Source organism: Diadema antillarum, unplaced genomic scaffold (genome assembly GCF_040938485.1).
Source record: "Diadema antillarum isolate AM-2024a unplaced genomic scaffold, OU_Dant_1.0 scf00000049, whole genome shotgun sequence".
Taxonomy (NCBI): Eukaryota; Metazoa; Echinodermata; class Echinoidea; order Diadematoida; family Diadematidae; genus Diadema; species Diadema antillarum.
In genome coordinates, this window is record NW_027270938.1 from 1,605,871 (window position 1) to 1,725,417 (window position 119,547).

The window sequence follows — 119,547 nt, forward strand, 5'->3', positions numbered from 1 at the left end:
TATGGAATTTATGAGAGAAGGTAACCGTTATTACGATAAATTGATATTTACTCATTGCTCACCCAATTAGAAAATAAAACATGTAGTATAGGCTTCCCCGGTCAATGTCATACCTTTGTCATTCAAGTTCCTATTCCGAGGATTCAATTTCACACATACCACTCTTGCAGCATTGAATCGGCAATCAAATTCAAAGTCCGACCATTAAAATTCACCATCGAAGCATTCTAATCTAAGATAGGAGCACGCATTTCAGCAATGAGCATTCAATTAATTTCAAGTCGGCGACGGAATGTCGTCAGTCAATCAAATTCGTGAAAAAGGGATCCATGTCCAAAAGAGTACATTCAATTAAAAAGATGATTTGAATATACTAGGTGTTACAAAAAACATTTCCCACTTTTGATCCTTAATAGTACAAAAACTATATAGATTATGAATTAACATTGGCATTGATATGAGCAGTAGCTGAATGGTGTACAATATTGCTGGAGGTAATTCAGAAATCATAGCATAATTCAATTTTGTTAAATTCATTTTTTCGCTCTGTTTTCAACATGTTCAACAGTCTGTACAAAATATTAATTTTGCGTAGGGGTTATTGGTGGCAGTGTGTGGTTTGAAACACCCCGTGTATGGTTAAAACCCTGACAATGGTCCTGGAAATGATCAGGATTGGAATGCTCTCATGATTACATATTAATGAGAAATTCAACTGACATGTGAATGCATTTTACCCTTTACCACGAATTCAGACTAATAGTGCCGAGGGCAATCAATTATGAATTATTAATGAAGCATTCATGTTCCTTGGAGCAATAGTCCATAAGCTTAGTCAGCAGAGTTCTGAAAAGGTGGTTTTCGTGGTTTTCATGTCTATTGTTCAGGGTACACACTCACATAAACATCATTGGTTCTTTTGTCAAGTTCAATTTGTACAGAGGGTTCACATTTGACCCAAATCTAGGAATTAACTTTAAAATTAATCATGAATTTAACAGAACTGACTCATGCTCTCAATTTACCTTCAACCAATTTGTACACTATATTCAGTTATTTCTCATATCAATGACAGTGTTGTGATGAATAGTTTTCTAATTATTAAGGATAAAAAGGGAAATGTTTTGTTTTTCTTTAGTAACACCTTGTAGATTAATGGCTTTCGGTCGAATATCTGTGTCGTTTCACTTAGCCTTAAATAGATTTGGATTTATGATCATTTTTTTTTTATTTTGCCCAATAGGTTCACCGGTTCATTCTAAAATTTGAACTCGGGATTCACGAGCATGACGAGAGAAATGTGGTAGGAATATACATGCATTGTATAAGCTCGTAAACGAGCATAATAAGGAAGTTTGATAGGCACCTTCAGAAAGAAAACAACACATTTGCACACTCACACACACACACACACACACACACACACACACAAAACACACGCACACGCACACACACATACACTATTTCGGCTACTCTAGTACATCAAAACTGATAACACGACATTTTACACGTCTTGTTTATTTATTGCTATTTTATTGGTTTGCTTTGGGGGACTCTCTGACATCATTGTGTGTCAATTATTGATGCATTGTGTATGACGTGTGTAATTAGCGTTGGGACGTAATATGTGTTGTTTGGACGCATTGCTGATTTCAAGAAATTCAAAATTTCTTGACATGAAAAGCTAAGAATGCATGAACAAAGAACAATGTAGAACCTTTAATCAAAGATGATTATATGCAAACTTTTGTGTGTGTGTGTGTGTGTGTGTGTGTGTGTGCTGCCCATTTCTTCTTTCTTCATTATTTTTCCTCATTTTCCACATTAAATTGATTTCAAGAAGTCGGAAATTGATCATCTGAATGAAATCTAACGCGCCAAACAGGCCTATCGGCACTATCATGTGAATATTCCGTGAATTTGAATGCAAAAGAAAGAAATGGAGTGCTCGCTTTTGAAAATTGAACGCCTGTTGACATTGGGATTTCGTAAATTTGATTTGACGGAAAAAAGAAAAAGAGCTCCCATAAATGAAATTGATCGTTTGGATTCTGAATTGAATGTCCGAATATTTTCGTGCGCATGGGCTGTGTGAAATTGATGGCACATTCATGAATTGGAATGACAAAAGTATGAAATTGACTGGGAAATTCACAGCAAATGTAATGGCCAAGTTTATTTTCATTGACATTACAAGCTGATATCTCATATTCATCCGTCACCATTCTCTGCGATACACAGAAAAGTATACTTTGCAATATATTCCAGATTATAGTTCAGTCTGGAATAGCATGTGTCCATTAAACGGCAGATTAACATGAAAACACAGGGACATTTTTCCCTTTGATTAAAAACATCAAAGGAACTGTCAGAAATTTACCAAAATTAATGTGTTCACAAGCTTCCCCTCTTTCGAGCGCCTTTCCATGAAGAACGCGTTGTGGAGCCGGGAAATGTGCAAACGCCGGGAAATGTGCAAACGTCTTGCCGGGAAATGTGCAAATCTCTAAATTTCATCAACGGGAAATGTGCAAACGTGACGCCGGGAAATGTGCAAATGTTCAGTTTTGCTGGGAAATGTGCAAAAACCTCCGGGAAATGTGCAAACCATTCATTTTACCTACATTATGTATACTCGTAGATGGAAGAGAAACTCTCAATCAAAGCTGCGCATGAACCATTATCATGTTTACCACCTGTCTTAGCGACAATCTTTTTTTTTTTTTTAACATTTTCGGCATTATCTTGTAAACCCCACAGGGAATTTTCACCAGATTTGGCATATAACATCTTAATGGTGATATATGGTGATATGGTCGTAATTTGTTAAAATGAGCCCCCCCCCCCCCCACCACCACCACCACCACCACCAAGGAGGTGGGAGGAAGAAGTTGAAGCCTCAGAGTCCCTAAACGCTTGATGTTTTTTTCTTCATATGTCGAACCGAAAAAGATAGAGTTAAGTTAGTGCTATAAAGACATAAATGACTGAAATTTCATGTTTTGATTATGGCGGACCCAGGGGTGCCCTGATCGGGGGGTGAGGGGAGGGGATTTTCCACATTTTTAGCATATTCTCGAAAAATCTAGGAAGGATTTTCACCCAACTCGGCAGATACAGTCACATTTATGATAATGACATGATCTTGATTTGTTAGAATGAGCCCCCCCCCCCTCGCCGAAGGGGGGGGGGGTTAAAGCCTCAGCGTCCCTAAAATCCTGATTTTTAAAAAAATCTTCTTGAAATATCTACGACGGATTTTCACCAAACTTGGCAAATTGCATCTTTATGGTGATATGCTCTTAATTTGTTAAAATGAGCACCCTCGCATACCAAACAAAAACACACACACACACACACAAACACACACCGCCGAAGGGGGGGGGGGGGGTTGAAGCCTCAGAGTCCCTAAACACTGGAATTTTTATCTTCTTCTGTCAAACCGGAAAAGATAGAGCTTAGTTAGTGCTATGAAGATATTAATGCCATGAAATTTTATTTCAGGTTTGATTGTGGCGAATAGAGGGGTATTCCTATAAGGGGGGGGGTGAGTGAGGGGAGGGGGGATTTTCACATATTCTGCATCCTCTTGAGAAATCTTTGACGGATTTTCACCAAACGTGGGAGGAAGCATCTCTAGGGTAATAGAATCCCACTTTGTTCGAAGGGGCAACAAGTCCAATTTGTTACCCTTCCCCAAAGCGGGGATAAGACCAAGGTATCCCCCACGTCATAAGCAGACGTGAAATTTCATCAAAGTATACGTCTACCTTCTAAGAATGTGATAAAATTGTGTTCAATTACTCTTGGTTGTAAAGAAAATTTCTTCAAGTATGTAGGCTCCTATTCCTGTTTTCATATATGTAGGATTTTCCAGTAAATTCTGAATTCCACGCGAACGACCCCACTCCCCTCGTCTTGTTCAAGGGGCGGAGAAGGTGGGGAGGGCGAGCTCCAACTCCTCCCTTCTTATGGGTTGTTGCAGTGCTCATTTAAACAAACTGAGGTCATATCACCAGATAAATACGCTACGCTACGTGCCAAGCTTGGCGAATATCTAAGGATTTCAAGAAGAAGCTGAATATGTGAAAAATCCGCCTCCCCCGCCCTTGAAATTAATTCATGAATTTACTATAACAGCACTCTATTAGCTCCATCACTTTTGTATAGAAGGCTTTAAAAAAAAAAAAAGCTGAAATGGAATTTATTACCCGAGGGATGCGTCTTGAGTTTTCAAGAAAATGACGAAAATGTGAAAATTAAGCCTCCTTAATACCCCCTCCCCTTTTTGGGCATCCCTTAGTGAACCTACTCCATGCATTAACTGTACTTACTAAAAAAGCGCGGTACTATCTTTATATCTCTCTTACGTATGGTGAGAGAGACATTTATATACTCACTCTCAATCCCTTAGGTTTGAGCCTTCGTCTCACCCCAATCCAGAGCTACCAAGTCTCACGCATTCTGCGTGAGACTTAAGCATTTAGGGCCTGTCTCACGATCTCACGCAGGGCACCCATTTTTCTCACGCATCGGGTGAAGTCTGCAATTTGTGCCAAAAATAAGGAGCATAGCTCCAAGGATTCAAGTGATAGTTGCAATTGAAGGTATATTTTTCCCTTTTGTCTTTCAAAATTAGTAAAAAATAGTCACTTAATTATGCACCAGATCGCATTATTAAGAGCTAATAATTCAAAAAAAGCTCCCTACCATGGGAGGGGTGACACCCTCCTCGTTCGCGTGCGCATGCGCGCGAGCGCCGAAACGCCGAGTCATGATAATCTCACTCATAAAAGTTTTTTGAACTTGGCATCTCTGCCAATCACGCCCGCCCCCCCCCCCCCCCCCCCCCCCCCCGCGGTTTGTTGCCCCTTAGTGAGATTCTATTACACCAGTGATGCTACCTCCCATGTTTGCTGAAAATCTGTCATAGATTTGTTTAAGGAGAGTCTTCACAACACTAATTTAGCTCTATCTTCTTTTTTTCGGTTCGACAGATTAGAAGAATCCAGAGTATAGCGGATGGGAGACTTCAACTCCCCCCCCCCCCCTTATCCCCCACCTCAATCTTCGGCGGAGGGGGAGGCCTCTTTTTAACAAATTAAGATCGTATCACCATAAGGATGCTATCTGCCAAGTTTGGTGAAAATTCGTCATAGAGTTTTCAAGAAGATGGAGAACATTTTGAATTTTTTTTTTTTTTTAGAAAATCTCTCTCCTCCCCATCACCCCCGCCCCCCCCCCCTCCCCCCGCGATCCGGGCACCTCTGAATCCGTCGTAATGAAACATGCAATTTCAGTCATTAATGTCTTCATAGCACTTTTTTAGGGACTCTGAGGCTTCAATTTGAAGCCTCCTCCCTACTTATGGCCGGTGCCCTGCATCCCTGGATCTGCCATTAAACTTGAACTACTGTCATCAATGTCTTTATAGAACCAACCTAGCTCATTCTTATTTGGTTGGAGAATATAAGAAGAATTTCGATAAAACCGTAGTTCTGGGACTTTGAGGCCCCCTCCCCTTTTTTTCGGGAGGGGGGTGGCTGCTATAAACAAATCGAGATCCCATTGCCATAATCGTGCTACCTGCCACTTTGTTGAAAATCTGTCAAGGATTTCATTAAGAAAATATAAATGGTGGAAGTTCATGGGCAGTTTTGATACGGAGTTTATCTACTATCTTTATACACAATATCGCTAAAGTATATAATTTGCACATTTCCCGGCGAATTTTTGCACATTTCCCGGCAAAATTGAACTTTTGCACATTTCCCGGCGTCATGTTTGCACATTTCCCGGCGAGACGTTTGCACATTTCCCGGCGTTTGCACATTTCCTGGCAAGACGTTTGCACATTTCCCGGCGTTTGCACATTTCCCGGCGAGACGTTTGCACAATTCCCGGCGTTTGCACATTTCCCGGCGTTTGCACATTTCCCGACTCCACACGCGTTTCTTATTTTCAGAGCGCCAATCGGACTAGAGTGGAACAGGCAAAATTATTATCTAATGATACCAAATGTTAGTAAAGCGATAGTACAGAATAAGCACGTGTTTGGTGCAATCATGATAATTATTGTAGTAAAAGATGTGTCAAGCAAGACGCGATAGCCATTTTAGCGTTAGATTTATATCCGGAAAGGGGAAGAGGGGGGGATTGCGGATTGATATTACCTGCCGCCTCATTTACGATGTCTTCTCAATACAAGATAAAGCCGTTCGAAAAAAAAAAATCTTTAACATACTCAAAACGTTACCTCTTTTGCTTTATGTTAATGGTACGTGAGAGGATTAATGCAAAATTATTGTCGATTTCTGTAGCGTTGATAAATGAAATCGTTCAAAACTTTTCAAAAGGTTTAAATGATGGGTAAAAAGCACCCCGACTTAAATAAGACGTCTATACATTTTCTATTACTTCAGCTATAAGTTACAATCCATGATCCATACATGAACAACAATCCCACAACCACACAACCATGTATCAATAGACTTACGACTGAGTGAGCGTGTAATGTATAATAGCTGCTCAGAGAACGAACTGTTCACTAGCTTGACTCAATTCCGTATATTTTTATCAAAACAAGCCCGCCAACCCTGGACAAAAACGTTGATGATAGCTTTACGGAGAAGTGGCTGCGCCAAGGCATATGCCATTGGGTTGATCGTACTGTTGCAGAAAATACTCCATCGCGCTGTTTCCCGAAGTGTCATTTCAACGGGCAAACCTGCGAACAATGTGGGTAACCCGGAGCGCAGGACGAGAAAGAGGACGCCAGGAGTCCATGTGATGAAGAATGCTAGCACAAGAAATGCTAAAGTTCGCAAAGCCTTGCTGTTATTTACAGTGGTCCTTCTGCTCCTTTTTTCACCTTCTGCACCTTTGGACACATTTGACTGACAATCTGATCTTAGCGTTCCTGTTAAATTCATGGAGATGGTTGACATGGTTGACGCAAGCTGTTGATGACTTTCCCAAAGATCTTTGGCAGCCATGGAATCTCTGGACATTCTTCCAGACGATTTCACCCTGATGTAAATTAGGACGGAGACCGTGAGTATCGTCATAAATGGGACGCACATCGCCAGAATAATGATAACAAGACTTGCTTTAAAATTTCCAACGAAGTTTGAATCACAAAAACCTGCTTCATTCATGCGCTCAGTCGGGCTCAATATGTCCCAAAGGCTAATTAATCCGAAGTATAATGGCAGTGGAATAAGCCAGGTTACCAGATTGATAACCACAGCTACCCTCTTACTTTTTCTTCGGTAATGTAGTAGCGGATAACTGGTTGCTAGGTAGCGATCGAAGCTTATTACCACAACACCAAAGACGGAGATCCCGGGTAGAGGATTATGCAAAGAAAGTGAGATGTGGCAGAAAGTTTGTCCAAAATATCCATCGACGATTAAACAGAAATATCGCAGAACGAATCGGCATACACACCAATCCCACTAACAAATCAGCCAAAGTAATATTGATGATATAGTAATTGCTATAAGTTCTCAGTTTCTTCTCGGAGACAAATGCAAGCAATATAAACGAGTTTGTCAGTATGGTAGACAGGGTGATACTAAAAAGAAGTCCTGCCTTCCATCTTACATGGTTTATAGACGGAGACAGTGCCGCCAACATTGATTCATTGCGATATGACAAGTTGTCCATCGTAGCGTCCGAGGTTGTTGCACTCTTCAACAAGAACAAAGACATCACATAACACTCGATAGCATCTTCCAAAGTTCAAATTGGAAACATTTTCTCTTTTTGAGAAAATGAATAACTGTAATTAGATTGTGAAAATGTTTTATGGAGTTTTTACTTTAGCATAATCTCAGTAGGAGACCATGAAACCATAAGGACCTGATGTTACCAACGATTCACTTCATTTGGGTTTTCGCAATTAATTGCACGCGATAAAACTTTGATCTCATACAAAATGTGTTTGCAAATAAACAAAGTGACAACCGTCGTTCATATTATTATAATTATGGAGTTCGAAAGAATATTTCCAACATATCTCAAACCGACTACGCTCTCGACTCCATAAAATCTCACCGTACAACATGTACAGAATACCAGATCCACAGATTGTTTGTCTACTTCAATGAATCACTGGACAGAATCGATGTTGGCACTTTAGTAAGCATACCACAGAAAAAAATTGAATCAGTCAAATAAGATATCTGACACTGTTGATATTGAAAATAAAATCGAAGAATGAAGATATTCTCTGTTTCTAATTGAACCCACTCTCGGAGTCTTACAACCAAAAGTTCGCCATAGTTTTCACGTACATTTCAGGCTCCATTCAAAGAGCCTAATTCGTAAAAACAGATAGATTTGCGGAGCAATTGAACTGTCGTATGTTTCTTCTTGATAAAGACGTGTGTGAAAAAAAAATCACCTTGATTACCTTTCCCAAATGTAAAGAGTTTGATGGGCCGATCACGAACGGGATGCAGAGAAATGCTGTTCGCCAACTGCTCACGTACATGCCTTGAAGCTGCTGCCAATGAAGTGAGAATTTTCAGCATCCGTGCTTCGTGTTAAATACCCTTTTCTTTCATGTGTCTGGATGTGTTTCTACAAACTTTGATTGTATCTCAAGGACATTCAACAAAATATGCACAAAGAAACATTTTTCTACCTCTTCAGGCGATTATGTGCGTGCGCAGATCTGCGATCGTGAGTGATGAAGTGCAATATATACACACAGGCAAATTTCCATACACGTCACGTAGTCAAGTAGGAGTTGGTGTGCTTATATTACTCGATAGTTTAAAGAAAAAAATCCAAAAATACGCTAACGTTGGCTAAAAGATCTTTCTTATCAGGAAATAGCATCTAGGGAAAGAAATGAAATGAAATGGAGAAAAATGTTCGTCGAAAATATTTGACATGAGAACACATGGGGACATGGAATAATGATACATGTACCAGCCAATGTTCGTAGAGATCATGAAGATGAGGCCATGCAATGTTCTTTAACTTGCTTAGGCTTACAGTTTTGATATCAGCTCACTCAGTAGCGATTCCGAATGTCAACTACAGGTAATTGCCCTTCATTCATATAGATGTTCATTAAAAATCTGTTTCAAGTAAAAGAAATCGTTCTCAAAGGTGAAACGCGTTATTTGAATCAAGATATTGAATGTTGCACACACTGACTGTTTGATTCGATTTCACTCTCTCACTCTTTGTCTACACGGGCTATAATCAACCTGCCAAAGGCTGAATATTGTTTTACCGTCCCCCAGATTTTTTTTTAATAGTTTTACCGTGTTAGGAGGGTAGGAGAAGGCTAATCTACATGATTGAACTTTTCATCATTATAATATTGAATCAACACACGTACACACACACGGACAGACACACACATGATCACTAAATATTTTCCAGAAATTCCACTCACTTTCTTTCTCAACAATATGTCCCTTTCATCGTTTTAGTGAAGACTCTGTACATTTGAAATTTTGTCAATACAACACATTCGACATTAGGAGGATTGTGTAAAGAATGCTCACATGCTTCTCTATATGAACTAAGATATGTCTCTCTTTTTTGTGTGTGTGCTTCACAGAACTTTCTTACTGAAATCATTAATCACTAACTCATGCTATGGGAGGAGGTATCCTGGTATCATATTGATAATCTCTGAGTATTCGCACAATAAACAACTATTAAACTAATCGTGATGACCAAGATTATTTTCATTGAGGTTATAAGTTGATACCGTCTTCATCCTCTGTGATATACAAAAATATGTATACCTTGCAATGCCCAATCATATTCAATTTTTCTTTTTGCATGTACGGGACAAGCAAATGATAGAATTAGCCTCTTTTTTGGAGCAGCCTTTACGGTGGTTCCTTTTGTTCATAAAGGCCAGGGGCTCTGATTCATATAAAAAGGCTTAGATGAAACATGAAACTGTGATACTCAATTCTGATTGGCTGATACCCTTGTAATGTTTGATTACATCTTTCTAATGATGCAACAGGGCCCTATTATATTTTTGAAACATACATCCGAGATTTACTTTTTCATGAAGTTGGACAAGCTACTTCACAAAGTGGGTGCATGGACAACAGCTCCAAAATTGATAGATAATATTCATTATGATGATATCATAAATAATATTCGATTACAAAGATCTCTAGGTTGTACATGGTTGTATTGTAAGGACTAAGAACAGTATGCAACAAACATGTACATATACATACACATATTTTTTTCTTTTTGGTCAATGGCCGTTCTTTTTTATGAACATGAGTTTCTGTGTGTGGATAGTCGATAGACATAATTCATGAAAATCGCATTGAATTTATGAAAGTGAGACTGAGATGATAACGACGTGAGTCTTAGAAGAAAACACCGGATGATTTTTAGACTTTTGCATTTGATCAACTATAGATTAGTTATACTCATGCATGGGTGCAGGGTTTCAGAATGATTAGTAAATGGGAAGAGGAAAATAATGTTTTCCAAATTCGTCACAAATCACAAAAGCAAGGATGGTGGCATAGAAGCTTGGCTATAATAATGCACGTGTAGAGGCTCCACGAAGCAGAACAAAAGAAGAAAGCAGGCATAACTTCTACACATGTGAACTTGTAAAGCAAGCGGTATTGTAATGAAATCACATTGCTACGTTTTGACATAATAAGTGAGTCTCCTATGTCATCATCTTTGTTCAGTATATATATATATATTTTTTTTTTTTTGGGGGGGGGGGAGGGTCAGACTATTGGTTTCTCTGCTCAAGGGCCACAATCAATAATTCCACAATTCCCAACATTGTTCTGTCGAATTATGTACTGCATGATAAGAAATTATGAGAATCACCTGTAATAATCCACGTGAGCTACTCAGTGCTAATGAATTTTCACGACTTTTCTGTGGTGCCTTGGACGGATCACTATATCAAGAGTAACTCCAAAGTATTTACATTTTGAGACACACTCTAGCTCACTTCCTTGGCTGGAGAAGGACACTGCAAAAGCGGTAGTATCAAGTGCGAAGTACCCTCTGCACATTCTGTATCATCTAATTTAACATGACATCACAGGTACATTTTAATCTTTGAATACTGCGATCTATATAGTTTCGTCATGAAGGTCTGAGCATTGAAGGAACTTTATAGAATTCAACTTTTAAAGATGGCCCTTCCCTTTTGCATTCCTTCCCAAATAGCACAGAACATGATATATTCCACCAGAATGACAAGACTATTGTAAATCTATAACATTTCTGTGATATTTGAAGGTTGTTAGCCGTTAAAATTCAAATAATGCACCAAACGCTCACCGTAACGTATTCTGTGTACTAGGCACAGCTGCATACATTAATCCTCCTGTGGTTGTAATATAATACTTATACTTCGAACAACAGATATGCATTTAAAGCTGTCAGAAAAGAAGAATTCACTAGCTTCTCTTACCTTGTTATCAATGGCAAATAACAACACACCACTTACATGAACTACATGTACAACTAAGTGCATCACACAGGTCTGTAAAACTAGACTAGTATTTAGATTGGTAATTTTTGCGTAGTACGCAAAAATTATTCAAATCTTAACGGTCAATTTAAATAAACAAATAAAGACCCTCTTGAGTTCAAAATTTACAGGAGGTTTCCAAATAGTGTTTTCGTCGGTTACAGCTCGTTATTCCGAAGGTTCGTTATTCCGAAGGCTCTTTATTCCTAAGATTCGTTATTCCGAAGGTTCATTGTTCCGAATTTCATTTTCGGATTAACAAATCTCTGGAATAATGAACCTTCGGAATAACACCACAAATTTTCGGATTAACGAACCCTTTTTCATTTTCGGATTAACGAACCGCTAGGTATAGGGAATTTGCGTGTTTCGGATTAACGACCCTTCGGAATAACGAACCTTCGGAATAGCGAACCTTCGGAATAACGAACAGCACCCTTTTCTTCAATACCTAAGTGTTCTCACCAATTTTTCAAAAATTTGCATGCAAAAGGGATTGGCTGTCTTTAAGATGTTTACAAGCTACTCCCCTTTCGAGTGTCCTTACATGAAAAATACGTTGCTTGTATCCATCAGAGCAACAACTGAACAATTGGGGTGTAGCAAGTGTAACACTGAATATGCTGTGCCATATTATCTGATAATATCGAGGACTAGTATGCTTCTAAATGTATTAACGTTTTAGCGTTTTGAGCGTTTAAGCGTTTTTTCACGTGTATCGGGCGAGGAGTGGTGGGTTGGTTTTCCTTGTCATCTTATTCATGATGTCCACACAATACATGAATAAGATGTTGGAAGAAAACCTGTAACCAAATTAACATGGATTTTTTAAAACCTTTTCCCAAACTTTCATGATTGCATGTGGGATACCAAATTACGGACACTTTGTTTTTCGATGGCAGTTACATTAATAATTGATATCTATGATGAACTTTTCAAAAGGAAACAAATAATCATGCACAGAGTACATCGAATTTCAACAAAAAAAAAATCTACATCTTTTATCATTTTAACTGAAATGAAAACTCTATATCCTCCACAAACAACCGTAAAGATGAACCCTAACGTTATTACGGACAAAGGAAACACCAGCCTCTCGCATGTGAAAAAAAAAACATTTTTTTTTTGCTTAATTGCGTCGTCTTAGCGTTAGCGTCGCATATCCAACGCTCGCTAATCCAACTGAGAAAACGAACAGTTCACTAGCTTGACCGTGTCTCAATTTCGTACATTTTTAACAACACAAGCCAGTCATCTTTCGACGACAGAACTTCATGATGGCCCTGCGGAAAAGTGGCTGCGCCAAGGCATATGCCAGTGGGTTGATCGTACTATTGCAGAAAATAACCCATCGCGCTGTTTCCCGAAGTGTCATTTCAACGGGCAAACCTGCGAACAATGAGGGTAACCCAGAGCGCAGGACGAGAAAGAGGACGCCAGGAGTCCAGGTGATGAAGAATGCCAACACAAGAAACGCTAATGTTCGCAGAGCTTTACTGCTATGTACAGGGGTCCTCAGACTCCCCTTTTTACCTTTTGCACCTTTTGACAAAGTTGACTGACAATCTGCTGGTAGCTTTCCTAGCGAATTCATCGAGATGGTTGGCGCACGCTGTTGATTTCCTTTCGAAAGGTCTTTGGCAGCCCTGGAATCGCAGCGAATTTTCCCAGATGATCTCACCCTTATGTAAATTAGGACGGAAACTGCGAGAATCAGTAGAAAGGGAAGGCATATTCCTAGAAGAATTAAACCAAGACTTGCTTTAAATTTTTTGACGAAGTTTGTATCACAAAAGCCCGCTTCATTCATGCGCTCATTTGGGTTCACTATGTCCCAAAGGCTAATTACACCGAAGTATAATGTCAATGGAATACACCAGGTAACCAGATTTATAGCCACAGCTACCCTCTTGCTTTTTCTCCGGCGATGCAGAAGCGGATAAGTGACTGCTAGGTAGCGATCGAAGCTTATAACTACGACACCAAAGACTGAGATCCCAGGCAGAGCGTTGTGCAAAGTAAGGGAAATGTGGCAGAAGGTTGGTCCAAACACCCATCGACGATCAAACAGAAATATCAATGAGCGAAGAGGCATACACACCAATCCCACTAACAAGTCAGCCAAAGTAATACTGATGATGTAGTAATTGCTGTAGGTCCTCAGTTTCTTTTCAGAGGCGAATGCGAGCAATATCAACGAGTTTGTCAGTATGGTAGTCAGGGCAATACTTAAAAGGATTCCTATCTTCCAGTTTATGGACAGAGGCAGAGCCGACGAAAATGATTCTTCGCGATATGACGAGTTATCCATTTCTGTCGTCCGAGATTGGTGGACTCTTCTACAAGAATAGAGATATCATAAAACGTAAGATAGCATTTTTCGGACATCCAAACGTTATCACTGTTTGACTTAGTTCATTAGGATTTTACTTCATGAACGCTTAATACCGGGCATCATGTACAATGATTCACTTTTATTGATATCTGTACAGCTGTTGGCACGTTTTGAGTATATTAGGAAAAACAGACGGAGCAAGAAATAAAAAAAAAAATGATTAAGGAATGAGGTTTTCTCTACTTGTTAAATGGCCTGAACCAAGTACAGTGTACAACGAAAGGTTCGCCTTCAAACATACCATTCCATACTTTTTATGCACATTGGAGGGCGGATAAGAAGGGCCAAAACCATGAAAACTGCAGATTTAATGACAGTTTTAAATTTAATATGATTCTTCTTCGTAAGCACATGTATGAAAAAAATCACCTTGATTACCTTTTCAAATGTGAAGAGTTTGATAGGATAAATCACGAACTGTTCTCCAAGAATGCTCTTAACCAACTGCTCACGTATATGATGCTTCGAAGCTGCTGCCAATGAAGTGAGAGTTTTTAGCAGCCGTGCTTCGTATTAAATACCTCTTTCTTTCATACGTCCGGACGCATTTATACAAACTTTGATTGTATCTCAAGGACAGCCAACAAAACAAACACAAAAACACTTTTGATTTTCTTCCTCTGCGTGCGTTTATGTGTGCGCACTGATCTGCGATCGCGAGTGACAAAGTGCCGTCTAGGCCAATACAACACAAGCACATTTCCATGTGTAAGAAAAAGATTAGAGTCAAATTTGAGAAAAAGTATATATGTGTGTACGTGTGTGTGTGAGTGTGTGTGTGTGTGTGTGTATGTTTGTGTGCATGGGTACCGTAGGCGTATATTTGTGCTATATCACTCAGTAGCTGAAAATAAACGAATACCTGTGCTGGTTGATAGATCTTCGCAATGACAAAATGAGCATAAAAACAGACTAAGATGGAGAAAATTTGCATCTATATTTTGACAAGAGAACACACTGAGACATGCCATCCAATTCCGGCCATGCGATGTATTTTATGTTGCTCTGGGCATTGTTCTGATATTGGCTTGCCTTCCACAGTCGCAATCCAGGATATGGGTGCTGTGCGTTATTCCGAAGGTTTGTTATTCCGAAGGTTTGTTATTCCGAAGGTTCGTTAATCCGAAACACACAAATTCCCTATACCTAGAGGTTCGTTCATCCGAACATTATATTTTGTGGCCTTCTTCCGAAGGTTCGTCAATCCGTAAAGGAAATAGGTTTTGCTATTCCGAAGGCTCGTTTATCCGAAAATGAAAAAGGGTTCGTTATTCCGAAGGTTCGTTAATCCGAAAATGAATTACGGTTCGCTATTCCAAAGGCTCGTTGATCCGAAATTACATATGGTTCGTAACGAACCTTCGGAATAACGAGCTTAGTTTCTTTTTCGGATTAACGAACCTTCGGAGTAACGAACCTTACTAACAATTTATTTTCGGATTAACGAACCTTCGGAATCCGAATCTTCGAAATAACGAACCATCGGAATAACGAACTTTCGGACTAAAGAACCTTCGGAATAACGAGCTGTAACCCCCGGATACCAGCTACACTGAATACAATTTTGATAGTCAGAGCACCTATCGCGATCTTGAATGAATTCCCCTTCTTCACATGAATGACATGAAAACATTATTATTCCGATTTCACTATTACAGACTGGGTTTTCATTTGATTTGATTTGATTTGATTCGATCTGATTCATCAATCTTTCAGCATTGTCCACTTTAACAGGAAGTGGTTTCCAATGGAGTCCTTGGGACAAAAAATAACATCTATAATACATACATACATACATTTATGTAAGGTGTTTATATACAATTGCATAAAAATAACAAGAAATACGATGCATGTGACAGTAGAATGACTAAAAACGATTGATACGCAAAATGCACTCTGTTAGTGATGAACAAGATAAATGGAAATAACAATCTCGGTCGACACAGGAAATTTAATTGGTAATGAATATGAGATTGGATGTCTAAATTGTGCTGATATATTATCAAAGAATTTGAAATACCCACAATGCACGTACGTATTATAAAATATTTGTTTAATTCCACTTCAAAGTTTCAACATTAGGATTGTTTCAAATATTAAGTAGTAACGGCTTCCAGAGCTTGATTTCAACTAAACATAGTACATTTTCATGAAGTCCAGTATTGCATTTCTTCGCTATGACACATTAATTAGATGAACATTGAGTGTATAATTATGCTTTCAAGAAACATGCTTTAAAAAGTTACTGTTAATGTCGGAGGATACATAATATCTACATTTCCAAGTCAAATATCTTAAAGTTTGTTTAGGAGGGAGCCAGATGAAAGGACAAGTTGACCTTGATATACACTTGAATTGAGTGAATGCAGTAATATTAATAGAACTCATCAGCGAAAGTTTCAGGAAAATCGGACACTCCGTTAAACGTTATGAAATTTAACGTTCTGTGCAGTCACTGCCGTAGAAGAAGATAGTTCACTACAGGTTATGATGACAAATGTGTAGAATAATATAAAGAAAATACGTAGAGAATTTCACAAAATTACCCCCTGGGCATTTACCCCGACCCTTCACCTGACCCTAACCTTAATCCTAATCCTGTACCTAATTCTAACCCTAGCTCAAACCTTTACCCTCAACCCTCTTTAATCCGAACTTATCACTAATCAGTATTTCAGAGTTTACTTCATTTCTACTGACATTCCCCTTGTTTCTAATTTTGGTTTTAGTTGCTTTTAAACTTGTGACGACTCCTCTGACCCGAGTACAATAAAATGAAAACGCCTCGTTAACAACAACAACAACAACAACAACAAAAAAACCTCTTGAGTGCTAACAACATGCATGCTATATTACTGTACGTTATGGTTCGATTCGTTTTTAAGGGCTCGAACGCGACTTTAATCTCTCTCTTCCCCATAGCGCATGGAGGGGTAGGCAACTTCTATTGTGTTCCATCAAAGGAAATGAATATAGAAATTTGAAAATACAGCTTATTTTAAAGGTATATGTTAAAGGGGGCGGCTAGTAACTGATCAGTGGGAATCAGCGGGAATGCTGGGGGATGATTGTTCCAATTCTTGTGGGATTCATTTAAGATTACATTATATATCTTTGATGTGTGAAAATTATTTGCTTCAGAATTATCTCATATTCAAGTAATGTGCAATTTGATGTTTGCAGGTTAGCATACCTGTACAGTGACGGGGCATTAAACTACACATTACTTGATTGCAAGAAGGAGTACCGCTTTGCCAAGGCTGCACAGCAGGGAGTGCAGGGAGCGTGGACTTGATGGGAAGGGGTGGAGTAGAGGAAGGTATCATGGAATGACCTCAGATCAATGTCTCTAGAGCAGTGCATTTCATGATCAGTTCCACTGTGATGTTTTGCCTTCTCCAGTAAATCTTAAGAGATTGGGCGTTGTGGAGGATAGTGGATGTAGGGTTAGCTACAAGGCAAAGGGCTCACTAGAACACATTTTGTCAGCATGTTGGGGATTATTTGAGACCTATACATAGAGGCACATCCAGGTGTTGAAGGAAATTACGGGAGTGGCAAGGCTGGCAGTGGGGGGGGGGGGGGAGGAAGAATGGGCCTCCTATAGGGTGAGGTGAATCCAGTTTGTGAAGGAGGGTTGAGATGCAGTGCGAGAAGGAAGGGCCAGAGGGATGATGTTGAAGGGATTTTAGCAAAAGGGGACGATTGGGAGGTGCGGGTGACCAAGTGGAAACGTACAGTGCCAGACGAAGTGGACGTGATGACTGCCCTGCAGCAGGACACGGCGTTGGTGGCTAGGTCTGCGCACAGGTTAGCAATGGTGGAGCTGACTACGTGCCATGGAAAACGAGGATGGATGAGGCAAGGGAAAGAAAGTAGGAAAGGTCTGCTGAGTTGAGAGAGGGGTGTGAGAAAAGGTGGAGGTGCATACTCAGGAAGTGGCGTGCAGGGGATTTGCTGGACGATCGGTGAAGAGATGGGTCCCAACGATGGGAGTAGGTGGTAGGGAGGGAGAAAGTGAAGTAAAGAGGATTTGTGGGGCAGCAGAGACAGGAGCCGCGTGGATAGTTGGGAAGGCCTGGGGGTGGTGGAAATAGGGGATGTAGAGAGGGTGTTGGTAATCTGGAGTGAACAGAGGTTATTGATGCCAAATGTTTTCGAGATGCCATGGGGGTGCTGTCTAGGGAATCCTAACGTAGCACCGACCAGCCAGGGCGAGGTGCCCTATGCTTAAATGGCCAAAACACTGGAGATCCCCTGTGCGCTGGTTACGACCCATCGACATTGGCGGAATTATTGCCTTTCCGTTATTATCCATATCATGAATTCAATATCCATACGATTTCAATAATCACTAGGTTGTACATATATCATCGGAAGGACGTAGTGGTATGGGAATATTGCACCTATCATGCCAACTTACTACGAGTACGGTTAAGATTACGTTCCAAGAGACAAACTAGGCGTTTTCCTTCTTTTTTTTTAAAGAAAATTTACCGGGCATAGAATAACGATTTGTTTTTAAATTTTGCTCAGCATGTATTCGGTTCAAATCATGTATGACACTGTCAAACAATATCAACATAAATGGATGATTAACAGAGGTATATGAAACCCCTGAGTCAGCTCATGATATATAAATAGTTCCATTCCGAGCTAATTAACAAAATTAGCCTTTGATTCCCGGTTTAAATCTGTCGAGATATTCATTGTCTTCAAAGAGCACCCTCCATGAAGTACATGACCTCTTTCAGTAGGGTAAGTGTTTATGTATTTATATTTGCCTCCCTTCTGTAGGAAATGAGCTAGTAAACATTGCTAATAAAATTTCCTTTGATCTCTTCCACTTAGCGGTAAATCCGCGATATGGCGTGGTCCATGCATAGGACCGGCAGAACTATGTTTCCTCGATATATATTCTCTAAAATGCCGACTCTACCCAGTAGACTGAAATCTGTACTAGCTAATAATTCTAAACGGTTGTCGGTTAAGGTACAGAAAGCAACATATTATTGAAGAATAATAATTGATTTGGTCTTAATCTAAATCTGACAATAAATATATTTGCCTACCATTTGCAAACAATATAGACCTATCAAGCAGTCGACGATTTACTCTCAATATACTTACTTTCAATACTTGCTGGGCCGAATACTCACGCACTGACAAATGTAGACAAATAACAATTACTTATCCACCACTGACACACATGGGTACATATTTGAACTTGAACTGGGTAATTTGAACTGTAGTGAGTAATCTAGATACTAATTACATAGAATCAACAATTATTATTATCCCTGTCTCAACTGTGTGTATTTTCACCAACACAGTCTCTGACAGCAGACCTTGGTGATAGCTTGGCGGAGGAGTGGCTGCGCAAAGGCATATGCCATCGGATTGATCGTACTGTTGCAGAACATAATCCATCGAACAGTTTCCCGAAGTGGCACCTCGAAGGGCAAACCAACTAATAATGCTGGAAGCGCCGATCGTAGGATGAGGACCAGCGTGCTAGGTGCCCATGTGATAAAGAATGCTATCACAAGAAAAGCCAGTGTTCGCAAAGCCTTGCTGCTGTCTGCAGTGGTCCCTTGTTTCCAATTTTTGCGCTTAAAGTTTCCTGACAAACTTGACTGATTATCTGGTCGCGTTGCTTTCTCTGTATCAGTTGAACTGGCTGTGCAAGAATGTTGATTCTCTTCCATAGGTTCTTTGATAACCATAGAGGTAAGGGGATTCCTGCTCGACGATCTCACATTCAGGTAAATCTTAATAGACATTATGAGTATTGTCAGAAAGGGAACACAGGTACCTATAAGAACTAGAATAAAGCTCGCCATAAAATTTTCGACGTACTTCGGTTGGCAAAATCCTGCTTGGTCCAAGCGCTCGTTTGGGCGAACTAGGTCCCACAGCAGGATGACGCCAAACCACAGAGTCAGCGGAACTAACCAAGTGATTATGTTTACAACTACAGCGACTTTTTTGCTTTTCTTTCTGTGATGCAGTAGCGGATAACTGGTTGCTAGGTAGCGATCGAAGCTTATGACCACGACACCAAAGGTGGAGATTCCAGGCAGAGCGTTTTGGAAAGTAAGGGAAATGTGGCAGAATGTTTGTCCAAACACCCATCGACGATTGTACAGAAATATCGTAGAACGAATCGGCATACACATCAACCCCACAAACAGGTCAGCCAAGGTAATGTTGATGATGTAGTAATTGTTGTAGGTCCTCAATTTCTTTTCGGAGGCGAATGCGAGCAGTATCATTGAGTTTGCCAGTACTGTCCACAGAGTGACAAGAAAAATAAGACCTATTTCGAGGTTTATAGACACAGAAAATCCTGTTTCAGCTGATGTATTGTGATACGCGAAGTTTTCCATAGTGTCACCTGACATAAGATAAGGACAAATCGAAAACATTTGTTTCCGCTGTTTTTAACAATTCATTTGGAATGCCCTTCATTGTATTAAACGATGAGATACTACATAACTTAAAAAAGAGAAAAGTTCCATATCTTTAGACACTACAGAGATAGACAGTTAATTGTATTGACAGGCATATACTTAGTATCTTTTAGAGAATCCAAATGTACTAACGTAAGGTTTTTGAAATCATTACATTTTTTTTCAATATCAATTGTTAGGATATGATTTTTTCAAGGAATTTAGCATAATTTTAAAGGATGGTACGGTTTCGATTGAGATGGGGTCACAGGTTTCCAACTTTTTATGATGATTTTTTTTTTTAAGATAATGAGAAGCCTATAAAATATTGAAGCACCTATGATTTAACCAAAAAAAAAAGAAGTTTGTTTGATGAACATTGGTTTTGGAATGACTCGAGATATCCAAAACAAGTAATCTTAATTCCCGCTTTTTATTAGGGTCGCTATTTTACTTTGTTTTTGGATATCCTAGCCAATCCAAAAGTAATTTTCATCAAATAAACTGCATTTTCCTAGAAATGTTCTTTACATTTCATAGAGTTATTTCTAAGTATCTTACACTATCACAGCCACTACTTTAATTTCCCTTTAATTTTAGATCGTAACACGCGTTACAAGAAAAAGAATGAAACGTAAGCCACAAGCCGCTCAAAAATGGATTGTCGTAGACCTAATTCTATCAAGTAATGGCTATAACCAAGACAACCAACAACCAAACAATTTTTAACATCAGATAGACCTACGTGGTAAGTACAAATATTTGTTCATTATTCAGTCATAGATTTTAAATATCATATTCACATACTCTAACACATAGGCAACATTCACTTTTTAAGGGGAAGGTAATACAGTGCACTCGAATAAAAAAACAACATTTTTCTTCCTGACGTAAAAACGAATGATAGAGGTGCACGTTGATTACCTTTTCCAGATAAGCGGTGTTTGATTGCACAAAACTGACAGCAATTTCTCTTGGAGAAAGTCCGTTAATGATGATCACGTTTACACTCGCGAGATTGCTGCATACGAAGTGTTCAGCATCGGCACTGTCTGTCTTATATACACGCTTTCATATGGCTGGGTGTATATCCAAACAAAGCCAATTTTATATCAAAGACAGCTGACGAAAGACCTCCTTCTGCTTATCTCCATGTCTGAAAGTTTCAAAATGTCTTGTCGATTTCTTTCTGTGTACGCATGCTCGTGCGCGCGGACCAGCCTATGTAATGATATGCAATACAGGGTGAAAACACAGTAAAACCTTATTGAAGTACTAGAATTCGTTCATGGATGGACGCTGGTACGAGTCTTTTCACCTCTGTCTTGAGATGAAAAGAAGTCATTAAGAATATCCCGTGAACCTTTGCTAAGCGATCGTTTTCATGAGAAATGTCGCGTGTAATCAAAGAAACATTTTGAAATAGAGAAAAATAAAAAAGTAACTACCATTTCAGTGTCTCTCTTCTTATTTTCGTCTCTTGATCTGCTACGGTACTATTCAATGACATTCAGATGTGTTTCATTGTTCATTTCCTAAGTGCCTCTTTTCTACCGAGTTTTCACAATGTGATTTAACCAACATGTGGATTCCTTAACACTAATTGAGACAAAGATTTCATAGGAGCAAGGCACTTACGGTTTTCTGGACTGACTGTCCCCCTTCTCAAATTAATATCTATCATTCTTTGTCTGCCCTTCGAGTGCAATTAATTCTATTTTTCCACGCTATATGAATATTGGCATTGGACTTAAAGTGCCTTGATAAGGAAGAAATATGTCTCTTGTCTGTTGATGCACAGTCGATGTCTACTCGTACAGATATATATATATATATATATATATATATATATATATATATATATACATATATGACGAGTTTGTTCGCAAAAACCGATAAGTCCATTTTTGAAGATTTTGAAGTACGGTTTCTGTCATAAAGTACAAAATAATACCTTTTAAATGATATATTGGTCACTACATATAAAGGTACATTTTTGAAGTTAGGTCAAAAGAAGCGAAAAAATCTTATTATTCTCTTTATTTTTGTGACCATTAATCGCAAATATCTCCATTTGGCAAATATGGACTTATCGGTTTTTGCAAACAAACTTTTCATATAATTTATATATTTCACTTGCACTAGTGGTTTGAAATAGAGAGGAAATTCTATTTTGAGTCAGTCATTTCCCTACATGTAGTACAAAATACTGGTAGAAGATTTTGTTGTTGTTGTTGTTGTTCCTAGATCATTTCACAACAGCAAAGGCTGAAAAGTGTTTCTTTCATTTTTTGTTAGGTTGTGTTTGTAATACTTCACACAAGCGTGGTCAAATTAAGGTTGTCATATTCCTACCTTTTCCTTTAGTCAAAATGACTGAATATGTCCGGTCAATGCCCCTGCCGTTACTGTTCCATTTCATGTTTTTTTTTTTAAACAATAAATGAGCTACAGTCCCTGCTAAAGTCGTTGTTTAAACCCACGTCCGCAGCCCAAACAACCCATAGGGAGTATTGAGAAGTTATGCAAATGTTTGTGAAAATAGATTTGTCTGAACAAAGTACATAATGTGAACACGTACTTGATCCACTCACGTCATTGATAAAGGTTTTCCTCACTAGTCAATTTCATACAGTTGTCGTACAAGTTCTTATTCCGAGCATTCAACTTTACGCATTCCACGCTTGCAGCACCGAATCAGCTATCAAACTTAAAATCCGGTTATTCGAATTCACTAGGCGGAGCATTCAAACTCACTACCTGATCATTCAAATTAGATAGGAGCACGCATTTCAGCAATGAGCAGTCAAATTCGCTTCAAGCTATCGACGGGATTTCGTCGGTTATTCAAATTCGTGAATAGGCAAACAAGTTCCAAATAACTGCATTCAATTTAAAAAGAAGTTCTGAATTTAGTTAGTTTGGGGCTGAGCATATGTGTCTTTTTCATTTAGCTTTGAATGATTTGGATTTGGATTTATGATGAAGATTATTTATTTTGCAGTATAGATCTACTTGTTCATTCTAAAATTTGAATTCGGGCTTCATGAGAAGGAAATACAGACACATTATAGGCACTGTGAGGTAAAAGCCTACCAGACGAGAATAATAGGGAAGGTTAATTGATACCTTCAGAAAAAAAATATTTGACTGCATTGTCGCATGCTTCTTTCAAGGCATATTGTTCGTAAATAGCTTTTCGATTAATTTCTTGCGTAAGTTTTGTCAGTATGACAGTAATCAATTTTTACCTCGGCTTAAGTTAGGTACATGATTTTTGCCATGCCATGCATTGAGTTTCAATACCAAATGTGGCATAAGTTGATATTTATTGTGCGATTGAAATTACAACAGTAATTATTTCATCTGAATACAAACTCATCCAGACAAATATAGAAGCCAGTAATATACATGAATTATTATTTAAGGTTCTGTGTTATATACTCATATGCATACATGTTGTCACACACTTTCTGAATTTCATTATGATGATGGTGTTTGTATCAGAAGAATGGTACAGTTTCAATTGAGATGGGGCTTCAGGTTTTCAACGTGTTTTTTTTTTTTTTCATGACGATTGTTTTTTTTTTAGATAATGAGAAGTCTCGTATGAAATAAAGTCTCGTATGAAATATGAATTAAAAGAGTTTAATTATTCTAAGAGGAATTCAGTGATTTTTTTTGATGAAAATTGGTTTTGAAATGGCTTAGATATCGAAACAAAGTCATCCTTATAAAAGTTGGGACCAACCTTTCATTAGGATCGCCTTGCCGTACTTTGCTTTTGGATATCTCAGTCATTTTACAACGATTTTTATCACATGGATTTTTGTTTCCTCTCAGAGTGACATGCTCTATAGACCTACTACATTTCAGAAAATGATTTTCAAATATATCGAAAAAAAAGGATGTTTCTTACCTCAACCAATACTTGATCACCCCTTTAAAAAAAATCCTGAATACTAATAGGCAGTTTCAATATTGACAGCAAGGAAAACAATCTGACATTTGAAGACCTGAATATAAAAACGACCCAAGTCCAATTTTTGGCCAAATTCAGTTTGACATGGGAAATGGTAGCTTATGCATGGACTCATCTTGTGTATAAATGATAAATCCTAATTACCCCCCTAAGTGCCTGAAATGAATGAGTTAAATCTGTTATCAATGTAAGAATGAAGGACTTGGGTCATTCTTACATTCATATAATAGCGCCCTCTCTCATCCTTCTCTCATCTCTATAGCAGAATATCATGTATGTGAATCAAAGAACGACCCAAGTCCATATGAATCAAAGAACAACCCAAGTCCACCACACAAAATGGCCTCTCCACAATTAATGTAAATGTTAATTGTCATAATAATATATGTGCTAATTTGTATATACAATGTTGCCTTCCCATCACAGTTAAATAGAATATTATTGGACAAATAAAAAAGATATGAAGTTTTTTTTTTAGTTTACTCGAAATGGTCTTCCATGTATTTGGGTCGTTCTTATATTCATATACTCAGTTTTAAACGATCATTATTTGAGAGCGCCTCGGGTTTCGCTGTTATCTCAGTTAATTCAACCATCAAGCCACCACATATTCACACCATCCACACTGACAACAGTTGATCACATGAGATTGTCAAAAAAACAACAACAACAAGTATCATTGTGTTCAAGTTTTCATTTACTGAGGCGAAGAGAGCGTTGTTGCAATATTTCAAGGTATTTTTAAGGTTATACGCACTACAATCAATTTACGTTCGGAATCAATTGGGATTACAAATTACAGTGTTACACAGCTCAGAAAAACACATCTAAGATGCAGTAATTTTATGCGCTGAGAATTTTTTTTTTTCAAAGAACAGAATTAAAAAATTCAAAATATTCTATTCAAAATGAATTCCATCCCTGTTTTGCACAGATTTGTTATTTCTTCCAGAGTTTTGTCCACTACACTACAGTGCCACCACTTTTGATACATTATGGTCATACAGTAGGGAATAATTCTCAACTCTATGCAACATTGATGTACATATTTTTTTTTTCTCAGTGGCCCTTCTTTTTCAAGACCTGCAGATTTTGTGTGGCAGTCGATTTTAATTAATCAAATTCATACTGAAGTTATCAAAATGAGAATGAGATCGATGACTGTGCGAGTCTTAAAAGAAAAGTCCGGATGATTTTTCAGACTTTTAAATTTGATCAACTATACATTGGTTATACTGGGTACAGAGTTTCAGAACTTACAGTAACTGGGATGAGAAATAAGATTTTTTTCCTAAATTCATCACAAATCACAACGAACAAGGATGATGACATAGCAACTTCACCTGAAGAATGCACGTGCGGAGGCTCAGGGAAGCAGAAAAAAAGAAGAAAGTATGCCTACATTCTACATAGAACAATGTATCTTTTCATATAGAATGAATTTTTGTTCATTTTTTAGCAGATTTCAGGTTTTAATGAAGTTGTTAAATGACTATGAAATAATGATACTAAATAAAGACAATTTAAAAGGTAAGGTATCTTGCAATAGTAAAAAAGAGTGATTAAGAACTAGGTATTACAATTTTTAAACATTTTTAATTTCATTCCTTTGTTACCACATATCTCAACCTCTACTTATGCTTTTTTTTCTTACGTTCCCTATCTCAAGGCTGTTTCAAATTCGTCAGTTTATTTTCTCCCATGCCACTTCAGCCTCTGCTCACGCATTCTTTATTTTCCAGACTTCTCAGTTAAGTCTCACCCCTTTCATTTTCTGTCAGCAGTCATCGTACCCTCTACTTTATTGCTCTTTTCTTCATCCTCAATCACACAAACATCTCACATCATCACCCTCTAATTTTTTGTCTCTTCCTCGTCCTCAATCACACAAACACATCTCAAAACAATGTGAAACCACTTAAACTGAATCAACTTTCAATCACCAGTGATATTCAATGGGGGAAAAAGCTATAAGTTTTCATTCAAAGAAACATGTAATTTCACCCTGTTTACACACTTGTTTTCTGACATCTCACTGTCATTTTTAATACTTTATTTCATTTTATTTCTCCAGCCATCAAACCCTCCACTTAGTTATTTCTTCATCTTCCATCACACAAACACAAATCAAAAACTTTGTAAAAATTGACACAAGAAATCCAACTTTCAATCAATCGATGTCCAGTCAAAAAAAGACATACATGTTCATAAAAACAAATATGTATATTTATTTCAAATTATTTTAGTACATATATTGCTAAGGTAACATACCCATACAAGCTATACCTCTTCGGATGGAATTGTCTCAGTGAAACGTTTTAAGTTTGAATCTCCTATCCAAACTATACTTATTCGGATAAGATTGTCAAAGTGAAAGGCATGTACCGTATATCAAGCTTGGGTAACATACAATCTGTTCGGATAAAATTGTCCCAGTGAAACATGGTAAGAGAAGATAACAAATAACTCGGATAAAATTGTCTAAGTGAAAGATGGTTCCGATAAAAGGCTATTTGGATAAAATTGTCTCAGTTTGACATGGTATGATAGGACAACATACAACCCATTCAGATGAAATTGTCTCAGTGTAATAGAAAGATAGGATAACAAGCTATTCGGATAAAATTGTCCCAGTGAAGCATAGCATAAAAGGCTATTCGGATAAAATTGTCCCAGTGTAACATGGTAAGGTAGGATGACATACAAACTATTCAGATGAAATTGTCCCAGTGTAATAGAAAGATAGGATAACAAGCTATTCGGATAAAATTGTCCCAGTGAAGCATAGCATAAAAGGCTATTCGGATAAAATTATCCCAGTGTAACATGGTAAGGTAGGATAACATACAAACTATTCAGATGAAATTGTCCCAGTGTAATAGAAAGATAGGATAACAAGCTATTCGGATAAAATTGTCCCAGTGAAGCATAGCATAAAAGGCTATTCGGATAAAATTATCCCAGTGTAACATGGTAAGGTGGGATAACATACAAACTATTCAGATGAAATTGTCCCAGTGTAATAGAAAGATAGGATAACAAGCTATTCGGATAAAATTGTCCCAGTGAAGCATAGCATAAAAGGCTATTCGGATAAAATTATCCCAGTGTAACATGGTAAGGTGGGATAACATACAAACTGTTTACATGAAAATGTCCCAGTGAAGCATACTACAATACGATAACAGACTGTTCGGATAAAATCGTCTCTAAGTGAAACATACTAAGATAGGATAACAGACTATTCGGATAAAATTATCCCATATAACATACAAACTGTTTGGAAATTATTGTCCCAGTGAAACATACAAACTGATCGGATAAAATCATCCCACTGAAACATACTAAGATAGGATGACAGACTATTCGAATAAAATTATCCCATATAACATACAAACTGTTTGGATAATATTGTCCCAGTGAAACATACAAACTGATCGGATAAAATCATCCCACTGAAACATACTAAGATAGGATAACAGACTATTCAGATAAAATTATCCCATATAACGTACAAACTGTTTGGATAAAATTGTCCAAGTGAAACATACATTGTACATGTACTAAGATAGGATACCAGACTATTTGGATGATATTGTCCGAGTGAAACATGCAAACTGATTGGATAAGATTGCCCAACTGAAACATACTAAGATAGGATAACAGACTATTCGGATAAAATTATCCCATACAGAATACAAACTGTTTGAACACTTGTAAAGCAAGCGGTATTGTAGTGAAATCACATTGCTACATTTCTGACATGATATGTGAGTCTCCTATGGTATCATCCTTGTTCAATGTATTTTTTTTTTCAGACCATTGGTTTCTCTGCTCAAGGGCCACACCGAAATCCACTATTCTAAAGATTGTGCTGCTGATTAACGTATTACATGGTGTGAAATTGTGAAAATCACCTGGACTTTCCCTCTAGTAAATGTGGTTATGAAATTCCATGAATTTTCTGTGGTGCCTTGGACAAGTCACTTAACTCCGATGGTGATTTCGGCAACCAAAAGGGTGAAATCTGGTAATTTTGTTTGGTAACCTAATTTTGGCTGGTTACCGAATTCAAATTTGTTGATTTTTTTGGTATTTCTATTTTTTGGTAATTTTGAGACCAATGAAAAGTAATCACAATAACTGAAAACAAAAATGCATTTTGCCAAAAGTTCTCCCCATACACCTGGTACACTTTATACATTGCAATTTCCACTATACTATAATGCTAATACAGGTTTAAACGTTTTTAATAGCGTTTTAGCATGAGTATCAGGGAAGGGACGCAAAATTGTATTCATTGTCTTCATTCGAAGAAAATTTGTAACCAAATTAACAGGGATTTCTTTGAAACTTTTTTCCCCCACAAATCTTCATGATTGCATCATATAAATGGATGATTGGGGGGGGGGGGATAGGACACTCATATTTCTGTTTTCGACTGCGGTACAATAGTAATTGGTATCAATGAGGAACTTTTTTTAACAGAAATCAAAACTCTACTCCGTACACACTCACAAAATACACACACGCAACCACCGCTAAGACGAACGGTAACTCTAATTATGGGGAATAGAAACACCTGCCTCGCGCATGCGGAGAACACCACTTTTGTTGTTGTTGTTGTTGTTGTTGATTGCGTCGTCCTAGCGTTGCGTCGCAATTCTAAAGCTCTCTAATACAACTGAGAAAACGAACAGTTCATCAACTTGACCATGTCTGAATTTCGTAGATTTTTACCAACATAAGCACATCGGCCTTCGGCAACAGAACTTGATGATTGTCTTACGGAGAAGTGGCTGAGCTAAGGCATATGCCAATGGGTTGATAGTACTATTGCAAAACATTATCCATCGCGCTGTTTCCCGAAGCGTCATTTCAACGGGCAAACCTGCGAACAATGTTGGCAACCCAGAGCGCAGGACGAGAAAGAGGCTGCCAGGAGTCCATGTGATGAAAAATGCCAGCACAAGAAACGTAAATGTTCGCAAAGCCTTACTGTTGTGTACAGCGGTCTTTAGGCTTCGATTTTTACCATGTGCACCTTTGGACAAATTTTACTGATGATCTGATGGCAGTGTTCCTGTTGAGATGGTTGACCTAACTTGTTGATTTCCTTCCAAAATGTCTTTGGTATCCCCAGAATCGCAGGGATTTTTCCAAGACGATCTCACCCTGCTGTAAATTAGAACGGAGGCAGCGAGTATTGTCATAAAGGGGATGCACATTCCGAAGAGGATTAGAATTATACTTGCTTGCAAATTCTGGAGAAAGTTCGTATGACAAAAACCCCCTTCGTTCGAACGCTCATTTGGACTCACTATGTCCCAAAGGCTAATAAGTCCGAAGTACAACATCAGTGGTATAAACCAGGTTACCAGATTTATAACCACAGCTACCCTCTTACTTTTTCTTCGACGATGCAGTAACGGATAAGTGACTGCTAGGTAGCGATCGAAGCTTATAACTACTACACCAAAGACTGAGATCCCAGGCAGAGCGTTGTGCAAAGTAAGGGAAATGTGGCAGAAAGTTGGTCCAAATACCCTTCGACGATCAAACAGAAATATCGCAGAACGAATAGGCATACACACCAATCCCACTAACAAATCAGCCAAAGTAATACTGATGACGTAATAATTGCTATAGGTCCTCAGTTTCTTCTCGGAGGCAAATGCAAGCAATATAAGTGAGTTTGTCAATATGGTGGCCAGGGCGATAGTAAAAAGGATTTCTACCTTCCAATTTACGGACAGATTCAGTGACAGCGAATATGATTCATTGCGATATGGCGAGTTGTCCATTGTGTCGTCCGAGAACGGTGCACTCTTCAACAAGAACGAAGACATATAAAACTTTTATGAATTGATAGCATATTTCGCACATCAACTTTTAAAACGATTTGTCTATTTGACCTGGCTCATCGAGTGGATGATTTAAAACTCATAGTGAAAATATTTAAAGAGGGTTTAACTTCATTATGATCTTCGACAGAGAGAATAAAACCATGTCGACGTGATGTTAGAGATAATGGATTTCATTTGTTTCGATTCAAATAAATACATGCTATAAATCTTTGATATCATACAAAATGTTTGCAAAGACACCGAACACCAGCCGTCATTCATTTCTCCTATGGATGTCGAAGGAATATTACCAAAATAAGGAATTGTTTCCTGAACTCTTCCGGGAAAAATGTACAAAAATTTGATGAATATTTGAAAAGCTGTTTGCACGTTAGAATGTATAGTACGGAAAAACAAAAGTAGTAAGAAATAGCGCTTAAGAAATGATTAACAAAAAAATCGAGGCATGAGGTAATCTTCTGCTTGTCAAATGATATCAAGCAACCAACATTTCGACTTCAAACATGTCATTTTATCATCTTCATGCATATGCAGAGCCAATTTGAAGTGCCCAAATCCATGAAAATTACAGATTTAAGCAAAATTCTAAATGTATAATCCTTCTTGATTAGGACATGTATAATAAAGATTCACCTCTACCATGTTGAAAACCTTTTCGAATGCGAAGAGTTGGATGAGACAAATCACGAATGGCACTCTGAGAAATGCTGTTCACCAACTACTCACGTATGCTTTGTCCAAACTGCTACCAATGAAGTGAGAATTTTCAGCTTCTGTTCTTCGTATTAAATACCTCTCTCTCTCTCTCTCTCTCTCTCTCTCTCTCTCTCTCATGTGTTTGGACGCATTTCTAAACACTTTGATTGTATCTCAAGGACAGTCAACAAAACAAACACAAAAAGACTTTTTTATTTTTCTTCCACTGCATGCGTTTATGTGCGCGCGCTGATCTGCAATCGTGAGTGTTGAAGTGCAGTGTAGGTCTGCGTTAAGCATGCGCGATTCCATGTGTAAAGAAGGAGGAAAGTCAAACGTGAGGTTAAGTACATGCGTGTTAATGCTTGTACATGGGTGCCGGTAGAAGTGTGCCTGTGCTATGTCACACAGTGTAATCATTATAAAAAAGAGCTAACAAAATGAATCTGTTTTTGTTGGTTAACAGATCTATGCAATGAAATAAAGCGCATCGAAACTTTTGATTGAAATGGACAAAAACATTTTTTTTAAACATATTTTTAACGAGAGAATACACAGAGAGATGCAATAATAATTCCGGCATAAGTTCACTTCAGTTCAGTTTAGTTTTTTTTTTTCCATTCACCATGATTTCAGGAGTATGCAACAGAAAGTCACACAAAGATACATAATAACGCAAACATAATTATGCAAACAAAACAAACAAATAAACATGGTGGTAGGAGCCCAAGGTGAAGCGATGCTCATAAATATTTTTGTTTTGTATGTACATATGGTTTGACATCCTTTGTTTTGTCCCTTTCATCGCACAGTTAGTGCGGCATGGCTTGAGTAGACCCTGTACTTCAGAGCCTCTTTTCTCAGTTCACACTTTTCCAGGGTGCGTGCTGTCTTTCTCGTATTTAGATAGGTTAGGGAAGTCCATTTGAATTAGTTATACATCATTTTAACGCTTAGAGTCTGCTCTTTCAGAATCTGCCCTTAACTAAAAATCCATGTCTGGCGACTTTCTGTTGGTTGCGGAGTCACATTTGAAACCATTATATCGTTACACACACTTGGTAATATCCAGCGTGAATCTTACACATAAAAACCAAAGAATGATATTGAATCAGTTTCGGGTAATACACGAAGCTGAAAAAATATTCTACTCGTATGAGCAGAAATGTACGAATTCGTTATATCTCCGACTATTTTTTTTGGACGTTTTTTTCTATTTTTGCGCAGTTGACTTTTGTATGTATGACCCCAGATGATATCACAATACTTCAAATGTGGAATTATAACAGTATTGTACAATATTTTAAGTACGGTTTTGGGTAAAATTTGCTTCAATTTTCTAAAAACACGAAAGCTTTTTGATATCTTGAGTGAAATGGAACTGATGTGAGGTCTCCAGGAAAGATATTCGTTTAATACAACACCATGAGATCTTACATTATCCCCATTGATACAGTGACTGTGGCCTCCTATACAAATATTTGGGTGGTTACGGGGTATTCTTCTGTTTAACACATTTAGTCTTAGAGAGATTTTGTAATAATATGTTATAGATAAACCACTCATCTATATCAACCAGCTCCGCGTTAACTATTGTTACAGGATCATTCATTTTTTTTATTTTTTATTTATTTATTTTTCTTGGGGGGGGGGAATACAAGAATTGTGTCGTCGGCAAATAATCAAAACCTGACAATATTAGAAATAGATTGGCATTAGTATAAACAAGAAACAGAAGGAGTCCCAGAACTGAGCCCTGTTGGACACCACAGGACTCAGTTCTCAATTCTTAGAGATCTAGTGGGGCATGCAATGTATTTTATCTTTACTTGGGGTATTGTTCTGATACTGACTTACACTGTCGCAATCCCGAATGTCAGTCACACAGAAAAGAATTCAGGCAGTCAGAACGCTAACTGTGATCTATGCATTGGGTGAGGTCCCCCATTTTCACATTAAAGAGATACATGTACTTGCTTTATCAATCGGATTTCACTGTTTGACTGCTTGATATGAAGACTTCGTTTTGATTCGATTTCATTTGATTCGATTTGATTTATTATTCTGCTAATATAACCCAGTTCAACTGGAGGTGGTTTCAAATGGAGGCCAGGGATAAAGATTACAGCCATATACGTGCATACATGTTGGTAAAATATTTTTATTTATGAGCAAAAAACAAACAAACTAGAAATACGATGCACGTGGAAGTAGAATGACTAACAGCAGTCGGTGCACTTTATTACAAACAAAATGTACTCTATGATTGATTTAAAGGATAAAAAGAAAAAAAGAAAACTTGGTCAACAAAAATAATGAAATGAATAATGAATAATAAATATGTATATGTATGTATAATGTATATGTATACTGAATATATAAAGTAGGTTACTACAGGTTGTTACAGAATTTAAGATGCCCACAATGCACCTGATATAAAATACTTCTGTAAATTTTACTCACCATTAAAAATGATGAAGCTTGTCCTATAACCGTGCCCCCAGAGCGCTCGAACGCTTCAAAAGTACACCCTATATGGCAGTATACCACGCTGAAGGGGCACCAGCCCCGATATGCTCTAAAAGGGTATTGAGCCGTCCAGTCCCACATCAGATGTGGTCAAAACGAGTGCCTTACTGTAATGAAATAGGTTCAAGAATATAGTCAAGCAGATTAAGAGCTGGATGAGTAACGTGTCCTCTCGTTATGTTCTGTTACAACATTGTACGGGCGTGCAAAAATGAAAATTATGAAAAAGGTTGAAGAATGTAGCCAATAGTTTTCTTTTTAACAAGTTCTAGATGTACCTCGATGGTATTCACCCTAAAGATACTTTACATAAGTTTATGCAGCTATTACTAAATGTCCTACCTATTTTGATATAAACCAAACACATCTGTAATGCACAGGTTTATTTTCATAACGAAGGTGGAGATGGAACTCACTCGTGGGTTTTCACAATGTCGTGCAGCATACAGTCGACTGCCCCTCAGGGTTGTTTCACCACTAGCATCCCAGAGTCCACTGCATTTCCTCTTACACCTGTTTGTAGCTTAAGCGTATGAGGATTAATTGCTTTAAAACTCGAGACGACTCCTCTGACAAGAGCAAAAAATAAATGTCCAGTAAAAAACTCACGAGTGCTCACAATACGGATGATACTGTACGCAGGGGCGGATCCAGGAATTCCGTAAAGGGGAGGCGCCTTAAAAAAATAAATGGGGGATCAAGAGCCCCCCCCCCCCCATCCCCATTTTTCATTCATTTCTTTTGTTTTAACAAAAAAAAGAGGGGGCTTGCGCCTGGTGCGCACCCTCTGGATCCGCCACTGGTACGGTTCATAATTCGGTTAGTTTTTGAGCGATCTTACTCTTTGTCAGGTAGGAAATAGAAAGGTAGGCAGCTCCAGGGTATTCCATCGAAGGAATTAATATTGTGATTTGAAAATATAGGTTATGTTAGGGTTATAATATCAAAGATGTGTGAAACTGCTCTACGTCCATGGTTTCTTCCAAGATTGGTATTTTTTGAAATTCATGAAATTCTTCCGTCGAGATGCTTTCATTGCAACTGATTGACAAATTGACCTGCATCGACGTAAATAAGTACTGAATTGATCAGTGCTTCTGTAGTAGCCATGATCAAAAATCTTGAGCGTACAAACTCGAGTGGGATTCGAACCCACGACCTCCTGATTACCGGACAGGCGTCATCTCCACTAGACCAACAAGCTTTCGCCCGACAGCAAGTGTTCGTTCTAATCCTTATACCATGCAGCGGGTACTGCGTGATTTTTCAAATTCATGAAATTCTTCCGTCGAGATGTTTTCATTGCAACTGATTGACAAATTGCCCTGTATCGACGTTTATCATGGCTACTACTAAAACACTGATCAATTCAGTGCTTATTTACGTCGATGCAGGGCAAGAGATCACTTTCGTAATATCCTAAAACTGTTGTCCTATTGTTTCATATTATTTTCTGCATAAGCCATCGCACACGTTTGAAATAAGTATTAGGCCTATCTAGGACCTACATGTCTCTCTATCAAATCATTCTGTTAAAAGGAATCATTTCTCATTCATTAGATATACGACATATGTGGCTGTCGAATAAAAGCAATAAATATTAAGCATGTTAAGTGCTCGTTCTCATTCTTAAAGAAGAAGAAAGCATGTTTTACATATCACACTCTTTCGCATGCAATTCTCAGTAAAATCAATTTGCATATTAACTACACTATACAATATCACAAACACACACACAAACACGCTTCCGCGCAACACAAACAATTAAAGGCCTTGAGAAGATCAAGAGATGAAGATGAAAGAAGATTTTTTTTTTGGCTAATGCCTCTTTACTCGTTTTCCGATGTATCAATAGATAAATGCATCTCGTCCTATCTTTGAAAAAGAACGGGTTCTGGTATGTGCAAATATTTGTGCTTTTTAATGGATGAAATTCTTTCGTGGATTTGCTTTCATTGCAACTGACTGACAAATTGCCCTAAATCGACATATAGGCACTGAAATGATCGATGCTTTAGTAGTAGCCGTAAGAAAAGAAATCATGGGCAGACATACTTGAGCAGGATTCGAACCTACAGGCGTCCGGTGATCAGGAACACACGAAATGAGTTATACAGTGTGTCCCAAAAATAATTACAATCAGATTTTTGCATAACACCCAATATGATTAATCTGTCTTAATGGTATTTCAGGGTCTTAAAATATAATATCTTAGCTCTATTTTGCTGGAAACTCCATTCAATTTGGTTAAGCGGTCACACAGAAATATGGATTGTTGTAAAGCATGTCATGAGTCTGATTCTTCCAAGTTTAGCACTTGAATGTTTTTGACGCGATAGTCAGAACTTGGAAGGAAAAACATTCCTGACATGCTTAACAAAATTCTCATTTCTCTTTGATCACTGAAGCAAATCGAATGGGGTTTTCTGTATTAGATGTCAGCAATGAGTTATAGTTTCATACCCTGAAACTGTCTTTGGATTGATTCACTTTTTAAAGTTATCATTGCGGATGGTACCTTTGTAATTATCTATTTGGACATACGGTATATAGTACTACATGCAATTTCCCTATAGTTTGCAAAGCTGGCAAGCTTCTTTTTTTTTTCATTTAACATCGACACCTACAGATATGAGCTCCTGTATGTGTAGACGATCCATATGTTACCACTTTTCTTAGATTATTTCCATATTAAGATGATTTGCAGCTGTCATCTGCCAGTATTTAGCTTTGCATGCGTGGTGTATTAAAAAGAAAAGAGAGATATCTATTCCGACGTGCTTTTACTTTGAGACATTTAACATCAGCTTTTATTTCTTTTTACGAGTTACCAAATTAATTTCATTCCTACCTACGCTTCATTCGTACCTGGATGACTCTCAAAAGCTTGTGAGCATTTCATAAATTAATATGAAAGTAATTTGCATTTTCACATATTTCGAAAGCATTCACGTTCTTTTACAACCATCTCAACATGTGGTTACAAGCTTTGATATGCTCAAAATAAGCGAGAAATTAAAATCTTAGATAGAATTGTAAATCCTCTACGAAATCAACCTACTTCGCTTATAGGAATCCATAATTCGAAACTATTAACTCTATGAGATATCCACATCAGGAAACAACAAACAGGAAAGATCGCTTCACAATGCAAACAGAATACTTGCATACCCACTTTGTGCTCCTTCATAACCTTAAAAAACGTTTTAGTAGCTGTGCTTACAAGAGTTGATAAGATGAAATGAATACTGTTTGGATAATTCCGTGTGATGAAAACGACGTGATGAACTAACATTTCTTCAAAAGCCTGTAATTGATACCTATCAGAGAAAATACTTCTAAGGTACCTTCACATACGTTCCTGTATCAACGTTTTCTTAAATCATATATATATATATATATATATATATATATATATATATATTCACAACTACGCTGTGCCTTTCCTTCATTACATTTTTGTCCATTATGTTAATAAGGAGTAAACATTAAGTTTTATACATACTTTGGATTTTCTTAGCTCTTTCAAAGAAACTTTAATTTCATTCTTTACGCTTATTTTCTGTATGTTTTGTTATCAAAATACTTTGATACTCACGTAATCATAAACAAACCAAAATTTATAGTTCAAAACACCTTTGTTTCTCATACATCTTGATTTGATTGCTACGGTTATAGCCGAACTCTCTCGAAAGTGTCATTTTTTACAAAACATCTTCTGAATGGTATGCCGAAGCAGCGGCTGGGCTAGAGTGTAGGCGAGAGGATTCAGTGTGCTGTTGCAGTAGGATATCCATCTTCCGGACTCCCGGAGTTGCACCTCAAAGGGAAGCTGGGTGAACCAGGCCGGCGCTGCGGAGCGGAATATAATGATTAAGGTATTTGGTAGCCATGTCAGGTAGAGAGCGACGACTAAAAAGGCCAAGGTGCGCAACGCTTTACTACCGTCAGAGGCCCTCTTCTTGCGCTGACTTAGCGCCGGCGTAGCGATTCCCGCCATATCCGAAGGAGGGTCTGGTTGCAGCTCTGGTGCCATTGCCGAGTTGCGCTCAGCGACGTTTTCGGAAACTTGGAGACTGTTGTTGTTGTCTACATCAGAAAAACTGAGCATATTACGTCTGTCCGTTTGAACAGAGCGAGACAAGGTATACACCCCGTGGGACGACGAACCGGTGTGAGTTTTGAAATGAGATTTTTCTTCTGATCGTCCTCCTTGCTCAGCAATGCCACAAACTGCTATATCATCCAAGCCAATCTTCTGCCTTTGACGTCGTACAATATCATCTTGACCGTGTGTGAAAGGAATTCTCTTACCTTGATGTGTTTCCAATTCTGAAGAAAGCTTGTACTCAGTATCCTTGGAAAGAGAACTTCGTTGGTTACCTTTGAGGATGTTTTCCCCACTTTGCCCGGCCGTAGTAGGAAGCGATACATGATCCACCATCCGATTTCGATGGGCAGATTTCGCCCTGGAGAAAATCTGAGCAGAGAGCACTAAAATCACTGCAAATGGGATACCAGCTCGCAGGACAACAATGATGAGCATTGACGCGACATTCTCAGCATAGTTTGGATGACAAAATCCTGACGGCGAAACGCGCATATTGGGACTCACCAGGTCCCAAATTGTGCTCAAACTCATCCACAGAGATAAAGGAATCAACCAGGTCAATACGTTGACAACTATGGCCACCTTCTTGCTCTTCTTCCGGTAGTGAAGGAGTGGGTATGCGGTTGCTAGGTAACGATCAAAGCAAATCACTACCGTCCCGAAAACCGATACGCCGGGGAGAACATGTTGGATGCCTATAAAAATATGACAGAAAGTTTGTCCAAGAATCCACGTGCGATCGAACGCAAATATCGACCCACGGATGGGCATGCACATTAATCCAACCAAGAGATCTGCTATCGTTATGTTAATAATGTAGTAATTGCTATACGTCCGTAATTTCGTTTCAGAGTAGAACGCTAGTAGGATCACCAAGTTAACTATCACGGTGGTCAGAGAAATGGATATTAAGACACCTGCTTGCCAAGAGATAGAGAGTGTTGACTTGAGAATTGTTCCTCCAGCAGCATCGATATTACTTGAGACGTTATTCATGGCGTCCTCACTAGATGAAATGAGAATAACATTATCACTATCAATTTTCGAATGTTTTTGTAAGGATTCAATGGAATCGATGAATGTTCAGATATTTAGGAGTAAGAAATATGACTCTGTATGTAAGAAGTAGAAGCAAAAATCGGAAGAAGTCCATGTTTTCTGAGTATTTTTTTAAAAGAAAAGTGATATTCATCGATTGTCAGCTTCTAGGGTGTTCGCAGTTTTTTTACCCAATTTATGATTAAGAGGAAGCTTTTTTTATTAGAAGCGTATATATATGAATGTTGTTTGTGAACGAAGAACTAGTCGGTAGAATTTATAACAAGGAAACAACCTTGAATTCGTGCGATACAATTTCTTGTAAATCAAAAATATAATACCACTAATACAGCTATGAAGAGATTCTGAACATCAAATCGCAGTATTAACACCATCTGAAGCTATTAAACAATATTGGACAGGAAGCATGACTATTTTAAATGGAATGCCAAAAAGATCAAATTAAATCTTCATCATTTTAAATGAATATTTCCGAAGCTAATAATCGTCATTGAATGCTCCATACTATAACCAGTCTGTTGATATCACAGAAACATACCCAATTCATCTCCACACTCTAATATGCATTTCTTGATGTCACGATTTAGAATTAAAAAAGGAGTGCAAATGATATTCATGCAAGTCATACCAGGTTTAGATATCCTTAGAAGAGCAAATCTTTCAGTATGGTCGTAAACCGTCAAATCAAAGAGGTCTGGAGCGTAGTGAAGCATCGAGTGAGCTCATGGTGTCTCGGGGAAGCGTATTTCTAACATCCAGTCCTAAGGAATTCGCAACAATGATTATGATTTTCATCAAACAATTGCCTACCTTCCTACCTTTTCTCTCACATTCCGTTTTTCCAATCCACCGTTGAAGGGGAGGGTACGTCACACATTCAGAAAAGTAGTGATTTCCACCGCCTGTTGCGTTTCTGCAAATAATTCTTGCTACAGCTCAGCCCATGATGAAAAGTCGTTTAAAATCACACACTACTGATTAATATTCATAACCTTTCTCACCAATCGGCGCATTTCTCGTCCCCAAGAATCCTGATGTCAGTGATGCCGCTACTTTTATGTATAAAAAGTGCTTTGAGCAACATTTACAATTACTCAATGATGCTATGATTACGCAGACTATTCATAAAAAAGAAAGAAAGAAATTAACGACCATTTTTGCAGGGACTATGATAAAAACGAAAACAAAACAATTTTGTGTAGGTTGCCTTGGGAGAAAAAAAAAAGCAGAACGGTTTTTCTTTAACTTTTCATGTAATTTTTGCTTTCAATCTCCTATGAATTTTTCACCTTTTTTTTAAATTTAGTGACAATAATAATGAACTGAGGTAAATTCGATACGAATATCGGTATTGAGGTATGATTGTTGCTTGACTAATCGAGTGCACTGAAGATGTCATTGAATACAAATAATGCACAGGTGAGAGTGCGTTAGTGAAAATACTGCGCCCTCGAGGGTAGGAACTATGTACAATGGTAGATAGTGTGAGGAAAGGTTTTCTTTTCTTGATGTTTTCAAAGCAGTTCTTGTTTCCAGATTCAAGATTCAGATTTATTTTCACTTCCATCAAATAAACAAAGAAATTATATACATTGCATATGTACAGGATATTTGTAATAATTGCAGAATGTGATTTGACAAAGTACATATGAAAATGAGAAGCAGATGAAAAAACGCAATTATGCCTTTGTGAATATATACATAAAGCGTGTAATACAAGTCAACTAATGATGAGGATGGAAGTGGAGGGTCCCACTAAGAAGCAGAGCTTGTACGAAATGGGACCCTCAGAAAATACACAAGACAACAATTATATAAACAAAATAAAGCGAACCGATGTCAACTGACATCAAAATAATTGGGAAGGGAAAAAGAAAGAAAAAAGAAAAAGGAACAAAACTACAGCACGTGCCATCGTGGACGCAAGCAATCTGGATTCCAAGATGTAAAATAAGTGATGAAATACAACCTGGATTGAATATAATGCAGTTCTTGTTTGTACTTGTCTGGGCAATATCATAGACATGATTGAAGATACCGATATCATGAGCGGTTCAAGAAACCTTTAACGTTGCAATGTGATTCTCGTTCAAACAGACCAAATATAACATTCATGAAAAGTGGAGAATATACTTGTCAATATTTCACTCCGTGATTATGTAATGTGCCTGCAATGTGTGTGTAAAATGATACGATACGACACATTATAAATAGTAGGAATCAAGAAGAAGAAGAACTACTGCATAGAGACTGCCAAGGCAAATAAGTATTGTGTGATTTAAACCTATGACTTTAATACCTGGGTTCTGTCACAGCAGGGGAGGTACGCATTACACATTTTGATGATCCTATCATCATTATTAGGCTCATTATTATCTTTAAAATCCCCCTCTACTGCCGAGGAAACATAGACACTCCTGACGGAAGCCGGGGTTCTTTGTTAATTCGCCATCGTGTGTGCATTCATTGTATACATCAGACATGATTTCAATTTCAAAGCTTCTTTTTTTTTCTTAAGGACAAGAACTTAACAGCGCTTTGATGGGATTTTTTTTTTAAGTATTCGTGATCAGAATTGAATATCAGATGGGATCTCCGAACTTTGAATCAAATTTCCGCCAAATGCTCTTCAGTCCTCGTGAAGTTCTTTCTTCAGGTTCATAGCTTCTATCGTTATTCATGAGGGATCATTCATTTCTGCGAAGCATTATTTAAAAAAAAATCTAGAATTGTGTGTCAGTATCATCAATGAATAACCGGTTTACTAAGATATTAACATCGTCTGGCTCTTTCTTGACTATCTGAATTCTTTCCTGAGGTTTGCTCGACGAAGTAACAATAATGTCTGATAGCTGGATTCCAATTGATAACAATCGTTTTTTAGGTACAGCTTGATAGAATAAGTAGCTACCACGTCAGGACAGAAGAAACATACGTAAATTTCGATTTGTTTGTTAACCTGTTTATTCAGTTAATATATTTCTTTGACAGCCACAGTGTATATTTGGAATGAAGAGAAGTCATACTTATCGTAAGAATTTAATACAATAATTATAACACATTACCATCACTTCTAAAATTGCATTACAAATGTTCAATTTCTGAAAATTCATATTCCGTTTTTAAAATGTCAGAAAATACACTCAAATAGGTCCCCCTTCATTATATGTTGGAAAAATATGAAAGGTGTTTCGTGTTTTCCTATTGCTTCATGTTTTCCTTTAAGCCATTGTACACGTACACATGCTAGACATAATAATATATTATAATGAAGAGGCTACTTATTTCATGCACTATAAAAGAAGAAACACTAATCACTGATGCCTCTCCACACAATTTACCGATTATGAATAAATGCATTTTCTCAGTTTCGTAATGAGTAGCAAGCTATACACGCAAGTGTATGAGGCCTCCATCCATTTCAAGCTTAATCGCTTATGATGGTGGTCTCCTGCATTCAATGATCTCTGTTGTTTACTGAAAAATACTGTATATCTTATTTTATGTTTCTGCGTATGTACATTGCTCAATGCAATCACCTATGTGTATCTATTTATGTACTGTTATCGATTTATTTCACTGCACTTGTTATTCTTTGTCATTGTACTTTTTGAAGTTTGCATTCAAATTACATCTGATTGAATGCAGAAATAAAAGCAAACAAACAAACAAACACGCAAGTATTTGTACTTAGCTTCAAAATGCAATTTTTTCAATGAATACTATCAACAAGCTTAGGAAATGCGACTATGTCTATTTCGTTCACCCGTTACGATCGGTTACAATGTGAAATAGACCAATTTTAAGCATCATCACAGTTGCCAACGGGCCAAGCAATGTTAAAACCTCTAAATGCCCACTTCCTATTCAAGAAATAATGTGTGTTTTGTTATTCTTTTTTTTAAATACCCCAATGTCACCATGTACAATACAAACACACAATCAGCTAATACCTCGCTTACATTGAAACTTACACTTTGCCCTATTCACATAGGGCTTCGGGATAAATTAGAAAACAAAGTGTACTAAATTAAAAAAGAGCTCGTGCGAGCTATTTCAAAGATCTCATGGAGAGAGAGAAAGAGACAGACAGAATAAAAGATATCAAGCAATCTTGACCCAAATAAAAAAAAATTACACAAATAAAGTAGATCGCATCATGCAAAATATACAAGCTCCTTTAAAAGTGTAATTTAAAACAAAATCAGTTGAACTGTGAATTGAAATGATGGTGATTAGTTTTTCTTTTCGTTTATAGTACATCTGGAGGTATTATTAAATTCCTGTACGTGTAGACTATCTCTCTTGGACCGTTCCAACGGGGTCATCCCACGAGACCGACACCCACGAGTCATACAGTTCACAAGTTCGACGTTGAAAACAGGTCCATGAATCATACAGCTCACGAGTCATAGAGCCCATGAGTTTGACACAAGGTAAAAACAGCCCACGAGTTCGACAGATACAACACGGGTTTAATGTGTCGGTCTCGAGGGCCTTGTTTGCTTAGTATCGAACTCATGGGCTGTATGACTCGTGAGCTGTATGACTTGTAGGCTGTATGACTTGTGAGCTGTATGACTCATGGACTGTATGAGTCATGGACTGTATGACTCGTGGGTTTCGGTCTCGTAACGTGCACCCGTTCCAACTATACTGACTGATATCAACTCCTGACACTGCTGTCATGTCTATTGTAAGATTTTTTTTTTTTTTTTTTTTTTTTTTTTGGGGGGGGGGGGCATCTTTACGTGCTAAGCTGCTGTGATTTCTTGCCTTGGTGAGTCTGAAAAGAAAAATATTTGTGAGTGTTCCATTAATCAGCATGTACATGCTTTGTATTTACATGTCTTTTGAAGTGTAATGTTATTTGTCAACCACATCAACGTGCAGTCTTGATCTTTCATGCGGGCAAAATCACTAAAAAATTAAAATCATTTAGCATCAAATCTCTCACACCAAATCAGCCGACTAGAGTTGCATGAATTCGTACCAAACAATATGTAAATACATTTCTTCATCCCGATCTGAAAGATATGATAGTATCCCAGTGTGTTTAATTTTACAGTGAGTTTAATTTTTCCTAAAAGCCCTCAGGAAACAAAAACCAATAAAGAGTGAAAGAATTTCTTTCACGATGTGAAAAGTTTGTGCACATGTCTTGCATGATCACCTTAAGTTCTTTCGGCATGCACCATGGTAGTTTTATATAAACGTTCCGATAGACTTGGCACTTTATTAACGTCAAAATGATGACTAGGAAAGAATGTGCAACAGTTGGATATTTCTGTACTGTGAAACTGTACAAGCTTTCATAAAATAATTTACTTAATCAAAATGCGGGTTTTTTTTAATCAATTGTTATGTCTGTGACAGACAGCGTAATCATTTGCTATTATGTCATAGGAAAACACCTTTGCTCCTTGTATACCTTTGATTGTTAGAAAGCCGACCTCTGTCACTCTTTAACAAACAACTTCCTAATGGTCTGTCTAAGGAGCGGTTGGGCTAGAGTGTAGGCGAGAGGATTCAGTGTGCTGTTGCAGTAGGATATCCATCTTCCGGACTCCCGGAGTTGCACCTCGAAAGGAAGGCTGGTGAACCAGGCCGGCGCTACGGAGCGGCATATGATATTCAGGGTATTCGGTAGCCACGTCAAGTAGAGAGCGACGACTAAAAAAGCCAAAGTGCGCAATGCCTTGCTACCGTCTGAGATCCTCTTCTCGCCCTGACTTTTCGCCGCGGTGATTCCCTCTAAAAGACGACCTGGCCGGGGTTTAGGTGCCGTTGCAGAGCTGCTCTCACCGGTGTTCACGGACACTGGGACCCGGTGGCTTACATCGGTAGAACTGAAAGCATTACATCTATCCTTGGGGACAGCGCAAGACAATGTATGCGCGCCATCGGGCGGCGAGCCGAGCACCAAACCATATTTTCCATCTGAATGCTTTCCTTGCTCTGGAGTGCCAGAAACGTCTAGATCTGTATAGGGATCCTTCTCTTTTTGCCGCCGTGCTATGATTTCTTGACCATATATGGAAGGAATGTCCTGATTCACTTCATCTGTTCTCACTTTTGTAGAAATCTTGTCCTCAGTGATCCTGGAAAGGGAAATATGATGGCTGTCTTTGAAAATTGTTTTTCCCTCCTTCTCAACTTCGGTAGCAAACGATACATGATCAACCATTCGTTTACGGCTGGCAGATTTCGCGCGGTAGACGATTTGAACAGAGAGTACTAAAATCACGCCAAATGGGATACCAGCTCGCAGGACTATGATAACGAGCATTGATGCAACATGCTCAGCATAGTTTGGATGACAAAACCCTGACGGCGAAACGCGCATGTTGGGACTAACCAAGTCCCAGATTGTGCTCAAACCCATCCACAGAGATAAAGGAATCAACCAGGTCAATACGTTGACAACTATGGCCACCTTCTTGCTCTTCTTCCGGTAGTGAAGGAGTGGGTATGCGGTTGCTATGTAACGGTCAAAGCAAATTACCACCGTCCCAAAAACCGATACGCCGGGGAGAACAAGTTGGATGCCTACGAAAATATGACAGAAAGTTTGTCCAAGAATCCACGTGCGTTCAAAAGCAAATATCGACCCACGGATGGGCATGCAAATCAAACCAACCAACAGATCTGCTAGCGTTATGTTGATGATGTAGTAATTGTTGTATGTCCATAACTTCTTTTCATGGTAAAACGCTAGTAGGATCACCAAGTTTACTATTACGGTGATCAGAGAAATGGAAAATAGGACACCTGCTTGCCAAGAGATAGACAGCGTTGCCTTGAGAACTGTTCCTCCAGTGTCATTGATGTTACTTGAGACGTTGTTCATGGTGTCCTCACTATAATCATGTAAAGGAAATTGGATATAAATCATGATTAATTTTCCGAAACCAGCCGTCATATCATGTTGTCCTTCACAGTTCGAATAACTTCGACTGAGAAAATGCATGGCTCTATACGTACAAAGTAGAAGCAGAAATCTCAAGAAATCCCAGTATTTTTTTAAAATGAAAAGTGACATTCACCGATTGTCAGCTCCCAACGTGCCCAAAGCGTTCTTAGTTTCTTTTTTTAACCACTGCATAGTAAAGTTAGGAATTTCTCGATCAAAGGTATGTATATTCCACCTTGTTAGTGAACAAGTTACTAATCGCTAGAATTTGCAAATTAAGGGAGCAACCTAACACCAGATGATGTAATTTCCTGTAAAGTATGAATATATTTCCACTAATTTAGCTATCTAGAAATTATCAAATCGTAGTACTTACACCACATAAAGTTTTTGAAGAATATCGGACATAAAACATGACACTTTGAACGAATAACGCCATAAAATGACTCTTCATTACTTCAAATGAAAATCTCGGCAGCTAGTAATCGTAATTGAACTTTTCCTACAAGTTCAAGTTAACACTTTTTCTAGTTCATATTTTTCATAACAGATCTTGATGAAAAACAATGTAGTATATACCATATTAAAGGTAATTTAATAGGCTATCAAACCAGTTGGTCAATATAATGTAAAATTCTACCCATGAGTGAACACATTAGCTTCTGTTCGCAAAGGCACAAAAGTAAAAATTTGAAAAATTGACATGTCTTTCATTTGCAAATGCCCTTCAAGGTAGAATGATAACAAAATACTAGTTTAAACAATGAGACCTGAATGAAATAGCAAAAATAAGTTTCCGTTCTCTTTATCTCAATTATAACCTTAAACAAAATAAAAGCGGAAACTAAAGGAGGAAAATAAGAATTTTTGTAAACTCAAACTTCAAAATAATGACATGGGAAGTAAGGGTACAATGATGATTTAATGAACAGAATATGTATGTGTATTTCATTCTTTTGATTTAGTAATTTTTGAGGAATTCATGACACAAATTCAAGAACCAAATATTATTTACAATTTTCCTAGTTTGAGAAATCAATTCAAATTCCTACCATTTCTTGTTAATACTGCGTCTCCTCTCATTCCATTTGAATTTGGATTTGACTGAAGATTCTTCATTTTCCTCCTATATTTTAGCCTTTATTGATGTTTTGAGCTTCAAAGATATTATAAAGATCATATTTCGACTGTTGCAACGCAAGTCATGTTTTATTATTGTGTTAAATTGGTCTTTTCTTCTTATTGTTACATGAGAGCACTTACACATGAATGACATCTTGTTAATTTTTGAAATTATTACTTTTGTGCCTTTGAAGAGAAAAACAAAGTTGTTCAATCATGCGTAAAGTTTTATTTTTATTGACCTACCAGGTTAAAAGGAAAACCGTTAATCTGGTATAAAATACATTAACATCTAGCCAAATACTCTACGTAAAATATAAACTTGAAAAAGTGTTTACTTTCCTCCTTTTTAGGCTGAGTGTATATCATGTTAGAATCATAATCAGTTGAGATGATAGAAAGATACCAAAAGTTCGCGATTAAGAATTAAAACAGAAATGCACACCATCAACCACAAATCCATGCAAAGTGTAAATCATACCTGGTATAGAAGTTCTAAGAAGAGCAAAACTTGTGATATCGCTGTAAACTGTCAAATCAGAGAGGCCGGGAGAGGAGTGAAGGATCGACTGAGCTCATGGTGTCTCGGGGAAACGTATTATACATCCTGTCCTCTAGAATTCGCTTCAAAAATTATGATTGTCATCAAATATTTACCTACATAACTCTTCCATCATAATCCATACTTCCAATCTAGCGGGGAAGGGGAGGATCATACATTCAGAAAACTAATCTTTTCCGGCCTGTTGCACTTGATAATTCTTGCTACAGCTCAGCCCACGATGAATAGTCATTAATGCAACCCACTACTGATCAATATTCATAAGCTCTCTCACCAATCGGAGCCATTTGTTGTCCCCAAGAATCCTTTTGTCAATAATGCTGCTACATTTTCCATTTTAAAAAAGTGCTTTGAGCAGCATGTACAATTACTCGCTGATGCTATGATTGTGAAGATATGATTATAGATTATTTGCCTTTTTCCAGGGACTTTGATAAAAAGATAACTGTCGTGTAGGTTTCCTACGAAAAAAAAAACCCTGAACATTTTTTCTTTTCATTTTTAACTTTTGCTTTCAATCTCCTAAGAATTTTCCATCCCTCGTCTCGCTACTTGTTGACTACTTGTTGCGCATGGATTACTTCAATATAAATTTCGGTATTAACGGTATGATATTGCTTCTCGACTAATCGAATGCACTGAAGACATGCTATTGAAGGTATAGCAGCACTTGTTTAGATCATCCGATGTATTTTTCATCCATGTATCTACACTCTTTATCATGATATGCGAGCTTATGGCAAGCCATATTACTTTTTAAAAAGATTTTCTGATATCACGAATTCCCTTTCGTGATATCAAAAATTAGAATTTCTGATATCACAAATTCAATTTTTGATATCACAAATACCCATTGGTTTATCACGTAAAACCAATTTTTGATATCACGAAATCGAATTAGTGATATCACAAATTCAATTCGTGATATCACGAATTCAATTCGAGATATCACGAATTCACATTCTTGATATCAAGAAATACATTTTGTGATATCACTAATTCCAATTTGTGATATCATTAATTTACATGGAATTTCAGCACATATCTTTCGCAAAGAAATAATTTGATTTCGAGTATTAGTTTTGCGCTGAAATTCAACCGTAAATTCTAGCGTTTGTTGAGGGCAGAAATACACAGGGAATTCGAGCTTTAGTTCAGTGCAGAAAACCAACGGGAATTTGAGCGTTAGTTGAGCGCAGAAATATACACGGAATTCGAGCATTAGTTTTGCGCTGAAATTCAGCTGTGAATTCGAGCGTTAGTTGAGAGCAGAAATACACAAGGAATTCGAGCATTAGTTCTGCGCTGAAATTCAACTGTGAATTCGAGCGTTAGTTGAGCGCAGAAATACACAGGGAATTCGAGCATTAGTTTTGCGCTGAAATTCAGCGGTGAATTCGAGCGTTAATTGAGCGCAGAAATACACAGGGAATTCGAGCATTAGTTTTGCGCTGAAATTCAACTGTGAATTCGAGCGTTAGTTGAGCGCAGAAATACACAGGGAATTCGAGCATTAGTTGTGCGCTGAAATCCAACTGTGAATTCGAGCGTTAGTTGAGCGCAGAAATACACAGGGAATTCGAGCATTAGTTTTGCGCTGAAATTCAACAATGAATTCGAGCGTTAATTGAGCGCAGAAATACACTGTGAATTCGAGCATTAGTTTAGCGCAGATATTCCTATGGAATTTCAGGTGTTATCTTTACATAGTATATAACGATAGTTACAAAAAAAAAACTACATGAAGAGTTTTGGCAACTCGTCTTCATTTAAAGTGATTAGGAATTGGTTTTAAATGAATCGATGAAAATAGATCGTTTAGCAACATATCTAAATGCCATTATTGATATGTTGTCAATTACTTCAAAGTCGTTATTATATTCTTTTTTTTTCTCCATTTCTCGCCACTGATTTGGCAGAGACTGGTTGACTTACAACTTTTGTTTGCGTTTCTCTTTACTCTGTCATGTGAAAAATACTCTCTCCCGACCTCCCCCTGTTACTCCTCCGAGTTAATAAGAGAGATTTCACATTGCGCAGATTAACAAAATTGAAGTCCTTCGTACCACTGCTTTTTTCTTACTAAATTCTAACTGTTTGTTTGCCATGCATACTGCTGCATAAACTCCTCATAAGATCTGGATATCTTCACTCTTCTTGATCTGGTCTAAAGACTTTTGGGCTTGTGCATTCCAGTTTTGTTCTCCCTGGGTTTGGTTCTTGAATAAACTTGCCTGTATGATTACACTTTAAATTATTTTACAAAATCATAAACATATTGGGGCAGGCAAACTGTACACCCAACACTACTGGTCTTAATGGATACACCCCTTTGTTCTGGAGGACTGATTTTGAGGAGTGAGAAAATGTCTTTAGGAGAAACACGTTGCTTTATGTGACCACCAGCCGACACCAGTGGTGGACATTAAATTGGCAAGTTTACGACTCCCTCTCGCACCCGCGTGACTCACAGTTTCTCTCTCTCTCTTATTCTCCGCTGCTGACATACACAGACCAGAGGGTTGATTGCCCTCGGTCGGTCCTCCGCAATCCAAACACATGGTATATGTTTTTATAACACACATACACATACAACCACACATAATTATTATCGATTTGGTGGAAGAGTCTTTAAAAGGGATTTACCACATGAAAAATGTATCATAATTAACAATAATGTAGTAATAGATGACAATTTGAGGACCAAAACGATGAATTAAATGTAGGCCTTAAGTGAACATAGTATCATTGAATTCATGATAACATGTTGCAAAACAATTGATTTGTATCAATAATTCATCGAATATACCTTGACGATCATTTAGGGAATGATGGATGTGTAAATCTCTCATATATAGTTATTGGTATTTTGAACATTGTTCTAAAAAAAGTCAGCAGTAGTATACCTTCCATCTGAATATCAGCTCAAAAGTAATGTTCCAATTCCCAGTGTATTTCTGCGCTAAAAAAAAACAAAACAAACAAAACCGCTCGAATTCACAGTTGAATTCCAGGGCAAAACTAACGCTCGAATTCCCTTTGTATTTCTGCGCTAAACTAATGCTCGAATTCACAGCGATTTTCTGCACTGAACTAACGCTCGAAATCCCTGTGTATTTCTGCGCTCAACTAACGCTCGAATTCACAGTTGAATTTCAGCGCAAAACTAATGCTCGAATTCACTTTGTATTTCTGCGCTCAACTAACGCTCGAATTCACAGGGATTTACTGCACTGAACTAACGCTCGAATTCCCTCTGTATTTCTGCGCTCAACTAACGCTCGAATTCACAGTTGAATTTCAGCGCAAAACTAACGCTCGAATTCACTTTGTATTTCTGCGCTCAACTAACGCTCGAATTCACAGGGATATACTGCACTGAACTAACGCTCAAATTCCCTTTGTATTTCTGCGCTCAACTAACGCTCGAATTCACAGTTGAATTTCAGCGCAAAACTAACGCTCGAATTCACTTTGTATTTCTGCGCTCAACTAACGCTCGAATTCACAGGGATTTACTGCACTGAACTAACGCTCGAATTCCCCGTGTATTTCTGCGCTCAACTAACGTTCGAATTCACAGTTGAATTTCAGCGCAAAACTAACGCTCGAATTCCCTGTGAATTACTGATATCACAAATTCGATTTTGTGATATCAATAATTCAATTCGTGATATCACAAAATGGAATTTGTGATATCAGAAATTCGCATTTGTGATATCACAAATAAGAATTCTTGATATCACAAATTCAAATTAGTGATATCACAAATTTATTTCGTGATATCACAAATTCGAATTTGTGATATCAAAAAATCATTTTGTGATATCACGAATTACCATTGGTTTTTCACGTGAAACCTATTTTTGATATCAAGAATTCGAATTTCTGATATCACACATTCATTTAGTGATATCTCAAATTGAATTTTAGATATCACAAATTCGAATTTCTGATATCACAAATTGAATTTGTGATATCAAGAATGGATTTTTTGATATCACAAATTTGATTTCTTGATATCACAAATTAAGTTCATGTGCTACACTTACGGGAATTTGTGATATCACAAATTTAATTCTTGATATCACAAATTGAATTCTTGATATCAAAAATTTGATTTTTTGATATCACAAAATGGAATTTGTGATATCAGAAATTAACTTTAAATGTAAAAAAGGCTTGCCATACGAGCTAGAGTTGATTCTCTCTTTCGTTATAATAAAAGCGCAATGTCTTCACGTATATATGTGAACATATTTTATGTGGAATATAAAGTTTGCACTCTATGCATTTTGAACTCCTCACCTATGTTCAAATTGCCATTATCATATAGATATTGTAACACCCACACCTTAAACAAGTAATAATACACACAAAAACGAATCCACGTGTTCATTGTGTGAGACAACGTTTCTCTTTTCGTGACGTTTTCAAAGCAGTTCTTTTTTAGACTTGTCTAGCCAATAATGATATCATCATACACATTATTGGAGATACCTTTCATCAGCGGTTTAAGAAACCTTTATCGTTGCAATGATTCTTGTTCAAGTAGACGAAAGACAATAAAATAACACATAATAACAATATAATGCATAATAAAGTGGAGAATATATGCGTGCCAATATTGTACTCTATAATTATGTAATGTGCATGCAAAGCGAGTGGAATTAGATGCGATACATCACTTCTATCAATTTTTGGCAGAAATCGGGATAACTACAATAAGTAAGACTGCAAGGCAATTTCGTCTGATTTTAATACATTTTTCTTTTGCCCTTAGGAAAGCACAAATATACGATTATATTTTTTTTAGGTACAACTTGATATAATAATTAGTTAAATGCGTCAGGGCTGAAGAAACATCAGTGAATTGGAAAATAATAGCAAACCGTTCTATTCAAAATATATCTACAGTAAATGATGATAATCAAAAAGTTTATATACAGTAAATTATAACAACAACAAACAACGTCCTGCGTTCTGTCCAAGTATAGATTTCGAATGAAGAGAAGTTATACTGTCTTTTTAATACGATATAATAAATTAATATCACTTCTGCAATCGCATTCCAATTTCTAGATATCTATATGTCGTTCACACTCTAAAGCACAGATGTCATCAAATATTCTCTGAGTGTCATGGTAATAACCCTGTCTGTATAAACAACTGTATTAACACTGATTGGAATCAAACTCATACCAAATAGGTCGCTTTCATATTTGAAAAGTTTGAAAGTGACTCAAGTTTACCTATTGCTTTATTTTATTTCCCCTTTGAACCATAGAACAGCTTCACATGAGAAGAGCTCAAGCATTATTTCCATGTCTTTATTTTAATCGTCTTAAGGTAGGCCGACAATTATTCATCAATCGTGTATTGAACATAATACTGTGTCTGTCGAATAAAAGTATCAAGTATTTGAACTCAATCACAAAAGCGAAATATTGTTTTTCTCATTGGACACTTTTGTTACCTGCGGTTCTTGATCAATCAATTTATATTTCAATTATTGGGTACTACAAAGTCAAACTATGACAACTGATCTCGAAAAGTTATTATGAAGAGGCCAGATTTTACTTGTACTATAAAATAAGAAACAATGATCACTGATGCCTCTGTTTCGATTTGCTGATTGTTTTGAATGATTGAGTTCATTTTCTGGGTTTGTTGATGAGGAGGAAGATATATTTATGTAAGCAGCAGCGTTAAAACCTGTAATTTAACGATTACAAGAAATTAGGTATGCCGTGTTGTAGGTCGTACATACAGTTACATTCTATCGTTATGAATGCGTGCTATTATTCACATCTATCATCTGACTCTCGTGAATGATCCAAAGTTACAGCGCAGTAGTTTGTTTGTTTGTTTTTCAATTGCTATGTCCGTTACAGACCGCATATCTTTTCCTCTTTTTTTTTTTTGCTTTTACCCCTCAGCAAAAACGCTTTTGCTCATCATATCCTTTTGATTATTGCATAGCCCATTTGTGTAAAAATTGTCACTTTTTACAAAACATCTTCCTGATGGTATGTCGGAGCAGCGGCTGGGCTAGAGTGTAGGCGAGAGGATTCAGTGTGCTGTTGCAGTAGGATATCCATCTTCCGGATTCCCGGAGTTGCACCTCAAAGGGAAGGCTGGTGAACCAGGCCGGCGCTGCGGAGCGGAGTATGATATTAAGGGTATTCAGGAGCCATGTCAAGTAGAAAGCGACGACTAAAAATGCCAAAGTGCGCAAGGCCTTGCTACCGTCTGATATTTTCTTCTCGCCCTGACTTTTTGCCGTTGTGATTCCCTCCAGAAGAGGATCTGGCCGGGGCTTAGGTGATGTTACAGAGCTGTGTTCACCGATGTTCATGGACATTGGGAGCCGGCAGCTGTGGCTTACATCAGTGGAACTGAGAACATTACATCTATCCCTTGGGACAGTGCAAGACCATGTATGCGCGCCACCAGGCGACGAGCCGAGCACCGAACCAGGTTTCTCTTCTAAACGCCTTCCTTCCTCTGGAGTGCCAGAAACGTCTACATCATTGGGGGCAACGTTCTCTTTTGGTCGCCGTGCTATGATTTCTTTGCCATAGATGGAGGTTATGTTCTGCGTTCCTTCCTCTGTTCCCATTCTTGAAGAAATCTTGTCCTCAGTCATACTGGGACGGGAAATGTGATGGCTGCCTTTGAAAATTGGTTTTTCCTCTTTTCCGACTGTGGTAGCAAACGATACATGATCAACCATTCGGTTTCGGCTGGCAGATTTTACGCGGTAGAAGATTTGAACGGAGAGCAATAAAATCACTGCAAATGGGATACCAGCTCGCAGAACTATGATAACGAGCATCGATGCAACATGCTCAGCATAGTTTGGATGACAAAATCCTGAAGGCGCCACACGCATATTGGGACTAACCAGGTCCCAAATTGTGCTCAAACTCATCCACAGACATAAGGGAGTCAACCAGGTAAGTACATTGACAACTATGGCCACCTTCTTGCTTTTCCTCCGGTAGTGAAGGAGTGGGTATGCGGTTGCTAGGTAACGATCAAAACAAATGATCACGGTCCCGAAAACTGAGACTCCGGGGAGAACTTGATTGACGCCTGTGAAGATGTAGCAGAAAGTTTGTCCAAGAATCCACTTGCGATCAAACGCAAACATAAGCCCACGGATGGGCATGCAAATCAAACCAACCAAGAGATCTGCTATCGTTATGTTAATGATGTAGTAATTACTATAAGTCCGTAATTTCTTTTCATAGTAGAACGCTAGTAGGATCACCAAGTTTACTATCACGGTGGTCAGAGAAATGGAAAATAAGACACCTGCTTGCCAAGAGATATCCAGCGTTGCCTTGAGAAATGTTCTTCCAGTGTCATCGATATTACTAGAACCGTTATTCATGGCGTCCTCACTGTATCAAATTGGAGTAGAAATGATCAATATTGATATTCCACAATCAGCTTTGATATCATTTCAACGGAATGTTCGGATATTTTAGAATAAAAATATGGCACAAGTCAGAGTAGAAGTGAAAATCGGAAGATGTCCACATCTTATTCAGAAAAAGAGAAATAATAGTCATCAATGTTCAGTTTCTATGGTGTTTTCCACAAGATGTATAGAGTCCAGGCATTTTATAATCAAAGGTATATAGGTATATTACACCAATGCACGTCGTTTAGAATAGTGTACGAGGTTTGAATTTTTGAGGTTAGACTCTTGTAATAGACGTGCCGAAAAGATGAAATAAAAACCAATAATCGTTTTAAACGTTAAATGTTATATCATTTAAGTTGGAATAACAGAGACATCGCACAATTCACCTCCACAGTCTAGAATGTGGTCTTTGATTTCGGGAATTAGAATTAAAACACGAGTTTTCGTTAAAAAAAATAATAATCACGTCAATGAAATAAAAAAATAGATAAATAAATCCATCAAGCAATCATACCAAATTCAGCAATCCTCAGAAGAGCAAAACTTGGAGCATGGCCGTAAAGCGTTGTCACTAAGAATAACGGGTGTTGCCTTGGAAAGTGGAGGAACGTAGAACGTTGAGAAGCATTTTGTAAGCTCATGATTTATGGGGAAGCGTATTTAACTTCCAGCGTGCCTACCACTGCAGCAATAATTGGGATATACCTCAAATACCTACATACCTCATCCACCACAATCCATTTTCCGATCCAACCAATGAAGAAGCAGGAAAGGGAACGTTCATACATTAAAGCAAACAGATGTTAGAATTTAGTTGTCTCTTCTGGCCTATCATATCTCCGAAATAATTCTTGCTAAAGCGCAGCCCGTGATGAATAATCATCAACTACAATAACATTCTATGAATTAATATGTATAACCTGTCTCACCAATCAACATCATTTATTCTTCCCACATATCTTTATCACTGTTGCCGGTACTTTTACCCATAAAAGGGCCAGTATGTGCTTTTAGCAGCATGGACAATTGTATTATTTTGCAGACTATTTGCAGAAATAGCTTATCGACCACCCTCATCTTCTTTTTCTTGAGATTTTCACTTTCGTTTTCGATCTCCTCCTCAATGCCTAAGAATTTTTTCCATCTCTTGTCTCGCTACTCAGTGATTTTGGTAACAATAATATTTGCATGGACTTGGGTAAATTCGATTTGAGTTCTAGCTGCCTAATGAAAAGCATAAAGACCATAATGATATTCGAAGGCAGTAGCATTTGGTAGAATATTCCGTTATATTTTTGTTTCTGGGGAGCAAAATTGAATTCTCTTCGCTGTTGCAATGAACGCACATTGTAGACGCACAGTAGTTTGTGTGGAATATCTGTCGATTGCAAACTATGCATTTCGTGATCCACTCCTGTTTTTTTTTTCAAAACACTATCAGTCTACATATCGTCGCATCCGCACCACAAACAAGGACACAAACACACCACACACACACACACACACACACACACACACACAATATGTCCACCTGTTTATGTTTTCAAGGCAATTTTCTTTCTATACTTGTTTAGACTATATCCTGTAAGTTGACATCACAGAAACATACCAAATTCATCTCCACAGTCTTTAATGCATCTCTTGATTTCGCAATTTAGAATTAAAACAGTGTCATGCATCACGAATAATGCATTTGAACAAACAACAGGATGCGGCCTGTTCGGCCCACGCTGGAGAACAGGATGGATCGAGACGGAGGACGATGGAGCTTGAGGCGAGGGGAGGAATAAAGTTTTGTTGAACTTACTTAAGTCTAGTATGGAGGTGGTGATTTGTTTGTTGTTTGGGATGTGTGACATGTTGTTGTGCCACCAATATTTTCCTCCCTACCGTAATAACAGGAATGCAATGTGTCAATCATGCCTGGTTTAGAAATTCTAAGAAGAGCAAATGTGTGATATCGCCGTAAACCGTCAAAGAGGTCGGGAGCATAGTGAAGCATCGACTAAGCTCATGGTGTCTCAGGGAAATGTATATTTAACATCCAGTCCTGAGGAATTCCCTGCAAAAGTTATAATTTACACCAATTCGTTTGATAAATAGTGATTATGTTAGTAATAGGAACATTGAAACTTTTGCGTGTTGTTTATTTCATATAGACGGATAGCGACTATAGTAAACTAAAATACAAAATGAATGGCACACTTACATTTGGCTCTTTTGGAAAAAACAATGACAACATGCGCGACTTTCCCAGGGTTCCGTCGGAGCGCGAAGGGGGGGGGGGGTTCCATTGAAACTTGACCCGACTTCTGTGAATAATTAATAACCATTTTTGTAACCAAAGACATCTAGATTTTCTACGCTGTTCATTTTCTTTTTAGTGCATAAACCTCTTCAAGGACTCTCTAAATTTTCATCGTGATAATGGTGTCTGTCAAGACAACTGTATACCATTAAGTGGAATCAAACTCACACCAAATAGGTCACTTTCATATTGTGAAATATTCGAAATGTGTGTCGTGATTCATTTTATTTTCCCTTTGAGCCATTGGACACGTACACGTGCCAGAAGCTCGATTGTTAGTTTCATGTCTTCATTCCAGTCATCGTATTTCAAAAGGACCCGAATTCATTAACAATATAGTATAGAACGTAGTGTGACTCTTAAATAAAAAACAAGCAACATCAAAATTAATTCTATTACTCAGTCACGAAAGAGAAGAATTTTTTTTTAGTCTTACACTACTGTTCCCTACGATTCTTACTAAATCAATATGCATATTCTAATCAGTATATATAGGGTCTACCAAAAAGAAAATGAATGACTCCGAAAATCTATTATGTAGAGGCTGGGTATTTAGTGTAGTATATAAAAAGAAACATTGACTACTGATACCTCTGCACACGATTTGCCAATTCCATATGAATACATGCTTTTCCCCACTTCCTTAATTGGGAGGAAGCTATACATGTCAGTATTTGTACTTAGCTTAAAAGTGTAATATTTTCCGCTCAATGGATATAGATAACAAGCTCAGGAATTTTTTAAAATCAATTTTAATCATCACCAGAGTTGCCAACGGGCTACGTAATGTTAAGACCTTTAATGGCCGACTTCCTATTCAAGAAATCATTTGTGCTTTGTTATTCTTAAAATTACGTCAATGTGACCATGTACAGTCCAAAAAGTAATCAGCGTGTTTCGCTTCTATTGAAACTTACATTTTGCCCCTTTAACAAAAGGCATGGGCATGGGGATTCATTAGAAAACAAAGCATACTAAATTCAAATAGAGCTTCGACGAGCTATTTCAATCTATTTTTGAAAGATCTCGCAAAGACAGAGAGAGAGAAAAAAAAACTTTACCGAAAAAATCTTGAATTAAAAAAAATGACATGTACGAATTTGACGTTGACACAAATAGAGTAGATCACGCCATGTAAGATTTACAATCTCATTTGAAAATAATGACCCAAACAAAAATCAGTTGTGGCGCAAATTGTAAAAGTGCGATAGTTTTTTTTTTATTCTAACTCCTGTATGTGTAGACTATACATCTGAGATTATTTACTGACTGATGTCATCTCTTGTCATTAGTGTCATGACTATTGTATGATTCCTTGCCTAATCACTTGCTGAGCTAGACGGTTATTTCTTACCTGAGTGAAATTGAAAAGAAATCTGTTTGTGAGTGTTTACGAATCAGCATGAACATGCTTTGAATTTAAATGTCCTTTCAACTGTAACGTTTTATGTCAACCAAATTAGCATACTGTTCCGAGCTGTTATGTGTGCAAAAATTGAATACATTTTAGCATTACAACTCCAATATCAAATCAGCCTACTAGAGTTTCTTGAATCCGTACTTCAAACAAAATAGTGTAAATACTTCAAAACTATGCTTTGCCTTTTTACTATCAAAATATGTCCAGTCCCGTTGTATTTGACTAAAAACAAAAGTACACAGTAAGTCTGCCACGCTGTAATAATACAGAAGAAATTAGCGTTAAGAATGCAAAATATGTATGAACTAGAACATGCCGGACTTAATTTCTTGCAAGTATACTCAGTATTTTTATAGTCAATACAATAGTATACTGGGCAAGTTCTAACAATAAAAAAGCAAAGCGTAGTTTTGAGAATTGTGTTGTAATGGTTTCAATGAACCTTTTGTCAAATCTTTTGTTATTGACGCGCATTGTATTTACAGTGTATATCAATCTTTTGTCTAGCTATCAATGAATAGCTTTGATATTCAAAAAGTAGATTCGATCACAGAAAATAGATGTGTAATTATAGATATGTGTTATTTGACACTCACGAAATAACCACAATTTACCTCGCAGTACCATTTTCTGCTGTCGTTGTGTTTATGACAAACCGCATAAAACTATTGGTTATTATGCCACAGCAAACACCTCAGCTCCCTGTACACATTCGATTGTAACATAACCGGTCTCTCTCGAGATTAATTATCTTTACAAAACATCTTCCTAATTGTTTGCCTTAATAGCGGCTGGGCTAGAGTGTATGCAAGGGGATTCAGTGTGCTGTTGCAGTAAGATAGCCATCTTCCCGACTCCCGGATATGCACAGCAAAAAGAAGGCTGGTGATCCAGGCCGGTGCTGCTGAGCGGAGTATAATATTCAATGTATTCAGGAACCATGTCAAGTAGAAAGCGACGACTAAAAACGCCAAAGTGCGCAAGGCCTTGCTACCGTCTGAGATCCTCTTCTCGCCATGACGTTTCGCTGTGGTGATTCCCTCTAAAAGAGGATCTGGGCGGGCCTTCCGTGCCGTTACAGAGCTGCGTTCACCGACGTTAAATGAGACTGGGACCCGGTAGCTGTGGCTCACATCGGCAAAACTGAGAGCATTACATCTATCCCTGGGGACAGTGCAAGACAATGTATGAGCGCCATCGGGCGGCGAGCTGAACACTGAACCAGATTTTTCGTCCGAATGCCTATCTTGCTCTAAAGTGCCACAAGTGTCTACATCAGTGGGGGCAACCTTCTCTTTCTGCCGTCGGGCAATGATTTCTTGCCCGTATATAGAAGTAATGTTCTGCTTCACTTCATTTGTTTTCACTTTTGTGGAAATCTTGTCCTCAGTGACCCTGGAAAGGGAAATATGATGGCTGTCTTTGAAAACTGTTTTCCCCTCCTTCGCGACTTCGGTAGCAAACGACACGTGATCAACCATTCGGTTACGGCTGGCAGATTTCGCGCGGTAGAAGATTTGAACAGAGAGCACTAAAATCACGCCAAATGGGATACCAGCTCGCAGGACTATGATAACGAGCACTGATGCAACATGCTCAGCATAGTTTGGAGGACAAAATCCTGACGGCGAAACGCGCATGTTGGGACTAACCAGGTCCCAGATTGTGCTCAAACCCATCCACAGAGATAAAGGAATCAACCAGGTAAGTACATTGACAACTATGGCCACCTTCTTGCTCTTCTTTCGGTAGTGAAGTAGTGGGTATACGGTTGCGAGGTAACGATCAAAGCAAATGATCACGGTCCCGAAAACTGAGACTCCAGGGAGAACTTGATTGATGCCTGTGAAAATGTAGCAGAAAGTTTGTCCAAGAATCCACGTGCGGTCAAACGCGAACATAAGCCCACGGATGGGCATGCAAATTAAGCCAACCAAGAGATCTGCTATCGTTATGTTAATGATGTAGTAATTGCTGTACGTCCGTAATTTCTTTTCATAGTAGAACGCTAGTAGGATCACCGAGTTTACTATTACGGTGATCAGAGAAATGGAAAATAAGACACCTGCTTGCCAAGAGATATCCAGCGTTGCCTTGAGAACTGTTCCTCCATGGACATCGATCTTACTTGAGACGTTATTCATGGCGTCCTCACTATAATCATGTGAATGAAATTAGAATTAAATCATGATTAATTTTCCGCAACCAGCCTTAATATCGTTCCATCCTTCACAGTTCGAATAACTACGACTGAGGAAATGCATGGCTCTGTACGTACAAAGTGGAAACAAAAATCTCAAGAAATCCCTGCATTCTTTGTTTTAATAAAGGAAACGTTGTATTCATCGATTGTCAGCCCCCAAAGCGTTCTTAGTTTTTTAACCACTGCATAGCAAAGTCAGGGATTTGTCGACCAAAGGTATGTGTATTACACCTTGTTAGTGAACAAAATAAGGAAGCAACACAACACTAGATGATGTAATTTACTGCAAAGAAAGAATATAATTCCACTAATTCAGCTATCTAGAAATATATATTTTTTTTTATAAAAAAAAACGATATTGAACAATATCGGACGTAAGACATGACTCCATAAATGAAAAATGCCAAAAAAAAAAATGACTCTTCATTTCAAATGAATACCTCGGAAGCTACTAATCGTCATTGAACGTTTCATACTATCAGTTGAGATCATAGAAACATACCAAATTCATCTCCACACTCTTTAATACATCCCTCGATTTCGCAACTTAGAATTAAAATACGAGTACAAAGTACCAACTATTTATCCATGCTAAGTATCAATCATACCTGGTTAAAAAAATTCTTAGAAGAGCAAAACGTGTGATATCGCCGTAAACCTTCAAATCAATAGAGGCCGGGAGGGTAGTGAAGTATCGACTGAGCTCATGGTGTCTCAGGGAAACGTATTTAACTCAGGAATTCGCTGCAAAACTTGATTTATATCAAATAACATACCTAGTAACTCCTCCATCACAATCCATACTTCCAACGGGAAAGGGGAGGGTCATACATTCAGAAAACTAATCTTTTTCCGGCCTGTTGCATTTCTGCAAATAATTCTTGCTACAGCTCAGCCCATGATGAATAGTCGTTAATGTAACCCGCTACTGATCAATATTCATCACCTTTCTCACCAATCGGAGTCGTTTCTTGTCCCCAAGAATTCTTGTGTCAATGATGCCGCTACTTTTTCTTCCGTTAAAAAAAAATACTTTGAGCAACAAGTACAGTTACTCACTGATGCTATTGCGCTGACTCTTCACCCAGAAAATAAATTATCGACCATTTTCCAGCGACTTTCATTGAAAGAAAAAGAATGTGTAGGTTTCCTATGGAAAAAAAAAAGATTTTTTTTTTCATTTCCATTTGTTAATTTTTCCTTTCAATCTCCTAAGAAATTCCCATCCTTCGTCTCACTACTGATGATTAGTGGCACTAACATGCGTATGGACTCGGGTTAATTTAATATCAATCTCGGTATTGATGTATAATTTTGCCTCTCGACTTATCGAATGCACTAAAGACATATGTTATTGAAGACGCCAGCACTTGGTAAGATCATCCAATCTATTATTTGCTCAGGTATCTACACTCTCTATCATACGCAAAGAAGAGTTGATTCCCTTTTTCATTGCAATAAAAGCGCAATTGCACTTTTATGCATTTCTGACTCCACACCTGTTATCAAAATAGTCTTATTACATAATTGTTTTAACACCCACACCTCAAACAAGTATTCACACACATGGTGTGAGAAAACGTTTTATCTTTTCATGATGTTTTCAAAGCAGTTCTTTTTAGACTTGTTTGGTCAATTTCATAGACACGATTGGAGATACCTATCATGAGCGATTGAAGAAGCCTTTACTGTTGCAATGATTCTTGTTCAAATAGACCAAAGATAATGATAATTCATACTAAGTGGAGCATATACGTGTCAATATTTTGCCCCATAATCATGTCATGTGTGTGCAAAGTGTGTGGAAATAAATACGACACTTATAGCAGGAAATGGCATAGCTCCAATTACTCAGACTACCACGGCAAAGCAATATAGTGTGATTTCACTTATTAGACGTATTGGCTCTTAGAAAAGGACAAATGTGTTTTGTAATACACACAGCAAAACCTATGACTTACCTTTGACCTTTGTTCTGTCAAAGCTGGCGAGGGGAGGGGTGCATGACTCAGCTTGATGATCGTATCATCATTGCTATCATTAAAACTCCCACAGCACTGCCGAGGAAACACTAACACACCTGAAGGAAGCGGGGATTCTTTGGTAAAACACCATTGTGTATAAAGGTACATGGCATGTATCAGACAGGATTTCAATTTCACAGCCTCTCTTTAAACGACACGAATTTTATCAAAAGTGCTTTGATGAGATATGTGACAGAGCCTTCGTGATCAGAATTGAGTATCAAAGGGGATCTCTGAACTTTGTTCAGAGATCCCCTTCCGGCAAAGTTCCGGCAAATGCTCTTAATCAGTCCTCGTGAAGTTCTTTCTTCAGGTTTATAGCTTCTATTGTTATTCATGAGGTACCATTCATTTCGATGGAACATTACTTCAGAAAAAAAAAATCTAGAATATTGAACTACTGACACTATAGAATAAACGGCTTACTGAGATACAAACATTTTATGGTTCTTTCTTGACAACTGAAAGCTTACGCGAGTTTTGCCCAACGTAGCAACAATTAATGTATGAAAACTGGTTCCAGGTAATTACCGTCATTTTTTGAGGTAAAGCTTGATAGAATAACTAGATACTGCGTCAGGACAGAAAAAAAAACAAATCAGTAACTTTGAAAATTATAGTGAACCGGTCTATTCAGGTAATGTATTTACAGTGAATAATAATAATGATAATAATAGTAATAATAATAATAATAATAATGATAATAATAACAACAACAACAATAATAGTAATAGTAATAATAATAATGATAATAATAATAATAATAATAATAATAATAATAAAGTTCTATCCACCTATAGATTTTAATTGGAGAGAAGCAATACTGTCCTTTTAAAACAATATAATGCAGTAACATCACTTCTACAGTCGCATTACAAATTTCCAATTTCTGGAAATGTATACGCGGTTCAAACTTTAATGCATAGATGTCATCAAAATGTGCTCTGAATGTTATGATGATAATGGTGTCTACATATTAAAAAACCCTTTATAACAGTAATACAATCAAACTCACATCAAATAGATCCCTTTCATATTTTAAACGTTTGAAAGTGTGTCTCGAGTTTTCCTCTTGCTTCGTTTGATTTCCCCTTTAAACCATCGCACAGGTACACATGCAAAAAGCTCAAGCATTATTTCCATGGCTTTATTTGAACAGTCACATTTCAAAGGTATGCCGACGATTAATCGTGTGTAGAACATAAAACTGTGCATGTCACATAAAAGCAAGCAAAATCAAGTATTAGTACTCAATCACAAAAGCGACACTTTTTTGCATTTAACACTTCTCTTACCTGCTGTACTTTCTAAATCAATTTTCATATTTTGATAGTAGGGTACTAAAAAGTCAAACAATGAATATGATCCCAAAAATCTAATATGAAGAGGCCAGATATTTCGTGCACTATAAAATAAGAAACACTGATCACTGATGCCTCGGTATTATACTCGAATTTATCTCAGTTTGTTGATAAGAGCAAGATATTTATGCAAGTTTTGTTGTTTGCTCAGAGTATAATTTTTTTTTTCACTGAGAAGATTATTAACAAAATCATTAAATGCGACTACTTTGCATGGTGTATATATTTCGTTCAGTGGTTGCGATGTGAAATAAACAGATCAATATAATTGTAATGGCAATTCTAATCATTGCCAGAGTTGAAAACGGGCTACCCAATGTTAAAACCTATAGTTTCCCACATTCTCCTCAATATGTTACGAGTGCTTAGAGATTTATTTAAGTACTCTAATGTGACCACACAAAGTACAAACAATAATCATCTTACATTGCTTCTACTGAAACATGAAACGTTCACAAAGTTCTTGGGGATTTTAAGAACAAAGTGTACAAAGGTCAAATAGAGCTCGTATGAGATATTTAAAAGATCTCATGACGAAAGAGAGCAATTACCGAGCAAATCTTGGAAAAAAAAACCAATATCATGTACGTATAGCTATAGGTATAGGCCGTTGACACAAATAAAGTAGCTCACGTCATGCAAGTTCCTTTGAAAGTGTAATTTAAAGCAAAAATTAGTACCATTGTAAATCGTGATGGCGATAGCTTTTTCCCCATTTTTAGAATTGAAATCTAGATTTATCTAACTCCTGTACGTGTAGACTGTCCCTCCAACCATACTGCCTGATGTCAAATCTTGTCACTATCATGACTATTGATAAGTTGTGGTTATTTCTTACCTGAGTGAGTTTGAAAAGAAATATGTTTGTGAGTGTTTCATATATTAGCATGTAAGGCCAACATGTGCCTTGCATTTGCATTTCGTTTGAAGTGTAACGTTCTTTGTTAACCACATCAACATGCTGTTTCGAGCTTCCATGAGTGCAAAAGCTCCAAAAATTGAAATGATTTAGCATTACACTTCCTATACCGAAGCAGCCTACTATAGGGTTGCAAGAATTCGTTCTAAACAAGACAATGTAAATACTTTTCTCCATCCCAGTCCAAAAGATCTAATGGTGGAGATTCGATAGTGTGCTAAGATTTGCGTAAAGGCCGAGGAATTAAGTCCAAAAAAGTGTGAAATTTGTTTTCCAATGTAAAGAGAACGCATCTCTTGCAAACGAAATATAAATTATTTCGGCATGCACCATGGTAGTTTGATAAACAGAAATGCCTTCCAGTAGACTGCATGCATAGATAACCCAAATAATAATAGTTGACAGGTAGAACAGAAAAGTATTTGGATAATTCCGTGTTGTGAATCTATAGAACATTTCATAGATTTACTTTATAGGTATACAAACCATTCGTTGATAGCTAGACAAAGAATTGATAGAAATAAATGCATTATGAGAACTCCATTACCAAGGTATCACCTCGAATTGTCAATTACCAAAAATTCTAACAAGACTCATTCAAGCATTTACAATACAATTCTCAAAACTACGCACTGGCTTTGTATCAAATATCAAAATGTGTCCTGTCCCTTTGTATTTGGCTAAAAACCTGAGTACATTTAACGATTGAAAGAAATTAAGTATGCCATGTTGTAGGCCATATAATTACATTCTATCGTTATGAATGTGTGCTATTATTAATATTTATCATCTGACTCTCATGGATGATCAAAAGTGACAGCGCAGTAGTTTTGTGGGGTTTTTTTTCAATCGCTATGTCTGTTACAGAGCCCATATTTTTTATTTGCTATTACGCCTCAGCAAAAACGCCTTTACTCATTATACCCCTTCGATCATTTCATACCCCACCGGTGTCAAAATTGGCACTTTTTGCCAAACTTCTTCCTAATGGTCTGTCGGAGCAGCGGCTGGGCTAGAGTGTAGGCGAGAGGATTCAATGTGCTGTTGCAGTAGGATATCCATCTTCCGGACTCCCGGAGTTGCACCTCAAAGGGAAGGCTGGTGAACCAGGCCGGCGCTGCGGAGCGGCATATGATATTCAGGGTATTCGGTAGCCACGTCAAGTAGAGAGCGACGACTAAAAAAGCCAAAGTGCGCAAGGCCATGCTACCTTCTGAGATCCTCTTCTCGCCCTGAATTTTCCCTGAGGTGATTCCCTCTAAAAGAGGACCAGCACCTGGCTGGGGCTTAGGTGACGTTACAGAGCTGTGTTCATGGATGTTCATGGACATTGGGAGTCGGTAGATGTGGCTTACATCAGTGGAACTGAGAACATTACATCTATCCCTTGGGACAGTGCAAGACCACGTATGCGCGCCATAGGGCGACGAGCCGAGCACCAAACCAGGTTTTTCTTCTAAACGCCTTCCTTGCTCTGGAGTGCCAGAAACGTCTACATCATTGGGGGCAACCTTCTCTTCTTGTCGCCGTGCAATGAATTTTTGACCATATATGGAGGTTGTGTTGTGCATACCTTCCTTTGTTTCCACTTTTGAAGAAATCTTGTCCTCAGTTATACTGGGACGGGAAATATGATGGCTGCCTTTGAAAATTGTTATTTCCTCCTTTCCGATTGTGGTAGCAAACGATACATGATCAACCATTCGGTTTCGGCTGGCAGATTTTACCCGGTAGAAGATTTGAATGGAGAGCAATAAAATCACGGCAAATGGGATACCAGCTCGCAGGACTATGATAACGAGCATTGATGCAACATGCTCAACATAGTTTGGAGGACAAAACCCTGAAGGCACCACCCGCGTGTTGGGACTAACCAGGTCCCAAATTGTGCTCAAACTCATCCACAGAGATAAAGGAATCAACCAGGTAAGTACATTGACAACTATGGCCACCTTCTTGCTCTTCTTCCGGTAGTGAAGTAGTGGGTATGCGGTTGCTAGGTAACGATCAAAACAAATGATCACGGTCCCGAAAACTGAGACTCCAGGGAGAACTTGATTGATGCCTGTGAAAATGTAGCAGAAAGTTTGTCCAAGAATCCACTTGCGATCAAACGCGAACGTAAGCCCACGGATGGGCATGCGAATCAAACCAACCGACAGATCTGCTATCCTTATATAATGATGTAGTAACTACTATAAGTCCGTAATTTCTTTTCATAGTAGAGCGCGAGTAGGATCACCAAGTTTACTATCACGGTGATCAGAGAAATGGAAAATAGGACACCTGCTTGCCAAGAGATATCCAGCGTAGCCTTGAGAACTGTTCCTCCAGTGGCATCGATATTACTCGAACCGTTATTCACGGCGTCCTCACTATGTCAAATGAGAGTAGAAATGATCATTATCAATATTCCACAACCAGCTTTAAGATCATTTCAACGGCATCCGCGAACGTTCGCATATTTTAGAATGAAAAATATGGCTCTATAGGTACAGAGTAGAAGAGAAATCGGAAGACCTTCATGTCTTATTAGAAAACAAAATAATAGTCATCGATTGTTAGTTTCCAGGTTTTTTTTTCACAAGATGTATAGAGTCCAGGCCTTTTGTAATTAAAGGTATATGTGTATATTTCACCAATGCACATCGTTTAAAATAGTGTACGAGGTTTGAATTTTGAGGTATGACTCTTAACTGTTATAAACCTGCCGAAAAGATGACTATGTGTCATTTAAAATGAATATATATTAAAGCAATAATCTTTTTTAAACGTTAAATATTGTAACATCTCAGTTGAAATAACAGAAACATATACACAATTCATCTCCACAGTCTAGAATGTAGTCTTTGATTAGTGCTCGTCAGAAATAAGAAATAATTACGTCAATTAAACCAAAAATATATATAAATAAATCCATCAAGCAATCGTACCAAATTCAGCAAACTTCAGAAGAGCAAAACTTGGAGCATGGCCGTAAAGCGTTGTCATTAAAGATAACAGGTGTTGCCTTGTAGGGCGTAGGAACGTAGAACGTTGAGAAGTATTTTGTGAGCTCGTGATTTATGGGGAATCGTATCTAAGTTCCACCGTGCATACAATTGCAGCGATGATTGGGATATACCTCAAATACCTACATACCTCTTCCACCACAATCTATAATTTTTCCGATCCAACCAATGATGAAGCAGGAAAGGGAAGGTTCATACATTAAAGGAAAGAGATTTTATAGATTTGAGTAGTCTCTTCAGGCCTATTATATTTCCGAAGTAATTCTTGCTAAAGCGCAGCCCGTGATGAATAATCATCAACTATCACTCTATGAATTAATATCTATAACCTGTGAAACCAATTTACATCATTCATTCTTTCAACATATCCTTATCACTGTTACCGGTACTTTTATCCATGAAAGGGTCTGTATCTGCTTTTAGCAACATGGACAATTGTATTATTTTGCAGACTATTCGCAGAAATAGCTTATCGATCACCCTTATCTTCTTTTTACTCAGATTTTCACTTTCGTTTTCAATCTCTTGCTCAAGTCCTAACAACTTTTCCATCCCTTGTCTCGCTACTCCGTGATTTAGTGGCAATAACATTTGCATGGACTCGGGTAAATTCGATTTGAGTTCTCGCTGCCTATGAAATGCATTAGAACCATGATGATAATTGAAGGTAGTAGCATTTTGTTAGGATCTTCCGTTATATTTGTTTTTGGGGAGCAAAATTGGATTCTATTCTCTGTTGCAATGAACGCACGTCGTAGACGCACGGCACTTTGTGTGGAATATCTGTCGATTGCAAACTATGCATTTCGTGATCCACTCCTGTTTTTCAAAACACTATTAGTCTACATATCGTCGCATCCGCCCCACAAGCAAGCACACACACACACACACACACACACACACACACACACAATATGTCCACCTAATTATCATGTATGAAATTGATATTTCATGATATGTTTTCAAGGCAATTTTCTTTTTATACTTGTTTAGACTATATCCTGTATTAAAGTTGAGATCACACAAACATACCAATTTCATCTCCACAGTCTTTACTGCATCCCTTGATTTCGCAATTTAGAATTAAAACCATGTCATGAATATATGCATTTGTACAAAGTGGATGTGGCCTGTTCGGCCCACGCTGGAGAAGAGGGATGGATCGAGACGGGGGACGATGACGCTTGAGGCGAGGGGAGGAATAAAGTTTTGTTGAACTTACTTAAGTCTGGCATGGAGGTGGTTATTTGTTTGTTGTTAGGAATGTGTGACATGTTGTTGTGCCACCAATATTTTCCTCCCTACCGTAATAACAGGAATGCAAATTATCAATCATAATATATCCATGCAAAGTGTCAATTATACCTGGTTTAGAAATTCTTAGAAGAGCAAAACGTGTGATATTGCCGTAAACCGTCAATCAAAGAGGTCGGGAGCGTAGTGAAGCATCGACTAAGCTCATGGTGTCTCAGGGAAATGTATTTAACTAGGGGCGGATCCAGGAATTCTGTAAAGAGGGGGCGTGTTTACAAAAATAAAGGGGGGGGGGGGCGCACGCACCCCTCCCCCATTTTTTTCTTTTTATTTATTTTGTTTCAACAAAAAAATAAAGGGGGGGGGGGCGTGCGCCGGTTGCTGTCCTCCCTGGATCCGCCCCTGTGACAGAGGAATAACATCCAGTCCTAAGGAATTCCCTGCTAAAGTTATAATATACATCAATTCGTTTGATAAATGGTGATTATGTTAGTAATATATGAACCATGAAACTTTTGCGTGTTGTTTATTTCATATAGACGGATAGCGATTATAGTATGGTTTTGCGCATACATTAGATGCAAAATATATGGCACATTTACATTTGGCTCTTTAGGAAAAAACAACGACAACATCCGCGACTTTCCCAGGGTTCCGTCAGAGGGCGGAGGAGGGGGGTTCCATTGAAACTTCACCCTACTTGACCCGATTTCTGTGAATACTTAATAACCATTTTTGGAAACAAAGACATCTAGACTTTCTATGAATTAATATGCTGTTCATTCTCTATTTAGTGCATAAAAGTCTCTTCAAGGACTTTCATCGTGATAATGGTGTCTGTCAAGACAACTGTATACCATTAAGTGGAATCAAACTCACACTAAATAGGTAACTTTCATGTTGTGAAATATTCGAAATGTGTGTCTTGTATCATTTTCCCTTTGAGCCATTGCACACGTACACGTGCCAGAAGCTCGATCGTTAATTCCATGTCTTCATTCTAATTATCGTATTTCAAAAGTACCAGAATCCATTAACAGTATAGAACGTACTGTGACTCTAAAATAAAAACAAGCAACATCAAAATTAATTTCATTACTCAGTCACGAAAGAGAAGAAAACATTTTTTTTTAGTCTCACACTACTTTTCCCTACGATTTTTAATCAATATGCATGTTTTAATCAATATATAGGGTCTACAAAATTAAAAAAAAATAAACGAATGACTCCGAAAATCTTTTATGAAGAGGCTAGGTACTAGGTGTTACAAAAAAGAAAAAAAAAAATTCCCACTTTTGATGCTTAATAGCCCGAAAACTGTACATCAAATAAACCTGTCAATGATATGAGTAATAGCTGAATAGTGTACAATTCAATTGGAGATGGTTTGAATATGAAAACCTATATCAGTTTCATGAAATCCATGATTAATTTCAAAGTTAGATTCGAGATTTTGGTCAAAAACCCTCTGTACAAAACCTGACCTTTACACAGGAACCAATGATGTGTATGTGAGTGTGTATTTACAATGACCCTGAACAATGGACATGGCTACCACCTGTTCAGAGCTTTACTCCAAGGCACATGAATGCTTTATCAATTATTCATGATGGATTGCCCTGGGCACTGCTAGTCTGAATTCCTAGCAAAGGGTAAAATGCATGCACATGAAAAAAGTAAGCACATGTTTCCATGCTCATTTCAGAATGAATAAAGACTAGCTGTGATAGTGGAATTCCTCATGAATAAAGAATAGAGCATTCAAATCCTGGTCATTGTCCAGGACCATTGTCTGGGTGTCAACTACACACTCCCATACACACCAATTGACTTCTGTGAAAAGTTAAAGTTTTGTAATGAGGGTTGAAAATAGAGCGAAATTTGAAACCTTACTGAAAAATTAACGTTTAATCTAATGGAACTGAATTATGCTGTCATTTTAAAATTGCCTCAAACAAAATTGTACACTATTCAGGTATTGCTCATATTATTGTCAGTGTTACCTGATATGTAGTTTTTGAACTATTAAGGATCAAAAGTGGGAAATGTTTTTTTGTAACACCTAGTATTTAGTGTACTATATAAAAAGAAACATTGATTACTGATACCTCTGCACACGATTTGCTAATTCCATATGAATAAATGCTTTTCCCCACTTTCTTAATTAGGAGCAAGCTATACATGTCAGTATTTGTACTTAGCTGAAAAGTATATTTTCCGCTCAATGGATATAGATAACAAGCTCAGGAAATTGTTTTATCAATTTTAATCATCACCAGAGTTGCCAACGAATACGTGATGTTAAAACCTAATTGCCGACTTCCTATTCAAGAAATCATTTGTGCTTTGTTATTCTTAAAAATACGCCAATGTGACCATGTACAGTGCAAAAAAAAAAAATAATCAGCTTACCTCGCTTCTGTTGAAACTTACACTTTGCCCCGTTCACAAAGGGCATGGGGATACATTAGAAAAGTGTACTAAATTCAAACAGAGCTTCGACGAGCTATTTCAATCTATTTTTCAAAGATCTCGCAAAGAGAGAGAGAGAGCAAAAAAAAAAAAACTTTACCTATCAAATCTTGAAGAAAACAAAAATGACATTTACGAATTTGACGTTAACACAAATAGAGTACATCACGCCATGTAAGATTTACAATCTCATTTGAAAATAATGACCCAAACAAAAATCAGTTGAGCTGCAAATTGTGAATTCTCACATAACCCCCATTCTGAAGCAGCTACATTGGCTTCCTGTTCAGTCACGTATAGTTTTTAAGATACTGTTAGTGACTTATCAGTGCCGCCATTCAATGGCACCAGAATATCTCAGGAAGTTGTTGGTAAGGTACGCTCCCTCTCCTTATCTAAGATCGACACAAAAAAATCTTCTCCAATGTCCTGCTATCACAACGAAGTTTTATGGTGAGCGATCTTTTGCTCATGCTGCTCCAACACTGTGGAACGCTGTTCCAAAATGTCCTATCAAAATGTGTCCAGTCCCTTTGTATTTGACTAAAAACAAAAGTACACAGTAAGTCTGCCACGCTGTAATAATACAGAAAATTAGCGTTAAGAATGTGAAATATGTATGAACTACAACATGCCAGACTTAATTTCTTGCAAGTGTACTCAGTATTTTTATAGTCAAATACAACATTATACTGGGCAAGTTCTAACAGTAGAAAAGCAAAGCGTAGTTTTGAGAATTGTGTTGTAATGGTTTCAATGAACCTCTGGTCAAATCTTTCGTTATTGACGTGTATCGTATCTATATCAATCTTTTGTCCAGCTATCAATAAATAGTTTTGATATTCAAAAAGTAGATTGAATCTCAGAAAATAGATGTGTAATTATGGATACATGTATGTATTATTTGACACTCACGAAATAATCACAATTTACCTCGCAGTACCCTTTTTCTGCTGTCGTTGTGTTTATTACAAACCGCATAAAACTATATGCTATTATGCCACAGCAAACACCTTAGCTCCCTGTACGCCTTCGATTGTTACATAGCCGATCTCTTTCGAGATTAAAGGGGCATTCAAGACGATTTTCATAATGTCACATCATGTAGTACATAAATCAACAGCTCTGTGTATAGATTTGTGGAATTTATTGTGGTTCTTGAGCAGAGAAACAATACTTTCAAAAACCTTACACAAATTACACTGAGCAAGGAAGATGACATAGGAGGCTCACATATTTCAGAAATGTAGCAGTATAGTTCCGTTACAATACCGCTTGTTTGCAAGTCCACCTGTGTATAATCTATGCATGTCTTCTTCTTTTGTTCTCCTTCCTTGAACCCCAACTCATGCATTCTTATGGTGACCATGCCATGTCATCATCCTTGTTCATTGCAATTTGTTATAAATTTTGAAAATATTATAATTCTTCATCCCAATTATCATAAATTCTGAAACTAATTTAAATCTAATTTATAGTTGTTCAAATGTAAAAATCTGAAAATCATCCGGAGGTCTCCTTTAATTATCTTTACAAAACATCTTCCTAATTGTTTGCCTTAATAGCGGCTGGGCTAGAGTGTATGCAAGGGGATTCAGTGGGCTGTTGCAGTAGGATAGCCATCTTCCGGACTCCCGAAGCTGCACCTCAAAGGGAAGGCTGGTAGTCCAGGCCGGCGCTGCTGAGCGGAGTATGATATTCAGGGTATTCAGGAACCATGTCAAGTAAAAAATGACGACTAAAAAAGCCAAAGTGCGCAAGGCCTTGCTACCGTCTGAGATCCTCTTCTCGCCCTGATTTTTCGCTGTGGTGATTCCCTCTAAAAGAGGATCTGGGCTGGCCTTACGTGCTGTTACAGAGCTGCGTTCACCGACGTTCAATGAGACTGGAACCCGGTAGCTGTGGCTCACATCGATAGAACTGAGAGCATTACATCTATCCTTGGGGACAGTGCAAGACAATGTATGCTCGCCATCGGGCGGCGAGCCGATCACTGAACCAGATTTTTCTTGCTCTAAAGTGCCAAAAGTGTCTACATCAGTGGGGGTAACCTTCTCCTTTTGCCGTCGTGCAATGATTTCTTGCCCGTATATGGAAGGAATGTTCTGTTTCACTCCATTTGTTTTCACTTTTGTGGAAATCTTGTCGTCAGTGACCCTGGGAAGGGAAATATGATGGCTGCCTTTGAAAACCGTTTTTCCCTCCTTCTCGACTTCGGTAGCAAACGATACATGATCAACCATTCGGGTACGGCTGGCAGATTTCGCGCGGTAGAAGATTCGAACAGAGAGCACTAAAATCACGCCAAATGGGATACCAGCTCGCAGGACTATGATAACGAGCATTGATGCAACATGCTCAACATAGTTTGGATGACAAAACCCTGAAGGCACCACACGCGTATTGGGACTAACCAGGTCCCAAATTGTGCTCAAACTCATCCAAATAGATAAAGGAATCAACCAGGTCAACACGTTGACAACTATGGCCACCTTCTTGCTCTTCTTCCGGTAGTGAAGGAGTGGGTATGCGGTTGCTAGGTAACGGTCGAAGCAAATTACCACCGTCCCAAAAACCGATACGCCGGGGAGAACAAGTTGGATGCCTACGAAAATATGACAAAAAGTTTGTCCAAGAATCCACGTGCGATCAAAAGCAAATATCAACCCACGGATGGGCATACAAATGAAGCCAACCAACAGATCTGCTATCGTTATGTTAATGATGTAGTAATTGTTGTATGTCCGTAACTTCTTTTCACAGTAGAAAGCTTGTAGGACCACCAAGTTTACTATTACGGTGATCAGAGAAATGGAAAATAAGACACCTGCTTGCCAAGAGATATCCAGCGTTGCCTTGAGAACTGTTCCTCCATGGACATCGATCTTACTTGTGACGTTGTTCATGGCGTCCTCACTGTAATCATGTGAATGAAATTAGAATTAAATCATAATTAATTTTCCGCAAACAGCCTTCATATCATTCTATCCTTCACAGTTCGAATAACTACGACTGAGAAAATGCATGGATCTGTACGTACAAAGTAGAAGCAAAAATCTTAAGAAATCCCTGTATTCTCTTTTTAAGAAAAAGTGACATTCATCGATTGTCAGCTCCCAAAGCGTTCTTCGTTTTTAACCACTGCATGGTAAAGTCAGGGATTTCTCGACCAAAGGTATGTGAATTTCACCTTATTGGTGAACGGAGTACTAATGGCTAGAATTTGTAGAATAAGGAAGCAACCTAACACCAGATTATGTAATTTCCTGTAAAGTAAGAATATAATTCCGCTAATTCAGCTATCTAGAAATAATTTTTTTTATCAAATCGTAGTACTGACACCACATAAAGATATTGAATAATATCGGACATAAAACATGACTCTTTGAATGAAAAAATGCCAAAAAATGACTCTTCATTTCAAATGAATACCTTGGAAGCTAGTAATCGTTATTGAACGTGTCATACTATCAGTTGAGATCATAGAAACATACCAAATTCTTATTCACACTCTTTAATACATAACTCGATTTCGCAACTTCGAACTAAAATAGGATTACAAAGTATCAATCATTTATCCATACAAAGTATCAATCATACCTGGTTTAAAAATTCTTAGAAGAGCAAAACGTGATCGCAGTAAACTGTCAAGTCAAAGAGGCCGGGAGAGTAGTGAAGCATCGACTGAGCTCTTATTCTCTCGGGGAAACGTATTTAACATCCATTTTTCAGGATTTCGTTGCAAAAGTAATGATTTACATCAAATAATAACCTAGTTACTCCTCCATCACAACCCATACTTCCAATCCACCGGGAAAGGCGAGAGTCATACATTCAGAAAACTAATCTTTTTCCCGGCCTGTTGCATTTCTGCAAATGATTCTTGCTACAGCTCAGCCATTGATGAACAGTCGTTGATGTAACCCGCTACTGATCAATATTCATAACCTTTTTCACCAATCGGAGTCATTTCTTGTCCCCAAGAATTCTAGTGTCAATGGTGCCGCTACTTTTTATTTCCGTTATAAAAAATATGCTTCGAGCAACATGCCCATTTACTCACTGATGCTGTTACGTAAATTCTTCACACACACACAATATATATATATATATATATATATATATATATATATATATATATATCGACGATTTTTCCATGTACTTTGATAAGAAAAATAAAACTGCAGAGGTTTCGTGCGGAAAAAATGAACATTTTTTTTTTTCATTTCCAACTTTTCCTTTCAATCTCCTAAGTAATTTCCATCCTTCATCTCACTACTTATTGATTAGTGGCAGTAACATGCGTATGGACTCGGGTTAATTCAATATCAATATCGGTATTGACGTTTAATACTGCTTCTCGACTTGTCGAATGCACTAAAGACATATGATACGTCAGCTCTTGGTAAGATCATCCGATCTATATTATTCGTTCAAGTATCTACACTCTCTATCATACGCGAAGAAGAGTTGATTCCCTTTTTCATTGCTATAAAAGCGCAATGTCTTTACGTATGTGGATATACTTTGTATGGAATGAATATCTACCGTTTGCATTCTATGCATTTCGGACTCCACATCTATTTTCAAATTAGTATCATTACATAAATATTGTCACACCAGCACCTCACACAGGTATTCATACACTTTTTTTTTCTTTTCATGATGTTTCCAAGCTGTTCTTATTAGACTTGTCTGGGCAATTCCCTTGGCACGATTAAAGATACCTTATGAGCGATTTAAGAAGCCCTTTCATATTTTGAAAAGTTTGAAAGTGTCTCGAGTTTTGCTATTGCTTCAATTGATTTCTCATTTAAACCATATCGCGCAGGTACACATGCAAAGAAATCAAGCATTTTTTTTTCATGGCTTTATTTGAATCGTCACATTTCAAAGGTAGACCGACCATTAATCTTGTGTAGAACATTAAACTGTGCCAGTCAAATAAAAGCAAGCAAAATCAAGTGTTGGCATTCAGTCAAAAAAGAGAAACATTTTTGCATTAAGCACTTGTGTCACCTGCGGTACTTTCTAAATCAATTTTCTTATTTTAATAGGTACTTCGAAGTCAAACAATGACAAATGATCCCAAAAATCCATTATGAAGAGGCCAGATATTTCGTGTACTATAAAATAAGAAACACTGATCACTAATGCCTCTGTATTATACTCAATTTGCTAATTTTTAAATGAATAAATACAATTTTCTCAGTTTGTTGATCAAGGAGTACGATATGTATACAAGCTTTGAAAGTAGATGTTTTTACAGAGTAGACTATTAACAAACTCATTAAATGCGATTACTTTACATAATGTATATTTCGTTTAGCGGTTACGATACGAAATATACAGATCAATAAATTGTAATTGCATTTCTAATCATCACCAGAATTGCAAACGAGCTGCCCATTGTTGAAACCTACAGTGTCCCACATGTTACGAGTGCTGAAAGATTCTTTAAGTACGCTAATGTCACCACGCAAAGTACAAACAAATAATTATCTTACCTCGCTTCTACAGAAACATGAAACTCTCACAAAGGACTTTGGGATGAATTAGAAAACAAAGTGTGCTAAAGTCAAATAGAGCTCGAACGACCTATTTCAAAGATTTCATGATAAAGGAGAGAGATAAGAAAAAAGAAACACTTTTACGGAGCAAATCTTTTTAAAAAAATGACATGTACGTTTAGGTAGATGTCGTTGACACAAATAAAGTAAATGACGTCATGCACGTTCCTTTAAAAGTGCGATTTAAAGCAAAAATCAATATCACTGCAAATTGCAAAGATGGCGATAGGTTGTTTTTTTTTTTTCTAAATCAAGATTTATCTCACTCCTGTACATGTTGACTGTCCCTTTGGGATCGTTCCAACCGCACTGACTGATATCAAATCTTGTCACTATCATGACTACTGAGTATTGTAAGATTCTTTGCCTATTTACTTGACAAGCTCCGGTTATTTCTTAGCTGAGTGAGTTTGATTTTGTGTGTGTGTGTGTGTGTGTGTGTGTTATTGTTCATATAGGGGCTACATGTTTTGCATTTACATGTATTTTGAAGTGTAACGTTCTTTGTCAACCTCATCAACATGCTGTTTCGAGCTTTCATGAGTGCAAAAGCTACGAAGCAAATAAAATAATTTTGCATTACACGTCCCATACCGAAGTAGCCTTCAATGGGGTTTCATGAAGTTGTTCTAAACAAGATAATGTAGATACTTAACTGCATCCCAGTCCCTAACATCGAACGGTAGACACTCTGTCTCGAATTTTGCGTAATGTCCAGTAATAAATACCAAAAAGTGTGAAGTTTGTTTCACGATGTAAAGAGATTGAACATATCTCTTACAAACGAACCGTTCTTTCGGCATGCACCATGGTAGTTTCATAAACAGAAATACCTTCCGGTAGACTGTACTCATAGATAACCTAATAATAACAGTTGATAGGTAAAACATAACACTGTTTGGATAATTACGTTTTGTGAAACTATAGAAGATTTTATAGTTAAACTTTATACATACACAAAAAATTCAATGAAAACTGGACAAAGAATTGATAGAAATAAATTTAATGCATTATTGGATTTCCATTACCAATGAATCACCTCAAACTGTCAATTACCACAGATTCTAACAAGACTCATTAAAGCATTTACAACACAATCAAATCTACGCTTTGCCTTTGTGTCAAAATGTGTCCTGTCCCTTTGTATTTGGATAAAAACCTGAGTAAAGTTGCAAGAAAGAGAGTTATGCCATGTTGTAGGTCATACACATGTTACATTATATTGTTATTAATGTGTGCCAATATTAATGGTTATTATCTGACTCTCATGAATGATCCAAAGTTACAGCGCAGTTTTGATTTTTTATCGCTATGTCTGTGACAGACCGCATATATGTTTATATACTATTATATAGATATATAGATATATATATATATGCCTCAGCAAAAACGCCTTTGCTAACTATACAGCTTTGATCATTACATAGCCCACCTGTCTCAAAATTGGCACTTTTTACAAAACATCTTCCTGATGGTCTGTCGGAGCAGCGGCTGGGCTAGAGTGTAGGCGAGAGGATTCAGTGTGCTGTTGCAGTAGGATATCCATCTTCCGGATTCCCGGAGTTGCACCTCAAAGACAAGGCTGGTGAACCAGGCCGGCGCTGCGGAGCGGAGTATGATATTCAGGGTATTCAGGAACCATGTCAAGTAGAAAGCAACGACTAAAAAAGCCAAAGTGCGCAAGGCCTTGCTACAGTCTGAGATCCTCTTCTCGCCCTGACTTTGTGCCGTAGTGATTCCCTCTAAGAGAGGGTCTGGCTGGGGCTTAGGTGTTGATGTTACAGAGTTGCGTTCACAGATGTTCATGGACATTGGGACCCGGTAGCTGTGAGTTACATCAGTAGAACTGAGAACATTACATCTATCCCTTGGGACAGAACATGACAACGTATGCGCGCCATCGGGCGCCAAGCCGAGCACCGAACCAGAATTTTCTTCTGAATACCTTCCTTGCTCTGGAGTGCCACAAACTTCTAGATCTGTAGGGGGAACCTTAGCTTTTTGCCGCCCTGCAATGATTTCTTGACCATATATGGAAGGAATGCTTTGTTTCACTTCATTTGTTTTCACTTTTGTGGAAATCTTGTCCTCAGTCTCCCTGGGAAGGGAAATATGTTGGCTGCCTTTGAAAATTGTTTTTTCCTCTTTACCTGCTTTGATCACGAAAGACACATGATCAACCATTCGGCTACGGCTGGCAGATTTCGCGCGGTAGAAGATTCTGACAGAGAGCAATAAAATCACGGCAAATGGGATAACAGCACGCAGGAATACGATGACGACCATTGATGCAACGTGCTCAGCATAGTTTGGTTGAAAAAACCCTGAAAGCACCACACGCGTATTGGGACTAACCAGGTCCCAGATTGTGCTCAAACCCATCCAAATAGATAAAGGAATCAACCAGGTCAATAGGTTGACAACTATGGCCACCTTCTTGCTTTTCTTCCGGTAGTGAAGGAGTGGGTATATGGTTGCTAGGTAACGATCAAAGCAAATTACCACGGTCCCGAAAACTGAGACTCCAGGGAGAACTTGATTGATGCCAGTGAAAATGTAGCAGAAAGTTTGTCCAAGAATCCAGGTGCGGTCAAACGCGAACATAAGCCCACGAATGGGCATGCATATCAAGCCAACCAACAGATCTGCTATCGTTATGTTAATGATATAGTAGTTATTATACGTCCGTAATTTCTTTTCAGAATAGAACGCTAGAAGGATTCCCATGTTTACTATTACGGTGATCAGAGAAATGGAAAATAAGACACCGCCTTGCCAAGAAATCTCCAGCGTAGCCTTGAGAACTATTTAGTCTGGTAGGAATGGGGGGTCCCCATGCACCCCCCGAACACATTTTTTTAACTTACTTTTTTGTAACCCTTAGGGTGTCTAGTTAATGATTTTTTTTGTTCCCAAGAAAAAATCGTGTCCCATGGGGGTCATTGGCGGCCATCTTGGCAGCCATCTTGGATTTTCAGGGAAAATCATTATCTTCCATAACTTTTGAACTACACAGCATAAAATTATAAATAAAGCATTTCTTCAGGGTAAACGTGACACGAGGAATCGATTGCAATGGTTATTTACGTGATTAAAGCAAGTCTGAAACAAGAAAAGCCTAAGAATATGCAAATTTCGGTGTCATTTTCACCGAAAAATACCTAAATAGTTTAACTTTTGAATTACACAACATACAGGGACAAATAAAACAGTAATTCAGAGTTAATATGGCATGAGGAATCGTTTGAGAGAGTTATTTACATGATTAAAGCAAGTTACATACAAGAAAAGTCCAAACATGCGAGGAAAACCAGTGTCGTTTACTCTAGAAATATTCCCAAGTAGTCTATATACATACATACATGACAATCTCATATCTCCTAAGAGTAAACTAACCTCTTTTTCTTAACAGTCTGGTAGGAATGGGGGGTGGGGGGTCCCATGCACCCTCCTTTTTGTATCCCTTAGGGTGTCTATTTGATTCTTTTTGTCTCCAAGTGAAAATCGTGTCACATGGGGGGGGGGGGGGGTCATTGGCAGCCATCTTGGATTTGCGAGGAAAATCATTAATTTCTATAACTTTTGAAGTTTCCAACATACAAGGACAAATAAATAATTTCTCCAGGGTAAATTTGGCATGAGGAATCGATTGACATTGTTATTTACATTTTCACAATTATGATACATGAAAAATCCAAACATGCGAATAAAAAAACAGTGTTGTTTGCTCTGCCCAAATAGTCCATATACATACATGACAATTATATACCTCATATGATTGACTAACCACTAAAGTCTAGGAATGGGGGATCCTCATGCACCCTAAATTTTTGTATCCCTTCAAGGTGTCTATTAGATGATGATTTTTTTTTTTGTTTCCAAGTAATAATCGTGTCGGGGGGGGGGGGGGAGTCATTGGCGGCCATTTTTTATTTGAGAGGAAAATCAGTAAATCACACATTGAAAGTGTGAGTGTCCGGGCATTGAAAGTGTGAGTGTGAGTGTGAGTGTCCGGGCACTAGCATTGGTATTCTATATTTTTTCCCAACCGGTGTATCTCAAAATAATTACATGTATATTGTTATAGAATAGTATATAATTTACTCATTATTTGTCTAGCGATCCACGTCCGACAAGCTATGCTTTTTAGTGGATCACTATTTTCCATAATCGAATTTATTTTCCGCTCGCCCACGAAGTATTTATACAGTGTTTTCCTAAATATTGTACATGTTATATGTTGTTCTATAATATGTCTCGTATATATATTACATGAATCTTATGCAAACGTTTGAACAATATTTCATCACATGTATACTTTGTACTATGTTTTTTGATTTTCGATGATTGGAAATAAACTATGATTGAATTGATTGAATTGAATTGATAAGGTTGCCTCTGCCAGGTGGGAGCAAGGAGAAATCCACCTTGGATTTGGTCATCAGTTGCTCGCCCTCTCCCACCATCTGTTTCAGCATGATGCTGCGAACGCCATTATGATAGACTTCTCCCGGACCTCGCTATACATTTTAGGCATGTGAATGCTTCCATGTCATCTGTCACCTCTGGCTCCACAGACCACCCATCACCAAGATTTGTGAGGAAAAAACACTCAACTTGGCATATTGTATAGTCATATTCTAATATTTTAGTAGTGTTTATTATGATATAATACTGAGCAACTTATTAGATTTCAGTAAAATACTTCTGAAATCACGAAATCAAACAACTCTCACCTGAATGCTATGTGGTATATGGGGTGGCTTTTGTTGATTCTTTAGGGGTCCAACTTTTCCCAACCCATTAAGGCACTTTAATTGTTACATCTTCCCCGGTAGTCCAGGTATTTTGGTATACAGTATATGAGCTCCCGTTGATTCTATATAAATGCAAGTTAATTGACATTGACAACCTGGCAATACGTGACAGTCCGTTTATCAAGAAAGATACTACATTGTAGAATGGATTAAGCAAGGACCAAGGGGATCAAGGAACTGTGTGTCTGGATCCCTCACCAAAGCTACCTTGTACCTAAGTTTAGCAGCGCACTTGAGGTAAAGCACGACCCTGGTGTCCGTCTTCTTATACTGGTTAGACAGTCACTCATGGATATCGCGCCATTGTCTCTTGGAACATATCATTGTGTAAACAAAAGGAATGTAACAGAAATCACATTCTCTGAAGCTTAAGTGATTCCTGTTACATTCTTTTTGTTCACCTAATTACTCATCCCAGGAGACAATAAGCTCTATCCATGAGCTGCCGTCTAACCAGGAGAAGGACACCAGGGTAGCGCTCTACCTCGAGTATTCCACTATTAAGCTTGGGTACAAAGCAGCTGTGGTAAGGACACCAGACACAGACATTTTCTTGATCTTCTTACGCCATGCTCACTCCGTCACCCTCACTATCCTCCTTTATAAATGGACTGTCGAGCATTGCCAGATTGTGAATGTTGTTGAACTGGCATACTGAATCAAAGGGAGCGGGCTACTGTACCACAATACTTGGACGACATGTGCTTACAGGGGAAGATGTAACAAGTGCCTTCAAGAGTAGGGGCAAAGTCGGACCCCTAAAGAATCTACAAAGCCACCCCATGTACCATACAGCATTCAGGAGAGAGTAGTATGACATTATAATCTCTGCAATATTTTACTGAAATGTGGTAAATTGTTCAATATTACATTATAATGAACACTGCAGAAATCTTACAACATGACTTTGAAATGTGCCAATGTTTTTTCGTCCTCCACTTAAACCTTGGAGATGGGTGGTCTGTAGAGCCAATAAGAGGTGACAGAAGACATTGGAGCATTCACATGCCTAATGTATGACCATAAGAGGTGGAGAAGTCTATTTACAGCAGCATCATCCAAAGCTGTGTGCAGCTGCAGCAGATGATGGGAGAGGGCGAACAAATGACGACAAACTCCAATGTGGATTTTTTCATGCTCATATACACCTTGCAGAGACAACCTTATCCCACACATTAAATGTGTGACCCATCGCCTTGCCATCTTAAAGAGAGCTGACCAACCATTCTTCTGGTGCTCTGTATATGACTCCTTTGATTCTGGACAAGGATGGCAGAAAGTAGCCTTTGTTATGATGGAGCCAGTGTGGTCAAGTGGCCCTATCTTTCCGACTTCCCTCATTGACTTGCTTCAGAAAATTACTGAGGAAATGAAGGAGGATGAAGAAGAGGACCCAGACATTGATTACAATGATCGTTTTGATGATGACTACTGGTATAGAAATTAAAGAAGTGTGAAATGAAAACCTGATATATCGCATAACCGCTTCTGTGGTTTGTACAGTTACACAGGGTGAGCATTCAGAATACTTTTTAAGAAAAGTGAAGTCATATTGTGTTACTTTATATTTTTTCAATATACGTTAATTCCATACTTCATGAAAAGCATATACACATGTCACAAACGTTGAAATATATAGATGATGACTGGCGGCGGAGGGAACATACCCAATGTTCCACCCGAAGGGTTTGAAATGCTATTGAGGGAGGTTATGAGTGCGCTGCGGTCCATCACGTGGAAATGTTTTCCCATGGGAGAACATTACAAGAATGTTCGCCCGTGGGCCAACATAACGAATGTATACTTCCATCACGTGACTGTGTTCAGCCAATCACTAATCGGTATGTGACTAACCCTTTCAAAATATCATTATGTCTTTTGATAATAGCTTGAATATTGCGTCTTATATCAGACAACTTTTAACAGAATTCGAAAGGAAACTTAATTCCAATCAATGTGAACTTGAATTGAATGCATACAGGATGTAAGCACAAAAGCGATTCACATGCAAATATTTCTAAATTAAAGTAGCAGCAATCCACATTGATATACAGTCCCTATTCACAGGCTAGATTTCCGGCTGTCAAATGAAATGTTTCTCTTTTTGTTTTCGGACAATAAACTTTAAACAAATACATTTGAATGAACTGCTTTTTTAACTTGAGAATAAATGAAACCATTTTGGCATCTAAATTTTTGAAATCGGCTCGACATTTTGACACAGTGATTGTTTCCTTGAATATATCCCAACTCAAACTCGTTTTAAATATAAAATGAAACGAAATTGAACGCGCACAAAGAGTATCAAATTTAAGTTCCAGTTTTATCTTTGTCCATTAGTCACTTTTAAGTGTTGTGATCAACATTATTATCATGTGTCACCTCTTTTTAAGGGTATTTGCATATGAATTACCACAGTGCTTACATTCTTATTCTATTTCACCAAGTGAGGGGTGACAATGCTTGAAATTAATTTTCTCTTCAGATTCTATTTAATGTTTTTGATACAAAACAAAAAAGGCCTATTTGGGCAATGATCTAAAGACAGAGTTGTTAGTCACTTTTGTGAGGTATGCAATTTGTCATGTATGTAGCATGAAATATTTTGGCCATTTCCAGAGTAACAGCACTTAATTTTTCAGTTTTGGGACATTTCTTGTGTCAAATTTGCTTTCATTATGTAAATGACAATCTCAATTGATTCCTCATGCTGTGTTTCGTCTGAAGAAATGTTTTATTTGTCCCTGTATGTTGTGTATAGTTCAAAAGTTGAACTATTTGGGTACTTTTCAGTGTAACCGATACAGAATTTATCATATTTGGGACTTTTCTTGTATCAAGCATTTTTTAATCATGTAAATAACCATCTCAGTCGATTTCTCATGTCACATATACCCTGAAAAAATGTTTTATTTTTCCTTGTATGTTGGAAACTTCAAAAGTTATAGAAACTAATGATTTTCCTCGCAAATCCAAGATGGCTGCCAATGACCCCCATGTGACACGATTTTCACTTGGAGACAAAAAAAAAATCAAATAGACACCCTAAGGGATACAAAAATGAGGGTGCACGGGACCCCCCCCCCCCTTTCCTACCAGACTGTTAAGAAAAAGAGGTAAGTTTACTCTTAGGAGGTATGAGATTGTCATGTATGTATGTATATAGACTACTTGGGAATATTTCTAGAGTAAACGACACTGGTTTTCCTCGCATGTTTGGACTTTTCTTGTATGTAACTTGCTTTAATCATGTAAATAACTCTCTCAAACGATTCCTCATGCCGTATTAACTCTGAATTACTGTTTTATTTGTCCCTGTATGTTGTGTAATTCAAAAGTTAAACTATTTGGATAGTTTTCGGTGAAAATGACACCGAAATTTGCATGTTTTTAGGCTTTTCTTGTTTCAGACTTGCTTTAATCATGTAAATAACCATTGCAATCGATTCCTTGTGTCATGTTTACCCTGCAGAAATGCTTTATTTATAATTCTATGCTGTGTAGTTCAAAAGTTATGGAAGATAATGATTTTCCCTGAAAATCCAAGATGGCTGCCAAGATGGCCGCCAATGACCCCCATGGGACACGATTTTTTCTTGGGAACAAAAAAATTCATTAATTAGACACCCTAAGGTTTACAAAAAAGTAAGTTAAAAAAATGTGTTCGGGGGGTGCATGGGGACCCCCCATTCCTACCAGACTAATTCCTCCAGGGGCACTGATATCACCTGAACGGTTATTCATGGTTCCCTCACTGTATGAAATAAGAGTATAGAAATGATCATTATTAATATACCGCACCCAGCTTTACAATCATTTTTAGGGAATTCTTGTGCGTTCGTGCATTTTAGAATGAGAATTATGGCTATGTATAGGTACAGAGTACAAGCGAAAATCGGAAGAGGTCCATGTTCTCCTTGGAAGAAAAATTACTTGTAATCAATAACATGCTTCCAGGCTGTTTTCTAGTTCAGACCTTTTATGATCAACGATATGCGTATTACACCAGTGTACACGTCGCTAGTGAAGTGAATTTTTTAGAAAGGAAACGAGCTCCAGATTGCGTCATGTCACGTTGTTAATCAAATTATACAACCTCATATTTAGCTGCAAAAATATCAAAACGGAATATCAACATTTTGACTTTAAAGCAAAATTGGAGTTGAAGTATGGCTCTTGTAATAAACATCATTTCAAATAAACATCTCGGAAACCAACAGTTACCACGTAACATACTATTTATATATTGATTTAGTTGAGATAACAGAATCGTTAAACATGCAACTCATCTTTATATTGTGGAATGCATTCTTTGATTCTGCGAATTAGAATTAGAACAGAATTGCTCGTCCGAACAATAATCATTTCAACTCATGAGAACAAATTCATCTTACCGAGTTTAGTAAGCCTTAGATCCCTTAGAAGAGCAAAAGCATGAAGCATGGCCGTCAATCGGTGGAATTAAAGGTACCGGTGGCAGGTGCCGCTGAAGTCCAGGAGAGCACTGAAGCACTTTGAGAGCCCGCGATTTACGGGGAAACGTTTCCAACCTCCGGGTATTTGCAGAAATAATTCTGATGATGTAACTTAAATAATTACACTTATACCTCTTCCATCACAATCTCTTTTATAATCCAACCAATAATGAGGCGGGAAAGGGCAGGTTGATCTAACACTCAGAGAAATTATTTTAGTCTTTATCTGACACATTACATTTCCGAAATTATTCTGTGTAAAACGCAGACAATGATGAATAATCATAAACTCTAATACAATACAATTGATATGTATGACCTGTTCCACCAATCAGCATCGTGTATTATTCCCGTATCACTGTCGCTGGTACTTTTATCCAAAAAAGGAGTCTATAAAGGTGCATTTGAGAACATTGACAATGGTATTCACTGATGCTGTTTTTTCCTACACTATTTGAAAAAAAAAAAACTAGATATGATTATATCAACCGCCATTGCCTTCTTTGTACAGTATTCTGTTTTCACTTTCGTTTTCAATCTCCAGTTCAAAGTCTAACAATTCTTATTCAACCGTTGTCTCGCTGCTCCTTGATCTAGTGGCAATTATATTCGCATGGACTCGGGTACATTTTATGCCGCTTGGGTTTTAGCTATTGATGGAACTTCATTAAATGCATAAAAGACATAATAGCCATTCAAGGCAGTAGGGTTTAGTAGGATCTTTAGTATATTTTGTTTTGGGAAAACCTAACTTGATTCTCTTTTTCGTGTAATAAAAGCACATCGTTGATGCACTGTTATTTGTATGGAACATCTGTCGTTTGGAAACTAGAAATTCATTTCGTTCTTTACTACTGTTTTTCAAAATACGAGTCTGATTATCGTAGAACGCGTACCGCAACCAATCATACACATACAGGCAAATCCTCACGTCTATTATCTATTACAAATAATATTTCACGATCTTTTTTTTTTTGTTCAAGGCAGTTTTCGGTTAACACTTGTTTTGGGAATATCGCAGGCACAAAGGAGGTATAGATAATGGTCAAATGAGTCGGTGTGCGTGTGCATAGTCTTAGTGTCTTTGTGTCAGAAGTCCAAATCTTTGCCATGTGATTCTCGAATTATTAGATGAAGCAAAATATTCATGTCAACTGGAAAGCGTATGATCCTTTTACTTGTTAATAACAAAGTAAAAAGAAAGTAGATGCTATACATATATAATAGTACAGCAAGAATCAGAAAAAATTACAATTACGCAGACTACCAGTGAAGAGATTGTTTGATTTTGAATGGGATTATTTTCCATATTCAATTCAATTTTTTAATTCATTTAATTTTAGACTTCTCGTTCATGAATATTACATCAGAAATAATAGTACAAGTTCTTTTACCTTGTCAACAATGTGCAAAAGAAAACAATATACTTGGTAATAACACAGCAATTATAATGATTATATGATAGACAAGGAATTTCAGAGTTTCTTCAGTCATGCAACCTTTGTGATTTCTAACGTAAACGGCTCCAGTAGGATATGCAATAGACAGGTGTGGCATATGTGAAGCTGCATGCATGATGAGTTAATGATGCACAGGTTAATCACGTTACGCTGCCAGGTAGTATAAATTCTACTGCTGCTATTGCTCAGGTTGAATCAGGCTTAAGTCAGATCCAATATTTGTCATTCTAAAACAGCCTCGATTTCAATCTTGAGAAAATTGAAGTTATACCGATGAAATCTCGCAAAATCTTTAAAGGGATCGTACAGTTTTGGTTGAAACCTAATTTCAGGTTTCTAATATTTTTTGGTGAGATGATGAGAAACCTCGTATGAAATATGAAGGAGCATGTAATTTTATGAGGAATTCAACGTTTATTTGATGAAAATTGGTTTTGAAATGGCTGAGATATCCAAAAAAGAGCGATTCTAATAAAGTGTGGGACCCACACTTTATTACGATCGCTTTGTTCTACTTTGTTTTTGGATGTTTCAGTCATTCCAAACCCGATTTTCATCAAATAAACTTTGAATTCCTCTTAAAATGGTATGCTCTGTACAATATCATAAGTTTTTTCTTGGTATCTCGCAAAAAGTTAAAAACCCAACTCTCATATCCACCAATACTGTACTATCCCTTTAACATTTCTGTCCGCCGATATTTGTGATATTCCTGCTCTGTCAAATCGATTAAGTTTGTCTTGGTATGAAAGCATGCGTTCAGAACATATGCAAATCGGCATGCGATCGGTATCCCTTACTGGTTTAGGCTACACAGGACTAAAATTCTTCAAAACTTTCTGTATAGAACTTAACTAGGAAAGCATGTTTATGAGTTGTTGTTTTTTAGTCACACTTACAGTTATGATTATTGTTCGCTAATTGAACTGCCTCACTCTCACCTAAAAGGAATACTGGTATACAGCATTCAGCATCACTATAAACATGCAAAGGTAATTGAGCACATAACTTCTACCCCTTATAGTCTCCAGTGGTAGCCGAAAAGGGTTTGTATTAAGCATAAGGTTTACATACGAACTATACTTGTCTTCAAATCATGGAAATGCCCCTGTCTTTCTCAGTGAACTCATTAAGCCATATAATCCCGGTTATAATCTACGTTCAAAGTTAAGAACTTGCTCTGTGATATAATTGGTGAAACATTTGGTGATTGGGATTTGTCAAAATGACACCAGCGTCAGCACCATCACCTGACTTCTTCCTTGCACATCACATAAATCAATATAGATTTTAATAAATTCAAATCTGTGTTCAAAAATATTCGTTTGAAAAAAAGTTGTGATTATGTCAGTGATATATAAAAATTGAAACTTTTGCATGTTGTTTATTTCATATACGCGGATAGCAACTATAATGGCTTTGCGAGCAAACTGAATACAAAATATGTGGCACACTTACATTGGGCTCCTTAGCAAAAAAAAAAAACAACAACAACAACAGCTTCCGCAGCTTTCCCAGGGTTTTGTCAGAGCGCGGGGAAGGGGAGTTCCATTGAAACCTGACCCTACTTGACCCGACTTCTGTGATTAATCACTATTTCTGAAATCAAAGACATCGAGATTTTCTATACATCAATATGCTGTTCATTTTCTATTTAGTGCATAAATCTCTTCAAAGACTCTCTAAGTTTCATCGTGATAATGCTTTCTGTGAAGACAACTGTATACCTTTAAGTGGAATCAAACTCACACTCGCTTTCCTGTTGTGAAATTTTCGAACAAACAATGTGTTTCGTGTTTCATTTTATTTTCCCTTTGAGCCATTGTACACGTACACATACCAGAACCTTAATCGTTACGTTCATGTCATGCATGTCTTCATTCCAATCATCGTATTTCAAAAGTACCACAATTCATAAACAGTATAGTATAGAACATAGGCATGTACTGTAACTCTTGAAATAATAAAACTAAGCAACATCAAAATTAATGTTTCTACTCAGTCTCAAGCCAGAAGAAGACATTTTTTAATCTTACAATCCTGTTCCCTACGGTTCTTACCAAATCAAATTTTAATCAGTTTATATATTGTCTACAAAATTAAACATAATAAATATATGACCCCGAAAATCTATTATGAAGAGGTTAGGCATTTACTGTACTATTTTACGAAAAGAAACACTGATTACTTATGCCTCTGCACACGATTTGCCAATTCCATATGAATAAATGCCCCCCCCCCCCGTTTCTTAATTAGGAGCGAGCTATTAATACATGCCAGTATTAAATGTTCTTAAGAGTAATATTTTCTGCTGAATAGATATAAATATCAGCTCAGGAAATGCGATTACGATGTATATTTCCTTTCATCCGTTACGATCGGAAATCGGAAATGTTAAATAGACAGACAAATTGTTTTATGATTTGTAATAAAAACCAGAGTTGCCGACGGGCTACGCAATTTCAAACCTTTAATCACCCACTTCCTATTCAAGAAATCATGTGTGCTTTCTTATTCTTTTAAATATTCCAATGTGACCATCTACAGTTTAAAAATAATCAAGTGTACTTCGCTTCTATTGAAACTTACACTTTGCCCCTTTAACAAAAGGCATGGGAATACATTAGAAAACAAAGGAAGCTGAATTGAAATAGTTCTTCGACGAGCTGTTTCAATCTATATTTCAAAGATCTCGCAAAGAGAGAGAGAGAGAGAGAGAGTGAGATAGGAAAAAACTTTACCAAGCAAGTCTTGAAGAGTAAAAAAAGACATTTACAATTTACCGTTGACACAAATTGAGTAGGTCACCTCATGCAAGATTTATAAACTCCTTTGAAAATATTGCCCAAAGTAATATCAGTTGCACGGCAAATTGTAAAAATATGTGTAGACTATCCATCTGGGAATATTTACTGACTCTCTTGTCACTACAGTAACTGTCATGACTGTTGTAAGATTTCTTAGGTTTACTTGCTGAACTGCGGTTATTTCTTACCTGAATGAGTTTGAAAAGAAATTTGTTTGTGAGGGTTTATGAATCAGCATGAACATGCTTACAACCGAGTTTGTATGTCCTTTGAAGTGTAACGTTCTTTGTCAAACACGTTGACATGCTGTTTCGAGCTTTTTTTTTCATCAGGCGTCCGCAACCAAATTAAGCAACTCCTCAAAACATATCTGTTTAATTCTTGATTGTGAATAAAATATGATTGTTATAATTTGAGTTGTTTTGTTCACATACTGCATATTTAGTACATGTTTGGTTTTCCTTATGTTCAGAGATCAATTTCGTTATGTATAAAGCATTTTGTTTGTTTTTGTTATCGTATTTGATTAATGTATGGTTGTATTATATACTGTTCATGCTGGTTATGTAACAGCGCCATGAGCATCATTTCTGATGGACTTAAGCGCATTATAAAAGGCCACTATCATCATTATTACTATCAAAAATTAAAATCATGTTAGCATTACGATTCCAATGTAAAATCAGCCCACTAGAGTTACCTGAATCCTTACTTCAAACAAGATAGTGTAAATACTTCAAAACTACGCTTTGCCTTTCTACTATCAAAATGTGCCCAGTCCCGTTGTACTTGGCTAAAAACAAAAGTACACTTGCAACACAGTAAAGTCTGCCATGCTGTAATAATACAGAAAATTAGCGTTAAGAATGTGATATATGTATGAACTAAAACATGTCAGACTTTATTTCTTGCAAAATGTGGAAAGTAATTTTTATAGCCAAATACAACAATTTACTGGACAAGGATTGTGTTGTAATGGTTTCAATGAACATTTTGTCAAATCGTTCGTTATCTATGTGCATTGTGTTTATATCAATCATTTTTCTAGCTATCAATGAAAAGCTTTGACATTCAAAAAGTAGAATCACAGAGAATAGATGCGAAATTACAGATGTGTATTATTTGACATCCACGAAATAATCACAATTTACCTCGTAGTACTTCTTTCTGCTGTTGTTGTTTATGGCAAACCGCATAAGACTATTTGCTATCTTGCCACAGCAAACATCTTAGCTCCCTGTACACCTTCGATTGTTACAAAGCCGATCTCTCTCGAAATTAATTATCTTTACAAAACATCTTCCTAATTGTTTGCCTTAATAGCGGCTGGGCTAGAGTGTAGGCGAGAGGATTCAGTGTGCTGTTGCAGTAGGATAGCCATCTTCCCGACTCCCGGATTTGCACCGCAGAAGGAAGGCTGGTGGACCATTCCGGCGCTGCGGTGCGGAGTATGATATTAAGGGTATTCAGGAACCATGTCAAGTAGAAAGTGACGACTAAAAAAGCCAAAGTGCGCAAAGCCTTGCTACCGTCTGAGATCCTCTTCTCGCCCTGACTTTTCGCTGCGGTGATTCCCTCTAATAGAGGATATGGGCGAGTCTTACGAGCCCTTACAGAGCCACAAGTGTCTTCATCAGTGAGGGCAACTTCATCTTTTTGTCGTCGTGCAATGATTTCTTGGCCATATATGGAAGAAATGTTCTGTTTCACTTCATTTGTTTTCACTTCTGTTGAAATCTTGTCCTCAGTCTCCCTGGGACGGGAAATATGATGGCTGCCTTTGAAAACTGTTTTTTCCTCCTTACCTGCTTTGATTACGAAGGACACATGATCAACCATTCGGCTACGGCTGGCAGATTTCGCCCGGTAGAAGATTCGAGCAGAGAGCAGTAGAATCACAGGAAATGGGATACCAGCTCTTAGGACTATGATAACGAGCACCGACGCAACATGTTCAGCATAGTTTGGATTACAAAACCCTGAAGACGCCACACGCGTATTGGGACTAACAAGGTCCCAAATCGTACACAAACTCATCCAAATAGATAAAGGAATCAACCAGGTCAATACGTTGACAACTATAGCCACCTTCTTGCTCTTCTTCCGGTAGTGAAGGAGTGGGTATGCGGTTGCTAGGTAACGATCAAAGCAAATGATCACGGTCCCGAAAACTGAGACTCCAGGGAGAACTTGATTGATGCCAGTGAAAATGTAGCAGAACGTTTGTCCAAGAATCCAGGTGCGATCAAAAGCGAACATAAGCCCACGAATGGGCATGCATATCAAGCCAACCAACAGATCTGCTATCGTTATGTTCATGATGTAGTAATTGTTGTATGTCCGTAACCTCTTTTCACAGTAGAAAGCTTGTAGGATCACCAAGTTTACTATTACGGTGATCAGAGAAATGGAAAATAAGACACCTGCTTGCCAAGAAATCTCCAGCGTTGCCTTGAGAACTATTCCTCCAGGGGCACTGATATCACCTGAACGGTTATTCATGGTTCCCTCACTGTATGAAATGAGATAATAGAAATTAATGATCTTTATTGATATTCCATATCCAGCTTAACGATCATTCCTATGGAATTCTTGTACGTTCATGTATTCTACAATGACACTTTTATGGCACTGTAGGTACAGAGTACAAATGCCTGTATATCATATCAAGGAAATATCTCGGACACCAATAACCGTCATTGAACGTTGCATATTATTATTTAATCTGATATCACAGAAGAATATGTAATTCATCTTCACATTATGGAATGCATAATTTTGCGAATTAAAATTAAAACAGAATCGCTCATCTCAACGATAATTATTTCAACTCGTGGTAAAGTCAATCTTACCGAGTTTTGTGAATCTTTGAAGACCTTAGACGAGCAAAATCATGAAGCATGGCCGTAAACCTTAGAATTAAAGGTATCAGGGGTCGCTGAAGTCCAGGAACGCACAGAAGCACTTTGACAGCTTGCCATGTATGGGGAAATGCATTTAAATCCACCTTCCAGGTAATTGCAGCAACAGTTCTGATGATATAACTCAAATAATTATATTCATACCTCTTCCATAACAATACATAATCCAACCAATAGCGACTGAGTGAGGAGGGAAAGGGCAGGTTGATTTTAATATTCAGAAAACTGATGTTAATCTTTGTCTGGCCTATTGCATTTCAAAATTCATTCTCTCAAAAGCGACACCTCTGATGGATACTCATACTATCATCCATAAAAGGGGTCTCTATAGGTCCTTTTAGGAACATTGTTAATAGTATTCATTGATGCTGTCGTTTCCACACACTTTTCGCGAAAAAAATTCTTCTTGTTACTCTGTTTTTTCACCTTCGCTGTCAATCTCCTTTTCAAGGCCTTACAATTCTTTTCAGCCCTCTCTTACTACTCCGTGATGTAGTGACACTTACTTATATTCTCATGGACTCCGGCAAATTCTGTGTGACTTCTCGCTATTGATGTTATTTAATGAAACGTAAGAAAGACACAGTATAGGTTTTTCCGCCCAATTTCATCAGATTTGCACTCGATTTAACGATGCAGGCATTCAAGTTCGAGTGAATTTGAATGATCACTGAGATCGACATTCAAAAATGTACCTAGCTCATTCAATTTAATTTCATCAGCATGCGATTTCATGAGTTTCTCACACAAGGGTGTAATAAAGGCATTCAAATTAAAAATGCAAGCGCAACGCATTCGAATTCGCATCAGCATCGCCGTGGAGAGCGTTAAGGATTTCAAATTCATTACAATGCAAACAATTGCAGAGTTTGTGAAGTCTTCTCCGCTGTTGCTTTTATTCTTTGTAGTTACGCAGCTGTTTGAATATGCAAATCTAATATACATTGAAATGTGATCTTTGACTCGTACTAGCTAATAACTCGTCATAACCCCACTTTCAGACACATGCATATACATTTTATTCATACGCGATTTTAGCCGCTGCTACATTACAGAGTATGCATGATCATATCGAATGCGGACAGAATTAGTGTATGAAGCATAATCTTGACAACCAGCGAAACTGGAGATATAACCCTTTGGTGAAATAGGTCTATCTACAGCTGATCCGATTGGGGCAACTTATGATATGAACACGAGGAAGTAAGGAATGAAATGAAAATAGATCAATATGGATTTGGACGTACAGGACTCCTAAGATATTCAGGGATATGACTATTTCCTAAATGTTACATCCATACTGTAAGGGGTGAATTGAAAATGAAAGAAAGGTCTGTAGCAAAGAAATACATACAAGACAATTAAGATGATTAAATGAGACTTTGAAATGAAAATGAAATTTCATCATCCAGTAAATGCTAGTAAAAAAAAAGGCCCGTAAAAATGTTGCATGTTGATTTAATTCGAACGTTAAAAGTGCGAAGTTGTGTTCCTATAAATGAAATTGAAACTGGTATTTTGTGAAAATTTGAACGTCTATCCAGGTGGCGCGAAATCGAATGCTAAATTTGTGCCTTTAAATTGAGTGAATTTCTCTCTAAATTGAATGAATAAAATCTAAAAGGAATGACATGAAATGAAACTGAATACTCAAAGAATTACAATGCACCGTGAGAGTAGAGCAGAGACAAAAATCCCTTGGATTTGAACGCCTTGTCATTAATTCGAATGCAAATCTGCAGAAATTGGGCATGGAAACCTAGCAATTGAAGGCAGTAGGACATTCCGTAATTTATTTTCTTTGGGGAAAGAAAATTTGATTCTCTTTTTTGTGCAATAAAAGCACATCGTTGATGCACTGTAGTTTGGATGTAATATACTAACAGTATTCTGTCGTTTGCAAACTATGCATTTCGGGCTCCACTACTGTTTTTAAAGATAGCTACTGCTAGTCTGATTATCATAGATAAAACAGATAAAATCCACACGTGCATTATGTACGAAAATGATATTTCATGATATGCTTTCAAAGCAGTTTTCTGTTTGGATAATATCACAGAAATAACAGATACATAATTTCAAGTGAGTGAGTGTGCTTGTGTATAAGTGTGTTTGTGTGAAAAAGATAAATCTTCGCAACGTTATTCTCGTATAATTAGACCCAATACAACATTCATACAAACACGGGAGAATTGGATCCTTGTGCTTGACTTGCCAGTAACTGTAATGTGCCTTCAAAACTGGAGAGAGTACATAATACGATGCAATATATTTATAGACAATCAGAATTCCAACTATCAGACCGCCAATGCAAAGTAGTATTGTTTGATTTTACTAGGGATAATTATTTTATGTTAAAAAAACAAGGGGTCCCTCAGGTTCGTAGGTTGTTGAATCTTTATGATTGCTAATGTTAACCCCCTCCACTGGGAGATGTGATAGAGAAGTCTGACATGAGTAAAAATGCGTGATATTCTGACGATACACAGATTAAAGTTTCACTACCAGAAAGAATGAATTCTACTGTGGTCATGGCTCAGATTGAATCATGCTTAAGTCTGGCCCAAGATATGTCATTGTAAAACAGGCTCAATTTGAATCTATACACGTGAGATCTTGCAAAATCTGTAACATTTTTGTTTGTCAATGTTTGTGATGGTTTGATGACACGTGACGTTGGTTCGATCGTCCAAGATGGTCTTAGAAGCATACATTCATAACTTGTAAATCGGTAGCCCTAATTGGTGTACACAGAACTTCGAATTTTTCGAAACTTTCTGCATTGAACAATCACATAGAAAGCGGTACATGCATTTATTTGTAATCACTTAGACAATAACAATGATTTTCTCATTGGAGTAATGGAATCTTAGCCCGAAAGGTTATTGGATATTTTATACAAAATTCAGCCGCATGATTTGTAACATGCAAAAGGAATTGAACACAAAATTTCTATCCGTCATTATAATAGTCTCCACTGGTTGCCGATTTGGGCTCCTATCAAGCTTGATATTGTATATGATTGGGAGCAGTGATTAAAAAGAAAAAGGTGTTTGAGTTATCACACGTGGTCCACATTATATATAGTTGAGTTGTATCACAAGACATACTACATATATGAGAAAAAATGCAATAAATATAAGGAGATATTACTAAATTTCTCGATAAACCATAACTGAAGACGGTTTATTCCAGAAATGATTTTGATAAAACCATACATTTTATATGTTTAACCATGTTAACATTCATTATACTGATAAACATTGTAACATTCATTTTCTTCCTATCCCTAACTCACACTCTGGAACTATTTTGAAGCACGATAGCTGGTAAATAGTGGCTGTAAGGTTCTTAGTAGAAATATACGCGCTTTCAAATCTTGGAAATGCCCCTGCCTTTCTCAGGGAAGTCATTAAGCCATAAAATCCTGGTCATAATATAAGTTCAAATTTAAGAACCTGCATTCTGAAATAATTGTAATTCTAGAACATGTGGTTTTGATTTGTCAAAATGACACTATTATTAGCACCAGCAATCAGCACCAGCGACATAACACATATTGATACAGATTGTGATAAATTATGTGCTTAAAAAATTTAATCGTTTGATAATTGGTGATTGAAGTTGGTGATTGAAATTTTTGTGTTTCCTTTGTTTTGTACATGCGGATAGCGACTATGTTATGGATTTTATGGTATCTATGTATTTATGTTAAGGTATCTTCCATTTATGACAATGAAAGAATAACGATTTTTCTGACGAGGGGCGACGATCTGTTTTTCACTATGGGGAGAGGAGCGGACAAAGCTCTAGCTCTAATACGTTACGTTCGAGAGATCGCAGCGGGCAGGGTGTAGGATGGGGTATTTCTTCCATTCACACGAAGGAGAGTTCCATTTTCAAACCTTGAATTCAGCAATCTCATGCACACTTTTGGTGAAGTTTTCGATCTTTTTTTTTGATAATGAAGAAAAAAATACATTGAAATGTGAATAAGTACTTAAACAACTCGGTATCTCGGGGTCCTTTGAAACTTGACCCTACTTGACCGATGGGTCGCATGGCCTATTTTCTATATGAAATCAGTCATTTCGTAGCCGAAATGACTGATTTCGTAACGAAATAGGCCATGCGACATTGTTTAAACCATGCGGACAAAGATTGTACTACCTTCGTGAATTCGGGCCAGTGAGTCTGCCATGATGTAATTATACAGAAAATTAACGTAAAATATGTAAAAAAAGTAAAATATTTATGAGCTATGACATGCCACACCTAATAAATTGCAAAGGTACTCAGTATTTTTATAGCCAAATACATCAGAATACTGGGCACGTTCCAACATTAGAAAAGCAAAACGTAGTGTTGAGAATTGTGTTGAAAAGGTTTAAGTAAACCTTTTGTCAAATCTGTCGTTATTGACGTACGTTGCATTAAGTTATCGATGAACAACATTTTTTTTAAGTCGACTAAATCACAGAAAACAGATGTGTTATAATAGATAGATTATGTATTATCTGACACTCATGAAGTAATCACAATTTACATCGCAGCACCTTTTTTCTGCTGTCGATGTGTTTATGACAAACCGTATAAGACTATTTGCCATTAGACCACAGCAAACACCTTAGCTCCCTGTATACCGTCCATTGTTACATAGTCGATCTTCCTCGAGATTAATTGTCTTTACAAAACATCTTCCTAATTGTTCGCCTTAATAGCGGTTGGGCTAGAGTGTATGCAAGGGGATTCAGTGTGCTGTTGCAGTAGGATAGCCATCTTCCGGACTCCCGGATTTGCACCGCAGAAGGAAGGCTGGTGGACCATTCCGGCGCTGCGGTGCGGAGTATGATATTCAGAGTATTCAGGAACCATGTCAAGTAGAAAGTGACGACTAAAAAAGCCAAAGTTCGTAAGGCCTTGCTACCGTCTGAGATCCTCTTCTCGCCCTGACTTTTCGCCGTGGTGATTCCCTCTAGAAAAGGACCTGGCCGGGGCTTAGGTGATGTTACAGAGCTGCGTCCACTGCTGTTCAAGGAGATTGGGACCCGGTAGCTGTGGCTTTCATCGGCAAAACTGAGAGCACTACATCTATTCTTGGGGACAGTGCAAAAAGATGTATGTGCGCCAACGGGCGGCGAGCCCAGCACTGAACCAGATTTTTCGTCCGAATTCGGCCTATCTCGCTCTGAAGTGCCACAAACGTCTGCATCAGTGGGGGCAACCTTCTCTTTTTGTCGTCGTGCAATGATTTCTTGACCATATATGGAAGGAATGTTCTGTTTCACTTCATTTGTTCCCACTTTTGTGGAAATCTTGTCCTCAGTCACCCTAGGAAGGGAAAGTTGATGGGTGCTTGTTTTTTCCTTCTTTCCGGCTTTGGTCGCAAAAGACATATGATCAACAGTTTTTACTGATCTACTACGGCTGGCAGATTTCGCCCGGTAGAAGATTCGAACAGAGAGCAATAAAATCACGGCAAATGGAATAACAGCCCGCAGGAATACGATGACTACCATTGATGCAACATGCTCAGCATAGTTTGGATGACAAACCTCCGAAGGCACCACACGCGTGTTGGGACTAATAAGGTCCCAAATTGTGCTCAAACTCATCCAAATAGATAAAGGAATCAACCAGGTCAATACGTTGACAACTGTGGCCACTTTCTTGCTTTTCCTCCGGTAATGAGTGAGTGGGTATGTGGTTGCGAGGTAACGATCAAAACAAATGATCACGGTCCCGAAAACTGAGACTCCGGGGAGAACTTGATTGATGCCCGTAAAAATGTAGCAGAAAGTTTGTCCAAGAATCCAGGTGCGATCAAACGCGAACATAAGCCCACGAATGGGCATGCAAATTAAGCCAACCAACAGATCTGCAATCGTTATGTTAATGATGTAGTAATTGCTATACGTCCGTAGTTTCTTTTCACAGTAGAATGCAAGTAGGATCCCCATGTTTACTAATACGGTGATCAGAGAAATGGAAAATAAGACACCTGCTTGCCAAGAAATCTCCAGCGTTGCCTTGGGAACTATTCCTCCAGGGGCCCTGACATCACTTGAACGGTTATTCATGGCGTCCGCCCTGTATGAGATGTACGAATAATTGATTGCACTCAGCTTTATGAATATTTCAGTGGAATTCTTGTACGTTCATGTATTTCAGAATGAGAATTGTGGCTCTTTAGGAACAGAGTACAAGCGAAAATTGGAAGCGGTACATGTTCTAGTTGTTAGAAGAAATATTGATTGTCATCATTAGCATGTTTCCAGGGTTTTTTCCAGTGGAGCTTTTTAGTAATCAATGGTATGTGCGTTACACCAGTGTATATGAGTCACTAGTGAAATATCTAATCGAGAAAATTTTTAGGAAGGAAACGAAATTAACTCAAGATTGTATCATGTCACGTTGTAAATCAAGTTATACAACCTCATATTGAGATGTCAAAAATATCAAAACGGAAATTTAACATTTGTAAAACACTATTGGAGTAGAAGTATGACTCTTGTAATTAAAGTGCGGAGAAGACGTCTATGCATCATTTCAAATAAATATCTGGGAAACCGATAATGGCCTTAAACATTACATGTTATTATTTAAGTTCAAATCACAGAAACATTATATCGGCCTACTTCATCTTCACATTACAGTAAAAGAATGAATCCTTTGATTTTGCAAATAAGAACTGAAATGAAATTGCTTGTTAGAACAATAGTCATTTCAACTCATTAAAATAAGTCAATCTTACCGAGTTTAGTAAACCTTAGAAGACCTTAGAAGAGCAAAAGCATGAAGCATAGCCAAAACCGGTGGAATTAAAGGTAGCAGGTGCTACTTAAGTCAAAGAAGGCACTGAAGCACTTTGATAGCCCGGGATTTATGGAGAAATATATCCAACCTTCGGATATTTGCAGCAATAACCTTGATGACAGAACTCAAATAATTCTACTCGCACATCTTTCAGCACAATCCATTTTATAATCCAACCAATAATAAGGCGAGAAATCGTAAGTTGAATTCAGTTGTTGTTTTTTCTGTATGTTGTAGTCCCGAAATTCATTTGGTATAAAGCGCAGCCCTTGATGAATAATCATAAACTGCAACACACTACGATTAATATATATGATCCTTCCCACCAATCACCATCGTTTACTCTTCCCATATCACTGTTGTTAGTATTTCTATCCAAAAGGGGGTCTCTATGCGTGCTTTTAGGAACATTGACAATGATATTCATTGATGTTGTCGTTTCTCACACTATTCGCGGAAAAAAAAGAAAAAAATATCGATCACCCTTATCTTGTTGTTGTTTTTTACCTTCGCTGTCAATCTCCTTTCAAGGCCTTACAATTTTTTTTCAACCCTCTCTTGCTATACTGCGTGATGTTGTGATACTTTTATTCGCATGGACTCCGGTAAATTCTGTGTGACTTTTCGCTATTGATGGTATTTGATGAAATGGAAGAAAAACATAATAGTAATTGAAGGCAGTAGCATATGATAGGATCTTGCGATATATATATATATATATATATATATATATACTACATATATTATGTATTATATATTTTTTACATATGCATATATATATATATATATATACCGTGTCCCAGAAAAAACGAAACCGAGTTTCATTGCAATTCTTTGCGATCATAATCACACATTTGCTGTATGAGATATACATGGATTGAAAGATACACTTCTCTTCTTTCATTTGATGTACAACTCATTGTTCAAAATTCGTGCCTGACTGAGTTAGAACAATAGACAGTAGTGCTACTAAATTTTCATTTGCACGAGCAAATGGCTACTTTAAATGAGTTTTTCAGACTTTTTCAGCAATCTTTTGCAAAAAATAAAATCAAAGCCTTAATATCCATTCTTTTTTCTTTTTTCTTTTTTTCATATGATATCCCATGCGTAAAATATGATCAACCCCTGCTCGAGAAAACTTAACTTGAAAATATGCTTCCATTTTACCCAGATAGATAAATAGTAAATATAGAGTCAGTTAGCTTTCCCCGACATTCCCAACTTGGCAGATAACAATGGCCTTCATGCTTCAATGAATTTACACATAGGGCCTACATGAAGGGAAGGGGTGAAAGGGATTGTTACTTCGGTTGTGAATAGGGTCGTAAATTAGAACATGATCATGGGCTTGCCTGACCATGCAGCTAACTACAGAGCTCAGGATGTTCATCAGCGGAATGTTTGGGAAGGTGGGGTGGGAGTAACGGACCGAAAAAAACCTTCCGAGCCCCCCACCCCCCCCCCCCCAAAAAAAAACCCGACTTTCTGCCCTGCACTTGCGCCTTTTAGAAGCGCAAGTTCAATGATGAATAATGGGATGTACCCTCTCTTATTGCTTCACCTTCCCCTTCAAAACTTCAAATCCCTGTCAGTGATGAAAGACTAACCACGAGTGAGGGAAATGTAGAGAGGAATGAAAACAGTGAAATAAGTTTGAGGTACAAAATCATCAAAATGTGTATCATTGTTGTAATGTTGATTCCCCATAGCCATTGGACTACGTGCAGCTGAGAATACTCACGATATTAGTCTTCAATTATTGGTTATGTCTCATAGCTTATTCTAAATAAATGACAACAAAGGGCTTTCCGTCTCATACAGCATTCTCTGTAAATATCTCCTCCTCCCCCCCCCCCCCCCGAACAACATTCATTGTAGCACTGCGGTTGTTTTGTGTGAATCCAATGGTGCAGATGAGCCCATTGTCTAATTGCTAAGTCGGGAGAGCTGAATGCTTGTTTTTCGACTATACGTAGAATCGGTAGAAATTAAGCATGTTTTCATGCTAATTTTTCTCAAGCATGCGTTATTCATATTTGCCGCGTGAGATCTCATATGAAAGAAGAAAATATGAATATTTGGGTTATGAACTTTATTTTTTGGAAAACGTAACGTTAAAAGTCTGAAAAATTCACTTAAAGTCACTTTTTGCGCGTGCAAATGAAAATTTGGTAGCACCATTGTTCATTGTTCTAAGTCAGTCATGCATGAACGATGAACATTAAGTTGTACATCAAATGAAAGAAGAAAAGTTTATCTTGCCATTGATGTATATCTCATAAAGAAAATGTATGATTTTGATAGTAAAAAGTTGCATGGAAACCCCGCTTCGTTTTTTTCTGGGACACGCTGTATATCTATATCTATATCTATATCTATATATATATATGTGTAGATAGATAGATAGATATAGATATATTTCTTTTTGGGAAAGGAAATTTGATTCTCTTGTTTGTGCAATAAAAGCACATCGTTGATGCACTGAAGTTTGGATGGAATATATTCTGTCGTTTGCAAACTATGCATTTCGGACTCCACTACTGTTTTAAAAAATAGGCAACTACTATTCTGATTATCATAGTTCTCATACCACAAGCAAGCATGCGCCATACTGACAAATCCACACCTGCATCATGTATGAAAATGATATTTCATGATGTGCTTTCAAAGCAGTTTTCATTTTATACTTGTTTGGACAATATCACAGAAACAACTGGAGATACATAATTGTCAAGTGAGTGAGTGTGCGTGTGTATAAGTGTGTTTGTGTCAAAAAGATAAATCTTTGCGACGTGATTCTCGTATAATTAGACGAAATACAACATTTATATAAACTTGGGAGTGTTGGATCCTTTTGCTTGACTTATCAATAACACTGTTATGTGTCTTCAAAACTGGAGAGAGTAGATGATATACGATGCAATACATCTATAGTACAACAAGAATCAGAACAATTGCAATTATCAGACTGCCAGTGCAATGTAGTATTGTTTGATTTTACTAGGGATAATTCTTTTATGTGAAAGACAAGGGGTTCCTCTGGTTCGTCTGTCGTGGAACCTTTTTGCTTGATAATGTAAGCCCCTCCACTTGGAGATTTAATAGAGAAGTATGGCATAAGTAAAGTTGCATGATATGCCGACGATACACAGATTAACGTTTCAATACAAGAAAGTATAAATTCTACTGCACTTATTGCTCAGATTATATCATGCATAAGTCTGGTCTAAGATTGGTCATTGCAGAACAGCCTCGATTTGAATCTTGAGAAAACTGAAGTTATACACATTAGATCTCGCAAAATCTGTAACATTTCGGTTTTGTCAATGTTTGTGATGGCCTGTTCTTTTCAATCCTATGGCACGTGACCTCGGCTCGATCGTCCAAGATGGTCTTAGAAGCATACATTCATAAAGTGTGAATCGGTAGCCCTAAAATTTGTGGTACACATGACCTAAAATCTTCGAAACTTTCTGCATGGAACAACCACAGAGAAACCGGTACATGCATTTATTTTTAATCACTTAGACAATAACCATGGTTTGCTCATTGGAGTACTGGAATCTCAGCTCGAAAGGTTCTTGGAAACGGATACAAAGTGCAACCGCAAGATTTGTAACATACAAAAGGAATTGAACACATAATTTCTATCCGTCAGGTATAGTCTCTACTGATTTCCGATAAGGGCTTCTATCAAGCTTAAAACTATTGTTTACCATTGGGAGTGATTGAAAAAAAAAGGGTGTGGGTTATCACACTTAGTCTTTATGCATATTACGTATAGTTCAGTTGTATCAGAGAACACACCACATATAAACAAAAATATCGCAATAAAGTCACAATATTAGTAGATATGACCCATTTTCTCAATAAACCATAACTGTAGACGGTATATTCCACAAACGATTTTGATGAAACTATTGTTAAGATTTTGTTTTTATATAACCATGTTAACATTTATTACGTCGATTTACATTGGTTTTTTTCTATCCCTAACTCATACTCTAGAACTATTTCGAAGCACTATTCAAAGCTGTCTATTTTCTCATCTGCAAATGGTAAATAGCGGCTGTAAGATTCTTTGTTGAAGAATAAAAAATGCTTTCAAATCATGGAAATACCCTTACTTTCTCAGCGAAGTCAATAAGCCATACAATCCTGGTCATAATCTACGTTTAAAATCTAAGAAATTTCTCTCTGAAATAATTGTGAATCCAAGACCTTGGTTACTGGGGTTTTGTCAAAATGACACCATCATTAGCATCGACCGAGTAGGGGGAGGGTGTGGGATTGGTATTTCCTCCATCCACACGAGGGAGAGGGGTCATTTCCAGGCCTTGAATTCAGTAATCTGATGCGCACATTTTATACATTAAAATCTGAATATCCAAGTACTTAAACAACTTGGTATCTCACTGTATACTAAATGTTAGGAGTTTATGGTGAGGGAGGGGGTTTCTGCATTTTCGTAATTGAAATAAAGCTATCTAATGCACACTTTTTATGGAATATTTGATAGAAAGATTGTCAATCCCAAAAGTACCGTGTTAGAGAAATGAAAGGAACCTAAAGGTGGAGAGAGATTTTACATATTCCGCATTGAATTTAAACGATCTATTGGACAATTTAATTGGAATATCTGGGCAATTTTCTATCAAAAAGCAAGAAAATTTTCCGCATGTGGGAATCATTAGGGGCAAAATGATATGCTCATCCCTCTTTTGCATATTTAGCATTGAAATTCAACGATCAACGAGAGCTTCTGCATTTTTAGAATTCAAGTAAAGATATCCCGTAAGCATAGTTTGATGTAATTGGGAAACTGTCATTCCCCCATAGTGTTTATATGGAGCGGGACCGAGGAAGGGGAGGTTAGGAGGGGGATTGATAGTGGGACCTTTTGCATTTTTAGAATTCAAATTCAACAATCTGACGCATGCTTTCGGTGTGGGATAGCTGAAAACCGGCCTGGGAGGAGGTATCCCCGTCCCTTACGAGGAAGCTTTTGTATTTTTTTTTTTGATTCAGTGCAACAATCTGTTGCACACTCTTGGTGGCACATCTGGAAAATTGTAAATCCCTCTAAGGTTAGCCGTGGTAAATGAATGTATGGGGGGAGGCTACCAGGGCAGGAAGAAGGAGTGTACATGGAAGGGGGTATCTCCAATCCCTCCCCCTCCCCCTCCCCCCCCCCCCCAAAAAAAAAGAGAATTTTGGAATTGAAATGAAGTTATGTCTTTTCATGGAATATTTTGAAAATTGAAAAATTAAAAAAAAAAACTACAAAATCTAGTCGCATTTGGTTGGGAACCGAGTGGGAAGGGTAAATTGAAAGGGGGTGACCCTCTGATATGAGCGAATCTTTTAAATGAAAGGAACCCAGCAGGAGAGAGAGATTGTAGATTTTCAGAATTGAAGGACGACATTCTATTGCACAATTTACGTGCAATGTGGACAATTTTCTATTTAAAAAAATTTCCCCGTATGTCGGGAATTGTTTGGGCCAAAATGATACGTTTGCCCCATCCCCCCCCCCACTCCATTATTTTCATGCAGGGAGGGGGTGCTCTCATCGTCCTACAGGGTTGATCCCTTCTGCATATAAGAGGGAGCTGATGCATTTGTAGAATTTGAATAGAAAATAGCTCGTAAGTTTTGATGTAATTTGGGAAATTGTCAATCCCCAAAGTGCACGAAATCTATGGAAGGAACCGAGGGGAAAAAGGGTTGATTGAAAGAAGACACGAGGAAACTTTTGCACTTTATTAATAGATTTTTATACTTCTGTTGGACTACGGTGTGGGACAATGAATTGTACGAAATCTTAATTTCATTCAGTTATCATTTTCATATCGATGCTGACTTAGTAATCGGGTTGTTTAATTAGTTTATACTGCTAGGCTCGTGGAGAACATTTTTAAGATCACACGACGAATGAGAGGTTGGGCCACGGCATAGGCCAGCGGGTTGATGGTGCTGTTACAGAACGCTATCCATCGGACAGATTCCCTCAATTGCATTATGTAAGGCAGACTTGTGATGAGTGTCGGTGAAATAGAACGTGAGATTAGGACAACTGTGCTCGGCAGCCATGTAATAAAAAAGGCTATGACCAGGAGAAGCAACGTACGCATGGCTTTTGCCCCATCGGCGCTTCCCTTCCCGCGCTTCATTTTAGTCCCAACTCTTTCAGCAAAACTCAGACGAGCGTTAACGGTTGGTTTATCAACCGACCCTTGACCGGAAAGATGGTCTTAGGAATTAACCGAAATCGTGAAAATCTTTAGGCCACTTGATTGAGGTTTATTGCATATTTGCTTATCATGCAATCCGCGTTTCAATTGTGAAGATGTACAGTTTACATGTTCAGCTTCGACGTTCGATGAAGGTGTGTCAGTGGAACGTTCCGGGCTTTTTGCTTCCGCCTCATACATGATTTGGTCTTGGCTGACTGAAAATTTATCATCTCTTTTCGTTGCTGGCATAGATCGAATGCTTCTGCCTCCGAGACGCTTCTGCCCGGCGGATTTTGCCCGACGGTAGATCTGAACACTCAAAATCGCGATCGTCACGAATGGGATGCATGCACGAAGAAGCACAGTGATAGTGCTTGAGATGAAGTACCTGGAGTAATTTGGATCGCACCATCCAGACCGTGTCACCGCACCGCTTGGTCGGGCCAAGTCCCAAAACGTGCTGATACTCAACCAAATGGAGCATGGAATTAACCAGGTCAACGCATTGACGACAACCGCTGTCTTCTTAGTCTTCCATCTGTAGTGATGCAGAGGATACGACGTTGCTAGGAAACGATCGAAGCATATCACAACCACGCCAAACACGGACACACCGGGAAGAGCGTTCTGCACCCCTATGAAGATGTAGCAGAAGGTCCCGCCCAGCATCCAGGTGCGATCGAAGGCAAATATTAGCGCCCGGATTGGCATGCAGACAAGGCCTACCAGAAGGTCAGCCACCGTCATGTTCAATATGTAGTAATTGCTGTAAGTCCGGAGTTTCTTTTCGGTGCAAATTGCCAGAAGAATGAGCGAATTTACAAAGATTGTGATCAAAGAAAGTCCAAATAAAGTACCTGCTTGCCAAGTAAACGTCAGTCCCACTGCCGTGGTCAGAATAAGCGTTTGACTCGAGTCGTTGATACTTTGGTTCATAGTGTTGTTGAGGTCGTTCAGGCTCTAGATTTAAAAAGGGAAGAAGAACCACGGAGACATATTTAACAAGAATGTTTCTTCCACAATATTGCCCTGCATTTCATACGTATTCTCTCTTTATTACTTATACAACCAGCGGAATATCTTCCATTCTAAGAATATCACCAAATCACAATAATTCCGAAAAAAAAATTGTTGCTGTATTACTAATTCTCAACCTTAAAATATATTTGTAATATAGCAGTCATCGCATTATTGGATGTGGTAAAATGTCCATTATCTTTCAAATTCTCGAGAACTGGAAACTCCTAAATTAATTGAATTAAACTTGCAAAAGATTGATTTCAGAATTATTAACGTTAATGATAAAAAGTGAAAAAATTACCATTTGCTCATACACTTTTTTTTTTCAAAACATTGGTTCCGACTTTACTTATTGAAAGCTTTGAATCGATTCTAATAACAAAGAAGAAACAAACTTATTGGTTTATCTAACAAAGCGATGTTTTATTCTGCCACTTTACATTTAAGACAAGAGAGACTTTCTATGATGTCGAGATCACTTCCTAATATACAGATCGAAATAAGGGCAGGAGAAATCAGTCATGAAAAGAAAGAAGAAATAACAAGCAAATGTAGCTTTATATTTCTAGCTGTTCCTGATGTCATAAGATTTCAGTTTTCTGTAGAATTTGTTTTTTTCTTTTTTCTGTTCATTTTTTTTTTCGGAAGGAGATATTTGCAGACCCATGTACATTCATTATGTAAATAATCACTGAAAGAAAATGATAGGCCTACAAAACAGCCTACGTGAGCCTAATTCAATGAAGGTCTGTGTAATATCGTCATAAAACAAAACTCTGACAATTGCAATTAAAAAAAAAAACTTCGTGAAGCGCACGGCTGTAGATTAGCAAAGTACGTACCTCACTGAACAGGACAGAATATACTGTGAAGTAATTCCCTGGAGTACAGCCTGCGCAGATAATGCTGTGTCAAATAGGATCAACCAGCCTCAGAGTGGAGAAGTAATATCTGTTCTCAGGTCTTCATCTCTGATCGCTTTTTTTGTATGAAACATTGTTTGATAGATGGGAGCAATCTCTTGCATCCTTGCCCCTGATTGGTCAATTATAGCCATCCAATGGCATAAGATGTGTAAGACTAGAATTTTGCGTGTGTATATTTGAAATAGAGCGGGATTATGAAGGAAAATATTCGCGGCATTATTTATATCATATTCATATTCACATATGCGTAGCACCCTCTCGCATAAGGAAATAGTGTGATCATAGTCATAGCGACCTCGATGGCCCCGGTAAGAAAGAGAAATGTCGGAAGATCATTGGCTGATGCCAGATTGACAATAGCTGATGTTATGTAGTTACCATGCAGGCAACTACATCAATATCGTCTTTTAAATTTGAAATTTTCTGTCAAGCATTTACCGATGCGAAAGGAAGCGCTATCCATATTGCATTAGGAATGTCAGAGATGATATTTGTCACAATTGCTTTCTATTACCAAGGAGTTTAAAGAAATGGAATCACAACAGTCTTTCTTCCCTTAAAATAGCCTTGATTCCAATATCATTTTAAGTATGAGCAAAAATGCATCGGTCTCATAGATAGGAAAGTAGTTCATCTATGTCTCACTGCATAATCACCATCCCCTCTCTAAAAAAGATCTATGTCTTTGAAACGGTAATAATTTTAACCAACTATACTTAAATATGAAAGATGAACGCGACATAAAGACAAAGACACGAGAATGCGCATATAGAAATTGCGCAAAGATTGATGAAATTAAAACTTTAATTACTCGACTGGGGCATGTCTATTCACTATTGCGACATTATTATTAACTAATAAAGATCTGTACTTGGGGTGCTGTGACATGGTGGATAAGACTCCCGGCTTCCGATCGGGGAACCCTGGTTCAGGGCCGTCGGAACAATGGGGGAGGGGGAGGGACTGTAAGAGTAATGAAAGGAACCTGGCGGTGGAGGGAGATTTGCATATTCAGCATTGAAAGTCAACGGGACAGTGCATAATTTACTTGGAATATTTGGACGATTCTCTGTCAAAAAAAAGCAAGAATAATTTCCGCATGTCGGGTATTATTAGGGGCAAATTGAAAAGCTTAACCTCCCCTAATATTTCAAGGGGGGCAACTGCCCCCTCATTCCCTGATCGATCACTTGCATATAAGAGGGATCTCTTGCATTTTCAGCATGGAAATTAAACAATCAACGAGAGCTTTTGCATATTTAGAATTCAACATAACTCGTAAGCACATTTTGATGTAACTTGGGAAACTGTCGTTTCCCCATAGTGTTTATGTTGAGCGGGACCGAGGATGGGGAGGATGGGGAGGGTGGGGAGGGTGGGAGGTGGAGAATTCCCTTTCCATTAGTGGGAGCTTTCGCATTTTTAGAATTAAAATTCAACGATTTGACTCACACTTTCGGTGGAATAGCTGAAAATTTGCATCAAATGTAATAAGTCTGTTATCTAATGAAGGGGGGGCTATACACCGGCTTGGGAGAGCTTGTTGGAGGAGACATCTTTTTGTTTTGTTTTGGTTTTTTTTTGTTTTTTTTTTTGTGATTGCAGTGGCTTATCTGGAAATTGCAAATCCCTCTAAGGTTAGTTATGTTCAATGCATGAAGGGGAGGCTATACCAGAGCAGGGATAGGGAGTGGAAGGGTGTATCCCATACCCTTCCCATTCGAAGAGAATTTTAAAACTTAAATGAAGTTACGTTTTACAGACATTTTTGAAAATATTTGAAAAATTGAAGAATGAAAAAAGTGTACAAAATCTGCTTGTATTTGGTTGGGAAACAAGCAGGGAGGGGTGAATTGAAAAGGGGTGTTCCTCTGACATAAGCCACCTTTGTTGAAATAGAAGTGGCAAATTTTGTGCACACTTCGTGATGGACTATTCGGTATTTTTTCTATAAGTGTAATGAAGGAAACCGAACGGGACAGGGAGATTGTACATTTTCAGGATTGAAAATCAACGATCTAGTGTACAATTTAAGTCAAATATTTGGTCAATTTTCTACCAAAAAGCAAAAAGTTATTTGGGGCAAAATAAAATGCCCCCACCCCCACATATTTTCATGGGGGGGGGGGGGGCAATTGCTCCCCTTGTCCACCAAGATCGACTCTCCTATGTATGAAGGGAGCTATCACATTATTAGAATTCAAATTTTCAAAAAAAAAAAGTCTCTTAAGCACATTTGGATGTAATTTGGGATATTGTAAATCAAACAATAGGGGGGATGGGGAGGGTCGATTTAATGAAGCTATCCCCTCAACACCGCTCAACAAGAAGGAACTTCTGCATCTTATTAATGGATATCTACACCGCTACACCGCTATTTGGAAAATTTTCCACTAAAATCAAGGAAAATGGAATGTCTGAAATTATTTGGGGGCAAAAGGATATGTTTGCTCCCCCCTCCAGATAAAAATATGGGGGGGGGGCTCTTTTGCTCCCCTTGTCCCCCAAGGTCAACTCTCCTGAGTATGAGAGGGAGGTATTGAATTTTTTAAATTCAAATAAAGATATCTCGTAAGCACATTTTGATGTAATTTGGGATATTGTCAATCCCAAAATGTACTAAATGTATGGAAGAAAACCAAGGGGGAGGGGGAGGGTTGATTTAAAGAAGATAATCCCCTCAACAAAAGGGAACTTCTGCATTTTATTAATGGATATCTATACTGCTATTTAACTGCAGGCAGGACTACGGTGTGAGACGACACGAAATCTTTGATTTCTTTAATTTTCTATCAATTCTTTCTTATCGATGCTGACTTTATAGTGTTGGGTTCGTTAGTCTATTCTGACAATCTCGTGCAGACCATCTTTAAGATGACACGGCGAAAAAGAGGTTGAGCCACGGCATAGGCCAGCGGGTTGATGGTACTGTTACAGAAGGATATCCATCGGACGGATTCTCGAAGCTGTATTGCGTAAGGCAGACTTGTAAGGATCGTCGGTGAGATTGAAAGTAGGACTAGAACGATGGTGTTTGGTAGCCATGAAATAAAAAAGGCTATGAGCAGGAAAGTTAAGGTACGCATGGCTTTTGCCCCGTCGGCGCTTCCCTTCCCGCTCTTCATCTTAGTCCCAATTCTATCAGCAAAACTCAGACGAGCGTTAACGTTTCCAATATCACCCTGCCCTTGTCCGGAAAGATGGTCCTGGAAATTAACCGAAAGCGTGAAAATCTTAAGTCTACGCGAGTGAGGTTTATTGCATATTTGCTTATCATGCAATCCGCGTTTCAATTGTGACGATCCACTGTTTTCATGTTCAGCTTCGACGTCCGATGAAGGTGTGTCAGTGGAACGTTCCGTGCTTTTTGCATCCACCTCATACATGATTTGGTCTTGACTCACTGTCGAAGGAAATTTGTCATCTCCTTTCGTTGCTGACATAGACCGAATGCTTCTGCCCCCGAGACTTTTCTGGCCGGCGGATTTTGCCCGACGGTAGATCTGAACACTCAAAGTCGCGATCGTCAAGAATGGGATGCATGCACGAAGAAGCACAGTGATAGTGCTTGAGATAAAGTACCTGGAGTAATTTGGATCGCACCATCCTGACCGTGTCACAGAGACCCTCGGTCGGGCCAAGTCCCAAAACGTGCTGATACTCAACCAAATGGAGCAGGGAATGAACCAGGTCAACGCGTTGACGACAACCGCTGTCTTCTTAGTCTTCCATCTGTAGTGACGCAGAGGATACGACGTTGCTAGGTAACGATCGACGCATATCACAACCACGCCAAACACGGACACACCGGGAAGAGCGTTCTGCACCCCTATGAAGATGTAACAGAAGGTGCCGCCCAGCATCCAGGTGCGATCGAAGACGAATATTAACGCGCGGATTGGCATGCAGACAAGGCCTACCAGAAGGTCGGCCACTGTCATGTTCAATATGTAGTAATTGCTGTAAGTCCGGAGTTTCTTTTCGGTGCAAAATGCCAGAAGAATGAGCGAATTTACTAAGATTGTAATCAAAGAAAGTCCAAACAAAATACCTGCTTGCCAAGTAAACGTCAGTCCCACTGTCACGGACAGAATGAGCGTTTGACTCGAGTCGTTGATACTTCGGTTCATAGTATTGTTGTTCAGGCTCTAGATTTAAGAAGGGAAGAAGAGCCATGAAAACACATATAACGAAAATGTTTCTTCCAAAAAATATTGCCATGTATTTCATTCGTATTCTCATTTTATTGCTTATACAACCACAAAAAATATCTTCTATTTTGAAAATATTACCAAAATGCAATAGTTACGAAATAGAAAAATGTGTTGCTGTATTACTAACTCTTAACCTCTTAAATTAGTCATAGAACAGTCATAGCATTATTGGATTTGGTAAAATGTTCGTTATCTTTCAAATTCTCTAGAACTGGAAACTCCATAAAGTTATTGGATTAAACTTGAAAGGATTGATTTCAGAATTATTAACGTAAAGATAAAGAATGAAAGAATAACCATTTGCCCATACATTTTTCTTTCAAAACTTTGGTTCCGACTTTAGTAATTGAAAGCTTTGAACCGTTTTTAATAACAAAGAAGAAACCGACTTTGTTGTTTATTTAACAAAGCGATGCTTTACTCTGCCACTTTACTTTACATTCAAAGGTCATGTTTACCTTTAGGAGCAGTGATTTGAAAATGTTCAGGATATCACTTCTGATGCATACGTGTAGGTCAGTTGTATCACAAAACGTCTTACCACATTAATTTTTTGTAATAAAGCCTAAAAAAAAAACAAGAGATAACACTATTTTTCTCATTAAACCGTAACTGTAGACGGTTTAATCTGGAAACATTTTCATCATAACATTGTTAACATTTTGTATATTTAGCAATACTTAACATCGATTATACATTGGTTGTTTCTATCCCTAACTCACATTTTAGATTTAGTTTGAAGCACTAATGCTGGGTTTTTGTTTCACCTGCAAATGGTAGATTATGCTTATAAAGGGGATGGCTAGCAACTGATCACTGAGAATCAGTGGGAATGCTGGGGGATGATTGTTCCAATCCTTGTGGGATTCATTTAAGAGTACATTATATATCTATTGTTGTGGGAAAATTATTTACTTCAGAATGGTCTCATATTCAAGTAATGTGCAGTTAATCGTTAACGATCGCCCCGTCACTGTACAGGCATGCTAACCTGGAAACATTAAACTGCACATTACTTGAATATGAGACCATTCTGAAGCAAATAATTTTCACTCAACAACAGATATAAAATGTCCCTTTAAATGAATCCCACAAGGATTGAAACAATCATCCCTCAGCATTCCCATTGATTCCCACTGATCAGTTACTAGCCTTCCCCTTTAAGATAAGAGAGGCTTTCTGTAATGTCGAGATCACTTCCTGATATAAAGATCGAATTAACGGCAGAAGAATTCAGAAATGAACCAAAAACACATGAAATTCGCAGCAAATGTTACTGATATTTTTAGCAGATCCTGATGTCATAACATCACAACTTTCTGTAGAATGTGCTTTTCCTTTTTTATTACTTATGAAGGAAATGTACAGCAGACCCATGTACGTCCCTTATATGTAATAAAAGAATCACTAAAAATGAAACGATAGGCCAACAAAACAGCCTCCTCAAGCCTAATTCCATTGATGTGTGTGTAATATGGTCATAAAACAAAGCTCCGACAATTGCAATAAAACATTTTCGTGAAAATTAAAGCTGTAGATTAGCAACGTACGTACCTCACCAAATAGGACAGAATAGACTGTGAAGTATTTCCCTGGAGTATAGCCTGCGCAGACAAAACTGTGTCAAATGGGATCAACCAGCCTCAGAGGGGACGAGTAATATTATGTTCTCAGGTCATCATCTCTGATTGCTTTTTGTATCAAACATTGTTTGAAAGATACGATGAGAGCAATCTCTAGTAACCTGGTCCCTGATTGGACAATTACAGTCATCCGGTGACATGGGATTTATGTGATTAAAAGTATGTGTGTGTATGTGTGTGTGTGTGTGTGTGTGTGTGTGTGTGTGTGTGTGTAAATGTTTGAAATAGAGCGGGTTTATGAGGGGAAATATTCGTGGCGGCTTACATTTCCTATAATTTTGTTAACTGTTTTTCGTTTACTTCTGAGTAGCACTCTTTTCGCATGAAGAATTAGTGTGATCATAGTCATAGAGACCTCGATGGCCCCAGTAAGAAGGAGAAATGCCAAAAGATCATTGGCTGATGACAGATTGGCAGTAGCTGATGTTACGTAGTTGTCAAGGCAAATAGATCAATATCGTCTTTTCCACTTGAAATTTTCTGTTTAGCATTTATCGATGCGAAATGAAGCGCTATCCACATTGCATTAGGAATGTCAGGGTTAATGTTTGTCACAATTACTTTCTATTACCAAGGAGGTTCAAGAAATAGAATCACAGCAGTCTTATTTCTCTTTAAACTAGCCTTGATTCCAATATTATTTGAAGTATGAGCAAAAATGCATCCGTCTCATAGATAGGAAGGCAGTTCATTCATGTCTCACTGCATAATCACCATCCACACTCAAAGGAAGATATATGTCTTTGAAATGGTAATAATTTTAACCACCTCCACTTTAACATGAAAGATGAACGTTACATAAGGGCAAAGACACGAGAATGCGCATATAGAAATTGCGCAAAGATTCAGGAAATTAAGAATTTAATTGTCAACGATTATAATGATAATAATCAACGATTTGACGCATACTTTCGGTGGAATAGCTGCATCAAGAGAAGTGTAATAAGTCTGTTACCTACGAAAGGAGACTAACCGGCTTGGGAGAGCATGTGGGAGGAGGTATCCTTTTGCATTTTTGTGATTGCAGTTCAACGATCTCGTGCACACGTTTGGTGGCATATCTGGAAAATTGTAAGGTTAGCTGTGGTGATGCATGAAGGGGAGGCCATACCAGAGCAGGTATAGGGAGTGGAAGGGGGAATCCCAAACTTTTCCATACGAAGAGAATTTTGGAACTGAGATGAAGTTATGTCTTATACGCGTTTCTGAAAATATTTGGAAAATTGCAGAATGAAAAAAAGTGTACTAAATCTATTTCATTTGGTTGGGAAACGAGCGGGGAGGGGTGAATTGAAAGGTGGTGTTTCTCTGACATGAGCGACCTTTTAAATTGTTGAAATAGAAGTGGCAAATCTTGTGCACACTTCTTGATGAAATATTTGGTATTTTTCAGTCTCCAAAGTGTCCTATAAATGTAATGAAGGGAACCTAACAGGACAAAGAGATGGTGAATTTTTCGAATTGAAATTTTCATGGGGCAACTGCTCCCCTTGTCCCCCAAGATCGACCCTCCTGCGTATAAGAGGGAGGTATCGCATTTTTAGAATTCAAATAAGAAAATCTCTTAAGCACATTCTTTTGGGATATTGTCAATCCCCAAAGTGTACTAAATCTATAGAAAGGAACCAAGGGGAAAAGGGTTGATTTAAAGAAGATGTCCCCTCCCGCACGAAGGAACTTTCGGATTTTATCAATAGTTTCTACACTGCATGCAACTGTTGGACTACGGTGTGAGACGATTGTACGAAATCTTCAATTTCTTTAATTTTCTTTTAGTTATTTCATATTGATGCTGCCTTAGTGTTGGGGTTCGCTGGTTTACTCTGACAGGCTCGTGCAGAACAGTTTTAAGATGACACGACGAATGAGAGGTTGGGCCACGGCATAGGCCAGCGGATTGATGGTACTGTTACAGAAGGATATCCATCGGACAGATTCCCTCAATTGCATTATGTAAAGCAGATTTGTGATGAGTGTCGGTGAAATAGAACGTGAGATTAAGACAACAGTGCTCGGCAGCCACGTAATAAAAAAGGCTATGAGCAGCAAAATCAAGGTACGCATGGCTTTTGCCCCGTCGGCGCTTCCCTTCCCGCTCTTCATGTTAGTCCCAACTCTTTCAGCAAAACTGAGACGAGCGGTAACGGTAGGTATATCAACCGACTCTTGACCGGAAAGATGGTCTTGGGAATTAGCAGAAAACGTGAAAACTTTAAGGCCACCTGAGTGAGGTGTATTGCATATTTGCTTATCATGCAATCCGTCTTTCAAACGTGAAGATGTACAGTTTTCATGTTCAGCTTCGACGTTCGATGAAGGTGTGTCAGTGGAACGTTCCGTGCTTTTTGCATCCACCTCATACATGATTTGGTCTTGGCTGACTGTCGAAGAAAATTTGTCATCTCTTTTCGTTGCTGATATAGATCGAAAGCTTCTGCCTCCGAGACTTTTCTGGCCGGCGGATTTTGCCCGACGGTAGATCTGAACACTCAAAATCGCGAGCGTCACGAATGGGATGATTGCACGAAGAAGCACAGTGATAGTGCTTGAGATGAAATACCTGGAGTAATTTGGATCGCACCATCCAGACCGTGTCACCGAAACCCTTGGTCGGGCCAAGTCCCAAAACGTGCTGATACTCAACCAAATGGAGCATGGAATGATCCAGGTCAACGCATTGATTACGACCGCTGTCTTCTTAGTCTTCCATCTGTAGTGATGCAGAGGATACGACGTTGCTAGGTAACGATCGAAGCATATCACAACCACGCCAAACACGGACACACCGGGAAGAGCGTGCTGCACCCCTATGAAGATGTAACAGAAGGTCCCGCCCAGCATCCAGGTGCGATCGAAGGCGAATATTAGCGCCCGGATTGGCATGCAGACAAGGCCTACCAGAAGGTCAGCCACCGTCATATTCAATATGTAATAATTGCTGTAAGTCCGTAGTTTCTTTTCGGTGTAAAATGCCAGAAGAATGAGCGAATTTACTAAGATTGTGATCAAAGAAAGTCCCAATAAAGTTCCTGCTTGCCAAGTAAACGTCAGATCTACTGTCATGGACAGAATAAGCGTTTGACTCGAGTCGTTGACACTTCGGTTCATAGTATTGTTGAAGTCGTTCAGGCTCTAGATTGAACAAGGGAAGAAGAACCATGAAAAGACATAACTCATGTGACCTCTTCATCACAAAACATACAAAAAGTCGCGCCCCTTGATTTGACGTGAGGTCTCAAGAAAGGTGAAATGGGTCAACCAAGTCAATTTTGAGTTTTCCATATTTTCTGAAGTTGCCATTCTTCTTCTACATTATTCTTGAGTTTGGGATCATAAATTGAATGGGAAAGTGTGTTTTCAGTAGTTTTTCTACAACCCCTGTTTTGGTAGAGTATTGTGATCAGGTGTTTTAGAGGCCCCTTTCATTTCTTGAAGATTCTTTGCACCCTCTTCACTTCCAACTCTAATAACTTTGGAAAAGATGATGCTACTGCTGTGAAAGTTGACATTAATCATGGTCAGAATGTGGTAATAGACCATGCTCAATTTCAGCTCAATCTGATAATCCCTTAATTGTTGGTGCGACAGTGGGTAACATTCTGTTTTTATCCCATTCATGGAACAGGTAACACGGTTTAGTAAAGATTTAGCACTTGAATAGATAGTGTACTTCAGAGCCTCTTTCTCATATCTTACTTTCCACAGTGTGCGCTCTCTTTCAAATATTCATATCGGTTAGGAGAATTCATTTTTATTGAGTTGTATATCATTTTAAGGCTTAGAGTCTGTTCTTTTAGAATCTGCCCTTAACTAAAAATTCATGTCTGCCGACTTTTTGTTTTTGTTCTTGTTTTTTTTTTTTGTGGTTCAGGGTCACACTAACGAAATTGTTTCTTCCAAAATATTGCCATCCATTTCTTTCGAATTCTCTTTATTGCTTTAATATACAACCAGAAAAATATCTTCGAATTTAAGAATATCACCAAAACACAATAGTTACAAAATAGAAAAACAAATATTGCTGTATTACTAATTCTTAACCTCCTAAATATGTTGGTGATATAACAGTCATACCATTATTGGATTTGATAAAATCTCCGTTATGATCTTTCAAATTCTCTAGAACTGAAAACTCAATAAAGTTATTGGATTAAACTTTAAAAAAATTGATTTCAGAGTTATTAACGAAAATGATAAAGAGTGAAAGAATGACCATTTGCCCATACATTTTTCTTTCAAAACTTTTGTTCCGACTTTACTAATTGAAAGCTTCGAACCGTTTTTTATAAGAAAGAAGAAACCGACTTATTGGTTTATCTAACAAAGCGATGCTTTATTCTGCCACTTTACATTTAAGACAAGAGAGACTTTCTGTAATGTCAAGATCACTTCCTGATATAAAGATCGAAATAACGGCAGGAGAAATCATAAATGAACCAAAAACACATGAAATTCCCAGCGAATGTTGCTTTATATTTTTAGCAGATCCTGATGTCATTACATCTCAGCTTTCTGTAGAATGTGTTTTTCCTTTTTTATGTTTTAGGAAGGAGGTGTACAGCAGACCCGTGTACGCCCCTTATTTGTAAAGAATCACTGAAAATTAAACGCTAGGCCAACAAAACAGCCTCCTCAAGCCTAATTCAATTGAGGTCTGTGTAATTTGGTCATAAAACAAAACTCTGACATCTGCAATAAAAAACTTTAAGTTTTTGAAAGTTAAAGCTGTAGATTAGCAACGTATAACGTACCACACCGAATAGGACAGAATAGATTGTGTAGAAGTATCCCTGGAGTACAGCCTGCGCTGACAATTATGTGTCAAATGGGATCAACCAGCCTCAGAGGGGACGAGTAATATCTGTTCTCAGGTCTTCATTTCTGGTTGCTTTTTGTATCAAACATTGTTTGAACGATAGGAGGAATCTCTTGTATCCTGGCCCCTGATTGGTCAGTTACATTCATCAGGTGACATAGGATATATCTGACTAAAGGTATGTGTGTGTGTGTGTGTGTGTGTGTGTGTGTTTGAAATAGAGCG

At 37.9% G+C, this 119,547-nt stretch overlaps 8 protein-coding genes across 8 annotated transcripts; all 8 read right to left on the minus strand.

Annotated features, from left to right (window-relative positions):
* Nucleotides 1-44,052: 44,052 nt before the first annotated feature.
* Nucleotides 44,053-45,444, minus strand: LOC139715440 (muscarinic acetylcholine receptor M4-like). Its single transcript, XM_071627013.1, has one exon. It carries the CDS (start codon nt 45,442-45,444, stop codon nt 44,053-44,055), a length of 1,392 nt encoding a protein of 463 aa, XP_071483114.1.
* Nucleotides 45,445-59,097: 13,653 nt separating this feature from the next.
* On the minus strand, nt 59,098-60,498 carry LOC139715442 (muscarinic acetylcholine receptor M2-like). The gene has a single exon (XM_071627014.1). It carries the CDS (start codon nt 60,496-60,498, stop codon nt 59,098-59,100), a length of 1,401 nt encoding a protein of 466 aa, XP_071483115.1.
* A 5,316-nt stretch (nt 60,499-65,814) lies between these two features.
* On the minus strand, nt 65,815-67,002 carry LOC139715443 (muscarinic acetylcholine receptor M4-like). Its single transcript, XM_071627015.1, has one exon. The coding sequence runs from the start codon at nt 67,000-67,002 to the stop codon at nt 65,815-65,817; it is 1,188 nt and encodes a 395-aa protein (XP_071483116.1).
* A 6,116-nt stretch (nt 67,003-73,118) lies between these two features.
* LOC139715444 (muscarinic acetylcholine receptor M4-like) lies at nt 73,119-74,504 on the minus strand. Its single transcript, XM_071627016.1, has one exon. The coding sequence runs from the start codon at nt 74,502-74,504 to the stop codon at nt 73,119-73,121; it is 1,386 nt and encodes a 461-aa protein (XP_071483117.1).
* A 4,101-nt stretch (nt 74,505-78,605) lies between these two features.
* LOC139715445 (muscarinic acetylcholine receptor M4-like) lies at nt 78,606-93,229 on the minus strand. The gene is made up of 2 exons (XM_071627018.1): nt 92,043-93,229; nt 78,606-78,993 (listed from the first exon to the last, which is right to left on the minus strand). The coding sequence occupies exons 1-2, from the start codon at nt 93,227-93,229 to the stop codon at nt 78,606-78,608; spliced, it is 1,575 nt and encodes a 524-aa protein (XP_071483119.1).
* A 5,095-nt stretch (nt 93,230-98,324) lies between these two features.
* Nucleotides 98,325-107,450, minus strand: LOC139715446 (histamine H1 receptor-like). Its single transcript, XM_071627019.1, has 2 exons — nt 106,823-107,450; nt 98,325-99,025 (listed from the first exon to the last, which is right to left on the minus strand). Exons 1-2 carry the CDS (start codon nt 107,448-107,450, stop codon nt 98,325-98,327), a joined length of 1,329 nt encoding a protein of 442 aa, XP_071483120.1.
* A 4,039-nt stretch (nt 107,451-111,489) lies between these two features.
* Nucleotides 111,490-112,590, minus strand: LOC139715447 (histamine H1 receptor-like). Its single transcript, XM_071627020.1, has one exon. The coding sequence runs from the start codon at nt 112,588-112,590 to the stop codon at nt 111,490-111,492; it is 1,101 nt and encodes a 366-aa protein (XP_071483121.1).
* A 3,734-nt stretch (nt 112,591-116,324) lies between these two features.
* On the minus strand, nt 116,325-117,425 carry LOC139715448 (histamine H1 receptor-like). Its single transcript, XM_071627021.1, has 2 exons — nt 117,067-117,425; nt 116,325-116,412 (listed from the first exon to the last, which is right to left on the minus strand). The coding sequence occupies exons 1-2, from the start codon at nt 117,423-117,425 to the stop codon at nt 116,325-116,327; spliced, it is 447 nt and encodes a 148-aa protein (XP_071483122.1).
* Nucleotides 117,426-119,547: the final 2,122 nt, after the last annotated feature.

Bases quoted from the DNA above. Each gene is read 5' to 3' on its own strand.
- LOC139715440 (XM_071627013.1), bottom strand. From the start codon at position 45,444: ATGAACAACGTCTCAAGTAACATCAATGACACTGGAGGAACAGTTCTC.
- LOC139715442 (XM_071627014.1), bottom strand. From the start codon at position 60,498: ATGAATAACGTCTCAAGTAAGATCGATGTCCATGGAGGAACAGTTCTC.
- LOC139715443 (XM_071627015.1), bottom strand. From the start codon at position 67,002: ATGCCCATCCGTGGGCTTACGTTCGCGTTTGATCGCAAGTGGATTCTT.
- LOC139715444 (XM_071627016.1), bottom strand. From the start codon at position 74,504: ATGAACAACGTCACAAGTAAGATCGATGTCCATGGAGGAACAGTTCTC.
- LOC139715445 (XM_071627018.1), bottom strand. From the start codon at position 93,229: ATGAATAACCGTTCAGGTGATATCAGTGCCCCTGGAGGAATAGTTCTC. The intron at 78,994-92,042 runs GCAAACAATTAG...TGTAACTCACAG, and splicing joins CTAGCCCAGCCGCTATTAAG to CTACCGGGTCCCAATGTCCA.
- LOC139715446 (XM_071627019.1), bottom strand. From the start codon at position 107,450: ATGACGGTGGCTGACCTTCTGGTAGGCCTTGTCTGCATGCCAATCCGG. The intron at 99,026-106,822 runs GTACATCTTCAC...TTGCGACCAAAG, and splicing joins CGAAGCTGAACATGTAAACT to CCGGAAAGAAGGAAAAAACA.
- LOC139715447 (XM_071627020.1), bottom strand. From the start codon at position 112,590: ATGACAGTGGCCGACCTTCTGGTAGGCCTTGTCTGCATGCCAATCCGC.
- LOC139715448 (XM_071627021.1), bottom strand. From the start codon at position 117,425: ATGACGGTGGCTGACCTTCTGGTAGGCCTTGTCTGCATGCCAATCCGG. The intron at 116,413-117,066 runs GTATTTCATCTC...CTTCTGTAACAG, and splicing joins TGCGATCCAAATTACTCCAG to TACCATCAATCCGCTGGCCT.